The following is a 144,179-nucleotide window of genomic DNA, read 5'->3' as shown; positions in this document are numbered from 1 at the left end:
CTGGGAAGCAGGGAAGTTGAGGCTTTACCTGCACATGAATGGAGAAACAGTTGGACTGGAAAGGCGAGGCTACTTCATTCATGCCAATGTGTTTTTGAAACTCCTTTTAAAAATATTTTGCAAGCTCTAATATTTTTTTATCAATCTTCTATCAAAGTAGCAGCTGTCACTCCTCTTTATCTGGATTTCTCAAGCTCCACAAAACCTCGTGAAATTTAAATTCCTTATGAAGCAATAAGCTTCCTAGGAGATAGCAGGCATCAAAACATCACATAAATTCCATTTTTTTCCTGCTCTAGAGACCAATTATTCTGGCTGGTCTTTTCTCAATATATTTTGTGCTCTATACCAGGGCTGTCAAACTCAAGACTCGTGGGCCGGATCTGACACGCAGGGTGCTTAGATCTGGCCTGCGGGGCTGCCCTGGAAACAGCGAAGGACTGGCCCATGGTGCCTCTACCAGACAAAATATTGGTAATATTGTACTGCTAACTAGAGCATACAAAACATTTGCTAGACCAATTCTCGAATACAGCTCATTTGTCTGGAACCTGCACTGCATATCTGGCATTAATACAATTGAGCGAGTCCAGAGATATTTCACGAGAGGAGTCCTCCACTCCTCTGCTCGCAACAGAATACCTTATGCCACCAGGCTTGAAATTTTGGGCTTAGACAATTTAGAACTATGCCACCTTCAGTCTGACCTAACAGTAGTACACAAAATTATCTGCTACAACGTCCTACCTGTCAATGACTACTTCAGCTTCAAGCACAACAATACACGAGCACACAATAGATACAAACTTAAGGTAAACTGCTCCAAACTCAATTGCAGTAAATACGACTTCAGCAACAGAGTGGTCAATGCCTGGGATGCCCTACCTGACTCTGTGGTTTCTTCCCCAAACCCCCCAAACTTCAACCTTAGGCTGTCTACTGTTGACCTCACCCCATTTCTAAGAGGTCTGTAGGGGGCGTGCATAAGCGCACCAATGTGCCTACCATCCCTGTCCCACTGTCCCCATTTATTTGTATCCATTTCCTGTATTCATAATCATGTTTATACTTACAGTATATCTGTTATCGTATACATGCTTAAATAAATAAATAAATAAACAAATAAATAAATAAATAAATAAATAAATAAATAAATAAATAAATAGCTCAGGAGGACCGTGCTCTGTTTTCACTGGTAGAGTGCCTGGGCCAACATAGGTGTCCCCAACACGAGTGACATTGAGCTGGCCATGGCCACTGCCCCCCCCCAGAGTCAAACACAACCCTGATGCGGCCCTTAATGAATTCAAGTTTGACACCCCTGTTCTATACTGTGTGACCAAGCCACTGGCGTTGATAAAGCCTCAGAAATATTAAAACTTTCCATTCATATGAAAGATGTGAACGTAACACAAAACATTGGCATCAAGTCTGAATGACTAACTCAAAGCCATACTGAGAAAATATGCTAAACAACAATTTATCATGAAACGAGTCTGCATAATACTTCCACATCCACATGCAGCTACAAATTCCAAATGTTCATTTTTCACATTCAAGTTTTACGTGGAGATTTATGTTAACATTACTTTACTTCAACAAGCCAACTCTATCCAGTTTGTATTAGCATTTTAAGCAGCTATAGTCTTAGGTTTATCTATGCAATAAGGGAGGGACAGAGGGCAGGACACTAATTTGGATTCCAATCTTGAGACTCTAAACTCTGGTTTCTGATGGTATTAAAATAAAGTCATTACTTAATAGTACCTTCTATTCTAAGTGAGGGTATTCTTAAACAAACTCATTTGTTCCCTGGGGGGGTGGGGGAGAATCATATTTCCTTGATTCAGGGATAGGTGTTTAATTTCAGCAGATACATCGCTGATTGTAGACAAGATTTCTTTCTTTCTTTTTTTTAACATTTGGAGTTTACTCTTTATAATTTAAATACTGTATTTTTTTAAGGACTGCTGCTTAATTCATTTTCAGTCACTCAACAGCAGCAGGTTAAGGACACTGTCATAAATATATTAGATCAGAGCAGTGGTGGGATTCAAATACTTTAACAACCGGTTCTCTGCCCTAATGATTTCTTCCAACAACCAGTTCACCAAACTGCTCAGAAAATTAACAACCAGTTCCCCCAAAGTGGTGTAAACTGGCTGAATCCCACCACTGGATCAGGGGTCTCCAAACTTGGCAACTTTTAAGACTTGTGGACTTCAACTCTCAGAATTTCTCAGCCAGCAAAGTTGGCTGAGGAATTCTGAGAGTTGAAGTCTACAAGTCTCAAAGTTGCCAAGTTTGGAGACCCCTGTATTAGATGATCAAATTCAAGGCCTTGTTGCAAAGAGTTGAAGCACCAGTTGACACCGAAAAATTGCCCACAACATGCTATTTAGATATCCATTCCACAAGAAGAAACTCTGATAGTATGGATAGTCTGGGAACAATTTTCCATCAGTCATTTAAGGGAAAATAAGGCATGCTGTTGAAAAAAAAAAGAGTGAATCTACTAGTTTCCAAATCCTCTCATTCCTTGGGATGCCCATAGAAACAGATGAACACTAGGTTGGCATAAAGAATGTCCTCCCATGATTGGCAATGGGAGGGAAGAAGAAAACTCTCCCTCACTCCTTGTCTTGGCCAGCAACTCTCTTCTACCCCTTTCCACAGTTGTACTTTTTGTTCCCATCTCTAGCTCTTTATTTATGTTTTATTTAGTTCATTTATATGCAAGTTGTCATTTTAAACATGGCACATATAGTTCAGGCAGCAGCATACAGTGCATTACAATATTTTGAGGACAGGATAAAACAAATTATTCTTTCTACAGTCATCATCAGATATTCACTTACTCCAAAATCTTATGCTCAGGTCAGGACATACTAGGCAAAACTCCAACAGCCTTCTGCTTTGCTTCCAAGATGCTATGGGACACTATTTCAGTTCCTTGGCAACAAGCTGAAGGTTTTTTTCTTCCTCTTTTTTTTTTTTTTTTTTAAGTAACTCTGCTGCTGGTTTTAGGCAAGACAAAAGATGTTATTGTGCCCTGAGGAACGCTAAGTAACTTTGGAGCATCCTGTCCTATATCACCTCCCAAATGTCCCATTTGCTTCCCCATCACTGTGGACCAACTAAATGGCACCCATACTGCTAAAGCACAGTGCAACTTCGAGTTCGTTTAGACTGCTGCAGCATTTTGCCTTGATAATGATAAACATTTTTTAAAAAATTCTTCTTCTTTCATAAAGCTCTTTGGAGCTAAACTCAGCATGGCTGAGAAGCAATGAGTTCATACTGAAAATTACAATTGCAAATAAAAACTGGAACAGCACTTTTGAGACATTCCTCAAATTATTTTCTCATTGGTAGCAGGAAAATGGGAGGCATGCTGCATACTAATTGACGGCAATGGAGGGGAAAACAACCACAGTCCATTTAGATTAATTTCTAAAATTACTCTAAGCATTTTCCTTTATATCCAATTATTTCCTCTGGGATAAACAAACTGAAATATCTCAATACACCTTCTGTGCAAAAATTCATACAAAAGCAGGTCATTCCATCTGTAGACATGTTGTTGGCTTAGAATGATTTTTTGTGTGGCAAATATATTAACACAGCTATTTAACAATCTGTCAATACAGGTAGTCCTTGACTTACAACAGTTCACTTAGTGACGGTTCAAAGTTACAATGGCACTGAATAAAGTGACTTTATGACCATTTTTCACACTTGCAACCTTTGTAGCATCTCCATGCTCATGTGATCAAAATTCAGCTGCTTGGCAACTGGTTCATACTTATGACCATTGGTGTGTCCCAGGGTCATGTGATCACCTTTTGCAACCTTTCGACATGCAAAATCAATGGGGAAGCCAGATTCACTTAACAACTGTGTTGTTAACTTATCAACTGCAGTGATTCACTTAACAATTGTGGCAAGACAGATTGTAAAATGGGTCAAAGCTCACTTAACAAATGTCTCACTTAACAACAGAAATGTTGGGTTCAATTGTGGTAGTAAGTTCAGGGCTACCTATATTGCAGGAGGAGGAGAGGCAGACCCTGGGGCCAGAGTGAAAAGGGCCTGAAGTCGTTATGTCCTTCTAAGTCAGTGTTTCTCAACCTTGGTAGCTTGAAAATGGGTGGACTTCAACTCCCAGAATCCCCCAGCCAGCAGCGCTGGCTGGGGAATTCTGGGAGTTGAAGTCCACCCATCTTCAAGCTACCAAGGTTGAGAAATACTGCTCTAAGTGGTTCAAGTCCAGCCTCCCTTGAGTTCCTTTAACTCTTACCTACATAGCACCAATTTAGTGTTGACCATACAAGGTGGATCTGGACTGCTGATTGAATATATAGTAACCATCTCTGATGCTGGTTTTTAAACTTGAAGTGCTTCAGAGGTGAAGATGTCACTTGCCTCTGGAAGTTGTGGGTGCTCCAATACTAAAGGTTTTTAGGAAGAAATTGCACAACCATGTCTGAAATGATGTAGGATCTCCTGCCTGAACAGGGGGTTGGACTAGAAGACCTCCAAGGTCCCTTCCAGCTCTGTTATTCTGATTTGTTAGCAATTGATTTTTATGTATTATCGGTAATGCTATTTCTTCCTCATCTATAAATAGGACCGCCGAGGGTAACTTTGCTGACTTTCCATGTATATTTTGAAGTCTTCACTTTTGAACCTGTATGAAAGGAAAGTTCAGGCAAATGCCTTTCCCACCTACTTCAGCCCTGGATCCTTTTCAAAGCAGGACAATTTTTAAAAGCAACTAGGTTGCATTATCTTTTTTAGCTTAAATAATGCTTTCAAAAATCAGCTGGTGAGAACCGTTAAGAACCTACTTATTGGGTTTAAGATGTCTTAAAATAAAATTCTTTTAAGATTTCTTACTTGGTGAAGGCCTTCTTCCTACAATATAGATATTGAGATTTTTGTTTATCAGAAAAGTTATTTTTTCTTTTTCTGAGCTCTGATAGACACCCTTTCAAACTTTCTCTCTAGCCGAAATGGAGAGATCTAATTCTGATCTCCCTGCCTGAATTAGACAGAGCCTTATTTCCTTCCTTCCTTCCCTTCCCCTTCTTACTAGCTTCCCTCCCTCCCTTCCTTAAATTGATGAGGTTTATTTCTCATCTTATGGTATCAACTTCATTAGATTATTTGTGCAGACAGAGAATGAATGGCCAAAGGCAGTGAATTTCATGATAGAAGTGGAAATTTGAACCTGGATGTTTAAATCCAAATAGGTCAGCTCTTCTATATGAATGATACAGAAAATAAAGAAATATGTTAATTTTAATGCACTCCTTCAGGCATCCAAGCTAAATACTTTATTATTAGAATTCAAGTGATGTCCCTTCATATTCCCTGTTTGGGAAGCTGCCTGGGATTCCTTCCAACCACACAGAGTAGGTTGGTGTTGCTGATTCCAGTGTAGCTGGTTTCAGATGATCCATGCCCCCTCCCCAGAAAAAAACCACAACAACCAACCTACGTTTTAGTTCATATCTCAAACAATTTGGGATTGTTTTATTCCGGATATGACATCAAATACAGTTCTTTGACAGGCAAAAGTGTGTTGGGTGAAGTGTATCAACAAGAAATAGGAAGGAAATCTGTAGCGATATCCGAGATGAGGCAGGGAAGCACAGGTGAGCCAGAAATGCATTGAGACACTCCTGCAATAAAAGATGGGTTCACAAGCCAACCCTTCTTTATTGACAAGCTTAACTCACCTGTTAAAGCAAATGCACAGAATCACACCTATATTTACCATTGTTCTTATAGTTACATATAATTCCGAATGTAGCTCAGCCTTCTGATTATATATCTAAGTTCTCTTCATACACAGGTTGAGAAATGGATGTGGCATGTTACTTAACAAGCTCAGTGATTGTTTCCTGTTCTCTAGAACTCATTATCAAGTATCATCAGCTAGACAGAAGTAACTCATAGTTTAAGTAATATTAATACAGTAGTCACAACAGTAGCACTACGTTTTCCATCAAGGTGCAAAAACTGAGCTCCAGAAGCTTTGATACATTCTCTATAGCAATCTGGAAAAATTGCTATTCAGTTTCAATACGAATGTAATGAAAATAAATGAACAGTAGAATAATCAGCTTATCTTAAAGAAGTTGACATATTAAAATTATGCTTAATGAAATGTAGCATTTATCCTGGCCTTAGACATATTGTCTAATCTTCCCCATTCTAAAAAGTGTAGCTTTTGGATTGCCATTCAGAAGCCAGATTGATGTGTAGCCCTCTGCTTAATTAGTTGCATTTTCAACAATGGAAAGACTTCAGTTCCAAAGATCCAAAGTTGCATTTTCATACTGTGTTTCCCCGAAAATAAGACCCTAATATTTTTGGAACCTCGAAATAAGCTCTTGGCCTTATTTTTGGGGAGGTATTATTTTTGGGCACGTGGAGCAAGGTGGGGCTCCTCTTGCTGTCTTACCTGATTTCCAGCTCTGTCTCCCTAACCCTAACCAGAGGAAATGGCAGGGACCAGCTGCGCATGCACTTAAATATTTTTGAGGAGGGCTTATTTTGGGGGGGCTTATTTTTGGGGAGGGCTTATTTTTAACATATGTGCTCAAAAGCCTGATTGGGCTTATTACCTGGGGAGGTCTTATTTTGGGGAAAACAGAGTACTTTTGACATCAAGATGCAGTACAGCATGGGGCATGGGGAAAATGAAGACAGGCTTAGCATAGTAACCATGGAAAAATGAAAAATGCCTATTTTGTTTTCTGTATCTTTAAATTAATTTCTATGGTATGGGAAAAGTTAAGCTTGAACCTTCATGATTTCATGAATGTGTCCAAGTATTTTTTTTGGTGGCAATATTTTTTCCATTGCTTTCTTCTAGGATATTTCCTGGAGATCCTACCCAAGAATTAATGAGGTCAAATTCTGATGAGTTTCTCAGATAAGTCAAGATTAACTAAGTTGATGCTTCCCAAATGTCTTTTAGGCTTTCCTAGGTTTGGGGTTTTCTCCTAGATTTTTAGTGAATTTCTGTCAGTTCCTCTGGTGCATTAAAATGAATGGCTTCTTCCAATCTATTGCACAATATTCTCTAGTACATGAAATTTATATTGCAAATTTCTTTCTCTTCTTTTCCCTAGTACTTTTAAACCTTTCATTGTAGCTCTAATATAAAGATAGCATAGATTATTTATACCGAAGAATAGATCTATTGGACTTTCTGATATTCCAAAAATAAGGCAGTGAAAGATACATGGAAGTTTCAAATCATATAAAAAACTCCTCCTCGTCTTTCTCATTCCCATCATTTGCTCCTGATGTGCTCAGCTGAAAATGACTAAATCCTGATCTTTTATTAATTTCAGCAACATGCAAAGACAATAAAGAGTTCCTGTCCTCAGAACCCAAACCTGCTCCCATAAATGAACTGCTTGGTGCCTCGGACTGAAGAAGTTCTTTTTGTAAGTCCTTGGAAAATCTGTTTAGGGGAGAATTAGCACATTTAAAAGGTGCTACTCTCTTGCCTGTGTCAACATTAGTCTCTTCCTCCTCCTCTCCTTTGTTCTGGCATAGCCAGAGCTCATGGCTGGAATGTCTCAATTTAGTACCCAGGTTCATTGGGGAAGGGCCTAGATCTTGCAAAGAAGAATGTGCTATATTATACAAACTGGAAGAAGAATTAAAGTTGCTTTGTGAAGGGGTGAACAGACTTGCAGGAATTTGCACCATCCTCCTTGAGGATTTGTTTTTATTTTTCATGGCTCGAAGTGTCCGGTTTTTCTGCTGAACAGCAGTTCTGGGAGCCATTGAAGATACACTGGAGCATAAATCACAGCAGTAATGGGGAGACCCTTTCTCATCAGTGCTGTTGTGCCAATTAGGAGGTAGAGATTGAGTTCCATTGTGCTTTGAGCCTCTGCTCTGAACCTGTGGAAAAGAAAATAAATTAACTGCATCTTGACAATAGTAATAAAGTCAGATCTACACCTATAGATCCTATAAAACCATCAACCACAAATCAGTAATTAAAGAGTTCTACTAAGGACATAGGTAAGGAAAACACATACCTAGCCTTGGAAGTATTAAACTTATTTGAACCTGTCAACATGATCTACACATTTTAGTGTGTATTCTGGCTATTCTTCAATAAAAACTAAGGGATATTTAATATATTTTTAATTTAACATAAGATGGCATGACAGGTACAAATTGGCACCTAATAGGGTACCACAGGAGGTCCCAGCAAGAGACTAAAGGGTCTTATGAATCTATGGGTCCTTTTCCTCCATTGCAACCTGCTGTTGCCTTGTGACAAATATCAGGAAATAAGAATTGGGGTGGTGGGCAGGCAGAGGAAGTGGGACAGAAGTGGGACAATAATTAAGCAAACGAACACTGAAAAGATGTATTATCACCTGTACCAAATCAAAGGATAGATTGTTATCCTAAAATGTTCTTTTGAACAATTTTATTTTTTATTGGCCTACTTGTTTATACATGTTTAAAATACATGCATTTTTAAAAGGCCTGTAATTCCAGGCATGGACATTCACTTTACATGTTATTGGATTTGTTGCCAGCCACAAGCCTGTTGAAGTCCAGATGTTTTTTTGAAGGGTTTTGTTTGTCTTTTAATGACTGCAAACTAAGACAGAATTTTAAAATGTTTGATTCATATATAATTGCAAAGAGCATTAATATTTTGCCATTGCAAATCAGCTGCAACTTTCAGAAAGTTTGGCTTTGAATGCTTTCTAAACTCATAGCCACATGCAATAAATGGAAATATCGTCTGTGTCTCTGAAAGTTTTCAGAAGAATCACATCAGGTTTTCTGGAAGACATTCTTGTCTCAGCATTTCAAATAGGTTTAATCAATCAATAATCAACCATTGGGACAAAGTGGTGGTTTCTTATGTCAATGAATAAAATGCCTCTACAATCACTTTACACAGTCATACCAAATATCAAATAAATAAATATCTGAAGAACAACATTTTCTGTGAAAACAGCAGTATCACCTATTGCATCCATGCTAAGGACCATACAAAAGTTCTACCATTATGTCTTTTGGTATCTATTGCAGTGACAACAAGTACCTGCAGCAGAATCTTATTTCCTTCATAGTCTTCTGTTTGCCATCTAGTACTGCTTATTGGGACACAGGGATTGGGCAAAAGTGGAACCAGTTCTCCAATTTCATACACTTTGAACTGTAATACTGAAGATTCCTTCAGGTCAACACTCATCCCCAAAGGCAACTGCTTCAAGCAGAGCTGAACCACAAGGCTGTGTGTTGTGTACAGTAGAAAAGCACAGAAGCCACTTTTTTGGACAGATGCTTCTTTCTGCAGGATTGTCTCGTAAAGCCTTACTGCATCCTCATAATTATCAAAGCTACAATAGAGAGTGACACGCAGGATTTCCATGCCGTAGTGAACTTGTCTCAGGCCCCATACCGGCATATGCTCATCCAGTCCATAGAAGTCCTGATGATCAAGGGCATGGAGTGATAGCTTCCTGCTGGGACACTCAATGTGGACAGGCTGCCATGGTGGATGTTGGAAGAAGTCATGGACCTGGAAAAACCGTTCTTCTCCAAAGTCCTCATGCAAAAAAAGGAGCACAGAAGTACTAGGAAACCTGGAACTTTTTTGACGATATGTCTCATAATACTTAATCGGAGAAGGGCGTTCTGAGACAAGAAAGAGGCGAACGTCCAGGCAGATCCATTCTTGAAGTTGATCAAGAGCTTGTTGCAAGTGTATTGCATGTCCAGTGTTGGCAAGCAGGTGCACAGTCATCCTCATGGAATCTCCTCTCACATCCATTGCACTGCGACCTTCAAATACAAGTAGTAACATAATCAGTGCTTTATTGATTACAGGATCATACAATAGCCATGTTAAAAAGAATAAAACTCACTCTTCCCAGCTAATTCTCATTTGGGCACTTCTCTAAGCTTTACAAATGTCTGTATAATGCAGACCCCCCATTTCATCTTGATTTATTATTTATATATTAGATCTAAAGTTCAAGTAGTGGAAAGGATTATACAGTAAGGTCTCCTATCTTTTAAATCAAGCAAGAGTTCATATACTATACAATTTCAGTGATTTCAAATGCCCTGCATCCTTCTTCAAATTCTTTCAGGGTTTTATTTTTTTATATATATACATAGGGATGGTAAAAAGATATATCTGCCTATATTATATAAATGATTAAATGAAATCTGTCAGTTTCAGAGAAGTAATCAACTTGCCTGGATCCTGCCATCATCTTATGAAAATACAAGGTGATGTTTGCATTTTAAAGGCTCAGATTTTTTTTGCTCCATCTGTGTGTGCATGCCCACTTTACAAAGGCAGCAATCTTCCTGTGACAACACCCTTCCTGGGCTTGTGCTGATAAACCATTCTTTTTAAAAAAGAAAGGAAACTGGACAATTGCAGAGAGTCAAAGTGAATACCAAAGATAACAGGAAGAATGTCAGTCAGGAAAGACAAGACGTGAAGGAAACAGATTCTAAATGCCAGTTTGACTAACTGCTGCTCCTTACAATGCCAATTGGCTCGGTTCCAGTTAATCCAGGGACTTGTTTAGAATTGAACATTTCTGCCTTCTGAAGAGGTTTGTGAACTAGTTACCAGTTCATGCATTTGGAATCAACCTTGAAAATGCAAAACACTCTGCTATGATATTTCAGAACAATAGCTGCTTTACAGCAGCTGAAATAAAACTACCTATGGACTAGGTAGTTCCAATTCATAGAAAGTGGTCATCAACCATGTGAGCAAGTATTTAAATAATACAGAATAATAGAGTTGGAAGGAATCTTGAATGTCTATGGAAATTCTCAGTCATCCAGGTCATAGTTGTCCCAACGCTGCTTTTTCAAAAGATCTTGGAGGTCTTCCAGTCCAATCCCCTCCTCAAGGAGGAAACTCTATACCAGGGCTCTGCAACCTTAAACACTCAAAGAGCCATTTGGACCCGTTTCCCACAGAAAAGAAAACACCGGGCGCCAGAAAACACTCCCCGTGCCTGACTATTTTTTGAGCAGCCACAAAACTAGCATATGTAGTTGAATTAAACGTTCTGTTCTCTTTTGAAACTTGGGGGCCGGAGTGCGCAATCGCTGCGAGACTCCCCCCTCTCGCAGGCCTGGCCCTCCACGTTATCGAGGGCCTATCTTGATGACAGGCTTTGGAACCCCGAGAGATGGCATGCAGCGAAGTGGGAGTTGAGGGTTTTTTTCGCAAAATTTTTAATGAAAATTTTAAGGGGACCTGGGAGGAAGGGAGGGGGTTGTAAAGGTGGACCTGGGGGGGTCCATATAGCCACTGAGCAGGGTGATGGGTTGATTGGACACAGAGGAGGGGTCGTGGAAGGAAATTTGACCGGGGAGCAGCGGGGTGATAGGAAGGGCAGTGCAATTGAAATAATGAGTGGGAGGGGCAGATATGACGGGCGCAGGGGGCCATACCATGTTTATGAGTGATTACGCACTCCGGCCCCCAATGCGCGACTTGTGTCCGGGGTTGCACAGAGCCTCAGGCCCTGGGTCTGCGGCTGTTATGTAATATAATGCCAGGTCAGTTGTTAATAAAGCCACCCTCATTTGTGATCTTATTTTGGAGGGGGGTGCGGACCTGGCAGGTATTACGGAGACCTGGTTGGGCCAGGAGGGTGGTCCCCCTCATTGAAATGTGCCCACCAGGTTTCCATGCATTTCATCAGCCAAGGGCTCAGGGGAGGGGTGTGGAGTGGCGGCGATTATTAGGGAAAGTCTTTGTCTGAGAGAGACCACTGTTCCTCAGATAGCCGGATGTGAGTCCCTTTTTGTAAAGTGGGGCTGTGGGGTGCAGATGGGTTTTCTGACTACGTACCTGGCTCCCTGCCACGTGGCGGCAACCCTGCCCAGCTGCTCAACGTTATTGCCGGGGTGGCGGTTGATACCCCCAGACTTATTGTCATGGGGGATTTCAACCTACCATCCGCAGGTGAGGTGTCAGAGGTGGCTCGGGAGTTCATGGCTTCCATGGTGGCCATGGACCTGACCCAGTTAGTTCAAGGCCCCACTCACATAGAGGGACACACTCTGGACTTGATTTTCATCTCTGGTCAGTGGTTGAATGATCTTGGTAGAGGGGACCTAGACATTAAACCCTTGTCATGGACAGATCATTCACTCCTTCACTTGGACTTTCCAGCCGCTTTCCCCCACCACAGGGAGACGGAACCGACCAGATGGTTCAGTCCCAGGCGCCTGATGGACCCCGAAAGTTTCCTGACGGAGCTTGGGCCATTTCCTGAGACTCTGGCACACGACTCGACCGAAGACCTGGTGGCTGCCTGGGAGAGTGCGGCCGCCGGAGCTTTGGACTGCGTCGTGCCTTTGCGGCCTCTGACCCGATGCCGATCTCAATTGGCTCCTTGGTTCTCCGAGGAGCTAAGAGAGATGAAGCGTCAGAAAAGATGCTTAGAGAGCATCTGGAGGATTAGTCAATCCAATTCTGACCGGACACAGGTGAGGTCTTATATCAAGACCTACCTAGTGGTGATAAAAGCAGCGAAATCTAACCATTTTTCCACTCTTATCACATCTTTAGAGAACCACCCAGCTGCTCTGTTTAGGGTGACCCACTCCCTTCTTCGGGGGGGGAGTGCGGGAAGATCCCTTGCAGGGTCGAGCTGAGGATTTTATGCAATTCCTGCATGATAAAGTCGCTCAGATTCGGGAAGGCTTGGACTCCAACTGGATGAGTCCAGGGGAGGAGACGAGGGTAGGTCTTGAGAATATTATCTGGGAGGAGTTTGATCCTGTGGCTTCCGAGGATGTGGACAGGGTTCTGGGTAAGATTAGTGCCGCCACGTGTTTATTGGACCCGTGTCCCTCCTGGTTGGTACTGGCCTCCTGGGAGGTTACACGAGGCTGGCTCCAGGGGATTATAAGTGCTTCCTTGAGTCAGGGTGCCTTTCCCGCCGCCTTGAAAGAAGCGGTGGTGAGGCTCCTCCTCAAGAAGCCTTCCCTGGACCAGGCTGAATTAGCTAACTACTGTCCAGTCTCCAACCTTCGTTTTGTGGCAAAGGTTGTTGAGAGTGTGGTGGCACGATAGCTTCCCCGGTACCTAGATGAAGCTATCTATCTGGACCCGTACCAGTCAGGCTTCAGGCAGGGGTACAGCACAGAAACGGCATTGGTCGCATTGGTGGATGATCTCTGGAGGGCTCAGGACAGGGGTTGCTCCTCTGTCCTGGTCCTATTAGATCTCTCAGCGGCTTTTGATACCATTGACCAATGTATCATGCTGCAGCGGTTGAGGGGGTTAGGAATAGGGGGCACCGTACTGCGGTGGTTCTCCTCCTTCCTCTCTGACCGTTCGCAGTTTGTGTTGGCAGGGGGGCAGAGGTCGACCGTGAGGCGCCTTGCATGGGGAGTGCCACAAGGATCAGTTCTCTCGCCTCTTCTGTTCAACATTTATGTGAAGCCGCTGGGTGAGATCATCTGTGGTTTTGGGGTGAGAGCCCATCAGTATGCTGATGACACTCAGCTGTACATCTCCACCCCAGACCACCCCAACGATGCCCTTGATGTGATGTCTTGCTGCCTGGAGGCCGTGCGGGTCTGGATGGGGAGAAATAGGCTCAGACTCAACTCTTCCAAGACTGAGTGGCTGTGGCTTCCGGCGTCCCGATATAGTCAGCTGGTGCCATCGCTGACTATTGCGGGTGAATCTCTGCCCCCCACAGAGAGGGCTCGCAATCTGGGTGTCCTCCTGGATGCACGGCTGTCTTTAGAAGAGCATATGACAGCCGTGGCCAGGGGGGCTTTTTATCAGGTTCGCCTGATTCTCCAGTTGCAGCCCTTTCTGGACCGGGACGCCTTGCGCACAGACACTCACGCCCTTGTCACCTCCCAGCTGGAATATTGTAATGCTCTCTACATGGGGCTCCCCTTGAAGAGCACTCGGAGGCTCCAGCTGGTCCAGAATGTGGCCGTGTGGGTCGTTATGGGCGCAACCCATTGTGCCCACGTGACACCCCTCCTGCGCGAGCTGCACTGGCTCCCAGTGGTCTTCCGGGTGCGATTCAAGGTGTTGGTCACCACCTTTAAAGCGCTCCATGGCATAGGACCCGGGTACCTTCAAGACCGACTTCTGCCACCAACAGCCTCCCACCGGCCAGTTCACTCCCACAGAGAAGGTCTCCTCCGGGTGCCATCAGCCAAATTATGTCGGCTGGCGACACCCAGGGGGAGGGCCTTCTCTGTGGGAGCCCCTGCCCTGTGGAATGAACTGCCCCCGGAAATGCATAAGACCTCCGTGTATTTCGCTGTGCCCTCAAAACCCTGCTTTTCCACCAAGCCGGGCTATCAATGTAATGATTTTTAAATTGGGTGTTTTAAATTTTTGGGGTTTTAAATGTGAGCCGAAATTATGTAATAATTTTAATTATTTTTAAAGATGTCTGCCTTTGTGTTTTTAATAGGCTGTACACCGCCCTGAGTCCTTCGGGAGAAGGGCTGTATAGAAATAAAATTATTTATTTATAAAGAATTGTTTTGCTCATAATTCTGTTACATTTTACCATGTATTTTCCAGACCAGTCTAGAGAGCTTTAAAATCAACAGATGTGGGCTAGGAAAAATCATGCTATATAACAATTATTCTATTACCCTTAATTATCACCTGCTCTGTTTTCCTGAACAGCTTTCTCATGTGGGTGTATGCTAATGCTCTAGCTAACTGAAAACTCTAATTTTCCCATGAATGTATATTGCATGGTGTTTCCTTTATTTTACTAGCAATTAATCAGGGGGTTCATTAATGTTATGTCAAAATTTAATTCTTCTAATATCTTCATGCTTCATATAACCCGCCCCAACTCCCCCCTCCCATTTTGCTGGGAATGATGAAAATAGTAGTCTACTTTCTTTTTTTAAGAGAAGAATAACCCAGGTGGGGAGAAGCTGATTTGGAAGTATATTTTTTCACTTGTCACAATTTCTATTGCCAGGAAGTTCTTAAAAGCTTTAAATATCCTTTGTGTGTTTTTCACCATTCAATTCTATTTAGAGGAAAGCATATACATAAAACAGTATAAATTACTTTGATTTCTTACATTATATACGCCTGTTATCTTTGCCATCAAATTGCTTAGCTAGTTGCTTAAAAAAATATCTTGTTTAAAGAACTGTGGTACTTACAGTACATACTAATAGATAATACTCTAACAAGTGAAATACAAGACACCAAAATACAACATTTTCTAAATCAGATTTTAAAATATTTTAAAAAGAAATATTGTACCTTTTGAGCAGTACTATTTAAGTTCAGTCTTTTGTTCATCCTCTTATTTATGGTCTTATTTGTGCAGAAACTGAAACAGTTGGAATGTTCTCTTCCCTTTTACTCATCATGCAATCACATTGCTGCAATCTAGTAGTTTATGGAAAATAGCTTAATTGGATATTTTGCATTTCAAAGTAGAATTAAATGTTTCATTAAAATTCATCTTAGTTCAAATCCTGTAACATCTTCAGCAGTCAATAAGACTATCAATCTAAGAAGAGATGTGCACAGTATCAACTCCACTAAAATATGAGTAGTCAGGGAATTATTAAAATCACAGGTGTACCAACATACAGCTTTTGTATTTTAAAGTCAACGTGAAAAAAATCAGGGCTAGATTTCCCAAAGACTTTTTTAAAAAGGGCATAATTTCTATAATTTTGTTTTCAAGGTGTTCTTTGTGCCACAGAACTGCGCCTATAAATTCAACACCTTACTCAGTTTAGAAATATGAATTCAGAGCAAGAAATAGCTGATAGCTAAAATGCAAATTATCTACAACATATACTAATGAAAATCAAGGAGTACAGTAAAAAGAATGAGACTACAATTATATATCAAGATTAAATAATAACAGGTATTGCAACTAGTCTCAGAATTGATAATGAAGATATTAAACTGGGAGATAGCTTTTAGGATTAACCATTAACTGTAAATGATCTAGTAATTAAAAACTATTGTCTAACTGACAACAGATTTGTAAAGTAGTAATGAAGGCCTTGGAAAAATATTCAAAATCCAAAATTCTCTATACCTACAAAGTCAGAATTTTCCAGATTATGGTTTTTGTTGTGGGACTCTATATATGCAAAAGTTGGACTTACAAAAACAAGTCAGAACAAATATCAACACATTTGAACTTTGTTATTGCATACGACTTTTAAGGATACCAGAGAAAGCCATGAAAACCACCAAACAGACCATAGAACAAATGTTGCAGAATTTTCAGCTGGGGCACAAATAACTGGACTCAAAATATCATATTTTAACACATTATTTGAAGACCCTTGAGAAGTCTATAATGAAGAAAAGAAAAAACAAGGCTTAATCAATCAAAATAAAACTGGAAGAATCTAGAATCTAGTCCAACCCCCTGCTCAAGCAGGAGACCTTATACCATTTCATTCAGGTAGCTGTCCCATCTCTTATTAAAAATCTCCAGTGATGAAACACCTACAACTTCTGATTGCAAGCTGATCCACAAGTTAATTGTTCTCACTGTTAGGAAGTTTCTCCTTGATTCCAGATTGCTTCTCTCCTTAATTAGTATCTATACATTGTTTCTTGGTTCGCCATCTGGTGCTTTGGAAAATAATTTGGCCCCCTCTTCTTTGTGGCAGCTCCTCAAATACTGCAATACTGTTATCATGTCCCCACAAGTCCTTCTTTTCTCTAAAATATCCAATTCCTGCAACTGTTTTCATATGTTTTTGTCTCCAGGCATTTAATCATCTTAAACTAGACTATTATAACATTTATGAATGCTGTAGATCCTGGAGAGAATCTATCTCTACGGTTATTAAAAGGTGACACTAATCTAATGATTCTTAGTCCAGTTTCAACCTAAGCATATCCACTGAAGAAGCTCAGAGGAAGCACTCTCTTGATCCACTGCCATAGTTGCTCTTTAGTAGTTTTTCCTTACTTTCAGTTGGCCTCTGCCTTCTCATATGTTAGGACCATTCTTCTATGATCCGAAACTGAGCAAGCAAGAATAGGTATTGATCTGTCTTTATATGATTTCTTTTTAAATAGTCATTTTTTCTCAAAGTTAAAAGTTACCACCATTTCTCCACATAAAATTTAGCCCCCAGATCAACTTCATTGTGCTTCTCTACATTTTTTCCCTTAAAATATAATACCCAGTTTGGAGTTTGTATGATCAATGCAAAATAGAGAACGATTTATACAGAAGTACAAAATTGCAGCCCATCCATATTGTTTAAATTTTTATTTCTGTTTCCCCACTCAATTTTACATCATCTGAAGATCTGATAAGCATTCATTCATCTAAGTCATTAATAAAAATATTCAAGAATAAAGGACTCAAATTTGTGGCAAAGATCAAATTATTATTCCCAGTTTGAAAAGGAGCTATTAATGCTCTTTGATTATTATTACAGTTTGTCACAGTCGACCAAATGTTTAAATTGTCTTTGGCATTTTTATCACCTATCAAATCCTTCCCAACGACCTGGGAGAGACAGTTGGTTGTTGTCTATTGATGTTAAAAGCATTGTAGCAGATTGTAAGCTCTTCAAAGTAAAGCTGCCTTTTGCTGTTGGCTGATGATGATTTTGTCAATGCCAGTGGGTAGAAGTGGTGTTCCAGATGTTTTGGGATTGTACCCAAGACACTTCTCATTATTGGTACTATTTTGCTTCCTCTTGTCAATCATTCTAATTCTATTTGCAGGTCTTTGTATTTTAAGATTTTCTCCATTTTTTTCTTTTCTTTTCTGCTGTCTCCAGGTACTGCCATGTAAACTGTAGCTTTATTAGCTAAGAAGATAATCATAATGAATCTCAAACTGAATACTATAGGCAGAATATCCAAATTCAATGGAATTGGAAACATTTCTACTAAACCACAATGGAGAATGTCAGATGTAAATGCCTTATTCTCTAATGTGTAAATAATGTATATATGGAACATCAGGGGTTAACTTATTCTTTGGACTTTAATGTATTCATAATTTACCACTCCCATTCCTGGCTCCACCCCTTGTATATATAAGGAGCCATCCTCCCCATTTTCTTTGCTTCTATCTTGAATATTCAGCGAATATAGAATGCCTATTATGATTAAAGAGAAATATATTTAAAACTCTAACTTCTATTATCTTTATTGAGTCTGATCCTGAAAATATTGCAACAAGCTGGTAGCAGAGGATGGTTAATTGACTCAATAAGTAATTAAAAATGTCCAAGAAAGATAGGCCCAACACCAGGGCCTACAGCAAAGAAATAGAAACTGATCAAGAGACAATCAACGAATCCACTAATGCGATTTCGAGAGAATCCGAAGAATACACCACTGAAGAAGAAGAACTGATGAGTGAAAATAACGACCAGGAAGAAATCGAGATAGAAAATAACGAACTCAGGTCAGAGATATTAAAGATACTAAAAAGCCAAAAGAATGATGAAAGCCTCATCGCGGACCTCCAGGAGATGCTGAGAAACAGCGGAGCAGCGAGAGAGAAAAACGTCATTAAAGAAAAACCCAAAGATCAAAAAACTGTGAGTGAAATGACTACTGAGAAAATAGTTGTAAAAAAGAAAAGATGTGACATCGCGCGAAATTTTGAATGGCAGCCATCTTGGTTTCAACGAACTTCAAAAGAGAGTGAAGCAGAGCCAATCAAAACGCTCAGTTCAAAATTTCTGGCGCGAAAAACGCTATCAGACGAAGAAAGTGAAAAAGAAGTCTCAAACTCTTCAGATGAACCAAAATCAGAAAGTGAAGACGATTTAACAAAGTCTCAAGTAAAGTCAGCAATGAAAACGCTTTTTGCTGCTTTTGGGCCAAGATTGAAAATTTCCAAGACATCAACAAAGAAGCAAGAAATCAAACCGACAACTCAAGACCTGCACGCTCCCATCCTGAATTCGAAAACGACGACACCCGAGCCCAGAGAGCCATGCCGATTCCGTCCTACACCGCAGACAGAATCGAGTGCCAGCGCACACAAGAGAAAGAGAAGAACCGTCGCCATCACCAAAGCCCCAAAAACCGAGCCAGAGACCGACTCATCTGAAGAGGAGCGGATCGAGAGAGCTGAAATGGAGAGAACCTTCCACAACGGCGCCAAAGAAGAAATGAGCAACGCGCATGTGCAAAACTACGTAGACGGCCCCGAAAGACTTGAACTGGCCAGAGAACCGCGCAGACTCGTTACAAGCATCCCAATGCCGTTCTGTAATTTCCTGCACTTGAGAGACCACGGACTGCCTCAGGTTGTAAGTAATGGACAAAATAATGTAGGGAATTTACCCAGTGACTTCCCAAAACTTAGAGTTGATGGCATTAATTTACAAGAGTGGTACCAACAGCTTCAGGTTATTTTTATGAAAGAAAATTTACTATTCTTTATAACTAGTCCTCCAAGAAGACCTTGGACTTTAAAAATAGATTGTTTACATCATAGAGCATTTTTCATAATAATTTCTAGCGTGTCTCCTGCAATGTATCATAGCATCAAACCAAACCTAACTGTATCAGAAATAATTCAATGCATGTTTAATCTATTTCACAGCGATAGCGTAGCCACAACCACAAGAATGTCTAAGGATTTCTTTTCTTCTAGAGTGAAACCAGGGGTTTCTATAAGTGAGCATTTGATAAATCTAAACAAAATAAGAGCTGAGCTGCAATTGAGGGGGGAAGTGATTTCAGATCAAACAATGAAAAGTGTTATTATCAATTCACTTGATCCATCATGGGATAGCTTTATGTCACACTTAGATACCATTAATTTGGGATATTTATCAATAGAAAGTCTATCTAACAAATTGATAGCAGAAGACAATTCAAGAAAAAATCGTTTCAGTAACCAAACAGAACACAAATCTTTTAGGAAAGTAGTCTTTCAAGATAAATATAATGAGGCCTTTAGATGCCACAATTGTGGATCCAGGGAACACAGTAGAAGAGATTGTCACAAAGTCCCAAGGGAGAGACATAGGCCAGAATATAGGAGCAAATACAATTACAGACAATCTTCCACAGATAGACACAAATATAGAAGTCCACCAAATTACAGAGAAAGTAGAGGGGGTAGAGAAAATTCAAAAGAGAGAAAATCTGGGTCACTAAATGGGCTAAATAAACAAGACAGCACCAGAACACAACAAGATGAGAACAATAATTGGCTTATTGATTCTGGTGCAACAAATCACACCACTAACAACAAAAGTATATTATCTTCATTTACAGAAGATAAGTTTGTGATAAAGGTAGCTAATCAAGAAAAGGTTCAAGTATTAGGCAGAGGAAATGTGACCTTGCCTGGTTTAGGGAAAATAGAGGGGGTATTATTAATCCCAGAAATACCTCACAACATACTGAGTGCTATAAAACTAAGCAGAGAATCTGACATCAATATAGTTTTCTCAAAGGGGAAAGCAACTATAGAAAAGAACAAAACAAATGTAGGCACTGTGATGATAAAAGGGGGTCTACCCTATCTGATAACCAAAGAAAGATGGTTACATAACATTGATTCAAATATGGAAGATTGTATTGAAGCAGATGATGAAAATGTCAGTAACAGTGACAATGATGAATGTAAAATAACTCATGATAACAAAAATACACACAATGAGAAGAAACCAAAAATAGGTAAACCAATTCATGATGAGTGTGCTCACATCTTACATAGGAAGTTAGGACATGCAAGCTTTCCTGTAGTACAAAAAATGACTGAACACGCAGAAGGTGTCAAAATAAAAAATTGTGAAAATTATTTGGAATGCTCAGTATGTAAATCCACCAAACTAAAAACCAGTCCCAGACCAAAAAAATCTAACAGATCAACCAACAATATTTTTGATTTGGTACATATGGACTTAGTTGGTCCATTAACTCCATCAATTACCTATAGAAAACGTTACTTCCTAACAATAGTGGATGATTACAGTCGCTATGGTTTTGTTTACACATTAAAGCACAAGGATGAAACCTTTCAGAAATCTAAGGAATTCTACAAACGCATAGAAACACAACATAATATTAGAATAAAACAAATTATGACAGATAGGGGATGTGAATTCATGTCTAAAGAATTCTCCCAATGGTTAAAGGATAGAGGGATGCTACATTTCACGTCCAATCCATTTTCTGCATTTCAAAATGGGATTGCAGAGAGAAAGAATTCCACACTACAAACCATGATTAGATGCACATTAGAGGATGCTGGTTTAGGCAAACAATTTTGGTCAGAAGCCTTACATTATTCAAATTACACTCAAAATAGGACATGGTCCAGTATTGTGAATAAGACACCATATGAGGTGATGTACAATAGAAAACCCAAATTAGCACACATGCACATATTTGGAGTTACTGCAGACGTACACATACCTAAACAATTGAGGAGAAAGGGAGAAAACGTATCCAGGAGATTAAGATTCATGGGATACGAAACTGGAACCAAAGGGTACAGATTCATTGATAATAATAACAAATTTATAGTATCCAGAACAGCTGTGTTCCATGAGCAGGCCAATTGGTCTAAATTGCACCTTAATGAAATATTTCCTAATAAAAGCAAAGATAATATATCTTGCGAGGAAGGAACAACAGAAAATCAAAGTATTAACAAAAGTAAGAACAAAACCAAAACTTGGACAAATAGTCAGCATAAAATAAAGACAGACACATTAACAAAAAAGGAAGCTAGATATTTGCATGACAACCATAGCAAACCTGAAAGAAATATTAGAAACAATAGAAACCAAATACCAAATAAATACAAAGATTACATAATGCATATGGATAGAGAACAAATAACACCTAATACATATGAGGAAGTATTGAAACTTCCCCGTGAAGAAAGAGAAAAATGGGAACTAGCTATGGAAAAAGAGATGGAAAGTTTACAAGGATTAAATGTATTCACACCTGCGATCGCACCTAAGGATAAAACAATTATAGGTACCAGGTGGATTTATAAAATTAAGAATTTAGAAGGAGGTAATACCTTATACAAGGCCAGACTAGTTGCACAAGGTTATGCACAAAAATATCCAGAAGACTATACTGACACATATTCACCAACAGTGAGAACAGAGAGTGTCAAAACAGCTCTTGTAGTAGCATCTGCACTCAATCTGGACGTGTTTCAATATGACATACAGACTGCATACTTACACGCAAAATTAGATAAGGAAATATATGTAAGAGCACCACACAGTCAATACACTAATAAGAACGAAATTTGGTTATTAAATAAGAGTCTGTACGGATTGAAGCAATCTGGCAAAAGATGGTACGATTGTTTGGTAAAAGTACTTAAAACCATGGATTTCAACGCCACCACTGCTGATAACTGTTTCTTTGTAAAAAAGAGTAATGATCATATTGAATTTGTATTAATTTATGTGGATGATATTTTATATATTGGAAAGCATAAAGAGAGCAGGGAAATCTTTGTAAATAAGTTAAACGAACACTTCTCATTGAAATCACTAGGTAGAGTGAACAAATACCTTGGTGTACAAATTAACAAAACAAAAAGGGGATTCAAACTTACTCAGAAAGATAAAATCATTGAACTCCTAAACAAATGTAACTTAAATAATGCCAAAACATGTGACACACCTATGCAAACTGATTTTCTCAGAAACATTGATGAATCTTCCCCTGAGTTTAAAGACAACACATTTTACAGATCAGTTATAGGTTCACTCCTTTATATATCTAATTGGACTAGGCCAGATATTGCATTACCTCTCAATTTATTGTCAAGATATGTTAGCAGACCAACCTTGTATCATTGGGAAGCTGTCAAAAGAATTTTAAGATATCTGAAAAGTACATTAGATTTTTGTTTAATATTGGAACCCAATAATGACAAAGAACCAAAAATTACTTGTTATGCTGATGCAGATTGGGCTGGTGATACATCATGCAGAAAGAGTACCTCTGGTTATGTTTTTCTATTGAACGATTGTCCAGTTTACTGGTATACTGGTAAACAAGAACTGGTAGCCACTTCTACCACAGAAGCGGAATATGTTTGCTTGTCTAAAGCTGCAAATAACCTTGTATGGTTCAATGATTTGATCACAGATATTTGGAAGAAACCTACTTTACCATTTATTATGCATGAAGACAATAAAGCGGCCATTGAAATATCTAGATCCGATGCAATTGGACAAAGGTCCAGGCATATTGATATAAAATTTAAGCACGTGAGACAACTATCTCAAGACGGATTCATCAAAGCAATACATTGTGATACTTCTGAACAATTAGCTGACATATTAACAAAACCCTTACCTTCTAAACAACACAAATATTTAACTTCTAAATTATATGTATTATATTGTCCTGAATCTGAATGTAACTGGTGTTGTATAACGAACCGGCATTTAGAGGGGGATTTGTCAGATGTAAATGCCTTATTCTCTAATGTGTAAATAATGTATATATGGAACATCAGGGGTTAACTTATTCTTTGGACTTTAATGTATTCATAATTTACCACTCCCATTCCTGGCTCCACCCCTTGTATATATAAGGAGCCATCCTCCCCATTTTCTTTGCTTCTATCTTGAATATTCAGCGAATATAGAATGCCTATTATGATTAAAGAGAAATATATTTAAAACTCTAACTTCTATTATCTTTATTGAGTCTGATCCTGAAAATATTGCAACAGAGAAGCTTCAGTGAATCATTAAACACCTGACAACGAAGAAACAATGCAGTTCTGGGTGCAACTATGGGACAACCCAAAGAGATACAACAAGAATGCAGCTTGGATAAAGGAGGAAGATAAAAATAAAAAAGGTGAAATGAAATAACATGTAATAACTGAATAACTGAAATGGTAGAGAAAAAGACAAAGATCAAGAATTGATCAGCACCAGGTGGAGATGAATTGCATGATTTTTTGGTGAAACATCTGACTTGTCTACTCCATTTGTTGCCAAGCAGTTTAACAACATACTACAAAGATGTGAAATTGAAAATTGGTTAACATTTGATTGAACCTACATGATAATGAAAGATCCTGCAAAAGGGGCAGCAGAGGCAATTACAGACCAATTATCTGGTTACCAAAAACTTTCAAATTGCTAACTAGTATGTAGCTGGTAAAGTTCAACAGCACTTAGCTGAAAACAAGCCCTTTCCACCTGAGCAGAAAGAAAATTGCCCACACAGCAGAGGAACAAATGATCAACTCCTAACTGACAAAACGAGTTTGGAAAACTGCGAGAGAAGGAAGACCAACTTGAATGTAGCTTGGATTGATTACAAGAAACCATTCAACTCCCTGACACAATTGGACAATCAAATGCCTAGAAATAGGAGTCAGTAGAAACTTGACATTAAATAGGCAGAAAGTAGACTATCATTCATAGTGGAACACAGCCGAATCTTACACATCTGTTCTGAAAGCCCGCTGTATTTAATGAGTTGTGCTTTCAGCTAAATGTGATTATAATAACACAACTACATTAAACAATACATTTGTGTATGTTTCTCTAACTTGGGGCAGGGATTAATTTACATTTTTTGATAATTTCTTTGACTGTAAACTAAAAGCACTACATTTCAAATTAATTATTTTTCACTAAATAGTTCACGGTCTCTTTACCTCCCCTTATTTCCATGGGTACTCATTCATATAATCATTCTTAATAAATTGTGAATATGGAAACAAACCAGAGTTAAATGCATGGCATTTCTCAGATACGATTAGATAAAATATAGGTAATCCTCAATTTACGACAACAATTAAGCCCAAAATTTCTGTTGCTAAGCAAGACAGTTAAAGAGTGAGTTGCACCCCATTTTATGATCTTTTTTCACAGTTAAACAAATTACTCCAGTTGTTAAGTGAATCATGCAGTTGTTAAGTGAATCTGGTTTTCCCCATTGACTTGGCTTGTCAGAAGCTAGCTGGGAAAGTTACAAATGGTAATTACATGACCTCAGGACCGTGCAACTGGCATAAATACATGCCAGTTGCCAAGTGCCCAAATTTTGATCACATGATGCTGCAACAGCCGTAACCAAACATAAATAATTTTTCCCCAGTGCCTTTGTAACATCAAACAGTCAAAGATTGTAAATTGAGGACTACTTGTAAGCATAAACATAGTATCCTCTTCATATTTTTTTTTCAGCAAAAAGGCTGGCTAGCAATTATAATAGGTTCATTATAATAGCATTTGCATGTTTCTCATTCTTTTAAAATTACAAGCAGTCCAGACTTGTCGGGAGTTAAATGGCCTCTAAACTGTCAAATTATTACTGAAATTATCTCAAATGCAAACCCTGATTGGTTTTCTCTCCAGAAAATTGATTTTCCACATCTATAAATTGGAAAAGAGAAAAAAGGGAATGTGTATAAACTGATGAAAAGAAAACAGATAAAAGTAAATGGTTTTTCCAGGAGAGGATGATGGTTTAGACAAGCCTTTGGTCAGCTCATACAATATTGCTTTACAAATGGAAAGACCGATTACTGTAGTCCAAAGCACGGTTCTTAGTGCTTCTCAACTTCATTTAAAACTTATCGAGTACTTTGTTACTCTTCGTCAGCCTGTCATTCTATAAGAGCGTTTGGACTCCAACTCCTATCACACCAAACCAAAATAGCTGTCGGATGCGGTTGACTGGGGATTATGGGATTTGGTAATCCAAGGCGTCGGGAAGGCCGCATTTCGGGAAAAAGTCGATTTACATCACCTTTCGCCATTGAAAAGTTATTGAAAGTTATTGCTTTGTGGGAGGGGGGGGGATGAAAGGGGATGCAAAAAGGACACGAACGGCAAAGCCTAGGCAAAACTTGGGAAAACAAAGGAAGAACTGAGCGGCTGCCACTCGCGGACACCGAGACACCCCGGTTCTGCCCAACTGCAAATGAAGGGAGGGCAGCGTTATAAACCGGACGGCGACGGGGAGAATTGAATTAAAATAAGGGGGGCGGGGGAAAGCGGCGCTGCTGGTGCTGCCTAGGCTACCAAACAACACGGCGCCTTCGCGAACAGCGTCCTACCTTCGCCAGCAGCCCCTCGCCCACTCCCCGCAGCCTCTACGGGGAAAGCATCTCGGGGCATCTTTGGAGGCTCGCTCGACGCCTCAGGCAACAAGTGAAGGGAGACGCTGCCCTCGCGTGTCCATCCGCTCTGCGGGCCCGCCTCCTTCCGCGCGTCACGCAGGGGTGGTCCACGCTGCAGGCTTTTTTTATTTCCCCCCCGCGAGGTCAGCGGCTGCTTGTCAAGGTAACGTCTGAGAGAGGCAAGGAGAAGGCCGGGCGCTGGACACGGAAGGCGCCGGGAACGGACCCGGAGGCCTTGGCACCTCGAGGGGAAAGTTGGGAAAGGGCAGTTGCTCGGCGCTTGGCGTTGGCTTTGGCGTGCCACGCGAAGCCAGGCGTTTCGATTGGTGGTTTTAGCAGGTTGAAGGTAGCCAGCCGATGGTGGTTTATTCCCCGGTTAAGCATGATGTGGGAATACAGCCTCTCTTGTGTTGTGTCTTGTGAAACCACTTCTGATAAGCCGGTCCCAAAAAAAGTAGGCTTTGTTAAAACAGCTTTTTGTGTTTCCTTTTCTCTGGTCTGACTTTCCTTTGAAAATGAAATCCTAATTGGGAAAATGAAGCGGCTTGAACAGACCTATGGACTCCATGAAACGATACGGTCTCTCTATATTATAAAATGTCTAAATAAAATGATTTCTGCAATCACTAAATGGTAATTCAGCTGAGGCAGTGGTGGGATTCAGCCAGTTCGCACCAGTTCAGGAGAACCGGTTGTTAACTTTCTGAGCAGTTTGGCAAACTGATTGTTGGAAGAAATCATTAGGGCAGAGAACCAGTTGTTAAATTACTTGAACCCCACTACTGAGCTGAGGGGAAAAGTGGAAACCAAAGAGGGTGTGAGTAAAGTCATGCCTGCCATCTGAGGAACTTTTAAAGATGAAAGGTTCTGACAATGCAACACTTTTGCCTGCCTGACTTCAGGAGGCAGAGACACTGGGGGTAGCATAGCATAGCACAGCATAGCAAAAGACAAGATGGAAGCCCTCTGATGAGAAGGGTCCAAATCAGGTCTGTACAACCTGAAGCTCCCAAGCAGCCTTGAGCCGTCCTCCCTCATTTGCAAAATGTCAATAAATTCACTGCTGCCTCTACTGTGTTTCTAGCCCTCCCCTTGCCATCCATCAGACAGTTGATACCCAGATATTCCTTTCAGTCCACAATGGTTTTTAATTTCTCAGTGTGGCTCTTTCCTGTCTACAAGTTGAATGGCCTGGTCTAAACTTTCCAAACCAAGGATTGCATTTAGCTTTTGAATGGTATGCAAATAGTCCAATTAATGGATAGGCCAACACATTTCATTTAAGTCTAAGAATTTAAGAGGTCTCTCACACCATACCCAAAACTTCCAGAGGCTGTATATGATCTTTGACCTCAGATTATGCATCCTGCTTTAGAACAATTCATTTGAAGACTAAACTTTCTCATTTGTAAAAGCTTCATTATAATTGTAATATATACTAGAGTCCTTCTCACATTTGATTGTTCACTTAGTTTTTTATCCATATAATTTCCACCAGTGTTTGAAATATATTTAATGAAAGTTCTATTTGTACGGTAATAGGTATTTCAATAGGTATGTTGATCGAAAGGTTGGCAGTTCAGCGGTTCGAATCCCTAGTGCCTCATAATGGAGTGAGCTCCCATTACTTGTCCCAGCTTCTGCCAACCTAGCAGTTCGAAAGCATGTAAAAAATGTAGAAAAATAGGGACCGCCTTTGGTGGGAAGGTAACAGCATTCCATGCGCCTTTGGCGTTTAGTCATACTGGCCACATGACCACAGAGACATCTTTGGACAGTGCTGGCTCTTTGGCTTTGAAACAGAGATGAGCACCACCCCCTAGAATCGGGAACGACTAGCACATATGTGCAAGGGGAACCTTTACCTTTAGGTATTTCAGATATGGCAACCAATTGATATTATCAAAGCCTGAGTAATGACCATGCACATGTAGATTTTTCCAAAAAGAATTAACTTTCTGCTTTTGGTAGTTTCAGTTTATATTGTCATAAAACTATTTATATTTAATGGACATTTAATGTAGCATGATCCTACTTTATCATACTCTTGGATTATGTGGAAATTAAAGCTTCCTAAAGGTTTGGAATGGTAGAGATACATGCCATCATATGAAAAATAACAGCTTTATACCTTGTTCCTAGGATTTCTGGGCTTATTTAGTTGGCCTTCAGGTTATCCATAAATTAATCAAACTGGCTGGATTCATACTATATGCAAGGCTAAAATGTGGCGAGCTGTGGGAGACAGGATATTGGGTTAACTAAATTAGTGGTTTCAATCTTTCATATTCTAAGTTACACCAATTTATTTATTGCTTATTTTATCCTGCCTTTGTTATGAATCTACATTCAACCAGAATAAACAAAACAAAAACAATAAACTTTTTCTGAGCATGCATATTCTCACATTATTTTTGTTATCAGTTATAGGCAGCTTTAAGAATACAATATGTTCTTTTATTATTACATCTTAAAATAAAAGCTAATTAGGACTGAAGTACTAATTATTGGATCAATTTACATTTAAATCTAAATAGTCTTTCTCATACATACAAACATCAATACAGAAAAACAAATAATGAAAATTAAGCCGTTCTAAATAGCATTTTATTTTGCGCCTCTTGAATCCAAAACTTTCAGAGTGCACTCTTGTCTTAGACTACAGAAAACTCAATATTCAGGTTTTCCTCTTGAAATACCCTAAAATTGATTTGCTTACAAGATTCTCGGGGGAGAAAGTTACATTCCATCTATATTACTTTTGCACACTAACAGTAGTATACTTACTATTGGTTGAGAAGCACTGAGGTAGAATAGACCTTTTATACGGTTTTCTTTTATAGTGTGCTATTGATTAAAAACAGTTGGCGCACAGTTTGGCCTTTTAGAAATGAACGTCCCTGGTTTTATGGACAAAGTATTAGACTAGAGGAAATTGTGAGAAGGCACATTTTTGCCAATTTTTATCACCATGTTGTAATCGACTCCTGCATGCATGGAAGGATGGAGGGATTTTCTGATGATCTGTCCCTAACCAGGTCCTTTAGGTCTTCCAATGGTGCACTCATTGCCACTGTAATTGAGTCCATACATCTTACGGCTGGGCATCCCCTTCTTCTCTTTCCATCTTTCATAGCATTCCAGCCTTCTCCAGAGAACTTGGTATTTGCATAAATAGGATAAATAAAAGTGCCTCCAGTGAGAACTTTGGGTTAATTTGATCAATTTTCAGTTTATTTTCCTAACTGTCCAAGTATTCTCAAGAGTCTTCAACATCAAAGTTCAAAAGCATTCATACTCTTCCTACCTTGCTTTGTCAAATTTCAACTTGTCCTTCTGGTTGATTCTTCTCCAGATGAACTTAAATGATGAACGGTAAAATTAAGGATCCCTACAATATGACGTGCCTATGTGGCATTGGAAAATGAAAACGAGAATAAAACTCTTTATTCCAGTTTTCCTCTGGAGTCAATGATGATTTCCTTCACTAATGGAGGGAAGCCTTCATCTTCACAAAGCATTATGCCTACTGTAGATCCAGTGCAAGGATTTTCAGTTATCATCTGTTAGGAAACAATATATACATTGCGTAATTATTTCTCAAATAATTGTTTCTTACATTTATAATCATGTGTTAAGTAAGTACTTTACAAAGCAAAATTAAAAATAACTGTTCCTGTCTTCCATGGAAAAATATTTTATTTTCAGCTGTAAAATTTTAATTTATTTACTCTCCAAAAGGTGAAATTCTTGGAATTTCATAATTAAGAAACTACAGTGGTTTAATATTCTAGGAATTAATGTACCAACAGATATCAATGACATCGTTTGGCAAAGGTACACTTGAGAATAAGATTTTGTGCTCTTTAAAAATAGTTGGAAAAACAGATTTTGTGCAAACATAATTTTATTTGTTAAAACATTTTCCTCAAGTGTTTGAATAAATTGATAAATATTGAGTTGCTGAATCAACTTGTTAAAAGTAGAAAAATCCTTTTTTCAGGCTTAGAAGTTTGGGAAATAAAACTAAAAATCCCAGCACCATCTCTTTTAATGAGTAACATAAAAATAGTTGCTGTGACATAACGCCCAAAGCACTTCTTTCAAATTATTTTTAAAACATGGAGCCCCTTAAGAGAATATATCTTCAAATCCAATGTCCCCTTTTTAAGGAACATATTAATGCTGATTAAAACTTACCTTTGTATAGAGCTGCTCTGTTTAAAAAGTTAATTAAAATGCAGATTAAATTAAAATATGAAAATTGTATATTTTTAAAATGGTAAGAAACTATTATTTTGTCTCTTATTGAAAAAGGTAGACTCCTAAGGGTCTATAAATTACTTGGTTTAATTTTACCCTTCAGAACAATTTTATACAAATGCATTCGTGTGTGTGTGTCCAAATTAATAGGCCACTTATATTTAATTGAGTTGCTGGAAGGGTTAAGATTGGGGGAAGAGTTAAAGCACTGTTAGAAAGTCTGAGAAATTCTGCCTACTGTTGAGTTAAAAATCTCATTAATTTTATTAATAGATAGTGAACAGTTGTGTGCTAGAGGTGCCTAATTCAATAACTTTTAAATTGCAAGAATCCAAAGTGATTAGCAATTTATGTCAGTTTTAACCTTGTATGGCTACAGGATCTATATTGCAATAGATTCTGTTTTCCATCTAGCAAACCTCGTTGCTATAAAAAGAAAGATAGGCAGGATCAGACTGGTTACTATTAGGAGTAACCACTAGAAATCCTAGGCCTGAACTGAAAACAAAAATGGATATATGCATCCAGGAAGAAGGGAATGGGTAACTATTTTCATAATATTGCCTAGAAAGCACATGGTTTTCTCCATGTAACCACCAAATTACAAGTGTTTATTTTTATATTTAGATATTCAGGATATCAAATTCTAAAAATGCCTTGTGTAGTTCATTTTATTGTGAAGACTTTTAGGTAATTACTAGAAAACCCATGACTTATTGGGTCATTGTTTCAAAGATATTTCCTTACCTAAACAGAGAAACAGAATGACCACAGGAATAAAAAACAAAACAAAAACAGAGCAAGAGTAACTTTCAACTTCCTGATTGCTCCCCCATTATGAGCTTTGTGGAAAGCTGCCAGGAATCATAAACCAACCTGCCTTCCTCCGTCTAAATTTTTCCTGCAGGCTTTCCACAAAGTAAATGAGGAAGTTGTTACGAATTCAAGAGGGAATCATGGTTCCCAGATTCTGTAAGAGCCTATTTGAGGTACCTTGGTTCAAAAATTATTGCCCTATGATGCAGTTTCACTCAGTGAAAGATCATGATGTGAGTTTTAATAGTATATAACGGCAGTGTGCAAAAGTGTTGTAAATTAAGAATACTTTCAGAAATAGAAGTGTTGTTTATTTTTATCCATTAACAAAATGGAAAGTAAATGAACAGAAGAGAAATCCAAATCAAGTCAATATTTGGTATGACTACCCTTTGTCTTCAAAATGGTATAAATTATTACACTTGCACAAAATCAGGGATTTTGTAGAATAAGAGTCAGATGTATGATTAACCAATTACACCAAGCAGATGCTAATGATTATCAGTTTCATATATAGGTTGAAACAATCATTAACTGGAACAGAAATACCTGTTTAGGAGGCTTAACACTGGGTGAGGAACAACTAAACTGCTACTAAGGTGAGATTGTGGAAGAGTTTCGTGTCATTGTCACCAGTCATACACCATGGCAAAATTGAGCACAGGAACAAGAAAAAAGGTAGTTATATCCTGCATCTCTCCCAGACAAAGATTTCAAAGCAGACTGGAGATTCAAGAAGTCTGTTCAAACTCTTTGGAAGCACAAAAAACAGACAATTAGGATTCTAGATGCAGTGGTTGATCAAGCACTGATGCAACAGATGAAAGATACATCATGCTTACTTTTCGACATTGGAAGATGTCCAGCAGTGCCTTCAACACAGAACTGGTGGAAACCAGTGGGACCCAGGTACACTCATCTGCTGTCTGGAGAAGTGTGGCCAGAAGTGGTCTTCATGAAATAATTTGTGGCCAAATAACCATATCTCCAACGTGGAAACAAAGCTAAGCAACTCAACTATGCACAAAAACATAGGAACTGGGGTGCAGAAAAATGGCAGCAGGGGCTCTGGACTGATGAGTGAAAATTTGAATTATTTGACGGTAGCAGAAGTTTGTTCGCTGAAGAGCGGTATCATAATGAGTGTCTGCAGGCAACAGTGTCACGTGATTTGGAGCTGCATTTCTGCAAATAGATTTGGAGATTTAGTCAAGATCAATGGTGTTCTCAATGTAAGAAATACAGGCAGATACTTATCCATCATGCCATACCATCAGGGAAGTATGTGATTGCCCCAAATGTATTCTGCAGGGCAATGGACCCAAACATATAGTCAATGTCATTAAGATCTTCAGAGTAAAGACGAACAAGAAGTCCTGGAAGTGATGGTTTGACCGCCAGATCCCTGATCTCAACATCATTGAGTCTGTTGGGATTACATTGAGAGACATAAGGATATGAGGCAGCCTACAAAGATCTATGGTTAATTCTCCAAAAATTTTTAACAACCTTGAAAGAACCTTGCCAAATTCCTAAAAAATCTATGTGCAAGTGTACCTAGAACAATTGATGCTGTTTTGAAGGCAAAGAGTGGTCACACCAAATATTGATTTGATTTGGATTTCTCTTCTGTTCATTTACTTTCCATTTTGTTAATTGATAAAACATACTATTAACACTTCTACTTCCGAAAGCATTCTTAATTTATAGCATTTTTGTACAACTCCCTAAAACTTTTGCACAGTACTGTAGATAACAGTCCATAGATCTTTTTAGAGTTTACATCTTTACTTAATTATCATTCTCTGTATATGAACCAAGGGGTAAGTGTTATATAAAGTTCTGTTGTTCCTCATGTGATGATGAGAATCAGTATTGGCCACCACTTTGAGGTCAGCTGTAAGTCTCCTTGTTCAGTGCCATCATAACTTCAAACGGTCACTGAACGAATGGTCATTAACCAAGGATTGCCTACACATATAATTTGTAAAAAATAATATTCTGAATAAAAACAATCACACAATATCAAAAAACAATTAAGTACACATTAACTGGTCTAATTAACATTAGCAACCCCAATTGCAAGAATATTGCCTATATTTCTGTTACAGTTTTTCATATTGCAGACAATAACTCAAAATCATCTCCATAGCAGGAAAAAAAAAGGAAAAACAGAAATCTTGCACATAGTCAGGGGAAAACATCCATTACTAATAGCAACCCTGCAATGCAGAACCAGGCTTACCTAAGCCTAGCAGGCTGTAAATATTCAGTACTGAAAAAAAAGTATCTGTTATACAAATGTACAAATAAAGAACAGCAATAACACATGAAAAGCTCAGTGAGAACTTCAACTTTACAGGTTGAAATAGAATTCAACTAGTTCTCTTTCCTGTACATGCTATACATTTATTTTTTTTAAAAAGTTACTCTGTTACATCTGAATACTATTTATGAACTTAAGCTAAAATTAAATTGCTCAGCAGCACTTCACAATTTGCGCACAAAAAGGTAGAATCTTTGTGAACTCATTGCTGTAGAACTCGGTTATACAGTATAGGAGCTACATAAAATTTCATTTGGTATCAGATTACACAGTAAAATGATATTGCAATTTTTTAAAAATCAATTCTTAAAAGCTTTAGTAGTAGTCAAAACTTCATCCTTACCCACCTTGAGAAGGAGAAAGTACTTGTTGCAAGAACTGGAGATTTAATAAGATCAAAGTAACAATATTTATTGCATTTTAAGATTGCATTTTAAAACAGTAAATTAATAGTGCACAGTGGCTTCATTTGTACCTCCTGAAAAGTGAGAAATTAAAAAAGTGTAAAATCCCCTTCTACCTCATGAATAGAGCATAGGTTAATGTGCTTCTCCAAGGGGCAGTGTTTGGTTTAATCAATTGCCATCCCTGTGCTGTAATACATTTGAATTAGTGCTCTGTGTACACTAAATCCATTTATTTTAAATTTGTTTTGTCTACATTGAGTGAAATAAAAACATCGCTCTGTACAATCCACTATGAGCAGTGAATACAACAGCAAAAAGTATGATACAGTTTATACAGACTAATGTTTTCCCATTTCTCCTATAAAGGAATCAGAACAAACCTAATTAGTATGCAACTTCATTTGAAAGATCTCAAATGACAAAAGGGAAGGCCAAATATTACAGCCCATAATTGTGCCGGAAAAAAGGTTCTTCCTCATATTAACTGGAATATGAATGAGTGTAGGTGGAAAGAAAAACTAAGCCAAAATCACCGGGCTTTTATAAATTTACCAAATAGTAAATTAAACACAGTTCTTTAAAGAAATATCCAAAACAGAGCAGTATTTTTGAAATTCAATCTTACCATCGTGTTTTTCTTGTAACCCAACGTATACAATGCACAAAGTGCTAAGCAACACTACAGAAAACACATTTACATCAACACTGAAGATTCGGGGAAATGAAATTTCAACAATTTTATTTTTTTTAATGAGCTGTATTTTCTAAATTTGTTTTTATTTTTTTTTCCTGTTTTCATACAGTATTGAAAACAAAAACGCGGCACATTCACATTTTCCCGAGGAAACTGTAAGGATGATCTCTACAGGGATAAATGCTGGGAAGCTTGAAGCTCAATCATTTTGATGTTGAAAAACTTTCTGAAGGAGTAAAGGCTTGATCTGACTGGTCTAGAACATGTATTGTAATTTAATAGAAGATATGGTCGTCTTAATATTTAATGATTTTTAAAAGAACTTCTCAGTTCATGCGAAGAATATAGTCCAAGAATAAATCATAGTTGTGGGACACGTTTTATGCTACGTAAGTGTATACTTTGCGGTCCTCAGGTGTTCGTGCCAAATATTCTCGCTCAATAAGTCCTTCAATACGCTTTTTAATAACAACTGGACTTGGGAGGAATCGTGCCTTCAGTTGTTGAGTTACCTGGAACAGAAGGAAAAGTATTTTAATATTATTTATATTAGCAAGTAAGCAAGCCTAGATATGACTTTGTGTGAAAAACAAAACATGTAGGATGCTTTTTCAATTATTGATGCTTTCACAAATTTCATAAACTGAACAACTAATTCTGTTTTTTTGGGGTCCTACGATAAACATCACTGACTATAAGTAAATATATGACAGCTGGAGCTAGGACTGTCTCTTAAGTGTAAGCACTGGGTGTAAGCACTGGGTTTAGAAGGTAATCTGAGATGGACATGCTAATATTTGGGTACCAGGGCAGTAAATTAAAGTCAAAAACCTTCCAAACTGTGATGGCCAACAATCTTACCACACTAAATGGCCAAAAAAAAAAAAAAATGCATGACTGCATCCATACAGTGAAGTATTGAGATATATGTACTTTTTTCCTCTCCATGTCAGCTGTAACTCTCTTTAAGAAAAGCAAGCCTGCTTACATTTATACATGCTATATTACATCAAGATTAGACCGACTATAATACACCATATGGAAGCTAGTTTTTCCACAGCCAACTCAAGGGACTAGTTTTGAGGCTGAAGTGGCCTGGGTCTAAATTATTTATTTCCAAAAAAAAAAAAGGGTCAGTGTGTTAAGTTTTTTAAAACAAGGATCACTAGCTTTGGTGATACAAACTACTTTTATGGTTATTAAGATTTTAAACTGGGGCTAGAACTAGAGTATCACCCAATCCTACAGAGGTCCTTCCTCAGGGATATGTGCTTAACTCCATTTGTGAGTATTTTTAAAGAACTGTTTTAACTCACTTTAATTGGGAGAGTTTTCATGAATCTTTTAACTGTGAAATTTTAATTTAAAATTGTTTAGAAACTTAAATACTTTAATTTCAATGTTTCAGTGATTAATTAAATTACCTCTGCTACTAGCACATTATGTTGCATCTTCTTTCTAGATTTCATTATCCGGACTATAGCAGCCTCTATCTCATGCTTTCTGTCATCATCTACTTTCTGTCTTGTTTCTTTTCTTTCGGGATCTGACTCTCCTTGTTTGGCAGCAACTGAAAGAATAGAATAGATCCGCACAATTAAAATAAAAGTAGCATTTTTAAAAATAGTAATCATCGACAATTTGAAAATAAGTCAAGTCAAAGTGATCCAGTAGTGTAATAATGAAACCTGTTTGATTTTCATTCCTTAAACAAGGTGAGGTTCTTATGCTCTTCCCAGATAAAATTTCCAGCATGTTTAATTGATTATGCACCCAAAAAATGTTGGAAATTGTCTTTTGGCAATATCTGGAAGGCAAGAGTACTTTGTTCTTCTTTTAAAAGAGGACTGATGCTTTTCATGAAGAAATACTTTAATGAGAGACATTTTGTTAAGTTTCCTGGGGCAATATATTAACAAACAAAAATAGACAAAAGGATGAGCCTTGGAAGAAACCCTCACCCAGAAAAAGAAGAATTTGAAAGAATGATTAGACAGAGAATTATCTGATATAGAAACACAGAAATCTAACTAATAAATAACAAAGTGAATCAAGCAGGACTGGATCCAGAAATACGAGAATGAAAACCTTTAGATTTGGCAATTTCAGTGGAATGTCTAAGAGAGACTATCAATTCTAGAAAGGAGAATGGTGTTAGAATGGAAAATAAACTAAGAATCCCCCCCCCCCACTTCCTGGGTTTTTTTGTTTTTTTTTGGTCAGGACAGTGAAATATTTGAAATCATTGGAGAAGCAGCCAGAAAAGAGGAGCTGTGATGAAGAGTGTGAGAGAGAGCAAACAAGAATCAATAAACAGTGAAATTGAAGCTAAGTGAAAGTGAACATACCTGTTTGAATCTTGACTCTGTGCAGTTTGGATGTGAATTGATCATTCACTGTAAATATATGTCCATTTTCTATTTCTTTTGATTTTGGCTCTTTTGTAAGAACCCGTTGTGTAGGTTTTCCACATGCGAGGGACTGCAGCGCTCGTACAAGCTCTCTTTCAGGAATATCTGTCTCTTGTTGTATCTCCTATATCAAATTGAATAAAGATTTTGTACACAGAAAGGCAAATTTTTAAAAAACAGCCCTTGGGGGACTATAGTTCAATCTCCTGATCAAACGGAGGTCAGAAAATAGAATCTGTGTTGTGATGTCATCAAAAGAGCATTAAGGAAACTTCAGTCTATGTTTAGCATTTTTAAGGGTCTTAGAACTGGGAATGACAGAGAAGCTGCAAGTAGCTGGGGTGAAGAGTGAAAATTGAAATGGTTTTCTCTTCAGAGGTTTAAGATTCCCATTCCCACTGTTATTGAAAAAATTGGTCACTTAGTGGTTGAATTTATGTGGTATGTACTTAAGATATGGGGTGACCAATTAAAATTGGGAAGTTGTATACATTCTGTACATGGGCATGGTATATTTTTAACACAGATAATAACAACAGTAATTCTTCCTCACTCTTTTGCCTTTTATCACTTCAGAAAATAGGCCACTAAAAATAACCCGCTATATCCATTGCTTCTCAAAATAAAGATGTTTTAAACAAAAATATGAAAGTGCATTCAAAAACACAATTCTGAATTTCAAGTTCCAAATTCAGAGAAAGTTCTTTTCGCTTGCCTAGTAATTAGCATTATTTTTAGCAAGATTTTTCACAAAATACTTTAAATATCAAACTAAAACAATATTAAATATTTATACAACAAAATCAACCTTGATTTAAAATATAATTTTTTTAAAAAAGTTTTAAATTGACAATCCATTAAATATTCACTTTTAAGATAGCTTTGTTCTTAATTTCACACTGAATTTCAATGCCATATATGGTGACATTTAAATGCAATAATCTAACTGTTATACCCATGTAACCTGCATTTTACAGCTCATTACACGGCAAAAAAAGTGAACATTACAGAAAAAATACACAGCACGAAAATGGTAATAGTATCACTAAATACTCTAAAAATAATGGGAGGGAAGAATTTCAGCATATCAATTTCATTTACAATGGTGTAATATAATTTCAAGATTATATTAAACAAAAAATGTAAAGCATAACTAACAGGCATTATCAGATTTAATTAAGTGAAAATGGTTAGTAAGATTAATTAGTATTCTAGATATTAACATCGTTTATCACATATAGGAATTTTCTATGCAATTTCTCAAAGATATGAACAATCCCATTTTCCCATGATTTGTAAAAATAAAAGCATATTCAAGAGATAGAGGAAAGTGTACAGCTAACAAAGTTCATACCTCAAAAGTATATTTTTCTCTGTTATTAAAAAGCATGAGTATTGTCATCTGGAAAGTAGAGACTTGCAATATGTGCTTCCTTGTATTAGAGCCAGTTACTTGGGCACCTCCTACACCAACCTCTGAACCATCTTCCTGTTTTAATTATAAAAAAATCAAAAGTCATTCTAGGAATATTTTCATTTACTTAGTGATTAAGTATTTAAGTACTTACTAAAAAGCTTAAGTTGTTACATACTTTTCATTTAAAGGTATTTATCTTTGTTTTCTTGTCACAGGACTTAAATTATTTTGCATTTAATGGTTGGCCTATTTTTTTAACAAGCTATTGGAAAATCAAAGTTACCAGTGTATCTTTTTAAAAACCTTTCAAACTGTAGCTGAAAGCATGAAATGCAAAAGTATCTATATATTAAGCCAAACCATAGTTCGTTGACAAAGAATGTAATCTGTAGAACAAGCATAGCAAAAAACTTATTTCTTTTTTGTCTTAGCTAATGATGTCTTGCATGTCTCTGGATGGTTTTGAGAAAAGAGCAGAAACCAACCACAAAGCAGCCACAAGCAAACCATATGTACATCACAGTGCTGCTATCAGTTAAGTTCTCAACAGATCATACTGTCATGTTATGGAAGGAAGGAATTAAGAGACATCCCTTTAATTGCAATAAGGATCAGATAGGTATTGATACCTCAAGATCTGAACAACTTTATGATCCTGAGACCCCAGTTTTATACATTTTCAAACAAAGGATTCTGTGAATTCAGCAGTTTTATCATTGCAGACATTCGTTACATCAAATGACATTTTTCTAATTACTAAGTTTGTTACATTATCTTTGCCAAACAGTCATAATTCTTCTTGTAAATCACCGAAGCATAGATTCAAATTATCTCTTGTTAATATTTCATGTGGTCATCCTTGGTCTCTTTAACCTTCAAACTGTATATCACCAAATGTCTCTATCTCTGACAACTGAGGGGCCCCTCTTATAGAATGTTTCTACTTCAAAGGAATTTGTCTGCCTTTGTACTATTTCTACTGGATAAATTTGCTTTTCTCAAACAAGCACATTTTCTTTCTTACAATACTATGAATAAAGAGGGCCCTTCAGTGATCATCTAGCTGGACCCGCATTACCTACATTAGTCAAGCTGTACCTTGTTACTCTGAAGCAAACTAGAAATATACAATTTACAGCTGTGACCTCTACAATGCTATTTGTGGACCTAGAATGTTGTAAAATCACACTATGAAAATTATAAAGTTGTGGGTGCTCTTTAAGAAGAGATTGGACAACAATTTGTCTGAAATGGTATAAGGTTTCCTGCTTGAGCAGAGGGTTGGACTAGAAGATCTCCAATGTCCCTTCCAATTCTGTTATTCTATGGCCAATGATAAAAAATATTTTAAAATAAAGTCAAACAAGATGGGCATGTCAAGCCGGGAAGAAATAACGTATCTGAGACTATGAAACCACCATATAACCTAATGGCCATAGGCACCCAAAACAAGCAAACAACCAAATGTGCAATCCCTGGCCGCCAACAGATTATCTTGTGCCAAGAAACAAAACATAACATAGCTTATCATAATGGCTGCATTAAAAAGTTATAAACAGAATAATTCCATGTGGCACCTTCCAGGTATGCTATATTAGAACTTCCAGCATATCTTTGAAAATAGCTGGCAACTGCAACACAATACATCTGGACACATTTAGCTTTGGGAAGGCTGCTATCCCCATAAAGACACTATGAAGGAGAACAGTGCAGGTAGTCCTTGCTTAATAACCACAAGTGTGGCCAGCAACTTCATCACTAAGCACTGTTGTTGTTAAGCAAGGTATCACAGGACCATAATGAACCTACCATATGACTTCCCACTTGATTGTTAAGCAAATCACCATGTGTAGTTAAGTGAGACATCATATGATCACAACTTGTGATTTCACTAACTCTGCTTGTTGGAAGCTAGCTGTGAAGTTCACAAATTGTGATCATGTGGCCTCAGGGATGCTGTGGCACTTATAAGCGTGTGGACCAGTTGTTAAGTTATTTTTTTCAGTGCCATTGTAACTTTAAACAGTTGCTAAATGGGGCAGCTGTTAATTGAGGACTACATCTACTATAGAGAGAAATTTGAAGTTTCTGTGGTTCTGATTTTCTGAGAATTTTTGGCAGAAAAACTAGATGCCTCTGTTATATTTGTAAGTTCATCTGTCCATTCACAAGACTACTTCATATAGTAAATCTCCCAAAATATAACTTTGTGTAGCATAAGATTAACAATGGCAGTTAGTGGCACAAATTAAAGGCCTAATGTCTTTATAAGTTTTGCATTTTTTCCAATTTAAGTGTGTTTCGCTGTACTTCTATATCTTTTTATAATTTTGATTTAAACAGAATACATTAAAAAGCCTTTCTATTTATGCATATTTTGTATACAAGATTCCCCAATATACATTTTAAAAATGTATTTAAAATATATTTCTTTAATATATGCATTTTTATTACTTTAATGAATATGTTCATGTTTATGTCAATTATTTCATAATAATGCACATTTGTAAGGTATTTTGCTTAAAGCACATGTGAAATTTGGAAAGTGGCTATTCTGAAAAATAAATTAATGCCAAATTAAACCTTTTTTGGAAAGTACAAATATAGTAAATTGTCATTAAAAGATGACTCAGACCACATTATTTATAAGCAAAGGCACTTACTTTTTTTACAGGGCCATAGAAGGTCGCATTAAGATCTGCAGAACCCATGTGATGTTGGAGTGTTAGCTGCCGTCCACTATGTTTGGCTAAATAAAATCTACAAAATTAAAAGAAATAAATTGACAGTTGCCCAACTGTATTGTGAATTTCCAACAAAAAGTTTTTGAAGCCCACATAAAAATTTTATTAACAATATTTAATTTATTACAAAACATCAGCTATTTTGAAAAATGCATTCAAAAACTATAGTTCAAATTTTATGTTATCTTAAACATTACATACTATTTATAATCTTAGAATTGTGAACCAACCAGAGTCCACATATGTAAAATGAGTAGGTACACAAATCTAATAAATAAATAAGAACTTATTAAAACAACTGCATGCAATCCAAAGAATGTTTCTAAGCCTTCAATGTCTACATTTTTTTTCAAAACAATCTTGCAATAGTAAAATACTATTTTTGAAATACATAGAATAATGCAGAATAATTTAGCACATAAACGCTCACAAAAATCTGGGCGTTAACTATGTTTTAAAATGAATTCCAAGCAAAAAAAAAAATAATAAATCTTAAGAATTTCTTACCTCCTAAATATTTCAAAAGCATGCCTGGGGGCTGGGGGAATGTTGCACTTTGGTGTGGCCGACTGAGTGGGCCAGTAACCCGTTGTGAGAACCCGCACTGTCAGATCAACACCACCTAGTGAGACCTGTAAAAATAAAGGCAAACAATGCATTTTATTCTATTGAAAAATCAATTTCATCAGATCCAAACATTGGGACTATAATTGTAAATGAAAGTTTAAATCTAAAATCCCTTTGAAACTTTCAGAACTGATAGCCGTTCTTAACAGTTTCCCATATAGGTAGTCCTTGATTTATTATCATAATTAAGCCCAGAATTTTAGTTGTAATTCATTCAGGTTGTAAATTGAATCATCATGTGATTGAATTTAATTTTACCACAGTTGTTAAGTTAGTCACAACAGGATTGTTTTGCTGGAAAATGACAAAAAAGTTGCAATCTGTGATCAAATGATGCTGCAACCAATTGTAAATATGAGCCAGTTGCCAAGTGCCTGAAATGTGATCATGTTGACGGTGGGGGTGGTACATCAGTCATAACTTTGAGGACAGGTTGTAAGTAACTTTTTTCAACTTTTTTCTGTCATAACTTCGACTGTCATTAAGCGACTGATCATAAATTGAGGACTACCTGTATATTTTTCTTACCTTTCCATGCAATTTTGCTCCAGAGTTTACCTCAGTATTAACTACTAACCATTAGCTAAATTTCATCTGTTCATAATGCTGAGAATATAGCTATATGAATATATGAAAGCTAGCCTTTCCAAATTCACAAATAGCATATCCACCTTAATAGCTGATAAAAACAATAGAGGAGATTGAATATAACAATGTGCAAAATATTCTGCATGTGATCTATTTTGTGAAGGAACAACTGGTTTTGAGTAGTCCATTTTCAAAGTGAAACATGTACATATTGGGTATTTTGTCCACATATGAAGCAAAATAGAGCTGTTCTGTCCCATAAGTAGTTTGGGGCAGAAGGAATAGGGAGAAATGCAAGAAGGTAGGTAGCTGATGGAAAGGAAGGAAAGTGCACGGTAACTGTGAACATAGATGGGTCAATGGCAAATGACACACATGAATAACAGCTGAAAAGAGAAAGGGAGCAATAAACAAGTAGTCCTTAACTTAAGACCGCAATGGAGACCAAAATTTCTGCTGCTAAATATTTGTTAAGTGAGGTTTGCCCCATTTACGACCTTTCTAGCCACAATTGTTAAGTGAATCACTGCAGTTGTTAAGTTAGTAACATGGTTGTTAAGTGAATCTGGCTTCCCCATTGACTTTGCTGGTCACAAGGTCACAAAAGGAAGATCACATGACCCTGGGACACTGCAACTGTCATGTATGAGTCAGCTACCAAGCATCTGAATTTTGAACATGTGATCATGGGGACACTGCAATGGTCATAAGTGTGGAAAACGATCATAAGTCACTTTTTCCAAAGCTGATGTAACTTTGCAGTCTCTAAATGAACTGTTGTAATTTAAGGACTACCTGTACATTAACCTTGTCCTCTTTATGTTGCTAGATTTTGTTTCATCCCAAATCCAGAACAAGATGAGAAAGTCCTCATATCTCAGTTAAGTAACTTTCAAGTTATTGTAATCTATAAGAAATTTTGTTATATTTTTAAAATGTATGAATTACAAAAAGCTTTCAATGCAACATAGTACTGCCCTAACTACTATCAGATCTTAAATTATTCAATTAGTTTTCATTACAAAAATCAAAATCTGCCATCTGCTGGTGAAGCAATTCAGTTCGATTTTTAAATATATCTAAACCAGATTTCACGTGTAAGGATAGAGTGAGCAATTATATGCAAATTAATGAATACTAATTATGTGTCTGTCCCTGTCCCTAAAACCCTCAGAACCACAGCAAGCATTTCTTTTGTAGACTCCAGTATGCAAGAAGTGATTTTTAGAATGAAGCACCTAACAGAAGTTGATTTCTCTTGCTAGAATTATGTACTGCTTTCAGTTGTATAATTACAGGATTACGGGACTCTTTCGTATCTTGTATTTTAGTTATTTTGACTTTACAAGATAGCAAGAGCAAGCCTTGGGACCATTGATACATAATGATACTATGGATACTATGGAAATACAGCCTTCAGTCTCACAATTTCGTTTCTGGAAAATCTTATTTATCAGTCGATCCAATTCTAATTTAATATTATTCAGCTTTTGAATTGATTATTCTAGCTTCATAGCACCAACTTGGCCTTCCAGGCTGCATTTTATCCTGGTTTGCATGGACTGCCTCTTTTTCTGCTCTTGCACCTAGAAAACAACTACCTTTTCCCCCAACTGCCATAGCTAGTTGCCCTTACACAATCTTGGGCCCCCTGTCTGACAGGAACAGTTTTGTTACACTCATCTTTTGCTTGACACTCTGCTTTAAGGGCTACAGCAGCAGCGCTCGATTCCCCCCCCCAAATGTTTGCAAAACGGCAAACCTTGTCCACCCAAAACATTCCATAGCCTCTCCGGGATCTTTACTATTTTGATCTAGTTTTGTCTCACCCAATTTTCTCTCTACCTGATTAACTGAACATTCAACATTGCTAGAAATGAGGAAGATTCTTTGCTTTATGCTTTGAGATGATTTTATTAACTTTCATTTTCAACCCTTTTATTAATTTTATTTATTTATTTAATTGGACTTATATGCCGCCATATCTCCACAGGACTCAGGGCGGCTAACAACAATAAACAAACAAGCAGACCATTAAAAACAAAGCCCATGATAAAATTGACAAAAAATCCAATAAAACCCAATTAAGTTCAATTAAAAACCCCATCAGTTCAGGCCGCCTAGATGAAATAGCCACGTTTTCAGACCACGGCAGAAGGTCGGGGGCCACCCAGAGCTCCAGAGGGAGTTGATTCCAAAGGGTGGGTGCACCTACAGAGAAAGCTCTCTCCCTGGGGTTGCCAGCCGACACTGTCTGGCCGACGGCACCCTGAGTAGGCCCTCCCTGTGAGAGTGCACTGGGCGATGGGAAACTGTTGCTGGCTGCAGATGGTCCGCCAAGTATCCCGGCCTAAGCCCTATAGGGCTTTATCAGTACCTTGAATCTCACCCGGAGGGCAACCAGCAACCAATGCAAGCCGCGCAGGAGAGGTGTAACATGGGACTGTCGGGACACTCCCATCACTATCCGCGCGGCCACATTCTGTACCAGCTGAAGCCTTCGAGTGGTCTTCAAGGGCAGCCCCATGTAGAGAGCATTGCAGTAGTCAATACGGGAGGTGACGAGCGCATAAGTGACCGTGCGTAGGGCATCTCGGACCAAAAAAGGGCGCAACTGGTGCACCAGACGAACCTGAGCAAATGCACCCCTGGTCACGGTCATAACATGATCTTCCAAATTTAACCGTGAATCCAGGAGAACGCCCAGGTTACGCGCCCTATCTACAGGGGGTAACACTTCACCCCCTATAACCAGAGATGGAATATCTTGTTCGAGCCGAGATGCTGGTACCCACAGCCACTCGGTCTTGGCAGGGTTGAGTCGAAGCCTGTTTCTCCCCATCCAGGTCCGTACCGCTTCCAGGCACTGGGACATCACGTCGAGGGCATCACTGGGCTGGTTCGGGGTGGATATGAAAAGCTGGGTATCATCAGCATACTGATGATACCTCACCCCAAAACCACAGATGACCTCCCCCAACGGCTTCATATAGATGTTGAACAGAAGAGGAGAGAGCACTGAAACCTGGGGCACCCCACAAGTGAGGGGCCTCGGGGCCGACCTCTGCCCCCCCGCCAACACTGCCTGTGAACGCCCCGAGAGGTAGGAGGAGACCTTTTAAATGCTAACTTCATGCACTTTTCCTGGCTGGCCTCATAAAATCATCTACCATTCTGAACAATTATATGATACTGCTGGCTCTACATTTAATCCTAGACATTGCTATGAATTAAATATATCCAAAACAAAAATTCTGATTTTCTCCCTGTAACCATTTACAGCTGCCAAGACAGCATTTAAAATCACATTATTTTCTTTTCTTTGTCATCAAGTCATGATTTTTTTCTTTTTAATATTTCTCTCTGCCTTGATAATCAAGCAAGAGTATGATTAGTCTTCTCTGTGACCTTTTTTAAAATCAGAACTCAGAACTATTTACTACTTCTAAATGAGTATCTAGATTGGGGGGGGGGGTTTGCATACGTCTCTCCAATTCTCTAAATCAATATTTTCTGTTTTTGTTAGTATATATAGGGTGACGAAAATTTATAATTTCCAAGGATGTAGTAGTTGTATATAATTTTACCCTGAAATAATAGCCAGTTTTAAAATTTAACATATTTAGCTGATATGCTAACATACTATACTGTGAATATAAGAATTCCAAGAGAAACGGTTTTCTTTATAGTTCATTAACTACCGTTTCCCCTTGTAAATAAAAAAACACCACACACAATATTACCTAATACTTTTTGCTTATACTAGCTTCATAATCCAAATTGATTGTAGTAGAATGCAACAACTTTCTTAGTTCAAAGAATATCATTTTAAATTTATGTTTGTGGTTGTAATATTGACCAACACATTCCTTTGTCTTGTAAAGCAAATGGCAGCGGCATTCATTTCTAAGTATTTAGAGAAAGAGTGTAAAGGAAAAATATAAGGATCTCAAATTACAAGCATTTGAAAAGAGAGAAATGAATGACATACATTGAAAAAGTCACACAGCAAATATAAGGTTACTCCAAGCTATTATTAATCACAATAATCTTAGATATATTTATTTTAAAATAAATCTGATTTTAAAAATGGGATCATCAGTATACCATGATTTAAACATGCTCGATAAATCATATGCATCAAACATATGAATCATTCATATGATAGCCCTGATATAACACTGATAATATTATCTAGTTTGGATAATGAAATGTCTGCAAGAAAAAAACTAATCTCAGATAGGAGCATGGACTCCTCATTTAAACTCTAAACTACAAATATTCTCCTCATTGATACGAATCATTCTTCCATCTGAATCTTTCTTAAGGGATTTAAGCTGTATTCCAATTATAGAGTCTCAAAGGAGAAGTGCATAGTTATTTTAAATTGGCATTTAGTATTGAACTGTATTTTTAGAGCTTATTTCAGTGATTCTCAAAGACTGTCTAAATGAATAAAGAAAATGTCCTGAAAAAAGTACCAGGTGCACGAAATGAAATACTCTCAAATCAGAGAAGAAAAAATGGAGCAATGACAATAATGTGGGAGTGGTTTAATGGTAATTGAAAAATAAGAATTTAGACAAAGAATTTTCATTCTGTTTGCCAGAATGATTTACTTTGCTGTTCTTGATAACAAAATGTCATTTTGTTATTAACTTTTTAAAGCCTATTAATAAATTGTATTTTCCTTTGTATCTTCTAAAGAAGCAGATGCATGGATATTAATTTCCTATGCAGAAAGATAAATGTAGAAATAGATCTGAGTGTTATGATAAATTTTGCACTTTTTCTCTAGATGTGCGCAACACGTTGAATATGACCATAACAAAGATTAAACTAACAGAATATTGAATCCAGTTTTATTATTTATGTATTCTTTATAAATGTTAGCTGGTTGAGAATATTGCAGGAAGGCTATGAGAAGAACATAGTATTACTTTGAAAATTAGTTCTTAGAGAACAGGTTTTTCATGAGCATGCTAGTCAAAGTGCTTAATCTTTAAAGCTCAAATACATATTTGAAGAAATATGTCCGAAGGATTCAGACATATAACTGTCTGAATCTAACCAGAAGCTGGGATTTTCACCCAAATCCTTTTTCAAGTTATCATTCCTGTGGAAATTAGGTAAGCATCACAACAGAGGAAAGATACTTAGTTCTGTTATCCTCCAATTTTAGAATTTAATTCTCAAGGGGAACTTCTTAGTACTTTTATTATTTTTAAAGAATCATATTATTCATATTTTATTTTTTAGGGCCAGAATATAGTTATTTTAGGATCAAAATGGTTAAGACATTTCTTTTCTGAGGAAAGAATTGGTGTTGTCTTCTGTGTTTTAAAAAAAATAGTTTAGGAGGCCCTGCTCAAACTGAATGTTTTCATAAATCCAACTTAATAGAATGGCATAACCTTTACAAGATATAAAATGAAACAAAATGTCTTTCTTCAATTTTGAAAACATTTATCTGAAATTGCTTACAAATACAAAATAAGACTATGTCAGGTGTTTATGACTAAATTTCAACAAAACAAGACAGAATATGCAAACAGGACATCAAGAATTATCCCAAAAACAGAACATTTAAAGGTATTTAAAGATGCTGCACTACAAATAGCAGGAATAGACCTATATAGAAATGACTTAAAGTTCACAAAAATACCTGAAGGTTTTAGAAAAGAAGACTTAGAAAGAGAAATAGAACATTGACTTTATCAGCATATACAGTATCACTACAAATTCAAGAAATTTCAGAATAATCTCATGGACAGCACACTGAAGTTCTCCCAGATATAGTGAGAGAGAAAATAAATAGATTTTGACGTCTACTTTGCAAGAAAGGACCATATAGATTGTTATTAAAATAAGAATCAGCAATTTAACAAATTAAAAGATTATATGATTAAATGGATGCAGAATCTAAACAAAAAACCTGGTAAGTAACAAGAAGAATATCTGTGGAAGACAAATATAAATTTTACCATGAATATCAGAGTACAAGATGTTTTTACCTTTGGAAACTGTTCCAATGCCCATTGCCAAATTAGTTTACTTCATTTTCTAAAAACTACTGGAAAGTAATAATTAGATCAGGGTTTTTTTATATCAATGGTGTTAAGTTCAAAAATCCTGGAATATGATTATTGTACAATGGAATAAATATTAATGTAATTGTCTTTTCTGTCACCTGTGGGCGTATGCATTAATGCAAAAAATACATCTGTACTTGAAAAATAGGTTTGATATCAAATTTAATTCAACTTGGAAATCATTCATGAACTATTATCACACCTGGAGCATTTGAAGTCTAGGCTTCTCTAAATGTTTTAGTATATGAGGATAGAACTTTCTAGAGATAGAAATTCTGGGTAATTGTTTAAATTATATAATTTCACTACTTATTTTTACGAATTATTGAATATTATTTTTAAATAGTTTTATTCTTTTATTTGCAGTAATTTAATGTTACTCTGACATTTTTATTTAGTTTTACATAGTTTTTAATTTCTATACCAGGGGTGTCAAAACTCAATTTCATTGAGAGCCACAACTGGGTTGTGTTTGACCTTGAGGGGGTGGGGTAGGGGTGGCCAGGGGGGCGTGGCCAGTTCAACATCACTTGTGTCAGGGGCGCCTGTGTGGGTCAAGCACTCTGCCAGCGAAAACGGGCTCCCCAGCTCCGTTTTTGGCTGCAACAGCCTCCTGCAACCCTCTGCCAACAAAAATGGCGCTCGCAAGGACCGCAGGCTTTGTTTTCGCGGGCAGAGGTACTGCAATTGGTCCTTTGCTGTTTCCAGGGTAGCCCCCCGGACCAGATCTAAGCACCCCGTGGGCCAGATCTGGCCAACAGGCCTTGAATTTGACACCCCTGTTCTATATTTTTCTTTTGTCTTATTTATTTTCTGGATTTTTTTGGGTGTGTGTGTGTATGTCTGGTTTGTGGTTTTAAATATCTACTTTTTTTTTAAAAAAAAGGTATATAGCAAATTTTGGCACCTTATTACAAGTAGTTGTATCACTTCCTTTTGTAGAAATAACAGCTTTCCAAAACATTACTGTTGTCAGCTTTCAGTTCTTTTTTTTACTCTTACTTTTTCAAATGAAAAGCTGAAAAAATTGTGTGGGAGTTTACATTGAAAATCTGTGGGGAAATAATAAACATACAGTCCATGTGAGAAGGCCACAGAATACTTATTCGTTGGCGAAGTTCTACAAGAGTGAGAAAAAGAATCCAAACTCCTGTACCTGCCAAATTCATTTTTTAAAATTTTGAATTTACTGCTTTCAATTATTTATAAAAATAATAAAAGCATGCAAGCAAGCAAGTTCAATAAGTCAACATCTGGATCCAGAAAAAGACTAAGTCCCAGAATTACCACATGATTGGGGGGATTATATGAAATAGATGGCCACAGCACAGAGCCTAGTTTTGAAGTGTGCCTACCTGTTCAGAAAGATAAGCATTTATGAGAACAATACCAAATATATAGAATAGTATATAGACTCCTGGAAACTGGTGCTTTGAAATGTGTCTGTCCCCCACTTAGAGTAGCCATTCTGCAAAATAGTTGTTAAGAGACACTTCTCATACAGTCAGAAGAAAATGACCTAGTATTAAATCTTGCCCAAAACAAGATACAGTTGGAACTCCAGCCGCATGCCCAAAAGAGAGACCTCTCCAGCCTATTGCAAGCTCAGGCAAAAAGAAAGGCACTAAAATAAACATTTTGATTTTGCTACATAAATGATGCACTTTTCATACCCAGTGGTTGCAGGAATTCCTTTGCAAGATTTCTTAAGATCCCCCCCCCCAATAAATGATTTGCTATACCTTAGCAGGGGCACACCTGACAAGGGCTCAGACACCCTCTTCTCAAAATTCGAAATGTGACCACCAGGTCAAAAAGTCTGTGAATGCTTGAAATAAGTCAAAAATTTGCATCTTACCCCTGTGGCCTGTAGATGTTGCCTAAATTCATCCATTGTTGTGTTTGAGATGCTCATGTCCCTGAACATTCCTTCCAATTTTGATGTGAACTGACATCCACATTCAGTCTGCAAAAGAAACAATTACTTATAGCATGATTTAAACAGAGAGAAACCTATTAGGTTATTTAGAATTTAAATACAAATATTTAAGTAAATTTAAGAAAAAAAACAAACACATTCTATTATGTGTTCCAGGCACTAATTTGGTTCCAGGCACTAATTAATCACCATTAAGTATCAACAGGCAATTACACTAATTTATACCTTGATTATCAGATATCTAATTATTTTAATAAGTTTTACTGAAAATAAGAATTTACTATTCCAATCTTTTAAAATTCAACATAGAATAGAGACTGGGAATATTCCCATTAAATCTCTCTAAATTAATGTAGTAAGTATTCACTTCGCCCTTTAAAAGCATAAATCATCCTTAAAGTATCATTGCAAGTACATATTAATTCAAACACATACTAAAAGCAGGAATGTAAAATTTTATAGTTGGGGAATGGAGTAGGAATTTTGCCTTTTAGCAAGATTATTTTTAGGAAGCATTAGCCTAAAGAATCCAAATACTTCTTCCAAGCAAAGGGGGAAAAGCATGGTCTATGGATATGGAGGTTACTTGCTGCTTGAAGAAAAAATACTTCCCTATCCACTAGGACTTCCTCAATAGTCTACAATGACAACTCTTGCAACATTTTCCATCTTTCCAGTGTAAATGCATATTCAACGTTCATAGGAAGCAAATATCTTAATTTTATCAGCTTTAGATTTTTAATGTAGTATTGATATTTGATTTATATTCTGCATTTTTACTGGAGTGCACATGGGCTTATGTAAAGACAACCCACAATAGCCTTATGAGGTAAACTGAACTGAGAGAGTGTGACTAGTACAATGCATTGAGATTTCTTGGCTGAAAATGGATTTGAACTTGGATCCTCAGTCTTAGTATAACTTCTTAGCCACTCTACCACAATGGCTTAATAATTCTTTGCTGACAAAAGCAAAATGTTTGAACTAAATATAGCTTGCTTAACATTGTATAACATTTACAATTAACTGAAACAACTAATTACACTTCACTATCCCACTGAATAGATGTTATCATAAAATTAAAGCTAAGTGGAAAAGTCACTGAGAAATTGTTATACTGCTCTTACCTTTAGCTTAGAAATCATATTTTTCTCTGAGTCATCTGAAACACTCTTGTTTGTGAGAAGCCTCCTTGCTAAGTGCTGCTTATAATATCGTTCAAATACATCTTTTTCTTGCATAAATCTAAACAAAACCATTGCCTTGTCCAATATAGTCTCCACTTCTTGTTCAGTTAGCTATAAAGATAAAAACAATAGGCAATATATTAATTATTAGAATAGTCAAAACTATAATTTTTATAGAAAATATTTCTCAAAACTAAATTATCTTGCTGTTTATTTAGGCTGGGATTGAAAAACCAGGAATAGATTATCTGATCCATTCTATTTATGAACAAACAAAAATCAAAACTTATAAATACTGTATATGACTGCAAGATTTACAAGGTTCATTTTAATAAAATAAAGTTACTTAATGTTTTAGTTTTGAATCTTTAAAAGTAACATCTTAAACAACTATTATGCCATAAGTAGTCTCGTTCTGTTTCCATGAAAGGCTTTATAGGTAAGAACCAGCAGCTTGAATTGTACCTAGAATCAAATGGTTATTAGTGCACACAATTAGAAGTGCACGTAAGTGAGAGACCAGCTGGAGCTCCTAAACAGTCACCAAGGGCAGCTTCATGGAGAGTGCATTGTATTCATCCAATTATGATGTAAGCCAGAAGTGACTGTAAGCAGGGCCTCCCAATTCAGAAGTGGATATAACTGGTGCATATGGCAAAGCTGGAGAAAAGGTCACAGCTGCCACCTGCTCTTCAAATAGGAGCCATGAAATTGTGCACTGGATCTGTTTGCAGCAGTACTACTTCATCAAAGACCAAAGATAAAAAATCTCCATACCCTCGGGAATCCACAACCACTTGTTCTTACAAGAGATGAATCTGAGCCTTTTTTCTCCAACTAAATCCCTACAGATCCCAGAACCTCATCAGCACTGGAGGGTCTGGATCTGACCTGCACAACAGAGAATCATCAGCATATTGATGATATGTAGCTCTGTGCCATGAACATAATTGTTAACTTGGAGCAGGGAGAACTAAACCCTGACACATTCTGAAAAGCAATGGTAGATCTCTTCCCCCACCCCAACTCCAAATCAATAATAATCCTGAACCAGCCCTGGAGGAAGGTGGAGAATCACCATGCCTTCCACCTATGGAAAAAGCATGACCAGTGCTGCTTTCTTAAAGTATTACAGATCTGAAAACCAATCGAAAGGGATCTAAATAATGTAATTCCTTCAAAATGTGATAGCAAAGAGAAAGATATGAAGATGGAGTAACTGAAAGGCAAATGATTTACATCAGTCTTCAAATCCTGACTCTCCCACAATTGACTAAGACCTCAAAATTGACCTCTCCATGCCTAGTTTAATATCTATATTTGGTTTTTATATGAACATTATTAATTTATTACTAATTTTCTATATACATACTTAATTTAACAAAGGAATATATCTATGGAAGCCTATATTCCCTATTTCAATATGGTTTAAGTATGTACACATGTACACAGTATTTTGCAGAGGTTTACAGTCCTAAAAGGAACTTATTATTTTTTAAAAAAATCCACATATTTAATTTTTTAAATATTTACATTAATTTGTAATATTTATCATTGCACTTTGGAAATAAATTAGCATATAGAAATACATATCTTTGTAGCTGTTTTGTCAGAAAAACTGCATAGTTGTAGTAGAAAGTATACTTACTCCCTTGACTCCTTTTTTTAGCTTATCATCAATAAATAATGAGAGATACTCTGGAGATCTAGAGTTGAGGTTAAGGAAATATTCAAAATCACCCGCAATTGTTTGTTTGAAGAGCCTGTCATTATTAAAAGATTCTTGAAGGAAGCGGTCAAACCTACTCTTCAAATCCAGTAAGCCCTTAGAACAACAAAGCATATTATTTTTTTAGATTTCTACTACATTCTAAATGAAAATCATAGTTACTATTATTTTAGAATTTATAGGACTGATAACTTTTATTGTTGGCAAAAATTCTTTAACTTGGATGCTGAAATTTCCCTGCCTGTTATCTTACCACATCTTTTATTCTCATAGATATGTTGCTCTTGCTGTACCATAATAAAACAAATTAAGGCTTGAAGAATATCTCTTAAGATAATTTACGGTATGTTCTTCTCAGACTCTTCTGGGGATAATGACTTGGGAGTTCATTCTCATGAATTGAATCTCCAATGCACTCTACTCCACGCCATTTTTACAATCTTTTTACAATACCTCCGAGACCGTCTCCTGCCACCAATAGCCTCCCACCGACCAGTTCGCTCCCACAGAGAGGGTCTCCTCAGGGTGCCATCGGCCAAGTTATGTCGGCTGGAGACACCCAGGGAGAGGGCCTTCTCTGTGGGAGCCCCAGCCCTGTGGAACGAACTGCCCCCGGAAATACGTAAGATCTCCAACCTCCGGGTGTTTCGCTGCGCACTGAAGACCCTGTTGTTCCGTCAGGCCGGACTATCAACGTAATAGTTTTAAATTGGGGTATTTAAATTTTTTTGGGTTTTAAATCTGAGCCAATTTATTTAATTATTTTAAATTTTAAATTGCTGTTTGTCTGTGTTTTAAAATAGGCTGTACACTGCCCTGAGTCCTTCGGGAGAAGGGCGGTATAGAAATAAAATTATTATTATTATTATTATTATTATTATTATTATTATTATTATTATTATTATTATTATTCACAATTATTCAAACTGAGTTCTTGGGAATGGGAATCCCTTCACTCCAATAAAACCATTATTAATTTATCATGTACAGGTAAATTATGTGACTAATATTTGCAGAAAATAATGCAAGATCTTGTTTAGAAGATCCTGCATTGTTTGGCATGTTTCTGAAGATGGAACAATTGTCTCCAAAAAGACTAGGAAAGCAGTTACATCCCACATACTTCTAACTACTCCTGGACAGAGATTTACTGTGGACCAAGTACTGTATAATAAATGCAGTATCCTCATTTACCATCAGTTTAGACAATCTAGTCAATTATGTTCTTCAGAGTGAGACTTTCACAAGCTAGTTTAGAGAAAGGTTTCAGAGGAAGGAAAATGGAAGACGGAATGATCTATGAAGGAAATGTCTCGCTATACTGTTTACTTTACTGAAAGTGAAAATATTTTTATTTTTCTTTGTCTCAAAGGTGCTTTTCCAAAAATTGGACTTCATTTTTTTTTCTTTGAAAACATTTCACTTCTCATGCAAGAAGCTTCTTCAGTTTTAACTGACTGGTGGAGAATGGAAGCATTTATATTCTTTGCAGACATCTGGTTGATAGCACTCTGAGGGTACTCTAGATAATTTTGACATCTATGTCAAAATTGAATAGCCCTCCCTCAACAGAGCAAGAGGGATACAACACCAGCTATCTCCTGTTTACAACACAGTCCTTTCAGCAGTCCCCAGATATTCCACATCCATTTACACTCTGATTCAGGTGACTCAGAGGATACAGAGAAACCCCAAGTGGCCCCCATGATTCTCAGAGATAACAAGCAGATGGTTGCAAAGAATATAAACCTTCCATTCCCCACCAGTCAGTTAGAACTGAAGAAATTTCTAGGATGAGAAACAAAATGTTTTTTTTAAAAAAAGAGAAAGTCCACTTGCCCTTTGAAAAAAGCTCCTTTGGGACAATCATGACCTGGATGATTGAGAATTTCCATTGGTATTTTGCTTTGTGAATACTTTTTTAAAATGCTTTTGTAAATTGAAAGTTTATTCAAAATGCTTCCTTTAGATTAAAATTATAAGATTTCTAGGTTTTGAGAAGAAATAACTTTTCTGAGAAATGTCTGTTTACACAATCATGAAAAATCTAATTTATCTCATATGAAAAAAATGAACTAATCTGATAAGCCAATAATACATATTAAAATAAAAATACATTATTCTCAATAATTTCTCTTTGCTTATCTCTACTATGAAACATTGCTAAAGCAGTACTTGAATTATGTAAGTACACTTCTGCTAAAGGAAACATTTCCATCATAAGAAAAATGAGTATTTAAAGGCTTTGATTACCTGAATATAGTCCACTGGGTTCTTTCCTTCACCTTCTTCAGATACAAGTGCTTTACCTTGTTCCCTCAAATAGGTACTCATACATTCGCACATTGTCTTTAAACCATTTGGGACACGACTAAATAATTTGTACATACACGCAAGATCTGCAGTAAATATATACATACATTTTATATTATCTACTACTAATATATTTGTAACATTACACAGCAAATAATCCAAATATGATATTTCTGATGTTTCATTAAATTCTCCAATTTTCCAGAAGCAGGTTTTCTTGATCATAGCCCTCTCCATCTGAAATCAGCTTGCTTTGTTTCTTTTTTGTTATTATTTTGAAATCACCTAGAATGTATCAATTAGCATCCACCCACATGGGGCTTCACTATTATTGCAGATAGCACTGCACAGACTTACCTTCTGTTTTGCCGTTTTTCAACATGTGAACTAGACCAGAATTTTCCATTTCTACTATGGTCTTCATATGCTTGGAAATAAGCTCCCTCTCAACAACTTTGACAATTGGCTCTTCAGTTGATTTATCAAGACAGTGCATCACACGTTCTATTTCTTCGTTAATTCTAGCTTCTACTTTCTTTATATAAACTGAAGCACTATTTTCTGCTAAAAATTTCTGACTTTCCATCTGTAATAAAATAAAGAGAAATAGAACACTACATGAAACACTACAGAAAGTAAACCAAAACCCATTCAGCTGCTCTTAGCAGTAATTGTTTAGGGGATTAAATCATCACCCTACTGTGTTAACTCTTGTATCTGCCATGCATTAATATCCACCAATATCCAATATCATCTAAGGCCAATGATGAATAAACACAGGCTCATGTTCAGAGGAAAGGGAAAATCCGAAGCAAGAACCACTCTACATTAGGGGCCAATAACAATTCTCCAGACTGGTATTTATTAATCTGGATTTAAATAACTGGAATTTGTAAATTTGGGGTGGTGGGGTGGTGTTCTTATTCCCATTTGTAAATACTGAAAAGCAGCATTGTACCTGAAAGAATTCTGCTGACATCTCCAGAAATGGAGCTTCAAAGTCTTCTTCATAGACTGATCTTCCTTCAAGGCCTAGAATCATTAACATCTGGCAAGCATTTCTTATTGCTCCTCTGTCAAAACAGTAGAATTTGCAGATTAGGTTAATTTTAATGAAATTAATATTTGCTAACTATTCAATAAGTGTTTCCTGTAATATTTCCATATATATTCTATGTTTCACACAAAAGTAAATGCTATATGTACCACTTCTCTCAATAAATGAAATAGCTAGAACAGTACTGAGAAAGGTCTTTTTTTATTATCACGCAAGGTATACAATCATTACCAAAGCCAAGAAAGAAAGAAAGAAAGAAAAAAAAAACCTGTGTCACTTTTTAGAAAATTGTTTACCCCAACATCTATTGGTGTGCATTTGGGAAATAACTTCATTTTATTCCTGAATAATAAATTGACTAGAAGTTTCTGTGTGCAATTTAAGGCACTGGTCTTCATTTTTAAAGCTCTATATGACATTAAGCCAAATTCCATGCAACATTGCTATCCCCAATGGTTCTGCACATCCCACCAGATCTAGCAGAGTGAGCAAACTCTGAGTTCACTCAATGAAGCACTGTCACCTGGTACTTGGAAGCATGCCCTTCTCTCTTTCATGGCAACTACCTTATGGAACAGTCTCCTTTAAGGGATACCAACAGCCCTGACTTGTTGGCTTTTTGTAACTGGGCATTAATTTAATGGAACAATGAGGTGAATACATGTGAACTGTTTGAAAAGAGATTTCTATGGGGGCCTCAGGTTGTTGTTTCTTTTCAACAGACTGGTCATTATTTTATTCTTTTTCTGTCCAGAATTCCACTAGTTTGATAGCCATATGAGATAAGGTAGAGTTGTGATTATATATTCAGCTATGAATTATGAAGCACCTCAACTTGGTTGCTGTAGGCACTGTGAACTATGTAGATACTAGGTTGATCTCCCTCATAATAGGCCAAAAATGTAAAATGAAATATGAGATTGAACAAAAAAACCAATAAAACCTAATAGCAAAAAAGTGATTGAGAAGTAAAGCAAAAAAGCCCCAAACCCATAGATTTATCCAAAATGATGTCAAATGTAATTTATTTGTGGAGACATACCTATCTACCACTTCTCCTTTTCGTTCCCTTGCAATCATGTCTAACAAAGTCTGTCGGAGATGATCTCTAATGCACCCGTACCGTACAACTTGATCTCGAAAAATTATTAATCCCAAATTGTAGACATTTTCCACATTGTTTTGTTGTACATACACACGGTCCTAAAATCAAAGAACAAATACAAATGCAAAGCATCTATATAACATATATTATCTATATATATCAGCATCTCTAAAATATGCTTTTATTCACTTTCTTACCAATATATTGCATTCAATATTATCAAAATTACTATTACATTTATTAAAAAATGTATACTGGATAAATGTATTAATCATTATTGGGTTGGATTCAAACCTAGTCATACTTGGAATAAATCTATCGAAATAAAAGGAACTTAAATTAAGAATGAGTTCACTGATAACAAAACATATAATCTAGATTAAACTGGGCTCTAATCCATTGTTTACAATGCATAAATTTAACATTTAACAAATTATGTTAACATATGTGTACGTGCACATATACCTATTTCAAATTTTATATAATTTTAGTTATTTCAAACAGAATAGAATATACATGTGACTTCACATGTATGAAATGGACGTTGTCTTACTTGAACGTCCTTTTTCTGGGCACTGCGTACACTATCCATGCATGGGTTAATCCTTCAGTATTTGGCAACAACTGAGTGAAAGAAACAAAAGGCTCTTCCCCTTTCCGGCCCCCAAGCCACGCCTCTGTTCCCATGATCCCCCAGTCTGAACGAAAGGCGCAGCTAACAAGGAGTCAACTAAGAGTAACTTTATCACACTCAACTTTATTAACACCAACTTGACAACAAGGGACGATAAGAAACCAGACTGTCACAGAGGGAGCAGTCAGCCCAAGAGGGAGGGTTATGGATAGTGTACGCAGCGCCCAGAAAAAGGACGTTCAGGTAAGACAACGTCCATTTTCCTGTGCGCTGCTCCCACTATCCATGCATGGGATATACCCAAGCTCAAATTCCCTGGGTGGGAGGCTGACTGCCTCCACAGTCGTCCTCCGACAACACCTTCTGAAGTACTCTGCGGCCAAACGACGCCTCAGCGGAGTTGTACACATCAATCTTGTAGTGGCGAATGAACGGCGTGAGGGACGACCAGGTCGCTGCCCTGCAGATGTCCACTACCGAGGCTTGAGTGGCCCAGGCCGCCGAAGTGGCCACACTGCGGGTAGAGTGGGGGAGGATTCTGCCCGGTGCTGGCCTGGAGCTTGAATCGTAGGCCATAGCGATGCAGGCCTTAATCCATCTGCTGATCGTGGCTGCTGATACCTTCTGACCCATGGACCTCGGACTAAAGGAAACCAGGAGACCCTCGGTGCGGCGGAAGGGTTTGGTCCGACGGATGTAGATGCGGATAGCACGTCGGATGTCCAGCGTGTGCCACCTCTCCTCCCTGGCATCTCAAGGCGAAGGACAGAAATCCGGCAGGATGAGTTCCTGGGCCCGATGAAACCACGAGTTGACTTTCGGGATGAAAGCCGGGTCCAAGCGCAGCGTCACCGTGGATTCGCAAAATATGCATAAGTCCTTGCGGACTGAGAGTGCCGCTATCTCTGAGACTCTTCTCGCCGAAGTAATCGCCAGCAAGAAGGTCACCTTAAATGAGAGGTACTTGAGAGAGGCTGAGTTTAGGGGTTCAAAGGGAGGTCTGGTCAGTGCCCGCAGAACCAGAGTTAAATCCCATGATGGGTAACGATGCACTGCGGGAGGTCGAAGGTTTGTGGCCCCATGTAGAAACCCCTTAATCCGCGGGTGGTGCGCGAGCGACTGGTACGGGGGGCAAGCAATGACCGTCGATAGCGCAGCTGTCTGCCTTCGTAAGGTTGCGGGGGTCAGGCCCTTGTCAAGGCCGGCTTGTAGAAATTGCAGGATGTCTCGAATATCCGCTGATGTAGGGTCGGTATGGTGTCGGGTACTCCAGCGACAGAACGCCTGCCAAGACGCCTCGTACATGCGGGTCATAGACGGACGTCTAGCCACTTGGATGGTGGCCACGACTTCATCTGGTAGGTTGTCCTTTTTCAGGATGACGCGTTCAAATGCCAGACGGCTAATTGCAGCCACTGGGGCTCTGGGTGCGTGACCTCCCCCTGGCGAAGGACGAGCCGCCGTGGTGGGATCACCCACGGTTGATCCACGGAGAGTGCCACCAGGTCGGCATACCACGGCCGCTGGGGCCAGTTCGGGGCTACCAGGAGCAGATCGGCCTTCTCCGTTAGCAGTTTTCGGATGAGGCGGGGGAGTAGAGGCACTGGTGGAAACGCGTACAGGAGACCCTCGGGCCACCTGCAACACAACGCATCGTGGTCCTCCGCCTGAGGTGTCGGGTAGCATGACACGAAGCAGGGAAGTTGAGCGTTGGCCGGGGTTGCAAAGAGATCCACCACCAGGCTTCCGAAGCGTGAGGCGAGCTCCCGGAACAGTTGTGGATGGAGTTGCCATTACGCTTGGTCTATAGTCTCTCTGCTGAGCCAGTCTGCTCTGACATTGGATGCCCCCGAGATGTGGTCCGCCCTGATCGAGAGAAGGTGGCTCTCTGCCCAGCTGAAGAGATCGGCGGCCTCTCGCATCAGGGTGCGGGACCTTGTGCCCCCCCTCTGTTGACGTGCGCCTTGGCCGAGATGTTGTCGGTCAGGATCAGAACGTGATGTCCTTGCACCGTCGATTGGAACTCCTGAAGGGCCAGTCTGATCGCCCGAAGTTCCAGAAGGTTGATGCTGCACTGACTTTCCCGCCAGGACCACTGTCCCTGTGCCACAAGGTTGTGGAGGTGGGCTCCCCACCCTCGAAGGCTTGCGTCGGTGGTGATGATCAGTCGGTCCGGCTCTAGGAAGCTGGACCCCTTGAGAAGCGAAGGCGATGTCCACCACCTGAGGGACTGGCGGACCTGAAGAGTGAGGTATACTGCTCGTTTGGAGTTGGCCCTGCCTGCTCGCTGAAAGGGGAGCAAAAACCACTGCAGAGGTTTCGAATGTCTGCGTGCCCACGGAACAATGCCGAAGCAGGATACCATCTTTCCGAGTAGGCAGGAAAGATGGATCAGGGCAACTCTCCTCCTCGACAGGATCTGCTGTATCAGAGTGCGGATGCTCTGGACTCTGTCCAGCGATAGGAAAACCTGGCCGCTGGCCGAGTCTATCAGTGCCCCCAGATGAAGTAGTCTGGTGGTGGGCTGCAGATGACTTTTTTCGAAGTTTATGGTGAAGCTCTGATCCTGGAAGATCTGCAGGACCTTCTTCATGTCTCTGGTGGCCTGATCTCGAGTGGAGGACAGGATCAGAATGTCGTCCAGGTAGCAGAGCAACCGGATCGGGATGGTTCGAAGCCTGGCCGCTACCACCACCACCAGTTTGGTAAAGGTGCGGGGGGCTGACGAAAGTCCGAATGGCATCGCACGGTACTGGTAATGTGTTCCCACAAATTCGAATCTCAGGAACTGCCTGTGCTCCGGGTGAATGGGTACGTGAAGATAGGCCTCCCGGAAGTCGACCTATTGGAGTAAGTCGCCCTGTCTCACCCCCGCTAGAATGGGCTTGAGGGAGTGCATTTTGAACCTGTGGTATTGAACCGACAGGTTTAGCCGCTTTAAGTTTAGTATGCCCCTCCAGCCCCCGGAGTTCTTGGGTACTAGGAAGAGGGTTGAATAGAACCCGGAGCCCCTCTGGCTGTGCGGCACTGCTTCGATGGCATTGACTTCCAGGAGGTGTGTTATCTCCTGCGACATTAAGCCCTGCTGTTCTGCAGATCGGGGCATTGGACAGCGGACAAACCGATGGGGTGGCTGACCGGAGAATTCGATAGAAAGTCCCGAACCAGTCGTACGCCTTACCCAGGAGTCCGAAGTTGATTTGGCCCATTGCTGGTGGAAATGAATGAGCCTTCCCCCTATGGGGCCTTCGAGCCTGGAGTCATTTCCCTCGTTTGGCTGGCTTCGACCCAGCACCACAGAAGTTGCGCTTCGGCTGCTGGTTTCGCCCTCGGTCTCAGAACTGCTGCCGGTCCTGGAACCTATCTCCTCCCTGATAGTGGGAACGATGAGAAGAGGACCCCCTGGGTCCCGCGCTGGCACGAAAGGGCTGTTGTAGCGGGTAGGGTGTGTACCGGCGTTCCTGGTGGTGGTAAGTTGATGGGAGGATCTTTCTCTTGTCCTTCCCCTCCACTAGCAACGGTTCCAGCGCAGCGCCAAAGAGCTCTGGGGCTTTGTAAGGCGCGGCCGCCAATTTCCATTTTGCTTTGAAATCGGCCTTCCAGGGCCGGAGCCAGAAGAGTCTTCTAGCCGAAAGGGTTGAGGCTAGAGTCCTTGAGGCAAATTTGGCTGCGTTCAATGAACTGTCGGCTGAGTATTCAGTGGCGGCTATTATCTTGTTTATATCCTGCTGGAGCCTGGTGTCCTCAGGGGGTAGTCTGTCCTGCAGGTGCCGGAGCCAAATAAGCGACGCTCGGTTGAAGAAGGACGTTGCCATCGCGGCTCTGATTGCCCAGCCCGCCACCTGATGTGCCTTTCGGAAGGCCCCCTCCATCCTCTTCTCCTCTGCCTTGAGAGTCAAGAGGGTCGGTGGAGATCAAGGAACCGGAGGACAATGCTGCCATAGGCTGGTCGACCGTAGGGAGCGTTAGGAGGTCCTCTAACTCTGGGGCTGCGCAGTAGAGCTTCTTGCCCAGGTTGCTGGGTGTGGCCAGGGAAGCTGGTTGTCCTCAGGGGTTCTGGATGACCTCCGCAAACAGCTGAGGGCACGGGATGAAATCCTTCTGCAGCTTTGATGAGTTGAAAAGCGCGTTGTGCGGGCCCGCTGCCGGTGGGGTGGCGGCTGTGACATCCCCTGGCACTCCGAGATTGGTTGTGAGTCGAGCCTTGTGGAGCAGGGACTTTAACAGGGCCGGGCGAAAGAGGCCTGTAAATGCCGGTGTGTCGGGTGCTAGACCCTCATCCTCTGATAGCTCCATCTCCTCAGGCCCCTCCTCTGCTTGGTCTGATTCCTCCGAAGAGGAGCCCTGACCTCATCTAGGGAGAGGATGGGGTTGGGGTTGGTGGTGTCGCGACTGGCTCGGGGCGGCTTGGACTGGAGCTTGAGAGGACTGCTGCAGGGTTGCGCTGAAGAAGGAGGAGAGTGCGGCCGAAAACATGGCCTGGAAGTCCAATGGGGAAGCCATCCCGCCCCCCCCTTGGAGGTGCGGGTCAGCGCTTGGCGACAGACCAGTTGCTTCCCTGGCCCGATGATGTTGAGCAGGAAGGAGGGTCGATGAGGCCTCCGCTGCGAGCCCTGTGGCTGCCTCCGGGCGAGGTGTTCTGTGACCAGATCTGGGCACATCTGGAGTTCTTGGGGTCACTGCAATGTCGGATACAGTTGAGATCCCCAACTCCGCGTCTCTGGGGGAAGCACGCACTGGGTCCAAGGTCGTGGGCTCCCTGGATGGTGTTCCTGCCACTGCCCTCTGAGCCTTCACCCACTGTCTCTCAAGAGCGTTGTGCCTCCTTAACGCATCTCTGTCCTGGAAAGGCAAGGCTCCTTCAGATGCAGCTCTGCTGGTGGCGCTCGTATGCCTCTTTTTCGATTTCTTCTTGCCCCCTTTACTGCTTTTGTGAGGAGGGCTAAGCTCCAATTCCATATCCGAAGACGGAGGGGAGTGTGGCATGGCTGAGGCTTGAGAGCGCTAGGCAGACCCCCTGATGCTGCACTCCACCACCAGAGGGCAGATCTCTCCAAGAGAGTTCAAGGTGCGCAAAATCTTCTCCTCAGATGGTAGAGGAGGAAGATGCTCGGCCCCTTCCAGGCGTGGGGGGGGGTCTGCAGCCGGCCCACTGATCTCTGAAGGTGCCGGCTGGAGTCTGTCCAAAATGGCGGCCCAAAGGTCCACCAATATGGCGCTGGCACGTGGCTCCACTGTGCCCGACTCTGGCGACGGTCTTACAATGGCGGCCCGAGGGTCCGACCAGATGCAGTGCGACTCCCCTGTGCAGGGGAAGGCTGCTGAGGCGTCTGGCGCTTTCCTCTCCCTCGTGCTAGCGCCAGCAGATAGTCCAGCGACGGGCGGCTCGATCGGCACTGCGTGGGTGGCCGGAGTTTCCGAACCCGCCGCGCAGCTGATGAGCGCGAAGCCGCCCGCAGTCTTCTCCCTCGCGTTCCGGTGCCTGCAGCCAATCGAGGGTGTGAGGCGAGGGAATCCGAGCCCGCCGGCCAGCTGGAGGGGCGCGAATCGCTAGCGGCCGCACCGCACGTGGGGAGTTAAATCCGATCAGATAATGAGCCAGCCGACTGGATTCAGGCTGCGAAGCTCCGCTCCCCCCCCATCAGCTGGTAGAAAGCGCCTCGTGCCGAAGCGCCAGGCACAAGAAAAAAGGGGCACGAAAAAACAACTATTCAAAATGAAAACAAACAAACGCCTAGACGCTGTAGAGAAGAGGAGAGCCAAGACTCTAAGAGAAATTTAGAGAGAAAGAAGGAGCAAATCCCCACAGAAGCACAATACCTTTGGAAAACCTGTGGAGCTCCAAAAAATCACTTCAGTAGTTGCCAGCAACTGAGTGAAGACGGGAGATCATGGGAACAGAGGCGTGGCTTGGGGGCCGGAAAGGGGAAGAGCCTTTTGTTTCTTTCACTCAGTTATTGCCAAATACTGAAGGATTAACCCATGCATGGATAGTGGGAGCAGCGCACAGGAAAACTACAATATCTGATTAAAATGCAATAAAAAATGTAAAATTGTTTCAAATGCTACGATTACAACTGCAAAAAAGCGTGACCACTTGGAATATTTCAAAGAGTGACCATTTGAGTCCTTTAGAGGAAGGCTAATGTCCTTTTAAGTACTGTATGTAGTAAACAAAAGAAACTATGTACAAAATATCACTGTAAAATAATGCCACAACTTACTTATATTCACATTTAATATCCTAATTAGAACATAAAAATAGTAAAATAGTTTAAATAAATTAGTGTTTTACAGTTTCAAAGCCATGAACAATTAAACTGGATGGTGCATGTTTGCCTATTAATCAGATAAATGACAAATTTATTTATTTATTTATTTCAAGCTTGTATAGCAGTGATGGCTAACCTTTTTGCCATCGCGTGCCAAGTGGGGGTAGCGCAGGGGGGGGCGTGTGCACATGTGCCCACACCCATAATTCAATGCGTCCTGCCCCCTGCGCATGCACGTGCAACCCCCCTGTGCAACCCCCACTTTTGGCACACAATGGCATGGTGGGCCCAGTAGGCCCGTTTTTTTCGCCCTCCCCAGACTCCAGAGGCTTTCTTGTAGCCTGGGGAGGGTGAAAACAGCCTTCCCCACCTCCCCGGAGGCCTTCCGGAGGCTGGAAACGGCCCATTTTCTGACTTCTGGTGGGCCCGGGAGGCCCGAAAATCAGCTGGCCTGCATGCACATGCGCGCTGGAGCTGAACTAGGGCAATGCTCACGTGCCCACAGATATAGCTCCATGTGCCACCTGTGGCAAGTGTGCCATAGGTTCCCCATCACGGTTATATAGGATGGTAACAATGTTAGCTATTAGGATTGTGCAATGATCTGAATTTGAAAAAGTGTCCTAGAGTCTCTAGAATATGCATGAATGTAAAGATAATTATCTAGCAGAATATTCTTAAGTCAAAGGCATCTTTTTCTTAGAATCAGAACAAGATGCAGTTTCTTTAAAAATATTAACAAGTGCAATGTGGCTGTTCCCATGTACTCCAAATCACTATTTAGTTATCAAATCTACATTTCTACCAAGCCTTATTAGTTGTAATCCCAACCTCAATAAAGGAAAAAGAAATACTTCTTTGTATTTCACTATATGTGGAACTATTAATGCAATACAAATGTGGAAAGTTTCTCCAATATATTCAAACCTTCGAGGCTAGGAATAATAAAAACTCTAAAGATATAAAAAACAGGCTTAGCAAAAATTATTGTTTTTGCAATCCTTAAAGTAGTATTCTTTTAAATAAAAACAAAAAAGAGGGACAAAACATAACCTAGGATGATTAAAACTGAACAGATATGATTTTTTAATTTAGGGTTGGCATCAAGGTGGATAAAAATCAATGATTTAAAAAAAATTGATTTTTTAAAATTTAAATCGGATATTTTATATTTTTATCAAATTTATTTTAATAAAATGCTTTTGGAGTAAAAATCTATCTAAAGATAGTTTTCTATTTAAGATACATTAATAATTTAGTTTATTCAGCATGAAATGGATTCAGCTTAGTTATGTAGCATGAGGCTGTATATTCTGCAATATTGGGACTGTTGGTAAGTCAACAGCGGGTCAGAGGAGGAGCCACGGCAAGACAGAGATGACAGTTGCTCTTTAAAAATTATGATTTAAATCAACTTGATTTAAATCAAATCCACCCTGGTTGGCATATACAAAAATAGATTAAAGATATAAATCCAGAAAACAAACAATATGTAATAATGAGGAAGAATATAAAAGCATGTGCCAAATAATTTATTTTTAAAACCAGATAAAATATAAAAACAAAAGTTTTTTCCTTTGAGTTATCAGTTAATTATGTCAGTTTGAATCAATTTTTCCAACAGCATGGAGTAGAAAATTTTTGTATTTTAATTAACCATTTTGTAACCAGAATCTCAGATTTTACTTACCATATACATCAGAATATCTCTAATCATCACCATTGCTGTCTGGTGATCATTCCATGCTTGGTTTAATGTTTGAAGAAAATTGTTATTTAATGAGTTTAATACATCTTCTCGCACCTGCAACAAAATATTTAATTAAATAAATTGTTTAATATAGATCAGAGATGGGCATTTATATCCTGCATTGTCTAGAATGAATGAGGTCAAACACTGATTTTTGGGAAGGGGGACTTAAGGGAAAAAATATAGGGAACATTTTTCCTACACTGAATTCATTAAGTAATTGCATAGAGAAAGCAAACAATAGCATCCCCTTTATTATCTGAAGCAGGAAAATGCTAATGACCTGAAGGATTCTGCTTTCCCTACAAATAGACAAATGAGTGCAGTTTGAAACTTCTATAGGACTACTGCTCCATTAGCCACTTCATTTCTCCTATTGCTATCCCTCTGAATATGAACAGATAAAGAGAAATTTCAAAATTCCCTGAGATGTGATTACTTTGTGAGTATATCATGTGCCAATCATTTGAAAAAGATTGGTAACTTTTCATTACAGTTTGGAAGGATTTATATTCTTTGCAGTTATCTGGTCATTAGTGTTCTGAGAGTCATTGGGATCACTTGGGACTTTATCTGTATCCTCAGAGTCACCTGAATAAGAGTGTAAACAGGTGTGAAACCTTATTGAGATGGCTGAAAGGGCAGGTTGCAGTCCCAAGAAGGTTCCATACCCATTTACACTCTGATTCAGGTGACTCAGAGGATACAGTTAAACTCCCAAGTGGCCCCAATACTCTCAGAGAGCTAACAAGCAGGTGACTGCAAAGAATATAAATCTTTCCATTCCCCACCTGTCAGTTAGAATTGAAGAAGCTTCTTGGATAACAAGTGAAATGTTTTTTTTAAAAAAAAACACAAAGAAAATCCAATTGCCTTTTGGAAAAAGCACTTTTGGGATGATCATGACTTAGATGATTTAGAATCTCCATAGACACACTACTATTTTTCTCTTTCATCAGCTACAATCACCAATCTTCTTTCACTCTATAAATCACCAGCAAGACAACCCACTGGAAATATAAAACATGCTGAAGCCAGCATCCCATCCTAAGGCCCTAATGTCCCATTGGATTGGATTGTGCCCAAAAAGCAATCTTTCTGTTGTATTTTAGGAAGTTAAAAGGGTAAAACAGGCATCTTAAATTTTGCAGAATTTTAAATAGAGCCTTGGTAGTACAGTGGTTTAATGCACCCTGTTATTAACACAGCTGCCTGCAATTTCTGCAGGTTCGAATCTTACCAGGCTCAAGGTTGACTCAGCCTTCCATCCTTTCTAAGGTAGGTTAAATGAGGACCCAGTTTGTGGGGGCAATAAGCTGACTTTGTATAAATATACAAAAGTATGAAGGCTATTGCTTAACGCATTGTAAGCCGTCCTGAGTCTCCGGAGAAGGGTGGGATATAAATCAAATTAAAAAAAAATATATATGTATAGAAGCTCTTTAAAAAACCTAAACCTCATAAACTGGGCCCTTTTTTGCATTCTAAGGAGTCTAATGTATCAATTTTATCCTTTAAATTTTCTCCAAAGCAAAATAAAAAATCAACAAAAAGCCAGATCCCAAAATTTGAGTTCCTTAACCACCAACATTACACTGTCATCAGTCATGTTCTACATTTTCCAGGCAGGAAAGAAATGTACCAAAGCCAAAGTATACCCGTCTCTGTTCTAAAGACAGCCAAATGTTCAAAGAAGGTATCACTTTCTTTGTTTTCAGAAAATTATTTCATTCAGATACCTTATTTATAAGATGTTCTGTAACCACTTCTCGTAATCCAGTGTATAATTTTTCTCCATGTTTATGTAATACCATAGTATATGCATTTCTATACAATTCTTCAAAGCTGAGACCACTGTTGTTTTTACGCTGAATTTCTTGGATTGCATTTTTCAATAGATCCCAAATGCTGTTAACATATTTTTCATCCATGGTCATCTGTACGTGGACATAAAAAAGTACAGTTAATATAAGAGTTTATTGGTGTCAGGTTTTCAAAACATGTTTCCTTTAAAACAGATTAAGGACCACATTTATTTAAAAGGTAGCTGCTACTACATTTAAGAGAAACCCCCCAAAGAAAGATAGAATGTGTGTGTGTGTGTGTGTGTGTGTGTGTGTGTGTATAAGTACAGACAAAATTCCTAAAATACTGCTAAGCTTCCCTGTCTCTTCAATCATGATTTTCAAAACCACTGAACACAATCTTTGCTGCTTTCTTGCATGAGCATATGTAAGTATACAAGAAAGAACACAATCAGGACAAAATTTTAACATTTCTATTGTATAACATTGTCCATAAAGTTACCCATCTCATTTTCATATCCAGACATTCCATTCTCTCAACATGTAATTATGCATTCTACAGAGAAAAAATAGTGCAGAAATATGGATTCAGCTAGCACAAAACTAGAAATGTCTTGTATGTCATAAATTCCAATGAGTTCATTTTTTTCCCCTCCATGATATATAGCAGTGTTGGTGAACCATTTTGGCACTGAGTGCTAAAAAGGGAGCACGCGCGCATGTGCGCACATGCCAGAAACAGGAAGAGCAGTCGCCTGGGGCACATGTGCGTGCCGGGAGGATGATTTTCCAATTTCCAACACATGTATGCACACCAGCCACCTGGTCTTCCGGTTTCTGGCATGCATGCGCACACAAAGACCAGCCGGCCGGTGCACATGCATGTTGCTGCTCTTCTGGTTTCCGGCATGTACATGCGCACTGGCCACCTGGTCTTCCGGTTTCTGGCACACATGTGCGCATGAGGACCAGCTGGCCAGTGTACATGCAAGCACCAGAAACCTGAAGAGCAGCCACCCGGTGCGCATGCGCACTGGGTGGTTGCTCTTCTGGTTTCTGGCACTCCTGTGCATGTGAAGACCAGCTGGCCGGTGTGCCAAAACCCGGAAGAGCAATAGGTGACAGTTCGCAATGCCAGAGAGATGGATCTGCGTGCCACTTCCGGCATGCGTGCCATAGGTTCGCCATCACGGATATATAGGCAAGGACTCTTGTGCTGGGCATTGACCTCCTTAACTGGAATTGGTTTTAGAAAAGAATAGGACTGGATAAACATAACTGAACTTAGAAGCTAATAAAGTCAGTCCTAGCTAATATTTGTATTATGAAGAAACAGCAGATCTGTTGGCTAGACAGATAATTTGAAAAATCATCCTAGAAACAAAATGGCAAACAGCATCCATAGATGTAGAAAATTATGTAGCATATTCATGGAAGCCCTAGGAATCAAGCTTAACTTGGAGGAGATTTTGCATTTTTAACAGAGAAGAATGGGATCAAGTATTGAGCCATTTTCTGTTGTGGCCCGTCAGCAGCCTGTGCAGTTAGTAGCTGATTCTGACAGCGAGGAGGCTGGTGTGGTGCTGTGCCATGGGTGCTCAAGTCAGACAATGAGGAGGCTGGAGAAGATGTGGTGCCAGAGGCGGGGATTCAGCCAGGGCCTTCAGACCCTCCAGAAACTCCCGTAAGTGAAGAGGAAGAAGAGGAGAAGCCTCTTCTTGATGCACGAGCGCGCAGAGCTGTTAAAAGGCAGGAGTGGCTCCTCAGGAGGAGGTCTCTTCGAGAGTAAGGCTTGGGGCTAATTGGCCACTCCCCTAGCCTATTTAAGGAAGGACGACTGATGCAATTTGCAGGAAACAACTTCGTTCATATTTCTTCATGTCTTGATTCCAGAAACATTTGATCCACTCTTGCTTCTTTCGTCAGTTTTTCTGCAAATTGCTTCTGGGCATTCTGCCAACTACAGTAAGATTACTGTTATCTGAAATACTGTGCCTCAGAATTGAGTTATTATTCTTTGGATTCTTGTCTGCTGTTAATGAAGTTAAATTAACAACTCTTGTTCAGAAAAGATTGATTTAAACTGTACTTGTGTTCGAACAACTACTAAGAAAGCTCATTAGTCCTTAATTAGTAAACTAAGGTTTGTACGGACTTTGTGTGTGCTGCGTTCTTTGGGGTCCGTAGCTGGGGCAGAACATTTTCCCCTTCTTTTGGCAATGGAGGAATAGTGTGAGTAAAGGCCATCTGCTGGGAAACTAGTGGGTTTTCTTGTACAGTTGGTTGATCACTATGAGAACAAACTGCTAATCCACCCCCTCCCCATCTATTTCCCTGGCTCTGTCTTTTTGGCTGTTCTTCCCTCTGCAGTCCCTCATTCTTTCCAGCTGACCTTCACTGACTTCTTCCTCCGACGGCTGATAAGGTGGGCCTGGGCGAGGCAGCTGCTGGCAGGGGCATCTCCCTGACATCTTGGAAAGGTCACACACAGCCAGTAGCTTTCTCATGAAGGACCGGGGGTGTGGGGGAGACACGACACAAGTCTTGTCAAGAGCAGAAAGAAGATGGTGGCAAAGGTGGGGTAGCAGAGGGCACAGTGATGGGAAAGGAGGAATGTAAGCTGACATAAACAGCAGAGATGGCAGGGGAGACAGGCGGATGGAGTAGTTGAAGTGGAGGTGAGCACAGCAGGACAGAAGTGTCAGGTCCTCACCTAACAATGTTGGACTCCTGCCCTAATGAGCACAACAGGGACTACTGCTAGTAGAGTGGCAGAACTGCTGTCACTAAGTGGTGAGGTTTTGTGATGTCTCTGGGCATCACTAGCAACTGCTTTGCACAGTGATGGATATTCCAGTCCCAATTAGAATTGATAAAGTGAGGACTACCTGCATTCTTCAAATTAGCATATTAGAATGATTAAGTCTCTTCCATGGTTACTCTTTAACAAGTGTGATTTATAGGATTTTGCCTGTGATTCCAGAATTTATAAATAGATATCAAGTTAGCCAGTCATTCCGATCTTCAAAAATTTTGTTTTCTGCTCTTTTAAAATTATTTAAATCAAGTCCAATATAACATTTCGTACCAGTAAATGCCAGTTTAAATATGCATTGTGTAAAAGAAGCACTTTTTTTCATGACTAGTAAAAGAGTCATGAATCTCCCTAATTTAGTTTCAGTGGGGATCCCTAGTTGCAATACTGAGAAAAAAAAATCTTGGTACCTACTTTACCCAATTTGTGGTTTTATACACATATTCTATCCTTATCTTTTCACTTTTCTCACTGAGAAACAGCTTTTCTAGCCTTTTAATTACTTTAATTGCCTCTCTTTTCTAAAATGTGATTGCAACACTTATCCATCGTATTCCAAATACAGGTAGTAGTTGACTTATAACCAGTGCTGTGGAGTCGGAGTCGGAGTCGGAGTCGAGGAGTCGGAGGAAATTTTGGGTACCTGGAGTCGGAGTCGGAGTCGGCAAACAATGCACCGACTCCGACTCCGACTCCGGAGGCATCCTAAACAATGGCAAAAAGACTGCTAACATAAAGTTATGAAAGGACGTTTTGTCTTCCTTAAAATGGATGCATGCACACGTCACAGAGTCAATTATTTCGCTATTAATGTTAGATTTGTGGATGAAAATAACAAAACAATAACACGGACCCTCGGAGTAAAGGACACTCAGGCACATCACACCAGTGATTACCTTCAGAAGTTAGTGGAGGGTGTTCTAGAAGATTTTGAAATTAAAAAGGAACAGATTTTATGTGTTGTGACAGATAACGCTTCTAACATGTTGAGCACAATTGAGAAGATGAAGGCAGATGAAGAAGGTATCAAACAGATATTAGACTTAGAGGAAGACAGCTCTGCAAGTATTAGAGAAAGTTTAGAAACTGAAGAGAATGCTGACATTTTTTTAGACAACTTTGTTGAAGAAGCATTGAAGCTTGCTACTATTCATCATATGCGATGTGCTGTTCATACACTGCAACTTGCCATAAGAGATGGATTAAAAGATCGCCATGCAGCTACATTAATTGGCAAATTACGGCAAGTAACTGTTGCAGCCAGGGCCCCAAAAACAGATGCAATTTTGAAAAGACGTGCAGGAAAAGGAGCCATTTTGGATCAAACAACTCGCTGGGGAAGCACTTATTTAATGGTGAAGCGTTTGCTTGAACTTAAAGACTTCATAGAAGAAATGGACAATGAAAATCTTGCATTAACTGCAAGCCAGTGGACACAAACAAAAGAGCTGGAGAACCTTCTTTCTCACCCCTTCACTGTCACCAAGAGGTTGCAATGTGATGATCTAACTCCGGGTAAATTCCTCTTGGAATGGAAGAGCCTGTTATATCGCCTGAACAAAAATGGAGGGTTAATAGCTGAGGGCATTGCATCTTCAATGATGAAAAGAGAGAGTCTTTTGCTGGAAAATGAAATCTTGTTAGCGGCTATTTATGTCGACCCAATGAGCCGACTTTTATTGAACAGTAAACAGATTGCTACTGGGAAAAAGGCCCTCTATGATGTAGCAGTTCGCATGAAGGGATTACGACCTGAAATACCTCCACAGGAGGATGGAGTTCTTTTAAGCAATAGTGGTAACTCAGAATCATCTTCTTCAAACGAAGAATTAGACTTTGATTCCTTCTTAGACAAAATGGAAGTTGCTAAAGGAAAGCGACGTCGCATAAGCGTTACAGAACCAGTAAATGTCCAAATAAAAAAATTCCAACAGGAGTTTTATAAAGCACTAAAAGAAGTTGAAAAGTATGATCGCTCATCAAAACTTACTGTTGAAGAAGCCATCCTTGTTTATCCAGAGATCGTTAGTGATGTGGCCAGAATAGTTACTGCAATGCCACCCACCCAAGTCAGTGTCGAAAGATTATTTTCAGCCCTAAAAATAATAAAGTCTGACTTAAGAGCCTCTATGAAAGAGGATCTGGCAGAGGCAATTCTCTTCCTTAGAACTCTACATTGAATTGATTTGCATTTGCTAAGCCTATAACTACATTTCAAGATTAATATAAACCATTTCTAGGTTTTACAGATTTTGTTTTTGGTTCATATAGATAAGCTTTGTTTTTGTTCTAAAACAACCAAATAATGTGGTTTGTATTTTTGAACTGGTAAAGTTCCTGTTCCTGATGTTTATGCCTGCTGCTACTATCCAGCAACTTGATTAATTAAATTAATAAAAAAAAATTAATAAAACTTTGTTGTTTTCATTGTGTTTGTCTTTTGCTTAAACTGTTCAATACAGTAGACTGTTGGCTTCCCAGCCAGTAGTCCTGTGGTAATGACATGTATGTTGCCTTTCTTTCCTTCAAGGAATGTATAAAATACATTCGCATATTAATACAGAGGAGTCGGAGTCGGGGAGTCGGAGTCGGAGTCGGAGTCGGAAGTACAAAAAACTGAGGAGTCGGAGTCGGAGTCGGAGTCGGAACATTTATCTCCCGACTCCACAGCTCTGCTTATAACAGTTCATTTAGCGACTGTTCAAAGTTACAAAGACACTGAAAAAAATGATTTATAACCAATTTTCAAACTTACAACTGTTGTAGCATCCCCAGGGTCACGTGATCAAAATTCAGATGCTTGGCAACTGACTCATATTTATGACAGCTGTAATGTCCCAGGATCATGGGTCAGTTTTTGTGACCTTTTGACAAGCAAAGTCAATGGGGAAGTCTGATTCACTTAAAAACAGTGTTACTAACTTAACAACTGCAGAGATTCACTTAACTGAGGCAAGAAAAGTCATAAAATGGGGCAAAATTCACTTAACAACTGTCATATTTAGCAACAGAATTTTGGGGTTCCATTATGGTCATAAATCAAGGACTATCTGTATACTGTTGTTATAATACATAAATGAATATAGTGGCTGTTTTATTTTTAGTTCCCTATCTAATGATCTCAAAAGTGTAATTTGCCTTTTTATGTATTTCCTACTACAATCAGTCAGATACAATCAATGTATGGATGCAATTTTTTTTTTTTGCTTCTTCTACAAACACACAATCTCTTCACTTCAGCTTTTCTGTAAACTGAGATTAACCAAAGAACATTTCTGTACATTTCCCCTAGTTCAATTTCAATCGAAACAGGAAAGTCTGGTTCCTGACATTAAAACAGAAGAGGATCTAATCAACTTTTGAAAGGGTTGAAAACCTGTTCTGAAACTGACAAATAGTTCCAATTAAACTGACAGGGAATTTAGCAATAGCACAAAGAGAGAAACAAAAGAGCTATATTTTTTTTTTATTAAAAAAGGGGGGGAGTTATTCACATTAAGGGGAGATGCAATCACTCAAACCATGCTACAGAATCAATGCTGAATAAATTGTTGTTAAGGATATATTTATTCTTTTTAAATCTACTATTCAAATAGGTTTACACTTCAAGATAAATTATAAAGACAAATTCTCACTAGTTCTTCACTACCAAGCTGATAGCAACTTCACAGTCTATTTTTTAAGACATGGAACATAATGCTGCAATCCTGATTTAAAGAGAATTCAAAATCATGTTTATCTTGTCCAACTCAACTAATTTTCTATATTAAATCTCAAACATTGAGTATTTCAGCAAAATCAGTATGATAGAAAGATGAGAAAAGTTTGTTTTAATTCAGGTTGAATTTTTGGGGGACTTGCTTATTTAAAAATTTTCTTCAGGAATTTTGTAAAATGTATTTTACAAAACTAATAATGTTTTAAATGGACAAATGAAAGAGATAGCATGCATAGGATTCCTCAAAAATAGGATTTCAAAGATAATACCAAAATCCCTCGCTTATAATAAGATACATGAATTATGGATAAAGAAAGACTGAAGTCAGAGTTCAGTTTTGATAGCTACCTTTGTGTAAAATGGCTTAAGGAAAATCAGAACTATTTTCACCATGGTTTTGTGAAGAAGCCATAGTAGTTGCTGCTTCTAGTACACTAAATCACAATGAGCAGGTTCAAGACCAGAGTAACACCAAACACCAGAGTAAATTCAAATAAACAAAACACATGATGATGATCAGAACTAATTTCAAATGCATGCACGCATGCATGCACATACAAACACACATTATTTGTATATATTTAAATGTCAAAAGAAAAATACAACATATTCATTAATATACAAACATCAGTGATAATAGTGATCAAGCAATCAATTGCTTTTAATGTTAACAAACTGTACAACAAAATATAGTATCAGTTGCTAGCGTGCTATTTGCTAGCATAGCCACAGGATACCAAAAACATTTGCTCCTTTTTTTACTCAAATATACTTTATTTATAACCAAATTGGGAGAAATTAGTGTATAATATATGTGTCCAAGAATGAAAATTTCAAATCAGTTTTGTAACCTTAATCTGATTGCATAAAGCTAAACACAATTTATCTTTTCAGACAGTATGTTAATCTGTGTTTAGTTGAAAATGGAAGAAAATATAAGTGTTATTCTCTTATGATTATGCCAATAAAAAAAATGGATGGAGCATCAGGAGTAAGGAAGTAATAGCAAACCTTGGTTTACTGTTCTTTCTCAAATACTACTATAATTTACTGAAGAGAAGTTACTAATCAGATTCAAGATGATAATGTATTTCAGAAAGAAGTAACAGCTGACATTACAGCATTGAACAACCTTAACAAATATATTATTAAACCAAAGATTAGAAAGAATCAAGCTATGTTATGTATATGTCTACGTTTGTTTTAGAATTGTACTACCTAGAAAATACTTGTGGAAGACACTGCAACGATTCACTGTATAAACAGTGTATATGTTCAGAAAGAGTTCAAATATTTAATATCATATTTATTGATGGTTAGTCCACACAGAATGAATAGAAACACTTAGTCAGCAATTTAAGAGTCTAATCAGTTATCAAAGTTCCATTTCAGATCAACTTATTTCCAATTCTGTCCATAATCATGAATTACCTTCAAGGACCCAGCAGTTACACATGGAACAACCTATCAGCATTGCTGAGAAATACACAAGAGGCTGGATGAAACAAGTCAAACACAAAATTGAACTTCAAAGAATATACTAAGCTTAAGAATATGAACAACTGCAAAGTTAAAGTACAGCAATTAAAGTAACTAAGGATCACACCAAATAATGGACCACCTAAGACCAAAAAATTTATAGGCAATATGCATACTGAATAGATTTTTCTCCAAATCAAGCATCGGCAATAATGTATTACCTCTGAAGTGTTTTCTTTACAATCATTTTCTGGAAATCCTTTAAAAGGATTGTTTTCAAGTATTTCAGATAGTTTTATAAAAACCGTCTTCATTAAACATATATACACCATTCATACAGAACTCAAAGTTCTAATTTGGTTACTAAGAGGCACAAGACAGTCTGTGACGTCATTAGAATGTTGAGGTAGCTCTTAATGAAATGTGTTAGATTATACGTGGCTACTTGTCACAGTACCACTGCAGCAGACGACTTGATTAAACTCTGAATATTTTAAAGTAAGATGAAGAAAGTTCAGATATATTTGGAATAACCAGGTATGTCAACTTAGCCATCTGAAGAAATAAAGCAATCTTAAAGATAAATAAGCTCAAGGTATGGATATCTCTATGACTACTCTCTGTTTCTATCCATCCAACAAGAGCTGAGAGAAAAGGTTTATTGAAAACCACGTCACCAGGGGAACATCATCTTCAGGAACCTGATCTCAAGTCTTCTCAGTGCTGCTTCCTCCTATGGAAAGCTTCCCACAATATATGGGTCATCCTCATACATCCGCATTTTCAGACCACTCTTATGGGTATAAGTAAGATCATGGTATTCTCACTGATTGAAATTTCTGAACTCTGCAAGCCAATAATATAGACCAAAGAAAGCTGTCTTTCCTATGTACTTTTATATTTATCAAAAAGACAGATTCAAAAATACAGACACTTTATCTTCTCTAGGTCTTTATTACTGACATAACAATTTACACTTTAAAAAAAATACTTAATGCTTTTAGGCCACTCTATGAAGTTTGAAGTATTACTTCAGAGCCTTTTATAATTTTCACAAAACTGATTATTTTGAGACCAGAAAAGCAATGCATACAAAGTAATCATTTATTTACTGATACAGCACAATGCCCAATCTAAATGGTTAACAGTAAAACATAAAATAACAATCCATAGAAAAACTCAACCCATATAAAGAGATAGAAATGGTGCTCTGTTACCATCAGCTTAGATCAAATGCTTACTTTGAACACACCCAGAAAGCCCAAAGCAAAGGAACTAACTTCATTTCTGGTGACAACATATTGCACAATGTTAGGGAAATGATAGAGAAGTGCTGCCTTTTGGTGGATGTCTTTTTACTTCTCAGAACGACAGGTTATTTTTTTGCTGATGTTGCAAACAGAATCATTTGGATAAGGCAGTGCCTAATGTTACCCTATACCAACATAGGACTTTACAGGTAAAAAAAATCAACATTTTGAATTGAGCTTAAAACCTTATCGGAAATCAATGTAATAACTACAAAATAAGTGTTAACCTGCAACAGTATGTATAATCCACTGGCAGTCTGAGCACTGAATTCTGTACCAGTTAGTTTTCAAGGCCTTTACAAAAACTATCCCACGTTCAGCATGTGGTAGTAGTCAGTAATACGAGTTACCACTAGCTAGGCTTTCTAGCCAGCTTTAACTAGTTACCAAAATCATGGGATCATCTTAATAAATCTTTTGCCCTCACAGAGGTTAAAAGTTCTAATAATCTCCTGCTTGACCAGAAAATGTTCTATCTGTGAAAAAGGACAGATATCAATTGTATAATTCAAACCATAACTACTCTACTCCAAAATAAAGACCAGATCTTGTTTGTGCCTGCCCTATGTTTGTGGGCACTGAAATTTCTTGGGACAAAATCATGGTCATTATGGCAGCTATAAATACCCTAGCTTTTCAGGATCCTCAAAGGCATGGACACTAATCTTACAGCACCAAAACCAGAGATATCCCAAAACCAGTCTCAGCATAGTCCAGAAATTGAAGGAAGGTTGTTGTCAAGTAGCAGGACAACTGAGAATCCATAGAAGTCCTGTTTTATCCTGACAGCACACCAAGACACAATTTTTCATCATTCATCTCTGGAACAATAATATTGGTCACTGCCAAGGGGCTGAATCTATCTCCCTTTCCTATCCTTGGTATAGCAGCTACTGCTATAAAATGTGAACCCAGGTGGACAGTCCCTCAACAGAACAACATCACCATCATTGCACAACCAAGTCTCTTAATGCAATGTCAAGCCTACATCTGCATCTATCTCTACACTGTGAATAGATATAGTCTGGTTTCATATGGACTTGGCATTTACCAAGACACCCTAAGATTCAATCACTCAGATGGAACTACTAAGTTAGAAGAAGGGCCCTGTATCACTGTATGAGACCCTCTTCTGCAATGGCCACCCAGAACCATATTCCTCCTGTGCTTGTCATTGGCTCACTGACTAGTCACAACACACATACTCTCTCCTTTGCTTTCCAGTAATCCATTCAGTTCTACATACATACAACTTTATGAATTCTCAGTTCTATATTGCAAAGTTCAAGACCACTTTGTATAGACAAAATGAAATACATCAACCACTCAAACCCACTTTCTCCAACTGCCCCATTAGTAGCTACATAATAAAAGCTACATAATAAAAATACATACTTGTATTCAACTAATCCTAGTCCTGCTAGAGCTATTGTCAAAACCATTTACCAGCCTCATAGATTTACCAGCCTCATTTACCAGCCTCATAGATTTTTACATGCATAACTACTACTACTACTCCCTTTTTGTGGAGCTGCAACTTTGACACTACTTGAGAAGCTTCAGAGTACATTACATAAACATAGTAAACATTTATACTACCCTTCTCCACTATTTATTAAATTTGCATGCTGCACTGTTAGTGATTCTGGACAGTCTGCAGCATAATAAGATAAAAATACAATACAAAACATTTAAAAATTAGTAATATTAATATTTCTTCTGACTATTCCACCCCTGGCATCCTTCCATTTCTTAACAACATTCTCACTTCAGCCTAAGGAAAGAAATAACTTGCCCCTCTATGTTCTCGCTGTCCTTGCCCCTCCTTATATTCTTTTCTTCAAAGTCGAGCTTTCACCCAGAGGATGCAAGCACTTTCCTCTATTCTACAGCAGCAGATCACTATGATTCAATACTGAATATTCCTGTTATTAGATACTTCTCTCTTTCATCACCTTCAAATTTAATGGACATTTTGATTTAACAGAATCCTGTCTCCTAAATAGTCTGTTAAATTTAGATTTGGCTGTAATGCTCTTCCATATTCCTTTTTTTCACAGTTCTTTTTTTCCATTTGACCCTTGCCAGGCATATAATCACATACTTTATTGTGGGTTTTGAAACTGTGAGGTTAACAATCAATTTTATACTGTGATCCCATAACATTATAAATTGATAATAAATCTGACAACTTGTCAGATTTCATTCAACTATTTTTTGTATTTGATATATGTACATAATTGAGTGTCAAATATGATTATACAAGCTCAAGTACCGAACAGCCACTTTGCAGTTGGCAATATGGCAAGGATGAAAACATTTTGAATTATGGAGTTCAATTTCTAAGAACTTTTTCACAATCATAGCCAATAGCTAAACTGGCTCATCTAGGAGAAGTATCACATTCTTTATTAAAATATGTATGATCAACAAATTATTTCATTTTACAGATGGCACATTTCATTCATTAAAGTACTACATGGCACTGGCTCTTGATATTTTTATTCTGTTAACATATACTATATGTCCAACCTAATCGCTAAGTAGAAAAAATTGAATTTTTCTACCTTTTGAAGTACTTACATTTTCCTGCAGGTTTTTTTAAAATTATACAAAAGTTTTCATACTATTTATGCTAATGAAGAATCAATTTCTGTGCCATAAAATGTTGGGTTGATTCAGAGAAGAAGGAAGAGAATGCCAACCTGTTAGAAGAAACATATCTGAATCTTTGAAAAATAGAAAATATGAGAAACGTATCTCTGCCATGATTGAAATAACTATAAACTGAAGCGGAGAGGGGTTCTCACAGGTTTTCAATATTCTATTACTATAACCTAACCATATTAAAGTATATTCCAAGACTTTTAGTGACTCCCATTTCTTGACTTTCCCATTGTAAAAAGCTGACACCCTGCTCTTAATAATATATTGTTGGCTTATTTTATTAATTATGTCTTTTCAATACATCCTATACATAATTTGAAAAATACAAAGAATATATTTACATGCAAAATTCTGTAATTCCTATATTTGTCTAATCTGTAAAACCAATCAAATCAGTTAATAGTTTCTGTATAAATAAAAGCTATATTGTTTTCTAGTCATAATTCATTTTCCATTTGGAAATATATTCACTATTTGAGGTATTTTGTTGTTTGTGATCTAATATTTTTATAAACAGACAAATTTATAACTTTTTCTTTTTTGCATTTATATTTCATTATTTCATAACTCAGAAGTACAATATTTAGTGAATGGTTTACATTTAATGTTGTCAAATAATATTAATTTAAATGTTTTTACCTTAGCCAAAAATTCTCATACAAATTCTCTTGATCTGGAACTGTTTCCTTCTCCATCAGCAATAGGCAACCTATAGCTATTACTGCTAAAATTCAGCAGCAGCAGTTTGCCTGAAGCACTGTATACATACATACAATTAAACAAAATAAATGTTTAAGGCCATTACCCTGAAGAAGGAAATTTCAGATTAAGCCTAAATTCTTTGTATTGTTTTCTAACCTGTCACTTATAAACTAATTTTTAAAAATAGCAAAATAAATACTTCTAGGAAGCAAAGTCCATGTTATGCTTTTGCAAGTCTTTTTTTTTACCAAAAGTAAAAAGCCTTTCCTTTTCTCATACAAAAAAGCAATTAGTCAAGTGAATGTAACAAATAAGTCAGCAATAAAATGTAAAACAACTACATTTCTATACAAGAAATTAGGAAAGTGTTTGGATATTTGATCTTATACATGAACTTTCTCATTATACCTTTATAAGTAACAACGTCCTTCATTCCAAAACTACAGTTCTGGTTTTGCTATTTTTAACTACACTAATAATAGCAATAGCATTTAGACTTATATACCACTTTACAGCCCTCTCTAAGCAGTTTACAGAGTCAGCTATATTGCTCCCAATAATTTGGGTCCTCATTTTACCCACCTCGGAAGGATGAAGGCTGAATCAACCTTGAGCCTGGTGAGATTTGAACTGCCAAATTACAGGCAGCCGACAGTCAGCAGAAGTAGCCTGCAGTACTGCACTCTAACCACTGTGTCACCTTGGAGTATAATGGAGTATAATGGGATACTAATGGTAAAAACAAACTGTATTTGAGAAAAATCTCTCCAAGTCTCTACTCATCTCATCCAATGAGAATGACAAGCCCTAACAATCCTTCTAACTGCATATCAGGGAGAAATTAACAGGCTATGGCTTTAACAATTTTAAGAAATAACTGCAAAAGCCAGATTATAAGGAGCTGAAAAACCGATGCCTTGAATGTTGAATGAAAATATTGAGAGTATCTTGGACCACTGGAATAAATAATTCAATACAAAATCAAGTAAACGATGGTATTGAAAACTTAATGAAGTTAAAGCATTAATATTTTGTAAATACAGTACAAAGGCAACAGTCGCTAGAAAAAACCAGGTATTTGAAAGAGTATTTGGTTTCACTTATATTAGTAAAACACAATAAAATATAAATGTTATGTCTATGTTCAAATACCAATGTCTAGGTCATCTAACCATCGAAGTGCAGTAGTCCTCAAACTTATGACCACAATTGAGCTCAAAATTTGTTATTAAGTGAGACATTTGGTGAGTTTTGCCCCATTTTACGACTTTTTAAGTGAGTCACTGCAGTTGATAAATTAGTAACCCAGTTGTTAAGTGAATCTGGCTTCCCCATTGATTTTGCTTGTCAGATCACAAATGATGATCACAAGATCCTGGAACACTGCAACAGTCATAAACATGGACCAGTTGCCAAGCATCAGAATTTTGGTCATAAGATCATGGGGATGCTGCAAAGGTCAAACTGTGAAAAACACTCATAATTCACACTTTCAATGTTGTTACAATTTTCATCAGTCACTAAATGAATGGTTGAGAGTCAAGGAGTACCTGTACTAAACCTGTTTACAGCCAGTTATGATCTATAGTTTGACATTGGATGCCACATCACACTGAGAGAAGGATTCTATGCCCCACCTATACAGAGAGTCTTGGCAGACGCTGTGTGAGGTGAAAATTCTATTCAGGACTGTCCACTGCTGATGTGGCAATTCAAAGCCTGAAAACTTTTTTGTGGGGTCATTTATGTCTACCTATGTCTGGGCATTCAGCGAAACATATGACTTTCCATTGGGAATTAATGTTAAAGTTGTTGTGCAAGTACCAGTGGGGGCTTCCTGGATTTGAGTCTTCCAACTATGAATGAGAAAGATTGGCATGCATCAATAAGAGTGAATTGTTCATAATTTTTCTGTATTCTCTCACTAGTGCATCTTGTCTTCCTACAGCCGGTGGTGCTATATGGCTCAGAACAGGAAGCTAGCAAGTCAGAGTGGTTTTAATACATCCACTTATGGTGTTGTTGAGTCTGGCGTTTAACTTATTAGTATAATAGCTGTTAAGCTATATAGGGACACAGTATTCTGGTGCAGAGTAGACCAACCCTAATGCTGATGACCTGAGGGTGACAGCTGAAACTCCCCATTTAGTTACACATAATTTCTGGAGTATATTACTCCTAATATTTATTTTTGCTGCTGTATTCTCTAAATGTAACTTAAAGAAGAGAGTTGTTGTATAACTTACCTTACTTTTGTTATCCCCCATTATTATCTGAAAGGACCTATCAGGGTGTTATTAGTCAACAGACATTTTTGCAGGGGATAGTATGGCACAATTTGTATAACAACCCATCCTTCCAAACTGTGTTTTATGCTGCAGTTAGGTATATGAACACAGCTGTAGTTTTGGGGCCTTGTTGTAATTATGTTTCAATATAACTTCTGTGAAAAGATGTGAAGCTCCTTATGGTGTACTCTGAATATCCACCAGTGTGAACTAAATGAACTAGCAACTGCTAGCAGCCAGGGTACTCTGTAGACTTTCTAGCTCTCAAAATGCATGGCAAGGAAAACAATTGAAAAGGAGAAGGTGACAATAACTCATAGTAGTAGGTATTGACAGACAATCCAGGCAAACTAATATCTATCAGAGCTTGATAACTCTGAAGTGAATGACTGACAAATATAGATAAACCTTATTTAGCAAGCACAACTGAAAAGGCAATTTTGTTGTTAAGTGAACCGGTTGCTAAGCGACATTGTGACTGTGTTTATAGTCTTCAGCTTTCTTTGCTTTGCAGACTTGTGAAGGTCATAAATGTAGGCACTGATCACAAAGTCATTGTCGCAACACCATTGTAACTGTGACAGTCATTGTAGGATGCATTCAGTAAACAAGAATTACTTGTACTACACTTGCACTGCATTTTTCAGAAGTACCATAAGTCATCAAATACAATCTAGAAAACAACCTCAGTTTGTTAATCCATATTTTAATAGTTCTTAATTTACTTCCTGAATAAAAACTGAAAAGCAGGACAAGTTTGGGCTGATGTTGTGCTTTCAACAAATTGTAATACTTTCCAGGAGAAAACTAACCATATTGATCTTTTGCAAGAAAATACAAAATAATCTGATGGCAATATGAGTCAAACAAACTTTATAACAACCTGATTATTTTTCAGGTTTTGTACGACTCTCTGCCTTATATTTGAGAATTACTGTTTTTATTCCAGGTCAAACATGAGCAGTGGCAATCATGGTGAGGGCTAAGAGATGTGTGTGTATGTGACAGAACAAGCAAAACATCAGTTGTCATAGTACCATCAAAGCCTAACCATTTTGTATAGGCATGGGTTACAGGGTCATAAAAAGAGTGTTTTATTGACATTATATACATGTACAAACAGGCACACTGTTTAACCACACTGCACCATCATGCCGATTTTAACGCCCCCCACGTAGATATCACCAAATATGGGATTAGCAGAGTGAATCAGAATTTATAGATCCATGCTAAAGGCTGGGAACAAGATAATCATGTTTATTCTCAATCACCAAATTACTTTAAATCAGTGATAAATTTTATAAGTGATAATTATATAAAAAAGTAGATCAAAGATTGAACCATCCTTTCTCTAATATCTTTTCTTGGATGTAATTACTTCAGATGTTTTTTTCACAAACCTGCAACTAATACCAGAGGCAAAATACTTTGAAGTAGCAAAGTATAAGATTCCTTATCACCCACATCTCCCTCTTTGGGTAGCATTTGAACAATTAATTATGTCTGGTTGGATACTGGAAATATTTTATAATCTTAGTCCAAAGAAAGAGAAAGCAGTTTAGGGAATTTAAAAACATACAAATGTGAATTTAAAGAATAACTGTTTTCTGAAAGACTTTAACATGAATTTATATAAACAATTCTTATATTAAACAAACTTATATTAAACTTAATTTTGAATTTATTGTTCATACAAGATATAATTGATATTTTATATAACAATGAGTAAAATGGAGTTGTTACTTTAAATTATTCATACTTCAAAACAATTGGTTGTGTTCTCAGTGTAATGTGAGAATGCTACTATGTTGTTTTAGTTAATCACAAACCATAGTTTGTAAACCGTAATAGCTTTCATTTTGATTAAGAAAAACTTGCACACCAAAAATATTTCTATATAATTTTCTCTATATAAATATGGGAATGATGACCTACATTTTGATCAGGTGCCACATTCTGAAAACCTAAAAATTAGGATAAGAACACTTTAGGCCAAAAATGGCAAATCAATGAATGAAACAAAGCAGCATAGAATATTACAATATAATTCAAACTACTGTACTCTGTTTCTGCCTCCATTACGTTAAGAAAAATAATATAATTAATCTGGGATCCCACTGAAATCCTTTGTATTTATATCTAGAAAGGCTATGCAAAACATTTGCAAAGAACATTGGTATAATATGTCAAATTATTAATGCAGGCATCTCCAGAAGATGGCTGCTCCAAAGGCTTTCTATGCAATATACTCATATGTGCATAGGTATAAACAACATTAGCACTGTGATTACTAATGAAACAGCTGTGTATGCCTGTATATCAAGTTTTATAGGATGAAGATGTTTTAATACTTAAAGAACAGGTGTTTTTTTTTAGGGGGGGGGAACTTGCTTCATGAAGCATCTTTATTGAACTCTTTGTGCAGCATTATTTAGTAATCATAAATAGAATTATTCAGCAAACATTTATTGGAATTTTATTTAGGCATTGACAAAACTATACCTGGTCTGATTTCCTCTGAGTGAGTCAAACTGAAAGTCTCCCAATGAAATCCAATGCTATATACTTGAGAACTCCTGGTTTTACAAGGCAGAAGTGCACTAAAAATAAGCTAAATATACTGATCACAGAGAATGGCAAAAATGCTATCTGTGAATATAATCATCAACAATCCTTATGTCAATCTACATGATTTTATGGCACAAATTACAAATTATTTAGGACAGAATAATGCAATGTTTGAAGCATTTTGCATATTTGAAATGTTGAGGTCCAAGCCAGAGTAAAGAACTTTTTCATAAATGGTTACCAATCATAAATGTGAATCTTTAGATATCACAAGAACCTCTGTAATCTTTTTTTTGATACAATGTAATATCTAGACTGAAATCACTGTGAATACTTCAAAAATGGTTGATCATCTTTTCTTCTATTATTCATATTATTATATTTCTAAGCGCTTTTCAAAGAGGGACAGAATAACTCAAATACATTAATCTATATATTTTTGTGTTTTATCTACACCAGAGGTTGCCTACAATTTCTAAACCACAGAAGTCTAAAGTGAGCCTTCCACAGGCTTTCAAAAGACGCTAATAAGTTGTAATTTTTAACTGATTTCAAGGGAAAATTATAAAATGGATACTAAACTACAATATGATTGGACCGTAATCATATTAAATTTAAAATCTTTATTGTCAGTGCACAACATATGTACAATGAGATTGGTTGAGCTCCCTCAGTGCATACATCCAACATCATACAACTCACAGTGAAGACAAAAAATCCCTAATCCAATAAATCTTATTAACAAAAAATATATTTAATTAAATGTGAACAAGTTTTTGTATTTTCAACACTATTATATTTTTGCACTGCTAAGGTCACGAAACTCTCAACCCTGAAAAAGTGTTAAATCCACGTCTGGATATAAAGAAAATTGACACATAAACAATTACAGACTGACTTCATGTATTAAACATGAAGTAATTATAATGTGAATAAAAAGCAAAGCTGCAGAAATATGATTCAAAGAATGTCAAAAATATATCACTATATCTGAGAGTACTCACAGAATACACATTATATATTTGTCAATGGCATATAATTAAAGGCAATGTGACATTTCCACTTTTGTTCACATTACTTTTTTTAAATGTATGCCCACTCATAATTCCCCCAGAGTGGTTTCTCCTTTCAGGGAAAATATGTTCTTAAGAATTTATCACTTAAGTTTCTTAGGGTGGAGGTGGGGGAAAATGGAAGAAAGCTCACAGGCCAACAGGATTTGCACAAAACATACAATGTATGCTCCTTTTCCAAAGAAAACAGGTATAGCACATGGACCAAGGACTTTCTAACAAACTTTTAGAACAGCAGTAAATTAATCTCATCAGAATAACATATTAAGAACCTCTTCAAATAATTGGTAATAAGATCATAACCTCATAAATTAATTCAGTGCCTAATCATATATTCATACTAGTAAGTGACCAATATAAATAATCTGCTCTTAAGCCCTATGCACATCAACTCATCATAAGGTAGAGTTGTCAATTTGTATATGTAATTAAATAACTGATTCTGATATTATAACCAACCTGCACAATTTACAGTTACTGTATTGCTCTATACAAAACCAGAAAAATTAGAACTATTTCAAAAATGTCCATGCCACTGTACAAAAAAAATTCATGTTTGTCCACTCAATTAATACATTAAACTTAACTCAATCATTTTTAAAATTGAAATGTCAGAACTAGTATATATTCTAGTAATGTGACATTACTGATGAAGCCAATTAAAATGCATATTGAGCCATGAGATCCAGTTTTAGTTTAACATAATCTGCAGACCTACCTACATTTCTTTATTGATATTTGGGGTTTTTTTGTGGGGTGAACTGTATATCGCCTAAGCAAAACATACCATGCTGAGGTTCAGTGCTATATATACATCAGAAAAAAAAAATAACTGATTTTTACTGTTCTCTAAACATCCTCTATTAACAGAAATAGATTTGATACATTAATTTTGATATTCTTTGCACACAGAATCACTGACTTTTATGTGGGGCATCCATATATTCTCTCTATGCATGCTGTAACAGTTCTAAGCCTGTTACTATCAGAAAACTTTTAAATATTCACTAATATGAAACAATTTCATGGCAGGAACAGTAATACTCTGTGAACAATGTTCACCCACCAACATTTTACAGGGTCATCTGTAAGAAAGCAAGCAGAATGAAGAATATTTATCCTGAATACAAACTTTGTTTCTCTTGTTCAAGTTAACTTTTGCATACACTATTTGCTGCACAGATCTCATTTACCAAACTCATCAGGTGACTAGAACATCCAGTGAACACTTTCCACATAATATATTAAAATACTAAATGTGTTATTAATATGATTAGACATATTGATTACAGTAAAAAATAACAAAACTTCCTTAAAAAGAATAACATTTTATCCCTGAAAAAATCCCACTGGTTTAGTCACTTCAAAATCAACTAAATTAATTGAAAAATACTACTATATTTCATTGGCTCTTAAGAAGCGTCTACTCAAATACAGTTAAAAATGCAACAAGATTTAAAAAGCATTTTGAAAGCATATCTAGTAAAATAGGCAGAAGATAAATGTAATATTTTTTTTAAAAAGAGCTGACATGTTAAAATTGTGAATTACATGAGCTCAGGCGAAACTATAGAAAACCACCAAATTTCTATGTAAACTGGAGTGGATACTAAGATTTTATTTTTAATCTAAGTACTGCTTCAAAACATACTTTCGATAGACTGTACTGTTGTCAGTGACAGTTGCCAAACTATTTGTTTAAATGGGCAAAGTTTCTATCTTTACGAAGGCCAACTATTATTTGTCATTATTTTCCTTAATCAATAGTGAAGCTTTGGCTTAGGTCAAAATGAAAAGCTATTGCTTTTCAAGTTTATAGATATATGTACACCAACAGATTCAACAACTTTAAATCCCCAAGCCTTCATGTTACAAAAATCCTTGATGAGAGAATGCCCTTATGTTTGTGTTTCCAACCTTCAGTTGAAGCAACTGTCAACTGAAATCATCTCATAAAGGTATGAAGCAATTATGGAAGAAATCATCCCCCAAATTCCTCCCAAATGACAACTGTGCCCTACTTCAGAACTAGGTTGTTTTTGCCTGCTGATTTTCAAACTGTGTGCAGTTTCGGTTATCGATAGTGGCTCCAAAAACCAACTTTGCAAACATCCCAGGTGGGTCCGCTGACTGAGGCGCGACAGGTACGAGGCCGAAATCCCGTGAGTTATATTTATTCTTCTGGGTAAAAAAAAAAAAAAAAGGCTCGGCCACTTAGCAGGGAAATTAAAAGAAACAACAGATCCCTTACAAAGGCCTGGGAGAAGCGTCCTTCCCTGGGGCAAATGACGGCCCCTCCAACCTCCCTCTTCGTTTCCTGTGACGGAAACTTGGGCTCTCCATTGCTCGCCAAACCGCGGCACCCGGGCTTGCTGTATCCCTTAGCTGCAAGGCCGACTTCCTTCCCCCACCCCCACCCCCACCCTTAAAGAGTCAGTGACAGCCCGGGTGGAAGGAACGAGAGAAAGAGCGCAACGAGGCTCGCAGGCAAATTAGCCAGGAGAGGCCGGCGTCTCGTCCTTTCGCCAGGCCGAGCCAAGCCAGGCCCTGCGCAACCGACGCAGCCTCACTTCACTCACCGGGAATGCTCGGATCCGCATTTTGGTGTCCCTCCGGCTACCCGTCCCCTTGCTCAGGTTCGACATTTTGGGGCTCGGCGAGAGCGGAGCCCCTTCCTGGGGACCAGGAGGAAGCGGAGAGGGAAAGGGATCCGGGAGAAGCTCCCTCCGGCGACAACAACAGAGGCGCCGGCGACCTTTACTCAGACAGTAGGCAGTAAAAAGCCGAGCCGTGGCAGGCCCAGGAGGGCCGTCTATTCTCGCTCGGCGGCGGCGGTAGTAAGCGGCGGCGGCGGCGACTCCCTCAGCCTCCTGCGCCTCCTCTTCCTCCGCCGCGATGGCGGCCAAACATCGCTCAGTGCGCAGGGCCGAGAAGGCCCCCTCCCCTCTCCCCGAGACACAGACACAGACAGATCAGGCGGGGGCGGCGGCGCAAGAGAGAGAGAGAGGGGGGGGAGGGAGGAGAAAGGGGAGGAGCACAGCCGGCGGGGAGGAGGGATGAGGGGGAGTGGCGTGGAAACCCAGCGAGGAGGGGGAAGATTCGGCAAGTCTCGCGAGAGCTCCAAACGGCTGCCGCGGTAAACGAAAAGTGGCGTGGAGGTGGGGGGGGGGGGAGGAAGTATTGTCTTTCTACTCGACTGCCGCTGGGGGCGCGCGAGCGAACGGGGCTGGTAATTGGACGACGGCGGCGCGGTGGCGACAGGATTTCGTTGTCACGCGGTAAAAGCTCAGAAAGAGGAGAGCTGATTCATACGTAGCGTTGCTCGACTGGTTCCCCTCCGCCCGCCCCCCCCCCCTTCGTTGTTTCCTTGACACGTACATCAATACCTAGTTCTGGCAATCCACACATCTTTTGTGATCTATTTGGTTTCTTTCTTGTCTGACAAGAAACAAAAATGACACAGTTTTTAATGGACTGAAAACTATGGAAATCGGTGGCTTTCACAAATCTAATGTCACATGCGTATGTATTACATCGCAAAACCAGTTTCTGAACCAATTCAGGCTTCTAATAAATTAATTTACAGCAAATCAAAACTCAGGTTGATTTTGGACAGATCCATATGAAAATTGTTCTAAAGAGTAGCTTTCATCCTAACTGCTGTCTAACTCAAAACCATAGGTGTTTGGAGAGAACTCTGAAATAACAAAAAGTAGGTTAAATATACACTAGTCTTTGACTTACAACCACAATTGAGCCCAGAATTTCTGTTGTTAAGTGAGACATTTGTTAAGTGAGCTTTGCCCCCATTTTATGACCTTGCTTGGCACAGTTGTTAAGCTGAATCACTGCAGTTAAGTTACTAACCCGGTTGTTAAATAAATCTGTCTTTCCCATTGACTTTGCTTGTCAGAAGGTTGCAAAAGGTGATCACGTGATCTTGGGAAACCACAACAGTCATAAATATGAACCAATTGCCAAGCATCTGAATTTTGATCATATGGGAATGCTGCAAAGGTAACTGTGAAAAACAGTCATAACTTAAGTCACATTTTTCAGAGCTGTTATAACTTTGAATGGTCACTAAAGGAACTGTTGTAAGTCGAGGACTATCTGTATTAAGGCAAAATGTGCGTTGTCAACCAATAGGCATACCAGACTGCTTTCTGCCTGAACACACAGCTAAACTCAAGTCTCTATTTTAAGACCGATTTTTTTCCTGTCACTGTGAAACTAAATTAGGATATGCATATCTATTTTCTATGTCTACTGTTTAAGCCACTATGTCTTTGATCATGTGATCATGGGGATGCTACAAAGGTGGTAACTGAAAAATGGTCATCAGTCACTTTTTTCAGTGCAGTTGTAACTTTGAACCGTCACTAAATGAACTGTTGTAAGTTGAGGACTACCTGTACTGGCTGAGTACAGCCATGTAAAGAATTGTAATATGTTCAACCCTGTGCATCTTGTTCAACATGTTAAGGAACCATATTTTACAAACCACAGTGTGGGAGCTTATCAAATAAGCGAGAGAAAACCAACCACAATAAGGCTATCACTGTAAGTGAATTCTGTTACATTACATTTTTAGTGGAATAAATAGATATAACAAATACACTTTCAAGCAGCCAATGTGAGGGACAATAGTACATTGGCATGTACATCTTCACATTAAATAACATGTTCCAGGGCCATTTGAGGGACATAAACAAATGAGTATTTTGCTTCTTCAGAGATTCATGGATAAGTGCTGAGGGTTTTTCTTCCCCCTTAAAATTTTTCAAATTGTCTAAAGAACATGCTGGAGAAATGAAAACACTGCTTCACAGTAAAAAGCTAAAATACAAGTCATAAACATAAGGTCATAACAGTAAGGAAGGACATTTCGTGAAAACAACGTTTAACAAACCATTGATAGGTGTGTCCATTCATTATGCAAGTTTCCTATTAAAGGTTTAAGACTGAGTGACACACCAGGAAATGAATTGCTTATGTCAAAATAAAACAGCAGCATATATTTCTTGTTACATTTTTACTAGGTATCAGTACTCTTTTAATAGGAAACAAAAGTATCTTTTATAAATGAGTAGTGTTGGAATAAGCTGAATTTAACTATGCCACTGTAAATATATTGCATTTCTACCCAAATCTGGATTAGACAACTATGAAAGCAAGTATTTTTACTATTGGATTCAATCAGAATTCTAGTTTAATTGGTGGATTAATTAATTTTATAGGACCATTTATATAGATGTTATTTTTAAGAATGCAAAACACGCAAAAAAGAAAATGACTTAATTCTTTTGAGGCATATATTTTTATTTCTTGATTAAATAGTAACAATTATACTTCCCCCACTAATCACATGAATTACTGAGTTTGAAATGCAAAGAATGGTATAATATAAACGTGACAGTATCATTCTGCATATTAGCATAAAATTGAATGTTTTGTGGAAATGTCATTTCAGAATTTAACAGAATTGTATAGGCTTCTGATTCATGAGCTCCTTTTTCATTGATCTCCTTGCTTAGAGAAATTAAGAGTTTAATTTTAAAAAAAAACTTTATTCTGTCAGGTACAAAGAATCAGGACAATAATTTAAGTTCCAGTTAAGAAGATTTATTGTTCCAGCCTATACATAAGAATCTAGTCAATTAATGGTCAGCACTAAATTGGTGCTAGGTAAGCATCAATGGAATTCAAGGGGGCTGGACTTGGAGCATTGGTGAACACATAATGATTCTAGACTGAATCATCTCTTGACTCTGTCCCCAGGTTCTGCCTCTTCTACAGGTTCTCTGGAATTTGCAATATATATACATCAGAATATATTTTCTGTTTGTTATTTACTTCTAGCTATGGTTAAAAAAAGGAATTCATAAGGATGAGATCAAATAGCAATAGCACTTAGACTTAAATACCGCCTTACAATGCTTTACAGCCTTGTCTAAGCGGTTTACAGAGTCACCATATTGCCCCCAACAATTTGGGTCCTCATTTTACCCACCTTGGAAAGATGGAAGCCTGAGTCAACCTTAAGCCTGGTGAGATTTGAACTGCCAAATTGCAGGCAGCTGGCAGTCAGCAGAAGTAGCCTGCACCATTGCATTCTAACCACTGCACCACCACTGCTCATGCTGCTATTTTTAGGTGAACTCCTATGTAGGTGAACTCTTATGTAGGTGAATTCCTGTGGCATCTCTGTACCAACTTTGGGCTGTTTGTTGTTTGACAGATTTGTGACATGGACTTCTTAAACCAAGAACCATAGAATGGAATGTTGAGATGATGCAAGATCCTACAGCATTATGCACATCCCCAAAATAAATACAGAATAAAAATACAAAAGTTAAATATGCTAGAAAATAGCTAAGAAAGCTGCCAGCTAGCAACTGATAATCTGGAAAATGAAGTAGAAACATAATTTCCATATTTATATTATAGCCATCTTGTTTCCATAATAACAAGAAGTATGTCCAACGTTTCAACAACTATCAAGGAACTTAAATGGATTAAAAAAAAAGTAAGTTTTAATTAAGAATTACTATCAAGTTACTCAGAAATGTGATTCCCTGTTTTCATTCAAGTCTTATTTTTGGGGATTTAAGGCCTTCCTTTGAACTGCTGACATAAACTACATAATTAAATGCACATATAACATAATATGGAAGAATTAAACATGCTTTCATAATGGCAGACTGAAAAAATTAAATATAATTTGCAGTTTGGCAAAACTGATTCATACAATATGCAAAGCTTAAAAGTGGCTTGCATCATTTCAGACTGATAATGGGAAATAATTTTTCTTCTAGATATAATTTGTATTATGTGTGCACCTCCAACCACATTAAATTATCTATTACTAATGTGTAGAGACAACTTAGTTTGCTTATATCCAAACCTTATTTAGCAATTAAACTAATCAGATGTTTAAGCCATTTTGATATAATGGTTAAACTCATGAGTCTAGAAAGCAGGAGACAGAGAGTCCTAATCCTGCCTTAGGCTTAAAGGCAGCTGGGTGACCTGAGGCCAGTCACACTCAACTCTAAAAAGGAACTAATGGCAAACTAATTCCCAAAACTCTATGTAGATAGTTATCTAGTCATCAATATCAAGAATTACTTGAAAGCATGTGCACACACAAGATATTTAACTTGGGGGTTCTGGACTCGCAATTCCTGCTTGAAAAGCAGGTGGCAATTGGGCTAGAAGAATCTTTCTACAACTTCATGTTCTGTACCAGTTGTGCCCTTTCTTGCCTCAAGTGTTTTTGTGCTCAGTCACTCAAACCCTGGTCATCTCATGCTTGGATTATTGCAATGCATTCTACATGGGGCTACCTTGAGGACTATTCAGAACCTGCAACTGATATACAATGTGGCAGCATAGGCAGTTCTTGGGGGCCCTAAATTGGCCCATGTTACATCGCTGTTCCATGAGCTGCATTGGGCTCGATTTGCTTCTGGGTACAATTCAAGGTATTGGTTATTATCTTTAAATCCCTTCATGACAAAGATCCAAGCTATCTGAGGAATTGTTTCCCCCCAATTTTATCTGGGTTATCTGGATTTATCTGTCCTACCCATACCAGTAGAAAGGACATGCTGAAAGGAATTTCAGCTGAGGAGTCCAGGAGAAGACCTTTTTCTGTCATAGTTCCTGTTCTTTAGAGTATTGTAGCCCCCAAGTGGCATCCGCACCCATCTTCCTGATCTTCTGTAAGGTCCTCCAGTTGGCCTGGGGCCTCAGTGGGGGTGCATGCTCTGGAGGTGACTTTTGGATTAAGAGGAAACTTCACCTCTCCCTGTGTACTTCATGCTGCCTTCCCCCTATCTATCAACTGTAAATTATCATTATTGTTATTTATTGTTATATCATTTTAATCTTTATTGGTTTTTAATATAAGCTGCCCAGAGTTGCTTCTAGATGAGATGGTGACACATAAACAACAACAAAACAAAAAAAAAACAAAAAAAAACCCCAAACAAATATTTAAACATCTGCAGGTAACATAAAGGATGGCCCCAAGCTTGCTGGTCCTGTTTCTTGTCAGCCTTCAGTGAAAGAGATGTTTGTGTCCCAGATTGAATGGGGATTGAATAGGAATAGAATGTCATCTATTCAAATAGATGACAACATAAAATGGCCAAGTTTGGAACTTGGAACGGAGGTCAGCATACGTAACCTCCAATTCTTTTGTTGTTGTTGTTAGTTGCGAAGTCATGTCCGACCCATCGCAACCCCATGGACAGCGTTCCTCCAGGCCTTCCTATCCTCTACCATCCCCTAGACTCTATTTAGGCTCACACTGACTGCTTCAGAAACTCCATCCAGTCACCTCATTCTCTGCCATCCCGTTCTTCTTTTGCCCTCAATCATTCCCAGCATTAGGCTGTTCTCCAGTGAGTCCTTCCTTCTCATTAGATGGCCAAAGTATTTGGGTTTCATCTTCAGGATCTGGCCTTCTAAAGAGCATTCAGGGTTGATCTCTAGAACTGACCAGTTTGATCGCCTTGCAGTCCAAGGGACTCGCAGGAGTCTTCTCCAGCACCATAGTTCAAAGGCCTCAATTCTTTTGCTCTCAGCCTTCCTTATGGTCCAACTTTCACAGGCATACATTGCAACTGGGAAAACCATAGCCTTGACTATACGCACTTTTGTTGGCAGGGTGATGTCTCTGCTTTTTAGTATGCTGTCTAGATTTGCCATAGCTGTCTAGATTTGCTAATTCTTTACATACATTTAAATATCCTGAAGGAGTTCATAGTTCACAGCTGAACAAGGTTACAGGTTCTCTGGGAATTCAGTTCTGTTCTGCAAAGGACTCCTCATTCAAAATTAATGACCTTGTATTCATGTCCATGTTCATAAAGGCAGGACTCAAAAAGCCAATAAATATTTAAAAGATGGGAATAGCTGTATTGGATATCAATACTTAATCCAAGTTTTCATAGTGAACAGGTTAAATATAAAGGATCTAAGAAGAGTATCTGAAAGTAATTGTAGTCCTGTTTTCATCCCTTCCTCAGTTCTGTCAAGGACTATCAAGGAAAACCCAAAAGCAGCTGGTACATTATGTCTGCTGAAGAGGTTTGGTTCCTCTGGTATCTATTCTGCATTTTGGCCATGCCCATCCCTGCTGGAAATAACATTAAGGACTTCCAAAAAGCAGAGAGGGTGCTATGTTGCAGATTCAAGTTGCAGTACCAGTTATTTTAAAAGACATGCTCCCTCTCCCTCTCTCTCTTCTTTATATATATACATGTCTGTGTGTGTATTTGTGTGTATGCACGTGTGTGTTGTTGACTTCCTTTAAAATCTATGACACATATTCAAGAACTTACCTTTGAAGTCTACTTAGAAGTCATAATTACTGATTTCCTGCTTGTTATGTCTAATATAGATTAGACTTTCCTCATCCCTTATGAATGTGGAAAGCAGAAATTCAATTCCACCCTTTTACTATCCTGTAATGTAGAACTAATGAATATTTTTCATTTTGAAGGCCACCTTTCTCTCCCTCCATTTCTCTACCGTGAAGACATATGCGGTATGACAAAAAGCCACAATAGGTGGTTCTCAAGCCACATATAGGCTACAGGTATACAATTCCTCTCCGGTATGTATGTATGTATGTACTGGTATGTATGTATGTATGTATGTATGTATGTATGTATGTATGTATGCATACATGCATGCATGCATTTATTTAGTTGATTTATATAGTTGCCAATCACAACAAATTGTGGGCGGCTCACAATTCAGAAACATGTATTTTCTGAACATGTATTTCAATTAAAATATTTCTAACATTTTAAAACAATAAAAACAAAAGCCATCAACACACTAAAAAACATCCAAATAAGACATCTAGCCCATCAACAATATAGCCAGGAGATGGGGCCCTTGGTGCATGTAGCGCCCCAGATGGGGGAGGCCTTTAAAGGTCTTTAAAGCTTTATGGAAGGCTAACAGAGTTGGGGCCATTTAATCTCCCAAGGCAGGATGTTCCATAGACCAGGGGCTGCTGAAGAAAAAGTTGGTCTTATAGTCCGCAAGCCCTGGGTTGCAACCTATTACTGGGCCTTGGCCCATTTAGAACTGGACTGTGCAAGCAGCGGGCGAGCATTCAGATGCGTGAACAGTTCCACTTATGTGAACAGAGGATGCTTTTGCAAGCAGTGGACACTCTCACTGGCACTCAGAGCTTCATTTGTGCAAGCAGTGGGGTGTGTGCCTGTCATTTGTACATGCACCTGCCACTTTGAGAGAACCATCCCCTTCCTCCCCAGGCTGCGAAACAGTAGTACATTTCACTTACCTCTGCTACCGGTTTGGAACTGTGAGTGTGTGGGCTCATGTGCTCGCTTCACTCTCACGCATGCGCAGAGTGTCCGTGATGATGTCCAGGTGGAGCCTTCCACTGCCACCACTACCGGTTTGCCTGAACCGGGGTGAATGGGTAGAAACTCACCACTGCTGCCAAACCAGAAAGTTTAGGGACCACTGTTCTAGTCCCTATCATCCAACATTCTATCCCCCTGCCCCTTTCTCCAAGATAGCCATCTCCATACTGCTGTTTAAAGTAAAATGTTGCAAGGTAGTTGGTCTGAGGTAGATGGTATTACACATTTGGAATATTGATTCCATGGTTTTTGTTAAATATGTAGAGATGTAGGATGATGAATGCAAAGTACATTAGCCATTTTAAACAATATTTAGGATATTGGGCTTGCTGTCATAGCTTCCTCTGTCTGATCTCAAGGGATAAGAAACAGTGATTCAAAGTGATCAATCATGTTATCAAAAAATAAGATCTTAAATTTATATCAATAGTTACCCAAGAGGCAATAGAAAAACAAAAGAAAACTGGAGAACCATATAATACATACACTAAAGAATACATACATATTTCATATTTCTCTCTATATATTTCTCTACATGTATTTGAAACCAATATGTTTAATTCATTTATGCATTTGTTAAGCGTAATATATAGGGACGCGGTGGCTCAGTGGCTAAGACACTGAGCTTGTCGATCAAAAGGTCAGCAGTTCAGCAGTTCAAATCCCTAGTGCTGCATAATGGGGTGTGCTCCTTTTACTTGTCCCAGCTTCTGCCAAGCTAGCAGTTCGAAAGCACATAAAAATGCAAGTAGAAAAATAGGAACCACCTTTGGTGGGAAAGTAACAGCATTTCATGAGCCTTTGACGTTTAATCATGCTGGCCACAAGACCATGGAGATGTCTTTGGACAGTGGTGGCTCTTTGGCTTTGAAACTGAGATGAGCACCACCCCCTAGAGTCGGGAACAACTAGCACATATGTGTGAGGAGAACCTTTACCTTTACCTTAAGAGTAATATCCTCCTCTTCCTTCAGGAACACAAATGGAATTCCTCTTCCAGTTTTCCCTATATAGGTGGTCCTTGACATGCAACTTTTTAATGACTGTTAAAAGTTCTGACAATCCCCCAAAAGGTACTTATGACCCAGTTCCAAAGTTCCAACAGCCAGAACAGCTCCTGTGGTAACATGACTGCATTTTAGACTTGTGACAATTGACTTGCATTTATTGGTTGTTTGCAGTCTCCCATGGTCATGTGACTGCAATTTATAATTTTGCCGAAAACAGACATTTACTTTTAGTATTCAACAAAACACCCCACAGTGTACAATGGATTTCCTTAACCACCATAGTGTTCACTTAATGACCATGGTTTTGCTAAATTATTGCAATGATTCACTTAATGACCACTGCAAAAAGTGTTGTAAAATTGGGTCAGTCACTGGCTGACCCACTTTATGACCATCGTGACTTACAACAATAAGGGGAAGCACTATTACTATCATAAGTGAGGACAACTTGTATCAACAATCCTGAAAGTATTATTGAGAGGAGACCTGAACTTGGATCTCCCTAGTCCCATAATGGCAAACCTATGGCACACGTGCTGGAAGTGGCACTCTGAGCCATCTCTCTGGGCACTCCAGCCATCGCCCATTGCTCTTCCAAGTTCCAGTGTGCAGCTAGTCTTTGCACGCGCACATGCATGTGCACCAGAAACCAAAAATTCAGTTTCCTGGCATGCACATGTGCACTGGGGAGTTGCTCTTTTGGTTTCCGGTGCTCCCCTGTGCACACACGTGCTCCCATTTCAGCACTCAGTGCTGAAAAGGTTCGCCAACCCTGCCCTAGTCCAAAGGTGCAGTTGGTCTGACACAATAGGGTTTCTGATTATTGTCTTTTGTGTTACCTATTTTTTTCCAAAGAAATATACTTAGGGTAGTTCATTCTGGAAAAGCTGTATGACAATGTTAGCATTTTCTGCAATCACATATTTCCATTTTCTTCTATACTTTCAAAATAAGACTTTTAGAATTGATCGGTACAGCTTTTCCAAATGGAATATTTTTGCAGGCTTCCCATCCAATTCAGCCAATTAAATCTATCATTTTAATGCAAATAAACATTCTTGGGAAGAAACTATATAAAACTGTTATTACCAGGAGTGAAATGCTCCTGGTTTGGACCGGATCAGGTGATCCAGTAGCGATTGTGGCAGGTGGTTCAGAGAACCGGTAGCAATGGCGTGAGGCTCCGCCCACCTGCCCGGGTTTCATTACTTCCTGCTTTTAAAAGTAAATAAAAAGGCTCTGACAATCACAGCTGTGGCACGTGATCGTCAGAGCCTTTTTTAAAAAACTTTTAAAAGCATTTTTTTACAACCTACTCGGGTGAATAGGTTGTAAATATGTGCTTTTAAAAGGTAAAAGAAAGGCTCTGATGATCACACATCACAGCTGTGATTGTTTGCCCCAATAGGTTGTAAAAAAATGCTTTAAAAAAGTAAAAAAAAAAAAAAGTTGGCCATGCTCACCCAGTCACATTACCCCACCACCAAGCCATGCCCACAGAACCGGTAGTAACAAATTTTACATTTCACCACTGGTTATTACCCACTCTCTATCATAATATATATTCATCACAAAACAATATGTAGGATGAAAAAGGAAATACCAAGTAAAGTTTGGGACAATTAAGACTTTGGTCCTTGAAGGATTTGGAAATCTCGCATTCAGCTTAGTAGTTGTAAGTCTTCCTTCCAAATACAGATGCTTAGGAATATACTGCTATCCTGTATCCAATTAGATTTTCATACACATATCTTTGGCTGGTTTATGTTTAACATTTTTTGTTATGTGTTTTGCTTCTTCCCTCTCCCTTCTCCCCTCCCTCCTTAATTTCATAGGTCAATCCAAGCAGGAGAATACAGCTTCCATATTATTCTACCAGTCTATGTCTACATTATTCTGAGCAATTTCTGGTGCCCAACTTCCTTGAAGTCTTAACTCATGAAGGTGTTCTAATTACTGCATCATGCCATGACACATTTTCAAAACAAGTTGAGCAAGACAAAATATGCAACGCAGAAGCACATAGGTGGAGTTTGCCTCTTGCTTTTTTGGTGTCAGTATGTCATCCTCCACAGCTTCCTCGTGTATTAGATTCTGTTTCCCTATTTTTCTTATGCATGAGATTTATTGATTTATTGATTGTTAGATTTATTTGCCACCTATCTCACTGTGGATCTTCTCAGGGTGACTTACAACAATAAAACAGGGGAAAAAAGATAAAAATAATGTAAAAATAAGAATAGTAAAGGAATGAAACAAATAAAAAAAACCAGTGGAAGTATAGTAATTTGACATTTAAAAAGATGAGAGGGAGCTGAAAGCACAGGAGGAAGGAAGGGACAGCATGTTAGTCTAGCAACCATCTCCAATGATGTACTTCATGATTAAGTCCCCAGGCCAACCAGCAAAGCCAGGTCTTCAGGCCCTTGTGGAAAGATAGGAGGGTGGGGACAAACCTCACTTTGGCAGGGCAGGATCTTCCATAGGGCTACTGCCACAGCAGAGAAGGCCCTTCTCCTGGATCCCATCAGTCACAGTTCCTTGACCAACAATATCTTCAGCAGCCCCTTCTGTCGACTTGAGTAGGAATCCAGATTTAGTTAGAACTAAATATTTAAGCTGCAAAAGTAGGACATAATAATTTAACATTTCTGATTGTTTCAAAAATGCAAGGTAAAGAGATTCTGGGGAAAGACAGAATGATACAATTAGAACATTGACAGCTAAATCTTTAGCAGTACATAGGATTTGGAACAAGAAGCTACATCCTGGTTTCACCAGGCTAAGATAACCAACAATATAGTTCCCCCAATCATGGGCATTTGGTGTGTGAGTACAAATGTCAACATGTGCACAATCATTTAGTCGCACAAATGCCATGGCTTACATACTTGCATTAGCAATCACGACAAAAGTACACAATCATAGTATTTCTGTGTATCATTGTGGCCCTATGACTGTTTATTGCAGACACCACTGGCCCCAATATAAACATTGTGAATATGGAAATAATTGTTCTGATTATAGTAGCAAAATATTTTGACTCAAATCAGACATTATTTATTGTTAGCTGCTGTATAAACTTCCTCAGGTGGTTATAGAATATCCAAAATGCCAGTCACAAATGCAAGGAGCTGCATGTAAACAAGTACAAGACTAGAATATATTGTTGCCATGGTTCAGTTTATCATTGATCCATCTTATTAATTAGTTAATAACTTACTATAAGATTGAAATCTTTCATGAAGGACCCATTCATGAAAAAGTATTTATCAGAAGAATTATACCTTTTTTATTTATTTATGCATTTGTTTAAAATCCTATATACTTGAGCAGCCAACAGCCCTCCTAAAACAATATGTGTTCAGAATCCGTACTAAAGTCAAACTGAATTGCAATTTTTAATAATTCAAAAAATAATAATTAAAACATGGAAAGTATTAAATTAATTCAAATCAAATTTAAGTTTTGTTCTGAGTCTGCTGTTCTCCTAGACCAGGGGTGGGTTCTAAATTTTTTTACTACCGGTTCTGTGGGCGTGGCTTATTTTGTGGGTGTGGCTTGGAGGTCATGTGACTAGGTGGGCATGGCTAGCTGGTCAGAGTCATTTCTGGAAGGTCCTCGCACTTACGACCAGTCCTCGCACTTACGACCCGACTCATTTGTTTGCTTTTAACACTGATCAGCTGTAGGATGGCCCTTTGAAGCCCCGCGGCAAGAGTTTAAACAGTTTTTTTCCCTCTAGTCATCAGCTGGGACTCAGGAGGCAGCAATAGATTGGGGGTGGGACCAAATAAAAGGTAAGAATAATGTGGGGGGGGTGGGGTGGGAGGGGGGGGGAGAACTGATTCAGTGACGTCATATCGTCACCGCTACCGGCTCGGCTGAACCGGACCGAACCGGGAGGAACCCACCACTGTCCTATACCCAAAAATGTTACTTGCAACAAAGAAGAACCAGTGTCTTGGTATTAAAAGGAGATTTGACAAGAAAAGTATATGATGTAAATTGCTGTTCTTTCTTCTCTACCCTTATTGGCACCAGGTATTCTAATTTATAGTGAACTTAATGAATCTACTGATCTTAGAGACACTTCTTAAGTATGCAGTTAATACAAGGATAAATTGCATAATACTCCTGAGCATCCAAAGAGAATTGTCCTTGATACTCTTCAAGTGATAAAAGGCAGATCAGAGGCAAAGTCAGGAGCAGCAGATCTCAATTCAGACCAAACCTTATTACAATGTATAAGTTTGAACCATTCTTCCTGATTAAAAACAAACATCTCTTATTTGGACAGTTGGACTCAAGGCAGGAGAAAATGATGTAAGATTTGAATCTTGCATTTGCAGTATGCATACGCCACAAGTCTCAACCTTTTTAAAAAAAATTATTGTAATTTTTTAGAAAACAAATGCACAGAAAATCTACAAGAACAAACGAACAAGAACAGTAATATCCAACAAAATTCACAATTTCATTATCAAAACAAATAAAATTCAATTCAATAAACAAATGGAAAATTACACATTGAATTAAAATAAATCACACACCCACAGTCACACTTATATTCATTTAATAACAGAGTATCTATCATACTGTGTATTCCATTTGTCTATTCTTGTAAATTATTTTGAAATCTGAAAATAGAAACATGCTATGTCATTTTTTAATCAATAGGAAATATAATTTTACAAATTAACATTTTTTTAATCTATTATTTGATACCAGGTGCATTAATACTTTTCAATATAATTCTCTTGTCTTGGAGATTTCCCATACCCAGTATAATCAATATTTTTTAGAGATGGCCAGTTTCTGTAATTTTGTAATATAATTCAAGACAACGTTGGCACCTTTAACTTAAAAACAAATCTTTTTGTTTTAATATTTAATATTAAATAATGTTTTAATATTTAATAACAAATCTTTTGTTTTAATATTCTTCCAAAAAAGAAACAAATGGACATGTTTGACTGTACCTTCATATTTCTTGCAACACATTTTCTTACACAGAAAATCTAGTCTGTCCTTTATAACACCTCTCCTGCGCGAGCTGCATTGGCTCCCGGTGGTCTTCCGGGTGCGCTTTAAGGTACTGGTTCTCATCTTTAAAGCGCTCCATGGCTTAGGGCCAGGATATTTGCGAGACCACCTGCTGCTACCGATAACCTCCCACTGGCCAATACACTCTCACAGAGAGGGCCTCCTCAGGGTGCCATCTGTCAGGCAATGTCGGCTGGCGGCCCCCAGGGGGAGAGCCTTCTCTGTGGGGGCACCCGCCCTGTGGAACAAGCTGCCTCCTGGGATAAGACAGATCCCGGACCTCCATACCTTCCGTAAGGCCCTGAAGACTTATTTATTTCACCAAGCTGGCCTAGCCTAAATGGTTCTTAATTGGGATTTAAAATTTTATAGACTTGGGGGTTTTAAATTGGGAAGCCAATGATTTAATTCTTTTTAATTATCTTAACTTTTGTATTGTATGTTTTTTAATTTTAGCTGTTCACTGACCTAAGTCCCTTCTCAGAGAAGGGCGGTATACAAATTAAATTAATAAATAAATAAAATAATGAATTTTTCAATAGACTCAGAATAAAATCTTTTTATTAACTTTAAGTCCAAAAAAGCAAACTTTGATCCATTGATGTTCCATTACTGGAATACTTTATTGCATTAAATCATAAATGCAAATTAAAAAAATAGCATCTCAAACTTAAGGCAGCTAAGGTTTATTTCAGAAAATGCTTAGGGTTATTATATTGCCAATGATGTTTATTAGGCAAAGGAAATTCTATTTGTAGTTTAAAATCACTGAAATAATTACAGTAAAGTAACTATTACAGATTCTGGCCAATCTTTGCAATAAAACATCTTACAATCTGTTTTTCAAATAGATTTTTTTTACACAAATATTTGCTACACTCCGCATCAAAACTCAATTTAGATTCCATAGGTGGCATTTGCCGCCCAATAGATTAGCTAAAATGTTCCCAGGGCAATCGGCGGATTGTTGGAAATGTGGAGGGGAACATGGCACTTACTATCACCAATGGTGGTCATGCCCGAAGGCAGTGATATTTTGGGGAAAAATCAAAAAATGGCTTAACGAGATATTAGTGTTAAAGATTGACTGGCAACCAGAGACATGCCTGCTCGGCTCCAAACCGGAAAATATAAAAAAGGACCTATGGTATTTGGCATTACATATCATTACAGCGGCGAGACTGATATACGCTCAATTTTGGAAGAACCAAAATATCCCAACAGAGGAGGCTATTATAAAAAAAAATTTGGAATGTGCGGAAGCGGATACGCTAACTAAAAAGTTACAGGATAGAGAGCAAACACAAGGAGAGCTTCTCTCCTTGATTAGTTTGCTTCTTGTCTTGCCCTCAGGTGCTTGGGAAAATAGCTTGACTCTCTCTTCTTTGTGGCAACCCCTTTCTCCATTTGCATCAAAGCATAACATAAAGGTTTAGTTTGGGACAAATTCTATAAATGGTTAGAAAAGAGGAATTTATAACCCACATTAGATGAGGACTGGTATTGGAAGAGAAATACATACTATATAAGACAAGTGTGGTCGGATAGACCTAAGTGATGCATTAAGAGATATAAGATGTTCTGCCTTCTCCGGAATATAATTTAGAGTTATAGTACCGAATACGTGTTTACTAGGGTACTATATGGAAGTTCATATATTTATTGTTGTATTGTTATGTTTGTCATTTTATGTTGTTTGTCCTTTCTTTTTAAATGAAATGTAAATAAAGATTATTATTTAAAAAACAAACAAACCTCAATCTAGATTCCAGTAAGGGCAAATTTTGAATGTGTAACTGAGGTAAGCAAGGAAATGTAAAAACTTTTTTTTGGTTACACCTTGACCCAAAAATTGCCAAGAATTAACAGAGGTATATAATAAATTTCCAATAAAGCCACAAAGGTTGATATACAGTTCAATTTTCATTCTACATAAATATGGATAATAAAATAAATGTCCAATTCTTGAAAAAACTGGTAAATTAAAACCTTTTCACAGAGTTAGTTTTTCACCCTACCCAGTAGAATCCTTGTGCCTTTCTTATATTTTTCTTTTCCTAGTCTCACTATTAGCAGTCGCTGGTTTCCCTCTCCACCCACTTCCCAATCTCGTGACTTTTCTAGTATAGAAATGATTTTATCAAGAATGATATCCTTCAATCTCTCCTTGCCAGTCTTCTACTTCAAATCTCTGCCTGGTAAAATTCTAAGAGTGGCCGTTGCTCCACTTACCTTCATTATAATTTTTAAATTAAGATATTAAAAGGAATACTGAAAATTAGTGCATTAACCATTATACTTACAGAAAAACCTCTTTAGGCCCTGTATAAGCCCTGTAAATGCTGTTCAGTTGAAACCCATTACTCTATTTGTCCATATCCTAATTGCACAGGAAAAAAATTGGCTAGTAATGAATAATATTTTTAATAACTAATTTGTTTTAAACATTTAATAAAATTATTGGTAAAATGTAAGAAACTACGATAGTAAAATCCACTCATAATATAGAAACCCTTGTATATGATGTAATGTAAAATACTTACTAAACTCTAAATCAAGCATGAAAATGACTAACCATGATCAAAGCAATATAAATTGCAAAGTGAAATGGTGCGAAACTATAAGTTTATCCGTATCACCAAAACACTGTACTTATTTGAAAATCCTGAAGGGTTGATATATAAACTTTATACATCAATTTGAGAAACACAAATTGTATTGTGCATTACTGCAGTCAAGACAACTTCAACAGTTGGCATTTTGGTAAATAGTTGTTGTTTTTTTCTATTTTTTTTTTATTTTCAAAAACACAAACAAAACAAAACATAAAAACATTATCATTCCATACAATTATAGACAGTGTATCAGTCGGTGGCATTTTTGTGCTTCTCTTCTCTTCAATTTATCATTAAACATGCTAGCTTATTTCCAAAAGTTTCAACATCCATTTATATCATAATTATTTCCAATTCGTAAATTAGAATAGTTGTTTTGTGATTGGCCGAACCCATAGGGCAGCCATTTTGTAAGCTCAGCATGGCCATTTCAAATACGCTCTTCCATTTGTAAATATATTCATAAGTTCCCTAAAGCAGTCTGTCTCTGAAAAATGAAATGTGTACTAGGCCATCATGCCATACGGCCAGCTGTTTCTGAAAATGAAAGGAGTTTCAAAAATAGATCAATGAATATTAGTAAGTTGCACTACAGAGAAAAAAAACAAATAAAAAATAACTTATTATCTCTTATTCATTTACAGATGCTTATTTAATATTGTATGTTGCATAATAGTGATATTGAAAATAAGGTTAGGTGAAAAAGGAAAACAAAAACACACCTAACTAAGCTATATTAAAACCAGCTGGGTGACAATATGCTTACTACTGCCCCATGTTGAAACTGGGTGGATGGTTTATAGTTGTTCACAAGTGTGCTAATTTAATTTAGTACTTCATATTAATTAGTGATATACATCTACTGCCAAACCTGTAATTGCACATTTGGAGCAGGCAGCCTGCTAAAAGGGCTTAATCTTTCCTCATGATGAAGTGAAATTAAGGGAAGTTGTCAGTTTATTTCTGAAATGGCGAAGACTTCAAAATAGTACCACTATTTTAAATATCCTTTTGATTGTTTACAATTTCCTCTTCGGTATTATTTTAGTCCAATCATTTAAGATTGTATTTTTATGTGTGGATTTGGGTAATTTTAATTCCTTGATTAAATGGCTTCACAGAGACCCTAGTATAGATTTAATGATTGTATTCTCCCATCCCTTTAGATTACTTCATTTATTTCACAATATGGCAAACCAGTCTTGATGTGTTGGGTAATATTTCCTGTTCATCCTGCTGAGTAGATTCCTGGATTTCTACTCCGAAGTTTGTGTTATTTTTATCCAGTGTAAATAAAGCATATTCCTGAAATCATTAGAATAGACTGGACTGCTACTTTGGTTTCTTCTATCCTTCATAATAAGAAAATGCAGGTTTTCATAATTTAAATAATGGTTTTTCTAAACTAAAAATGGTTTTTCTAAACAAAAAATAAATTTCTATGACCATGTTTAACATGAAAGATTCTAAGGGCTATACAAAATCTCAAATCATTGTCAATTTCAAAAAACTAGTGATAAGGTAATATTAAGTAATGGAAAAAATATTACACCAGTGAAGTAGTTAGAATAAACTTATTACTACACTTTATTACAAGGACTAGCAATGCAACATTCATTGGCACATAGCAGCCACAACGTTATGAGATGGAGTTGGCAGTGGCAGCTGTATTTAAGTTATTAGTTTAATCATGTGCTCATTGCAGGAATTCAAATTAAAGTACCCTTACAGCTGCCATTTGAACCACATGTAAGAGATGCACTAGCTTTATTCTGTGTTCTGCACTCTGTAACAAGAGAGGACAAGTCTTCTGTGTGACAACTGTTCATTTGAAATGTAGTAAAATATTTGCATCAGCTTTGTCACAGCAATGGTTATATGACAATATTTTTTTATCTTTTCAGCAACACATACATTAGATAGTAAAGAGTGCATAGAGTTGTGAAAGACAGTGTGGAGAAGAATGAATGAACCTTTTTCTAACACTTATCATTTTATCTCTATCTCTCAATCTCTATCTCTGTCTCTATCTCTCAATTTCTGTCTCTATCTCCCTATCTCTCTCTGTATATCTAATATATATCTATATCTGTGGGGTCTTTGGTGCTGTCTGAGATTGACCGTTTGCAGACATTTAATTACCAAACTAGATAATGGGATTAGTGCCAGAAGGGAGTGGGATTTGCTCTCATTTTATATACTAGTGGCTTGACTTTCAGTGTTGATGGGACTGATCTTGGTAGTTCCTTGATTAGGCTGCTGTTTGCTTTTGCTTGTTTGTCTGCATTAGTAGTTCCTTGATTGGGGAATTGTTTACTTCTTGATTGTTAGTTTCCTTTTTGGTTTTTTGATATCATTGTCTGTCTGTCTGTCTGTCTGTCTGTCTGTCTGTCTGTCTCTGTCTCTGTCTATCTATCTATCTATCTATCTATCTATCTATCTATCTATCTATCTATCATCTATCCACCTACCTGCACCTCCATGCATCCATCCACCTTTAAAATATCACATTTGAACTTCAGATGTTTTTCTCACCTCCAATCTCCATCATTCTTCCAACAGAAAGAATGATGGAGTTTTTGTGGACTAAATGGAGTAACATGAGAAACAAATGAAACAGAAATCTTAGAGAATGTCTTTTTAGGCTGTGCTTGTAGAGACTGGATTGAGAGCAACATTCACAGAGATGTTGGTCAATTTTATTTTATTTTTAATATTTTTTATTATTAAAATGAAAACAAAGATATAAAGACAATACAAAGACAGACAAAACCCCCACCACCTACAAAATCCACACAACATTCTACATATATACTTTTTGTCATCAACAGAATATATAGTATTTTACTTCACATATCAGTGAAAAGCTAGTATTAGATTGTTAATTCAATTACTTTAAACTAAAAATATACTTGCATCATCTCCTTATTCATCTCCTACTGTTAATCTTTCACCCTAATTTCTATCATCTACAGTTATGCTAATTTTCCTTTCCAGCCTTTGGTACCATTGGTGCCACACAAGATAATAGCCACTTTCTTCCTTATCCTGGAGTTCCAGTGTCAATCTATCCATTTCGGCACATTCTGTTATCTTTGAGATAATTTTATCTTTGGTTGGAAGTTGGTCTGATTTCCAATTTTGAGCGAACAGTAATCATGCTGCTGTCAAAATGTGTATAATGAGGTATTTCGTCTCTTTGGTGAATTGTACTGTTGTCATGCAGAATAAAAAAAATTCTGGGCTATCTTCTACTTGTAGATTTGTTATTTCCTCAATAATCTTTTTTATGTCTTGCCAGTATTGTTGGGCCTTCCTACATTTCCACCAAGCATGATAGTATGTCCCCTTTTTTGTTTTACACTTCCAACAGAGTGAGGGGGCATTTGGGTACATTTTGGCTAATCAAGCCGGTGGTAAGTTCCATCTGTAGAACATTTTGATAAGATTCTCTTTATAAGGAACTTCCGGTTTGCTTCTCGTAGCCACCAGACGGTCCCTTGGGACCGCCAGCCACTTCGCCTGTAAAGAGCCGCCTTTACAACGGAAAGGCGGTTCGAAAAACTCCATTTCCAGGAGGAAATGTGAGATAGAGCAGGTGAGTGTAGGTAGAGCTTTCCGCGTAGCCCCCAGAGCTTTTTTTACTCTTGGGGGTGAGCGGATGAGGCTCCCTATATCACTCGCTGTTTGCTCCGGGCGTTGGGAGACCTCTGCTTTTTTGCAGAGCAAGGCTACGAAAACAAGCTTTTCAAGATAACTAACAGATTAAGTAAAGAGGATGAGACTTGGACCTGGATCTGTGACCCTAAACTGCAAGTATTTATACTTATTTTGCAAAGGATAGCGAACAAAGTAAAAAAGAACTTTTAAAATGGCGACTGCCGAAATTTGAGCAGGGAAGCTGAAAAGGGAAAGTCCTTCCGTTTCTTATTAAGCCATAAAGTAGCGGAATAAGTACTCCTAGCTACAATTGAAGAAAAAGCTCCATTTTTGTGTTTTGTGTTTTCTCCTTTCTGGAGATTGGATTTGATATTGATCTCGTTTGGAAAGAAGCTTTGCTTTTTTTTTCTTTTCTTTTTAAAAGTTTGCCTGTGTGGAAATATGGTGTTTAGGCTTACAAAGCCGGACAAACAAGCGGGGGGGGGGGGATTCCCCCATCCACAAACTATATGAACAAGTTCTTAACTTACAGTCTCAGAAAACTGATTTTAATATAATTGAATTTCTTCTGGAGGAGATTGTGAGAAGGGATGAGATTATGAATCAGAACTTTGAGAAATTTAAGCAGGAAACTAAAGAATTGGTGCAATTAAAGTTTGATATTTTGCATCGAAAGATTATAAAAATGGCTAATGGTTTCTCAGAATTTATCACTAGGTTGGATACAAATATTAATCTCTTAGAGTCTAAAATGGAGGAAATTGAGGACAATTTGGAAAATAAAATAGAAAAAATTGAAAATGATTTGATAAACATTCAAGATAATAGTTTAGAAGAAAAACCAAAAATGGAAGTTGATCCAAAGATTTGTAATGTAGAAAATATACAACAACGGATTGAAAAGGAAGTTTTAATGATGCAATTTTGTTTCCATAGTTTCTCCCAATTTGCCAATTGAATATTATGCCCTATGTCCCTAGCCCACCTTATCATGTTTTCTTTAACTGTTTCTTCTAATAATTTGTATCTAAGAAGATAGTTGTATGTTTTGGTTATCATCTTTTGCTCTGCTCCCTGTAAAATCTTGTCCAATTCGTTCAGATTATTTGAAATTCCATATTGTTTTTTGTCTACTGTATATCTTGAGTGTATTTGAGTATAGGGCCACCAATCAATATTTATGCCACAATTTTGAAGTTGATGTCTTGGAATAAGTTCGCCTTCCTGATTTAAAATATCTTGGTACCGCATTATCTTTCCTGTCTCGAGGGTATTTGGATGTATCAGTGCCTCCATCGGGGACCATCATTTTGGTATTCTAGTGTAATGATTTTTTTTGATTTCCTGCCAAATCTTAAATAGTGAAGACCGAATTGTATGTCGTTGGAAATACATATGTCGTAAGGTACAGGAGACAAAACTAGAAGATAAATTAGGAATACAAATTGTAAAGAGAATAAAGTATTTAGGAATCTGTCTTACTGCTAAAGCAATAACAATTAGAGAAGACAATTATAACAAATTAATGAAACAAATTAGAAAAGATCTGGAAACGTGGAACAAATTACAACTGTCATTTCTAGGGAAAATCGCATCCATAAAAATGAATATACTGCCTAGATTACTCTACCTCTTTCAAGTAACCCCAATCTGGCCAGGAAAGAACTTTTTTAAGGACCTTAATAAAATAATAACAAAATTTATTTGGAATGGGAAAAGGGCCAGAATCAAAATAAAGTGTATGCAAGATATTTGGGAAAAAGGAGGTTTAGGCCTACCGGACTGGGAGTTATATTACAAAGCAGCATCGCTAAACTGGATAAGGGATTGGATAGATCTCAAGAATAAAAGAATGCTACTACTAGAGGGCTTTGAATTACAACGCGGATGGCATGCCTTTTTGTGGGAGGGAAAGGACAAGCACCATGGATATTTCCAGCAACATATTATCAGAGAATCACTGTACAAAACATGGCAAGAGATTAGAAAGCACTATACCAAAATTCCACGATGGTTATCGACAATGGAAGCACTAATATATCCCAACGCCATGGATATAGAGAAAATGAGGAGTTATAAAGAACTACTGAACAGTGAAGGAGAATTACAAACAAGACAAGAATTACAAAATCAGGGTATAGACATTGATTGATGGCCATACATGCAAATAGAATCAAGATACAAAACTGATCGGGCACAATTCGGATTCCAAAATGAACCAAATGAACTGGATAAAATATTATAAAGTACAGATGACAAAATGATTACCAAAATTTATAAGTACCTACTAAAATACAAATTAGAAGAGGAGGTCGTCAAAGAGAATATGATAACATGGGCCAAAAATATAGGATATACTATTGAACTGGATAAGTGGGAAAATTTGTGGAAGATAAATTATAAGATGACATTGTCTATACCCTATAAGGAAAACCTTTACAAAATGTTCTACCGATGGTACCTCCCACCGTGCGCCTGGCCAAGATGTTCCCAAATACGTCTCCAATGTGCTGGAAATGTAAATCACAGAAAGGGACATATTATCATCTCTGGTGGTCATGCCGAAGGGCAAAACAATACTGGCAACAAATTAAAATAACGATTGAAGAAATCACAAAACAAAAACTGGAAATGAGGCCAGAAATCTTTTTATTGGGAATAATCACAGCACAATATACCAAAGAAATAAAATATCTGATCATCCATATCCTCACAGCAGCACGTATACTCTTTGTCCAACATTGGAAATCTGAACAGTTACCCACAGAGGACAAAATAATAGCTAAAATTACAGAATGTGCAGAATTGGATAAGCTCACAAAAGAAATACGAGAGAAAGACGATACTGATTACTATTTAGTATGGCAAAGATGGTACAGCTGGCTGGAGGCAAAAATAGGAATATAAAGATAATTTTCGACTATTCAATAGAAATGCATAGAGTAAACAAGGAGTCAATTATATATATACATATATAACCATGTAAATATGTGAATGTAGATATAGATACAAATAGAAATACGAAAATAACCCACCGTTGTAGTAACTTCTAAAAGTCAGTCATTGGACTGAATTGATGTTTGTCCATTTTGTATGTTGTTTTAATGTATTTATGTTGGTTTTTTTTTATTATTAATAAAAATATTATTAAAAAAAAAAAAGGAAATACATATGTCGTTTGTCCGGTCTGTCCCATAAGAAAGTGTGCCATCCTCGTGTTAGATCAAAGCCTTCTAAATATAGAGTTCTTTTATCGTCCAATTTCATCCATTCTTTGATCCAGGTCAGCCCTGATGCCTTATAGTACAGAATGGGTTCTGGTAATGCCAGGCCTCCTTTATCTCGTGAATCTTGTAAAGCTTTGATCTTGATTCTGGTCTTCTTTCCCTAACATAGATAGGTCATTATTGTTTTATTGAGGTTCTTGAAAAAAATCTCTTGCCGGATGTATTGGTATTACCTGGTATAGGTATAATACTCTTGGTAGTATGTTCATTTTTATTGAGGCGATTTTGCCCATCAACGACAGTTGTAGTCTATTCCAAATTTCCAAATCTTTTTTAATTTGTTTTAATAATTTAGTATAATTGTCTTCTTTGATCGTAGTTGCTTTTGCTGTCAACCAGATACCTAAGTATTTTATCTTCTTTACTATTTGGAGTTATATTTCTCATTTTTACTAAAGGAAAAAGGAAAAAAAATCAACCATTTACACGTCTTAGAAATTTGTTAAAGTAGTATTTATGCAACACTTGATTTTGCTGTACATTTCAGTTATTAAAACTAATTAATAACATTATTCTTTCAATGCTTTTTTCTCCAGTGTTCTAATTCCTGTAATACTAAATATCCATTTCCAAGTGCCATGCACTGAAATAATCTCACAATAGATACCAATTTTGAGTCCAGATCATTCATAATTCTTAATATTTGTTGCCATCTACATCCGCCTAATCTATTAATTCTTGTTTTTATTGCCTTATATAGGTAGTCCTGGACTTACGAGCACAACTGAGCCCATAATTTCTGTTGTTAGGCAAAACATTTGTTAAGTGCATTTGGTCCCATTTTAAGACCTTTCTTGCCATAGTTGTTAAATGAATCAGTGCAGTTGTTAAGTTAATAACATGGTTGTTTAATGAATCTGGCTTCCTCTTTGACTTTGCTTGTCCGAAGGTCACAAAAGGTATAACAGGACCCTAGGACACTGCACCTTCATAAATATCAGTCAGTTGCCAAGCATTCGAACTTTGGTCACGTGACTTTGATGCTGCACTGATCATAAATTTGAAAAATGGTCATTAGTCACTTTTTTCAGTGCCTTTGTAAATTGGAACAGTCACTAAATGAGCTGTTGTAATTTGAGGACTACCTGTATTGTGTTTTATATCTATAGTATTCTTTTGGTCTTGACTCAAAGTTCCATAATTGCATAAATATGAAAAAGATGGCTTCCAGGCCTGACACTTGTTCCATTATTGAAATACTTCATGTCTTTTTATGTGTCAGCAGAGAATAGTAGTTCCCTAAGAAACTATATATAAAGTCAGCGTCAGATTTCGATGTCATCTCAAATAAATTGCACTCCTAAACAATTAATCTTTGCTGAAATATTCCATTTATTGAGTACGACAGATCTGGCCCCGACTTCGTCGTAGCCGATACTAACCCTCTGACCCCCAAACCCTTCCCTTTCCGTTCCCCAATTCTCATCTTCTCATTGGCCATCTTCCAAGGCAGTCTCCCCAGCTTCTGACCTCACCCGACAGGAATGTTCCCCCCTCCCATCCCATCTCCTAGGGGATATTATCTACAGAGAAAATAAGTAGGTGAAAAGTCAAGCCTCGTCTTTTTATGGCAGCATCAGAATGCTGACAGTCAGAACTAAGCTTGCTTTAAATTACCCTAGAAGCTAAATGTGTCAAAAAAAAGAGTAGCTGTCAGGATTTTCTTGGAAATCATCTGGAGGAAATATTTCCTACAGTTCTAGCATTTAAGGCTGCAAACTAAAATATTTAGAACATGAGCAATGTAGACAGACAATTTGGGAGCAGCTATTACAGCTGTATTGCCAAAGATTTTATTACAATATTAGTTGGGGGAGAAGATAGATAAATCCATAAATGCAGAATAATGAAAGAATAATGAACTACATCACTACTACAAATCTGAGAGATGAAGATGGGTACTGGTAGTCTTCGGGGTTTTCATTTCTATAGCCTGGAAACTGCATTTTTGTGCTATATAACAAAACCCAAATACAAACATGTGATAGAACAAAGAGCATGGACTAGACAGACATATAGTCCAACTTCATTCCCCCATACTGACCAATTACAGTCTTAATTGGTCTACCTACCAATTTCCTACCTAGCTTTTCCTATTTTTATTCCCCAACAGTTGTTCAGAGGATATTAAGGACACTACTACAGTTTAAAGAGAGGACTGTAACCGAGCAATGTGGGGCTTTTGTAATAGGAAATTAATATTAAGAATGCACAGATAATCCTGCCTTTTCAGCCAGTTCTTTAATTGCCTACGACTGATTAAAACAATTTATAAGGGCTGGTATGACTATATGCCAAACTGCACGGCATGTTGTTGCCTTCCCACCAAAATAGTATCTATTTATTTATTTGCATTTGCATGCTTTCAAGCTACTAGGTTGGCAGGAACTGGGGCAAAAACAGGCTCACCCCATCTCATGCAGCTTGGGTGTCAAACTGCCAGCCTTCCAGTTGACAAGCCCAGCATCTTAAATGCTAGGCCACCACACCCCACACTCACTGAAGGACTTGGGGCCAATTATTATTTTGTAGTCTAATTTTCTTCAAAGGGCTGTTGTAAAAAAAAAAACACAGAAGAAAGTGCTGCACATGCCTTCTTAAGTTCTGAAGGAAAGGGCAGGATATAACTTAAGCAAATAATTTAATAGTAACACTAACTTGGTTCAGACATAAACTATCTGATTTTACGCAGAGACTTTACTATATTCATAAGTAAACATTTTCTTATGAACATATAATTACTACCATATTTTACAATGTTGAAATGTTATGTTATTAAATGTATGGTTCTTTTCTAATCTGTGATATGTGTAAAGGCATATTTTGGAAATTCTCCCTCTAGTGGGCAAATTGTAGCAGTTTTCCATATCATATCTGTATGAAAAACAAAGATAAAATATTGGCATATAACAAAAAATCTGTAGTCTATACAATTGCTAGGACCATCCAGTTGCTGGGAGGTAGGTGGCATATACATTTAATATATTATTATTTATTGGTATAATCAACGAAAAAGAGCATAACTTTAGTATATGTGATGTAGGTCTTTTTCTTCACTGTTTTCACTTTGGGACATTCTCCTTTGGGACACAGAATATTAAGGGATTGAGTTGTCCTGCTATGCATAGATAACTGTTTCGTTTAAAAAGATGGAAATTTGTACTTTTTTTCTAAGAATAAGTAGCTTTGATGGAAAGCTGGAAAGGCCAATTATGTTGCCCATATGCTGGCCACCATTGCATTTCCAATTCACTATATAAATCTGCAATCATAAAGTAGATGCTCATTGACCATGGGTAATATGACAAGAGAAGAAGTTTTTCTAATGCAGTTCCTCCAGAATCAATGTGTTACTTTTTAACTTGCAACTGAAATGGTAGACAGAGCAATTCCACTTTTGGAACTAAAGAAAAAATCTGGAGGCAAGTGGTTTAAAATTATTAGAAACAAGCGTTCTGTGTTCCTCAGCAACCAAGATCTACACATTCTTGATTCAAATTCAAATGTGATTTTCTGTGCCTTATTTTTCACTAACAATCTTAAGGAGAAAACAATCCAATTTTATCTTTTGGTTTACAATTGATTCTTTTGCAATTTGAGTTATAATATTTCTGAAGTTATATGATATACGTAAATATTACTTTTAAAAAGGAATGGGATTTAAGCAAAGGAAAGTGAATCGGCCCATCAGTTTGTTAAAAAATATAGCCATTTTCTCCTCATTTGTTTTGCTCTTGCTTGATGATAATAGCAGAACATCATCAAGTAAAGCTGAAGGATTTTGGCCATGTTTATATCATTTGAAGCCTAATCTTGGGGTTTTTTTGTGTGTGTGTTGGTTTAGAATGATTTGTTATTCCATAAAATATACGGTTTATGACTTGTGTTACAAAAGGGTTGCAAAAGGTTCAATATTCCCTTAAGGTGTTTTATAAGCAGAAATTTATATAATATGTGATAGTGTGGAAGATAGTCTAAAAACAAATAATATGCATGTTAAGGTTAAGAGATGTAGAAAAAGAGGAAGACAATAAGATGGATGAATGAAATAAAAGAATAGTAGACTATCATTAGAAAAATAAATTGTTGTTGCTGGTGACATGTCAAGATGGCTTCTGCAATCACCAGGAGTCAAGCTTCGTTTGTTGGCATTTGATCAACTATATAATGTTTCTACAGTTCAGTTCAACATGAAAAGTTATTGTTTGGTTACTGGTTTTTAGCAACAAAACCTCTGAACTGACCCATAGATAATTTTGTCTGCTTTCATAGTGTACTGGCTGCTCATTAAAATTATCTTACCAAAAAGATGCAATTTGACAAAAGGATTAAGTGGGCCATGCAGTTGCTCCTCACCCCATTGAAGGCACTCTAGAATGCTGACGTTCATCTGGATTTTTAATTGGAAAGCACCCAGCCACCCTATACTTCAGTTTTCAACTTCAGCACCACAGACCCCTGGACAGCGATGTTATTGGCGTGTTGCAGCTTAAATCAGAGAAAGTTGAGAGGAGGTAGGATCAGAAAGAAAATCTTTCCACGCTGGCGTAACCCAGTTGTTCTGATTAGTCTTTTCCTCGAGGCAGGCCAATACAACACAATTGCAGTGGATCCCAGAACAGAGTCATTAGATCGCTGCGTGAGCGGATTGGGGTGGGGGAGAGCATGGGGATTGTAAGCAAGCCGCGCCAGCTTGCTGACTCCCCGACTAGCTGCTGACTCCAACCTCCCAGTCTGCGGGAGAAGCTGGTTAAGGGGGATGTCTAGATATCATCTGGCATCTTTCGAGAAAAGAAGGCTATATCCACCATATACAGAACAGTAGACATTCTAGCTCTCTAGACCAAGGATCCCAATCTTCGGGAATATGACAGTGTTGCACAATTCGTTCATTTGAGTCATGCGTCAGAATGGTAAGTAGCGATTGCTCTGCGACCACCACCATCATTCCCCGGGGGGGGGGTGATTTCTATTTGGAGAGGGACCCTAAGGATAAGAGGAAGAGGAGACCCATAGACTTTATGCCGATATATCATATGCCAGTTCAGTTCTGTCACCTTTTTAGGAGAGAAGGACGGGTGGAAACTCGATCCCCACAGCTGTCACTCCAGAACAGCTTTATTAACTTTAGAGGGAATGCTTTTGGACCAATATCTTTGAAGCATCCTAAACTGATGCCGCTTTGTCAGTGCTATCTCCGATTAAGTGGATTACGATCCCATTCCAGTGGGCTCCGGAGGGGCTGATACAGAGTTCCTCCCAGCCACCCCACTTCAGCCCAATCTCCAATAAAGTCGGAGGAATGCTGCTGATGTCAAAGAGAAGGCGTGGGGTCAACCTTTTTAGATTTAGGAGAGAGCAAATATAAGTACTACGTGTAGTAGAAGCGGCTGCTCCCGCGAGTCGAAGTCAAAGAAATACTCCTCATTCTTCTTGAAGATGACATTTTGCTTCCCTCCCCTTCCTCCTCGCCCGACCCCCCCACCACCATCCCCAATCCCCACCCAACCCCCCCGTTCGAAGGTTGTGTTCGCTGTCCTAGTTGCTGGCATCAAATTCCGAGTAGGTGGAATAGCGATAGCAGGGAAATTATTTGTTCGGCATGCTGCTCCCGATGTTAGCCTGGGTTGGGGGCTATACGGTTAACGTCTCTGAAAGATAGTAGCTGTGTCGTGGGACGTTGGATACTAAAGCCGAATTCCTAAACACAGCTTTACGTGAGCTTGCAGCTGGTTGAAATTCTTGTCATTAGAGCGTCGTTCCTCCGAACGTTTAATATTTTGATCTCCTCCTCGGGGACGGCGATGGAGAAGCGCAAATAAGCAAGCGTGGTGGAAATAATCGTTTCCCTTTCTCATTACGTGTCAAGGTTATAAAGTCTGAGAAGGGCTGGTGCTGAGGTTTAAGACTTTTAGTTATCTCTAGAGGGCCTCCATGGTATTAAGGAGCATATTTACCTATCCATCTTTAAAACAGCAACAAAAGAGCCTCGGTGGTGCAGCGGACTAAAGTGCTGTTAAGTGCTAGCACTTAGCTGCCAGCTGGCTGCAATTAGTGGAGTTCAAATCTCACCAGGCTCAAGGTTGATTCAGCCTTCCATCCTTTCGAGGTAGGTAAATTGAGAACCCGGATTGTGGGGGCAATAAGCCAACTTTGTATAAAACAACACCGCTTGGGGGTGCCCAAAAGCCCTAATAAGCAGGTATATACAAAAAAGTACGCAGGCTATTGCTATAATGCATTGTAAGCCGCCCTGAGTCTACGGAGAAGGGCAGCATATAAATTGGACTAATAAATATAAATTGGACTAATAAAAAGGAGGAGCTCATTTCACAATAAAGTACTTGATACCTGGTTTCTTTCAGACCTTTTAAATTACAATTCTCTCCAGAAAGCTTTCTTTGGGATAAAAGAGATTGTTGTCTAACTCATCTAAATGGCTCTGTATCTCTGGGATATTGTGATCAGATACTTTTTATATGAATCATATAAGAGGTGGACAATTTGAATGATGAAAGCTGGATTGATCTTGTATGTCTGATACTTAGTGTTCTCTAATTTTTTTAAAAAATAATACTAAGGAGCCAGATAGATGTACAGATAATCTGTTACTAAACCATAAAAAATGAATAGCAAGAGGACAGGTGCAAAAGGTACTGAGGGATCAAAATTGTAGAATGAACCTACACTGATTCATTCAACTAGCTGAAAGAATCTATACCTAAAATCAAGTAATATTCTGTAAATTGTGCTACCAAAAAATATAAATCTTTATATTTTCTATGATGACTTCGTATAAGATAAATTTTGTTTTCAAACCAAACAACTCTGCCAGCCAACATATCATAATATAATTAGATAGGACAAGTATTTCAAATATTCCCACTGGATCAATGGAGCAAAAGCATATGTATGTATGTATGTATGTATGTATGTATGTATGTATGTATGTATGTAATATACAGTGGCCTACAAATGGCTTTAAGGGTTTTTCTTTATATCCCTCCAATTATTTTTGATATCAAAAATAATACAATTAAACATCTCTATTAAAACAGAAAGACTTACAGTTTTAAAAGGATGAGTCTAAAATACACTGGGATTTATTTATGTAAATATGAACTTATGTAAATATGTACTGCTTTTTATTATTAAGATTTAAAATGGCAGCTTATTTTTCAACTGCTACTTGCTTACATTCTATATGCTAGATAATTTAAGACTTTAAACCTAATGGTCTTTCCTTAATGTTCTTCCTCTTTCTGTCCCACTGTGCTTTTAAATGGGAATATATAGCATTATTTTCTCTCCAAAGCACAGTAGTCTAGCTCAGCTCTACCATTCTAATGCTTGTAATACCAGCTGCTAAATAAAGCTTGTTTAAAAGGAGTTCTTGAATTATAACTGACAGAGCTGTATATGAAATTTAGTGTAAATGCAATTATACTAAGAATTATGTGCAATTATATCTGAGAAACAAAGATTTTAATTCATGGTATAATTGCCACAATGATGTCTTAAAGCTATGAAGCACAGATGCTGTAATGATCCTAATTTAAAATTTATTTTCCCATTATTTTAAAAATCAAATGCTATATGCCGTCAACTAAATATGCTCAGTTGTAAAATTGAAATAAAATTGAAAAAGTAAAATTATGTACCTTTTTCTATTTCACAAGTTATTGTCAGAGCCAAAATGAAGCTAGAATTAGTAATATCATAGGTGATAATTTTAAAACAAAATAAGATTATTAATTACTTTATTCATTAAACATGAAACTCTGAACATTCAAAAATGCATCACAAATACCATTGTCTGGTGCTAATGGTTGATACGGGTTGCTGCCAGCGTCCTAGGTATCAACCAAGTACCTTCTTAAGATGTATGATGTTCCACGTAGCACAGTTTTTTGCAGTTCCGCTGGTGTTATTGCAGGAAGCTGCAATTTGTTGCTATATCTTATAAAATTCTTGGATTTTTATTTTATAAGATGATGATGATGATGATGAGATGATGATGATGATAATGAAGATTTGACTAATTCCTTTTCTTTTTTACACTAATTTTATTAAAAATTACAAAGGTAAAACTAATAAAAAAAAAGAAAGTGCAGAAAAGAAAAACGGAAAGGAAAAAAAGAAGAATACAGTCAACAAAAAAGAAATGCACAAAGACTTTCTCCTTCATCAAAACAATTATTTGACCAACTCCTTTTCAGTTGTACATAGTATTCAATACTTTGTTTTGAGAAATTTAATGAAATAATTTGCAACAAGTTTACCAGTTCATAATCTGTCTACGTTTGGTATTACCTTTCAAGTGCTAAATAGTTCAATACTTGAAGGATGGTGATTTTTGGATTAATGTGACTTTTTATAAGATCTACTGAAAAAGTTGTTCTATGTGCTGTGCCTGTGCTGAGCTATGGCTAGCAAAAATAAGCAGATGAACGAAAACAATAAACAAACTCAGGCCTGGCAATATATAAGATAAAACTAGTTGGAATGAGCTAGTCACATAAACTGACTTCATAGTAAGCTTCTTATCTGGCACTAATGGCAGCTCCACATAGAGTGCTTTATTATAACTCAGCCTGTAATAGAAATTCTTGCCATTCTCCAGTGAAGTGTTAAATTGAAGACATTTCCCATTTTACAGTAAACACATTCATGCAAGATATGACACCTTTATTGGTAGGCATTCTTAATAATCCCACTTAACACTGTGTTCCTACTCTCAACAATGTTTGTGCAGTATATAATTTGCCTCTAAACAAAAATATGCCTTGAAATTATCGCAGTATCAAAGAGTGGTCAAACTGCACCCTGATACTTGCAATGAATTCTTGAAGATAGAGCTCAGCCTAATCAGCTTATTATTTTTCTTTATAAAATGCTGATTTCTAAGGTTCAGTGTTCTTGTTCAGATGACTAAGGATTAGTCCAAGGACTGTGAGCCACTGTCTCCCAATACAGCCTTCTATACATAACAGTACATCCACTTTCACCCCAAATAGCAGCAGACAATACTATCTGGGTGAAACCATGTGACAAAATGCTGATAAAGAAAACATTTCAGTGATAGTAGTATTAATAATAATTATACATTAAATTCATATGCTCTCTGAATCCTAGCAACTATGTGTGGTCTATAATTGCTGAAAAGTTTAAAAACAAAGAACAATAAAAATAAAAGCACAAAAACAGTGGAACACAAAAGACAACATTGGCTAAGAAAACAAACTCGGAGGAGAAAAGGAAGGAAGGAAGGAAGGAAGAAAGAAAGAAAGAAAGAAAGAAAGAAAGAAAGAAAGAAAAAGAAAGAAAGAAAGAAAGAAAGAAAGAAAGAAAGAAAGAAAGAAAGAAAGAAAGAAAGGGGTGTCAGTTGTCTTTTCCAAATCCTGGGTGAAAAGCCAGGTCTTTAGGGCCCTTCAAAATACCAGTAGAATGGAAGACATTCAAATTTCAGGGGGAACTTGATTCTAGAAGGCAGATGCTGCTACAGAGAAAGTGTACTTTTGGGCTACAGAAAGATAGCATTGTTTTGTTGAAGAAATCCAATATTGCCAGATCAAGCCAGCTGGACAGATAGTATGAAAAATAGGAGATCCAACAAGTCACCAAACCTGTGCCATGTAGAGGTTTATAGATAGTAACTAGCATCTTGACTTGCATCTGAAGCAAACTGGCAACTGTGCAGCTTGAAAAGCAGATACATTATATCAGCTTATTGAGACATGCCCATTACTGCTTCCACTGCTGCATTCTGGACCTGTTGAAACTTTTGGGTGGCTTTTAAAGGCAGCTCCATGTAGAGTGCATTGGAATAGCAAAGTCGTGAAGTATAAAATATTTTATATATGTTCACTTAAGAAATGTTTGCAAAGATTGCATAATAGGCATATAATCACTTTATACATTGGTCCAGAAACAATAAGATACAAAAATATACAGTAATAGTAGCTGAGACAAGCACTAGATGATTCATCAGCTCTTTATTCAACACAGCCTTGGTTAGAAAAATGTAAAGAGGCTTCAGTTTACTGTTATCTGGAAGTCAGCCATGAGGGCAAGACATATTTTAGAAAATAATAGCAATAGCAATAGCACTTAGACTTATATACCACTTCATAGTGCTTCACAGACCTCTCTAAGCAGTTTACAGAGTTAGCATATTGCCCCCAACAATCTTTACATACTTTACATAAATGGCCTTTGTGATCATATTAAAAGCAACTGTGTTCTCTTCACTGGTGATGTTAAACTATTTAACACCACCGACAATGCAACTACCCTTCAAAAAGACCTTGACTGTGTGTTAGATTGGTCTAACAAGTGGCAGCTTCAAATCTCAACCAACAAATGCTCTGTCTTGCACATTGGCAAAAAAAAAATCAAAACATAAAATACAAATTAGATGGACATGACCTTATAGAGGACCCTCACTCTGTCAAGAACTTGGAGTACTCTTTTCTAAAGATCTAAGTGCCAGAGCCCACTGTAACAACATTGCCAAAAAAGCATTAAGAGTTGTTAACCTAATCTTGGGTAGCTTCTTCTCTGGTAATGTTGTACTACTAACTAGAGCATACAAAACATTTGCGAGACCAATTCTTGAATACAGCTCATCTGTCTGGAACCCACACTGCATATTGGACATAAATACAATTGAGAGAGTCCAGAGATATTTTACGAGAAGAGTTCTCCAGTCCTCTAACCGCAATAAAATACCTTATGCCACCAGACTCCAAATGTTGGGCTTAGACAATTTAGGACTACCCCGACTTCAGTCTGACCTAAGCATAGTACATAAAATTATCTGCCACAATGTCCTTCCTGTCAATGACTACTTCAGCTTCAACCACAACAATACATGAGTAAATAATAGATACAAACTCAAGGTAAACCGCTCCAAACTCGATTGCAGAAAATATGACTTCAGTAACAGAGTGGTCAATGCCTGTAATGCACTACCTGACTCTGTAGTTTCTTCCCCAAACCCCCAAAACTTTAACTTTAAACTATCTACTGCTGACCTCACCCCATTCCTAAGAGGTGTGTACCGTCCCTGTCCTAATATTCCTTTTTACTTACTCTTTTCATGTATTCAAATTATGTTTATACTTTTACCTGTTATCTTATATATGCTTGACAAATAAATTTATGATTATGATTATAATCTGGGTCCTCCTTTTACCCACCTCGGAAGGATAGAAGGCTGCGTCAACCATGAGCTGGTGAGATTCGATCTGCTGAACTGCAGCTACCAGTCAGCTGAAGTAGCCTGCAGTACTGCACTCTAACCACTGCACCACCTCGGCTCTTAAATAAACAGCCCCTTTGCTAAGCAGTTTCAAATTGATCTCACTAAGCTCAGCTTCAGTAACTTTAAATCATTGTGATTACTAGAGAAAAATGTTATATCTTCTGAAACACAACCTACAAATCACAACCAAAATCTGTGAGAACCATACCAGTCTTGGCTCTCCTTCATTATTTCATTAATCTCTTGTTAACATATGGAATCCAACTATCTCCTTCTGTTTTCAAAGATATTGTTGGAGAGCAACCATCCCAGTTAGGCAGAGGTCTTGAGAGGGGAATTAGTGTGGATTCACCACATAAACACAAGATGGCAAGGTCTGACACCCCCTCCCCACAAATGCCTTTGAGCCTTATTTGGTCTTTCCCATATAAACTGCCAATCCAGGGAGATTCCTGTATTAGAGAGCAATAAAGTAGCTAATTTGAATTTACATGTGACTGGTTGTTTGAAGCTGGTTGTTTGAATCTACAGTTCTAGCATTCTAGCCTATTGTATTATAGGTAATACTAGATGGTCAAGAGAGTATAATCCAAACAGTAGCAACTGTATTTTATCCTTCTAGTAAAGAACTACAGTATTTTACTATTAACATTGAAATCTAAGTAATGCAATTTTATTTTTCACATAAGGGTTAACAATATCAGTACCTACTAATAATCTTTGAGTATAACAAGTAACAGAACTACAGTGATACCTATGAATTAATATTACTTTAATTAAGAAGAGAAAGAGCAACAAAAGCGGGATAGAGAGATCAGGAGTTCAAACATCAATGTATTTTAATCACAATCAGTAAAAAACAAACTCAGATGGAAGCTCAGCGTATAGATAGAGTCAATCAAAAATAGACTTTTCAACAGAAGTCTACAGATGTTTCAGCAAAAACTGTTTTAAAAAACTGTTCTTGATACAATTTTTACCAATGAAAAATAAATATGGGAGAAATAGCCACCTTGGTTACAGATCATGGAGAAGGTAGCAAAATATTTCTTGAAGATAACCTACTGAGAAAAGCTATTATTAATGTTTATTTTGGTGTTTTAATCCACTGGCTTTGTTTATAAATGTTAATAACTTTTCCATAGCAATTCAACTATATTAAAAGATCCAGGTATAGGATTTGTAAAGAAATGTAATAGAAATGTAAGAATTATTGAGAATCATATAGTGCTGTATTAATTCTCTTTCTCTATGTTTCTTACTTCTGTTTCTACAGTATGGATTTATAAACACATGCCTAAAGTCTCTGGTGATTGAAAAGTATGGTGAAGAAATATGGGAAAATTTAAGGTAAGTTATCCCTAGAAAAATTATTCAGAAAGTTCAAATGTTAGAAATAAGGTGTATCAAATCCTTTGACAAAGTCTAACAGATTTATTAGACTCATGGAATTATACAATGGAGTTTGACAGATTATGCAGTAATTAATCTATTATTAATATGGCTGAGCCAAGCTTTGATGGGGTCCTTTGATAAAATTTTGAATGAAGTGCTCTTCTGAAGGGAAATGCTGAACTTTGTTATCCCTTGAAGCACTAGATTGGACTGTTTCAATTCAGAAGCAAAAAAAACCCCAAACCAACTCTTTTTCAACCCAGTCAAAGGGTACTGCTAAAACTAATCCTCCTGCCTTGTTGCTTTGGTTCAAGGCACCTGAGGCAGAGCAATTCAGTTTTGCAAACTAAAGCAAGACCCACCATGACAGTATGATTTGAGGCAAGGCCGTGATGCAGAACAGAGTCGCTTCCAAAAGACCTACTTGTTAAGAAGAGTTTTCTGGGTATCATGGCCAATCTTCAAATGGTAAACCCTGCTGCTTGAGGATAGCTAAGAGAAAAGGAAGAGTTACAGTATGCCACATGGCTGCCACTACTAGAGCAACAGTAGGCCTGAGACCAATGAGGATCTCCCATTGCTGTCTCTGTCACCCTAAATATCTTCTCTTGACCATTGTGCAAACAGAATCTGTTCTCCCTCTGCCACCCAAAATACAAGGCATATATTCCTCAATCCCATCTGACTTCAGAGTCGTTAAAAAAAATCCAGTGCCATACTTTGGTTATGGGGATTTTCCATTATCTCTTTGCAACCATTTAGTGATTGTTTGGATTTTTTCAGCCCAGACATGCTATGTCTACTGTATTTTCTCACTCCACATCCTTTACAAGCAGAAATAAGCTAAAGAGCGATAATGGTAAGCTATAACCATCAAGGACGCACCAGTTGCGTCCCTTTCTGGATTGGGACTCCTTGTGCACAGTCACTCATGCCTTTGTCACTTCCTGTCTGGACTACTCTAACGCTCTCTACATGGGGCTCCCTTGAAGAGCACCCGTTGGCTCCAACTGGTCCAGAATGCGGCCACGTGGGTGATTATGGGAGCGACACGGCGCTCCCATGTAACACCACTTCTGCGTGAGCTGCACTGGCTCCCGGTGGTCTTCCAGGTGCGATTCAAGGTGTTGGTTACCATCTTTAGAGTGCTCCATGGCTTAGGACCTGGGTACTTACGAGATCGTCTTCTGCTACCGATAGCCTCCCACTGACCAGTGCGCTCCCACAGAGAGGGACTCCTCAGGGTACCATCGGTCAAACAATGTCGACTGGTGACACCCAGGGGGAGAGCCTTCTCTGTGGGGGCACTTGCCCTCTGGAATGAATTGCTCCTGGAGATACGGATGATCCCTGATTTACGCACCTTTCGCCGTGCCCTCAAGACGTTATTGTTCCAACAAGTTGGGTTGGCCTAAACATTAATTTTATGGGTTGTTTATGTTTTAATGACGTTGGGGCCAAATTATTTAATGTGTTTTAAAATTGTTTTTAAATTTTATATGGGTACTTGTTTTTATCTTGGGCTGTGCACCGCTCTGAGTCCTTTGGGAGAAGGGCGGTATAAAAATTAGATTAAATAAATAAATAAATAAGGAAGTCACCTGAATTTCTGAAGGCATTGCTTTTAGCTGCTGCAAAATGGCTATCATTTGAAATAGCATCATTTTCTTCCCTCTTCTTTCTTTCTTTCTTTCTTTCTTTCTTTCTTTCTTTCTTTCTTTCTTTCTTTCTTTCTTTCTTCACCATTTTTAATAGGAGGATTTAATTGGGCTCTCATATTGGTTTACCATATCTCCACTATTGTATTTGATTACTCTAGATTTACAGATACGGTATTCTTATCCCTTACAATCAGATTTGTTGAGTGTTTAAGGAAGGAATGAGGGAACCCATGAGGGAATCCAGACTCCAAGCTAGCTTTCTCACCTATCTTGGCAATATTTACAACATTGCTTTTTTTGTTTTGCTTTGTTTTATCTTCTCGATGCACATTTACAGTTTTAGATTAAGGTAGAAATCTATTTTGAAGCAATAAATTAAATTATGTAGTTCCAAATAAAGCATGTGTACGATTCACTGCTTTTCTGCTGCTTTGGGGAGTTCTTACAGACAATTACAGTGGTGCAACTTCAGTTCCATAAATGAAGGACACTTAGAAGGTGATCATGTACAGAGAGTCTTCATCTGACAACTTGCTCAACAACCGTTCAAAGTTACAACCGTGCTGGACTAGTAGTATTTACAACTGGTCCCCAAAATACTAGCCATCCCAGCAGCCCTATGGTCACTTGAAAGCACAATCTGGATTCTTGGCAACCAGCTTGCGCTTAGTGGTTGCAACTCTTTGTCACATGGTTGTTATTTGTTACTTCCAGCTTCCCAAAGCAAAGTCAATGGCAGAGAAAGCAGAGAAAGTTGGGAGTTCCTCTAGTATGTCACTCACAATCTTCCCCGCTCAACAGCAGCCACAACTGTCCTTGCTGTTCTCATGCCATGCTTCACACCATTCTTGCTGGCCTGCCTGCTGGCCTGCTTGTAAATAATCTGAGCTCACTTAATGGCCCACACTTCTTGCTTAACAATGACAATGAGAAGTGCAGGGATTGCTGTTGCTAAGTGCAATCACTTGATGTTGCAAGTTACGATCATATTGCTTAGCAATGGAAATTCTGGCCCCAATTATCATCACTAACCAAGGATTACCTATAGTGGAATAGGCTTTCCGACAATAGCATGAAACGCCAGCCAATGAGATTGATCACTTCAATAAACTCTGTATAATGAAACTAGTGTTAACTATCTCTCTCTTGGATTGTTGAATTGATGCTTCCATGCTGGACTTCCCAGCAGGGAGTTCGGTTTAGCTCTCAGAATTCTAAATATGAACATTGGCCCAAACTTTTATTGTTCATCAAAGAGAGGTTAGGTGGGAAGGCTACAAACGCCACTTTCTCTCTACCAGACCTTTTCTCTCCAGCTTACCAATTTTTATTATGTTAGAATGGATTTCTTTTTTTTTTAAACTCTCGTTTCCATCCTTTTGCTTGTTGAAGAATGTTTTTACAGAAACATTCCTCTGACTGATAGTGAACTTCAGTTATATTCCACAGACTGATAAATATATACTGAATAGCAGATTCTGAAGAAAACATATTCTATCATTATGTAATGAATGGGTCATAAATAGTTAGGTTATGATGTCATTGCTCAGTTACTGTTTTGATAGTTTCATAAATAGTATTAATATAATGCTGTATATTAGTGTACATTGCCCATGTTTAATATAATGCTGTATATAATGCTGTATATTGCCTGTGTTGTTATATTGCTGAACAAAGAAGATAGAATTAGTACTTGCAATATAAAAATCAATATATATATATATTAAATTTGCTCGAATACTATCAGTCTAATAAATACTATCAGTCCCACTTTTCTTTTCTTTGATTAAGGATTTATAACTTTTGCACTTCCATGTTAATCAAGACATAGGTTTGATTCTTCCCAAAATGATCAGAAAGTATGGCTTCTACTTTTGTCATTAGATTTGAAAACTTAACTCCCTAATTTTATAGATAGATAGATAGATAGATAGATAGATAGATAGATAGATAGATAGATACACACACACACACACACACACACACACACACACACACACACAATTATGAGATTTGTTTGTTTTGTCTTTTTGCTATAGAGTCCTAACAGGAGTACAGGATACCTTTTTTACTTTTGAAGTTTATAAAGATGAGATCACAATGCAACTTATTGACAAGGCATGCCAAATGTTAGGTATGTATCATTATGAGCTAATGCCAAGAACCAGGGCATTATTGATCATCATCATCAACATCATTTTTGTCAACATCATCACTACTGCCACCACTAACACCACCACCATCTTCTTATCCCTGTGTAGAAGTATTTTTTTTAATGTATCTTCCCATTTACCCTATTGTAGCCCCTGACCATAGTTACAAGCTGTCATTTTTCTCCCACATAACAATGCAATATGTTTTCACTGCAGGCAAATTGAGGCTTTGCAGCAAAGAAGCTTCCCCTGATGTCAGATATGGAGAAATTGTGACAAACAACTTAACATAGAGCACATAGATTGAAATGAAAATCTCTCTCCCTCCCTCCCTCTCTCCCTCCGTGTGTGTGTGTGTGTGTGTGTGTGTTTATGTGTATGTATGGCATATCCAATTGGCATAGCATGCTCCCTGCATGTTTTCAATGTCTGGAGATCAGAATAAGTAAATTATGGGTGTGCATCAAACTGCTTCTGAAGAATTGGGGGACAATATTGGTGGTGATGTGGAAGTGTTCTGAATTAACCTGAATTAACTGGTTTTTAATCTTGAAACATGAACATGTAATATTGTAATATATATTTATTTTCTTAGATGTTTCCCCAGATATGGTCCTAAAACAGTTTGGAGAATATTTCTTTGAATTCTGTAAACAGTCAGGTTATGACCATATGCTGAGAACGCTCGGAGGAAATCTGTATGAATTTATAGAGAACCTGGATGCATTACACAGTTACCTCAGTCTGTCTTACCAGGCAAGTGGAAATGAATTCTATAAGAGTAGAAGAGAAATCTGATTCCTTATGAATTCACTCATCTTCTTAATAATAAGATAGGAAAATTATGATGTATATGTGTGTGTGTGTGTGTGCGTGTATACATGTGTGAAGGTTATGGGTATCTATGGGCATATACATACATGTATTTTATGAATTCTGATGATTTGCTTGGTTGATAAAATCTGATTCCCATTTTAAATATGTATGTTTTTATCAAATCAAATTATTTTCATCAGACAACCGACAATAATATTTTCTTTAGTATCATCAGAATCCAGGCACTTCTGTTGTAATCCTAAGAAAGATTTATCTTTGGAGATTCTATCTGGATTCGGGAAGCATCAGTGAGATACTACAGTCTCCCTCACTTTCCATTAAATGCCAGCTTCAGATGATAGATTTTTCCTAAGAGTGCAACAGACAGGAAAACATTAAATTCCCACAATGCATAAAGATTTTCTAGGTGATGATGTTTATCAAAAGGAAACCTGTATGACAATTAGCAAGTTGTTTGACAGAAATAATAGAAAGACTTAGTTGTAGAATCCCTGCTTGCATTTCCATCACTGGGGCTCACAATTAAAAAAAATAATTGTAGTATGCAGTGGGAAAGAGAGCCTCTAGAAGTTGGTGTGTGATAGTTGATTAGGTGAAAATTAATCTGATTATAAAGATGATGGACATGTCAAAAGATGTTGTAATGTTCCACACTGCTACCAGTATCAGGGAGCAGATTTCTGAGCCTCAAAATGAGCAACAATTGCAACATTTCTTTTACTGTGATACCAGTTATTAAAATATGCATGTGGAACACCATGGAGGAATGGTTGGTGAATTGACAAAACTTGCTAAGATAAACAAGATGACTTATTTGATGAGAAAAAGGACAATTCCTACATTTATTAGTGATTTGGAAACATCTTATGGGTAAAAATGAAAAAAAAATGAACTTGTGATTTATGGTTTTGCTCATTGGACAGGATATATTATAGAAAGAAGAGAGTCATGATGTAACTTTAAAAAGAGAGGTTAAAAAACCTCTCTTAAAAGAGGTTTAAAAAAATCAACCGCAATAATACATGAGCACACAATAGATACAAACTCAATGTAAACCGCTCCAAACTGGATTGTAGAAAATACGACTTCAGCAACAGAGTGGTTAATGTCTGGAATGCACTACCTGATTCCGTTGTTACATCCTCAAACCCCCACAGTTTCAACCTTAAACTGTCTACCGTGGACCTCACCCCATTCCTAAGAGGTCCATAAAAGGGGCGTGCATAAGCACACCAGCGTGCCTTCGGTCCCTGTCCTACTGTCTCCATATATTTGTACCCATTTCCTGTACTCATATCTATGTTTATATTTATTCCTGTTATCTCGTACATGTTTGACAAACTAACTAACTAACTAAAAATAAATAAAATATAATTGTACTTATAATTGTTCTGAAGAATATCAGAAGCCACTTCTTCATATCTTTATACCTTTGTCTGCAGCAAGTGTAATATTATCCTTTTGAGTGTTTTTCAGGAGATGAACGCTCCTTCCTTTAGGGTAGAAAAGAATGAAGATGGGTCAATGTATTTGCATTATTATTCAGACAGAAGGGGCTTATGCCACATCGTTCCAGGTAAGATGCTATATGTGCGTGTGTTTTATATGGACTTTGAAATGCTGAAGTTTTAATCAACAATGATTATGTTAATGTTTGTGCACTTTCCGTTTGATAGCTATTTAGCTAACTAGCTAGCTAGATATGTTAAGTTCAAATTTCAATGATCACAAAATTTCCTGCTCTTGTGGCAGACCATCAGATCTGTTTAACATAAGGTAATGATGGTGGCATTTAGCATCCTCATGTGCTATTGACCAATTCTCTCCTTTGGGAGATTTGTATGGAAACAACATGACACTAGATTAAACATTTATTACTGGTAAACTATAGAAGCTTTTATTTTATTGTATTTTCAATTGTATTCTGAATTTTTTTTTATCTCTTTAGAATTATTATTCTATAATTTTTTTCCCTGGAAAAGTGTTGAAGGAGCAGATGAAGATGATAACAACAATAGCCAAATAATTAATGGATTAATGAATATTTTAAAAATATTACATTTCCCCCCATTTTTCTGAGTTCGTGATTTCTCACTCCAATTTATTCTACTACCACCAGTTTGAGGGCTAGAGATTGAACCGAAGTAACCTAATGAGCACCAGAGCTCTATGATTTAAACCAATGAAACCTATATTTGTTTGAAATAAAATCTGTTTATTAAGGCTGACAATTGAGATTGTAGTTGTTGGCAGACTCACTGTGTAAGGAAACAAACATTGCTTGAGTGCTTGAGTAAATATGCTATAGATAATATTACATAAGCATGTGTAATATCACCTGGATTTTTTTTTCTCTTTGGATTCAGGAATCATTGGTGCAGCAGCTTTGGACTTTTTCAATACTGAAATTTCAATGGAAATTGTCAATCAGACAGAAGAAGAAGAAAGAACAGGAAAAAAAGAACACATTGTATTTCTTGTAACACAAAAACCTGTATTTTCCTACAAAAGAAGAAACAAGTTCTCTTCTTCACATTACCTTCCAAATTCTGGAGCTCAGGCAGAAAGAAGATTGAATAAAGAGGTATTATAATGCTTTTTTTGGGGAGTGGTGTGGTAGCCCAGTGGTGGAGACATTCACCTCCCACTCTGAAGGTTGAGAGTTCAATCCTAGCCAGCAGCAGATCTTTCTCTCTCAGAAGACAATATGAACTGCAAGCTCCATCTAGGTTTAAGGAAAGACATCTGGCCAGTAACCTTGACTTTAAGGGATTAGAGGGTCAAAATTAAGGGGTTACATACTCATAAAATATAATGATTTTTTGTGCAGAAATATCAATGTATATGTGTGTGTATTGGGGTGGGTTCTACTTAGCTTTACTACCGGAGTGTGAACACGTGCACACTTCTGCGCATGCGCACAAACTTCTGTGCATGCGCAGATCATCCATGATGACGTTGTGGTGGGTGAGTGGAGTCTTCTGCCGGTTTTACTACCGGTTCTATAGAACCAGACCGAACCGGAAGCAACCCACCACTGGTGAGTATGCATATATTTTTAGGGTTATACAAAAGCATCAATTTATACATGCCAACTCTGAAAAATGTACTTGTAATAGTGTTGGCATTTGGACAGGAGCAGGGGTATCTGCAGGATATGGTACAGAACTGAATGATCAAATGAGCATGCTTACAAATCTGAAGGTATACATGGATAAGTACATCCAAAAGTGCTTCAATTTTTGGAAATAATGGGGCATATTTGTACTTATTTCAAGTATGAAGCACAACATTTTAAACTGTAATTCTGGTCGCAATTACATTTATTTTTTGGTTAGGAAAGAGTTTATTTCTTAGTTTAAAAATGAGTTTAAAAATATATTTTGTGATTGCTTTGATGTATCCCACAGGAACTTGAAAGAACCATGAATAAGATCAGAGATAAAACAAGTGTCAAAAGGAGCCACTGGGAAACAATCAGAGGAATTGTGACAATTGGAAAAGGTAAATGGGTTGGCTATAATGTCAGTTGTTTTTTTAATGAAAAAGGTAAAGGTTACTCTGTCAGTTATGTACAACTCTAGGAAGCCAGTTTCTTGACCAAGGGAGCCAGTGTTATCCAAAGACAATTTCCATGGTCATGTGACCAGCATGGCTATATGCCAAAGGTGCACGGAATGCTGTTGCCTTCCCACCAAAGTGGTACCTATTAATATATTTGCATTTGCATGCTTTCAAACTGCTGGGTTGGCAGGAGCTGACACAAGTAATACCCTTGAACCCAGTCTATCAGCTCTCCAGTTTTCATTAAAAAACTACAAATTGAAAGCATTTTACAGAGAAACCCATCACTGATCCCAAATTCTGATTATATAATCAATCAATTTTATTTTTAAAATATGAATTGTTGGTAGTACAAGCTCAATAGGGCAGGAGATGAGATGTTATATATTTAAAAAATAAATGACATGACTGCTGATGTGCAAAGAAGGATGTACTGCATGTTGATTTTTTACAGGCTCTTAGTCTTCCATTTCAACCAAATTATGTATGTTTTTCTTTTAATGCTCCAATTCAAAACTAATGTTAGAATAAATAGTATTTCAGTATTTCGGTGCTTGAAGCTGTACCATATTCATAGAGATATAAAAAAAAATGCCCATCAACAGACATGAGCTCTTGAAAGACAGGAGTGACTAGAATAATGAATATTTATATATAAACAACAAGCACTAAAGTGCTGCTGATTCTGTCAATGACTTAAAATGACAATGAAAATATCTCTTTTTCATATTACAGGTCGACTTCTTAAAGGATTTGATCCTGTCTATCCCAGGACACTCTGGATTGACCCAAAGACATTTTGCATTGGGCTTCCCTTCCATATTGTTTTTGATGAACTGGTAAGAAAATCAACATTGGATTGTTTTGAAGTGCATGTATGTCTTTCCATAAATAAGTAGGATTTGCTCCCATATAAATGGTTGACATAGATTTGGGGACCATGGAAGAAGGTACAACTGTATTAATATATCACAGATGGATGCTACATTTGCGATCTATCTATCATCTATCTATCTATCTATCTATCTATCTATCTATCTATCTATCTATCTATCTATCTGTTCGTCATCCATCCATCCTTCCCTCCATCCGCCCATCCATCCATCCTTTATCTATATTATTTATTACTGATAGCTAAAGCTTGTTTACAAGATTAATTATTCTGGAATAATAATCCCTATCCATTCACCCCATTTATACTTGTGTTGTCAAATTTTCCACTAGAGTGCATGCATGCATGCATACATACATACATGTGTATCTAGTTTACATTTTCCCACACTAATGCAACTTAATAGTTATGCATAACATGGTGATGTGGTCTTGCAGAATGCAAGATAAAGGATGAAGAAAGATTAAGAAAACTGTTATAGAATGAAGGAAGGATTAAGAAAACAGGTGTAGAGCTATTTTCATTATAAGAATGAAAATTCTTATAATTCATATTATATGATATATAATTCATATTATAATTCATAAATTATATGAATAAGCAGGCTGGATCCCTTAAATTCAAAGTTGGCAGACTTTATTTCACACAGTCATAAACGAAGCAGCAGATTCAAAACAGGGAGAACAGATTCAAACAGAATCTGATATCACATAGAGAAAATATGCTTATCTGCACAAATTATCTATAGGACACAGTATCTTAAAACAGCAATGGTATTTTTTTTTAATATATGCACAGAAGGGCATTAAACATGCATTACAAAGTATAAAGACATCAATATATCTCACACATCCTCAAATGAACGAGTATGTATTTGCTTTATGATGTTTGATGCAAGTACATATATTGTATCATTACTATGATGATGTCATGATGAACCTGTTATTTGCTTCATGCTTGCCTGCCCTGCAATTGACTATGGAAGAAGCCCTGTGCAAACATCTTTCGTTCTGCCTGCTGCTAGGCAACTTGCATATAGAGCAGCTAATTAGGTCTGCCCACTGGCTCATCCCTTCTGTAGGGATTCAAGGAAGAAATGAGTCCTTTGGTTGTAGATAGATTGGATGTAATGATGAAGATGGCAATGATAACACTGATATTACAATCCAGCAGTTTTGGACAATTTATCTAATTAATAACAATTATAGAAAGCTACATGTAATGTTTATAAAATGAAATTCTATTGACAGTGGAATAAAAATAGGGAGAGTATAAGCAAGAATCCTGTTTTCTTTTCTTTTTAAAGCTTAGAGTGAAACAAGCTGGGGTTAGCATTCAAAAGATTGTGCCTGGCCTTCAAACACTGGGCATCCGTCTCAATCAGTACTTCACTATTGTACGCCCTGAAGTGAAATTTACCATCTCCAGTGTTCAAAGATTTATCAACAGCCAATTTGTTTTCCGGACCAAGAGAGAAATGATGCCGGACTCTTGGAAGCAGCGTCCTATGTTAGAACTAAGAGGTAGTTTTCCCATTTCTCAATAGCTATTAGGTAATAACACTGAAGAGATAACTATGTCATGGGAAAAAAACGATTTCTCTCTAAAGTTACTCTTCTGTTTCCATAGGCTGAATTGCTTCATTACAAATGGTAGAGGCTTCTCCATAAAATATAAAATCTTTGATTGCCTTCCCAGTAGATGGGTTGTGGTTTTTTGTGTGTCCTGGGTGGGTCAGAAAGGAATCAGATTGGGAAGAATATAATATATTCAATATTTAACGCCTGCCAATCATTATTCATTTGTTTGAACCAGGGCAGATGATCTGGATGGAGTCTGTTCAGTGCATGCTGTACCTTTGTTCTCCTCTGCTGCGTACATTGCATGAGTTGGAGGAAAGACACATGCACATTTCTGACATAGCTCCCCATGATGTCACTAGAGATTTGATCTTGCTCAACCAACAGCGGTTGGCTGAGATGGAGCTCTCCAATCAACTGGAAAGGAAAAAAGAGGAGCTGCGGATCCTGTCTAAACACCTGGAGGAAGAAAGGAAGAAAACAGAAGCCCTCCTGTATGCCATGCTGCCTAGACATGTTGCCAACCAGCTCAAAGAGGGGAAACGAGTTGAGGCAGGTAAATGCAATGAGATACAGACAAGTTTAGATATATTCAAGACTGTAATCAGTAATTACTATGATATATGTTGCTTGGAATCAGTGGTAGACATTTAAGGACAATGTACAGCCAGTGCACAAATGTTTTTATCTTCAAAATGTATGAGTCTTGAGTAAAGCTATGTTAGGTCCTCCCCCCTAAATACACTGCTATCAAAGAAATTTGATATGTTGATTCCATCTCAGTACTGATTTATTTTTCCTTCCAGTAATTTTTGTTTTAAAATCCCAAAGCCTTCACTCTAAGAATGCTACTTTCTGTCATTTCTAACTTCGCATGGTGGGAGTTAAAAGCCTTGCTTAACATTTCCAGCACAACAATTGATATAATATATTTAGGCTTTCTTACAGAATGCATACCTTTTTTTGTAAAGCTCGTATTTTTTTCTGTTGAATCTATTGGACCATTAGTTAGAAAATATCTTAATATAACACAGGACTTTGAATTTTTGTTTGCATATCTTTATGAATTTTATCACTTGCCCATTTTCTTGGCTGATTCTATTTTCAAAGTAACAAAGAAGTTGGATTAATATATTTTGAAAAACATTTTACAATTAATATTTTTGTCAGCCCTGAAGCTGACCTGACCGGAGCCATTTTGTGGCTTCAATGTTGCCACACTGGAACTGAGGGGTAGGGAGGAGGGAATTGAGATAGCTGGGGTTTTGTAGCCAAAAAAAAATACATGCGACTTATTGTTTGGAAAAGGAGAAAAAACTTTTACTTTTAATTAGGTGAAGACCGCGGGAACATTCAGAGTCAGTTTTACCAGATCGTGCCAATATGATATGTCCAATAAAACTATTCTTTGAGGAACCTACCTGCCTTGGAGTTCTGTTTGCTATGGACGTATTACTTGGAACCCTAACAATTTTGTAAATAGATGCTAATAGTTTTAATTATGAAACTAGATGTGATTTCTAAATTCCCCTCTCTTCTTTTTTCTCTTTAACTATAGGAGAATTCAAAGAATGTACTATATTATTCAGTGATGTTGTGACTTTTACCAACATTTGTGCTCAGTGTGAGCCTATTCAGATAGTCCTCATGTTAAATGCAATGTATCTACGATTTGACAGGCTAACCACAGTACATGATGTCTACAAGGTATTTTCAGTTTATATCCTGAAAGCGATATTATGGGGAGAAAGGAATAGAGATAAGTGGTGAAATATAAAATTTGTTACTACTGGTTCTGTGGGCGTGGCTTGGTGGGGTAATCTGACTGGGTGGGCATGGCCAACTTTTTTTTTTTTTACTTTTAAAAGCTTTTTTTCTACAACCTCTTTGGCCGAAGAGGTTGTAAAAAAAATGGTTTTAAAAGCCTCTGACGATCAGGCAACTCAGCTGGGATCGTCAGAGCCTTTTAAAAGCATTTTTTCTACAACCTCTTTGGCCGAAGAGGTTGAAGAAAAAATATTTGTAAAAGCCTCTGATGATCCCAGCTAAGCTGCGTGATCATCAGAGGCTTTTTTTTTTTTTTACTTTTAAAAGCATTTTTTTTTGGCTGAAGAGGTTGTAGAAAAAATGCTTGTAAAAGTAAAAAAAAAAAAGCCTCCGATGATCACTCAGCTCAGCTGGGCATGGGGGGGGGGCAGGGATTTTTGCTACCGGTTCTCCGACCCACCTGCTGCCATCACTACCGGATCGGGTGATCCAGTCTGAAGCGGGAGCATTTCACCCCTGATAGAGATGTCAAAAATAGCTCCTTTGTAACCCTATTCTGATTAGTCAGAGGATCAGAGGCCTGTATTTGCTTACAGGTTCCCAACAATCTCTGAAAAGTAAAGCATAAATTAAAATATAAAGTGTCTGCACAAGTAAACAAACTAGACAGACCCCTGTCAGTGTTGGTAGTTCCTTCTCATTGGTAGTTCCTTGATTAGGATGTTATTTTCTGCTTGATTATTTGTATGCTAATAAAATAAATAAGATATAAACTACATTTATACACCTTTCAAAAGGGACAATAAAAAAGCTAAGAAGTAAATAATCCTCTCTAGCAACCAACACCCAGATAATCAGGGATTAACACCAGACAAGCAACCAAGCTCAGAGAGTACCAAGGATTCCCAATATTTATTAATATATTTGCATAATTGTTCAATAAAACACTAATGCACAGTGAGATAATTCATATTTAAAATGTGAAAATTCCATGCTGATAAAAAATCATTAAAAAAATGTAAGAGAACAAATAAAGTATATGTCTCCTTTTGCAATGCCAGGAAGTTTCATCTTGCTACATAAAACCTCACTTGCAAATTGTGAGAGGATCTCTACATCAATCTCCTGCTTTCCATGGGTAGAAAGAGAAAGCCTGAGCAGTTCCATCTTCAATTTGGCTGTAAAGAATATATTGAATGTCACTCAACATGGTCTTTTGAAATAAAAGATGATATCTGTTTATTTGTTTTGTTTAGGTTGAAACCATAGGAGATGCCTACATGGTTGTGGGGGGTGTCCCTGTCCCTGTATCAACCCATGCTGAACGGGTTGCCAACTTTGCCCTGGGAATGATCATAGCAGCCAAAGACATAAAAAACCCTGTTTCTGAAAATCCTATTCAAGTGAGTAGAAAATAGAAACACAAAAAGATAATAATAGAATTTAAGGAAATAATTGGAGATTGTATTATGTTACGTGAATTTAAACTTAGGGGTTCAAATTTTAAGGAGGGAAAAGAAAAATTGAACTATAATAGGATGAGAAGTTAAGATAAAGGGTAATATTGGTTTCTTAAAATTAGAGAGAATAAATGCTATGAGAAAAATTGAACATATAAAATTGTGTTAAAGATGAACAAAAATCTGTACAAATTTAAGACCGGGCCAATATTCTGTTCAGAAAAGATGTATTGTTTGTGTGTTTAAAAAATGAAAAAACTTTACAAAAAAAAAAAAGAATCACAAAAAGACATGATTTTTGTCTAAATTAAGACAGCATCAACAGAGGGATAGCATCAAAATCACGAGAAGTGATAGTATCACTTTATACAGCATTAGTGAGGCCATCCTTGGATTACTGTGCCAAGTTCTAGTCACCATGATATAAGAAAAAAAAGAGGCTGAGTCCCTAGAAAGACTACAGAGAAGAGCAATAAAGATAATAAAGGGTCTGAAAGTTAACCATATGATGAACAATTAAGGTAACTAGGTAGATCTAACCTATTGAAGAGAAGGATTGGGGTGACATTATAACTGTCTTTGGGTACTTCGTGAGGCTGCTGGTGGGGGTGGTGGGCGAGTTGATTTATTCTCCAAAGTACCTGGGGGCAGTATGAGAAGTAATGGGTTGAAGCTCGTTAAAGAGAGTTCCAACCTATACCTAAGGAGAAATTTCTTGACAGTGAGAACAATTAATCAATGAAATAGATTGCCTCCTAGAATTGTGGGTGTTCCATTGCTGGAGATTTCCAAGTATAGACTGGACAGCCATTTGACCAGGATGGTATAAGGTCTCTTGCCTTGATCAGAGGTTGGATTAGAAGATGTCCAATGTCCCTATGATTCTATGATTTTTTTTAAAAAAAAAGAGCAAATAGATTCAGCAGTAAGTTGTTTGTTTGTTTATTTAATTATTATTTTGAACTCTTGTTCAGATTAGGGTTGGGATCCACACAGGGTCTGTCCTTGCAGGGGTTGTTGGAGAAAAAATGCCACGTTACTGCTTGTTTGGAGATACAGTGAATATAGCATCCCGGATGGAGAGCCATGGAGTGCCAAACAAAATCCACCTCAGTGGCAGTGTTTATCAGTGAGTAATGTTATTGTTCTTAAACCATTGCTTTATTATTGACTGGCCTGGTTGGGGAAAGAAATTTAAGAAAACTAGAAAGCATCACTTTGGATTGGACTAGGGGAAATGGTTTTACAATTATATAGTTTAGATTAGGAATAATATACATTCTTTTATGGAGTGTTTTATAAATGTTTTAAATTATCTTTAAAGAAATGAAGGACAATTCATTTTAAAATAATAAGGCACATTCACATTTTAACTGTCTAGATTTAATTCCTTGTACTTGTCCAAAGGATAGAATAATTCTCTTCCTCCCATGTATCAATAAGATAAAATTATAAACAAAACTCTCCTCTCCTCTCCTCTCTTTTAAAGGCTTCTTCAAAATTCTCTGAGGCTTTTTTTTTTTATACCAATTTCTGTTTTCCTAACTTTTAAATAGCATTAATCTAAAGAAAAATGCACCTTAGTTTTTAATTTGGTATAGTAACTCTGGAAGCTAATACTAAAAATTACATTCTGCTGAATTTATTGTGACAGTAAAAATATAAGAGAGTAATATGGTGATACAAAGATTCCCCCAACAAGAATGAGTGAGCATAGAAGTATAACTTTATACAAATCTGTTCCGAGTCATTCTGTTCAGTTCAGTGGGCTTCTTTTCCAAGTGGAGAAACTTCAGATGAGTTGCATTATGATTCCCAGAATTCACAACCAGGATAGCCAATTGCTATATTGTACCATTTCTTGGATAGGAAATGATAAAACTTCCTCTCCTTGCTTGTTGGATTGATAGCAATTTTGGCAGCAAGTTTTTGATGGTGTCAAATATTTATGGAATATACCCCAATGGAAGTATCTGTAGTAACATTTTAGCTTACATTAAATGAAAAAAAACTCTATTGTGTTACATCATTAATATAATAATGCATTCTGTAAGAATTTGATCAATGTGCATTCTGTTCCATGATATTAAGAGCCGTGGTGGCGCAGTGGTTAGAATGCAGTAGTGCAGGCTACTTCTGCTGACTGCCAGCTTCAGTGTTACCAGGCTCAAGGTTGACTCAGCCTTCCATCCTTCCAATGTTGGTAAAATGAGGACCCAGATTGTTGGGGGCAATATGCTGACTCTGTAAACCTTAGAGAGGGCTGTAAAGCACTGTGAAGCGGTATATAAGTCTAAGTGATATTGCTATTAAGCCATTTGCTTGAAAGCCATTTTTAAATTCCTTAATCAATTCTCCCTTGAAATTCTCTCTTTGTGAAGTTTTGCTGTCTTTTTTCTCTGCTTTTTTAAAAAAAATAATTTATATTGAAAGAAGTTTTTACAAAGATTTTAAAAACTACAGAAACTTAGAAGGCAAAATAGGAAAAGATTATAAAAGAATAAAAGAATTGTTGGAATAACAAAAAAGCAAGAAAAAAAAGATATCTAAAGAAGTCACCTTTTTGGAGCTGTTACATCTCCACCCTTCCATACTGCATATCACCGTTATCTTCTTTCCATAAATAAATATTTTTAATCAATAAATCCCCAAATCAAATGTTTGTTTTTATCCATTTTCAGCAAAAAATCTATGGAGGGTTTCCAGTCTTTTATAAAAATAACCCCTTCCTTGATCAAACAAGTCAATCTAGCCATTTCTGCAAACTTTTTTATTATTATTATTTATTATTCATATTTCTATGCCGCCCATTCTCCGAGGACTCTGGGCGGCTTACACCAAAGACAGTATACTAAATAGCATATTGCCCCCAACAATCTGGGTCCTCATTTTACCCACCTTGGAAGGATGGAAGGCTGAGTCAACCTTGAGCTGGTGAGATTTGATCTGCTGATCTGCTGAACTAGCAATCAGCTGAAGTAGCTGCAATACTGCACCGTAACCACTGCGCCACCTTGTCTCTTCATCTGTCTTTTGCATCTTGGTTTAACTCTTGTTTTTCCCCCGGCCAAATAAATAAATCTGGATAAGTCTTTTTGCCGCTATTAAGTTTTGCTGCCTTGTTTCTCCATCACTTCTTTTCCTGTTACTTTTCTGAACGCCATATCTCAACGACTATCAAAATGAGATTTCTATATATCACATTCCATTTTACAATTTAAAACATTCATAGTGATTCACAACAATATGCTAGGTTTCTAATACTGAAGTACTGATGTTGAAGGTGTACGGTCTTGGCAGGATTGGCAGAAAAATTATAGCTGTAAAAGCTTCTCTCTATTTTTCTGCAATCATGATTCATTTCTTGCACCTGGAAATATAGCAGATCTTACTGTATCAGTTTTACCAATAAAGCCATCCAGTAAAATGGTCAGTTGTGTAGTAATGGTGATTGTCACTATTGCCATTGCTTTAGTAAAGAGAAACCTTAAGATCTAAAATTTCTCGAACAATAATATGGGGGGGGGGAGCTATTTCCACAGAACTTTTCAATTTCCATAAAACTATAGTATTTTCTATAAAACTATTTGTAAAAAGGTTGAATTCTGATTTATTGTATTAAAAAAAAATCTGTTACTGCTTTTATGTTTCAGATGCCTCAAAGAAAAAAAATTTGACATTAAGGAAAGGGGAGAAATTGATGTGAAGGGCAAAGGAAAAATGCACACTTATTTTCTCGTTCAAAATACAACTGCAACTGAGAATGAGATCATGGGGAGATCAAGTGAAGATGCTGGCCTCAACCATGAATCTTCTCAATTATCTCAAGATTGCATGGCTGATGGCATGCAAAACTCTTTCTCTCAAGGTACATGAAAGGAAAAGCAATGCATTATTTTATTTAATTTGTTTTCTCTTTCTGATACCCAATTTCTGATGCCATGGTTTATGTATCCAGACCGTACTACCCATGCATAAAATGAAAGTATTAGCCAGCGTAGGAGGCAACCTTAGAAGTGATAGAAATGACAGAGGGCATTGGAATACTGTACAATGCAAGCTCATTGGCCTTGGAATACTGACAGATGCTGGGAATGCCATCCTTGTGGACAGTATGACTGACTGAAATGGAGAATTTCAAACTGCACATTTTCTAGCATTTCTTTTTGTCTTTTTTTTTACAGATGTCCCACTAAATTCAGACAAGGAATTGCCTCCTATCGTAGCAATGAAATATGCAGATACACCCATAGAACACCACACCAATGTTAAAGGAAGGCATGAATCAAGAACAAAGGATTTAACAGGTAATAAGACAAAAGGTACACTGTTAAGATTAGGACCATAAAGTCATTAATTTCCATCTCCTCTTCATTAAGAGATATAATATCCATTTTTCCACCATTCAGTGTCTTAAACTAATGAAGGTATCAACAAGTAATCCATCATCCAATGGCAACAGAATGCTTACAGGTTCTCACATCACTCATATTCAAGAGAGTGAATCAGGAGGAGAAACTGAATTAAGGTAATGATGAATTTGTCTATGGAGATTCTCAGTCATCCAGGTCATGGTTGTCCCAAATGTGCTTTTTCAAGAGGCAACTGGATTTCTGGTT

At 37.6% G+C, this 144,179-nt stretch overlaps 3 protein-coding genes across 3 annotated transcripts; 1 reads left to right on the top strand and 2 right to left on the bottom strand.

Moving 5' to 3' along the window:
* Nucleotides 1-7,272: 7,272 nt before the first annotated feature.
* Nucleotides 7,273-9,838, bottom strand: FAM124B (family with sequence similarity 124 member B). Its single transcript, XM_070945852.1, has 2 exons — nt 9,104-9,838; nt 7,273-7,932 (listed from the first exon to the last, which is right to left on the bottom strand). Exons 1-2 carry the CDS (start codon nt 9,833-9,835, stop codon nt 7,273-7,275), a joined length of 1,392 nt encoding a protein of 463 aa, XP_070801953.1. The 5' UTR covers nt 9,836-9,838.
* A 24,842-nt stretch (nt 9,839-34,680) lies between these two features.
* On the bottom strand, nt 34,681-89,913 carry CUL3 (cullin 3). Its single transcript, XM_070945260.1, has 16 exons — nt 89,532-89,913; nt 68,267-68,464; nt 66,468-66,581; nt 57,809-57,969; nt 56,668-56,782; nt 56,067-56,295; nt 55,650-55,795; nt 53,316-53,492; nt 51,608-51,778; nt 50,400-50,507; nt 41,742-41,866; nt 41,154-41,250; nt 38,428-38,562; nt 37,011-37,197; nt 36,087-36,232; nt 34,681-35,174 (listed from the first exon to the last, which is right to left on the bottom strand). The coding sequence occupies exons 1-16, from the start codon at nt 89,595-89,597 to the stop codon at nt 35,043-35,045; spliced, it is 2,307 nt and encodes a 768-aa protein (XP_070801361.1). The 5' UTR covers nt 89,598-89,913; the 3' UTR covers nt 34,681-35,042.
* A 3,517-nt stretch (nt 89,914-93,430) lies between these two features.
* Nucleotides 93,431-143,977, top strand: LOC139318685 (guanylate cyclase soluble subunit beta-2-like). Its single transcript, XM_070946268.1, has 17 exons — nt 93,431-93,481; nt 125,528-125,601; nt 129,347-129,441; nt 130,056-130,216; nt 131,774-131,873; nt 132,664-132,817; nt 133,074-133,145; nt 133,749-133,801; nt 134,597-134,700; nt 136,060-136,276; nt 136,569-136,889; nt 137,892-138,040; nt 139,357-139,503; nt 140,535-140,689; nt 143,214-143,428; nt 143,745-143,867; nt 143,970-143,977. Exons 1-17 carry the CDS (start codon nt 93,431-93,433, stop codon nt 143,975-143,977), a joined length of 2,199 nt encoding a protein of 732 aa, XP_070802369.1.
* Nucleotides 143,978-144,179: the final 202 nt, after the last annotated feature.

This window comes from Pituophis catenifer, unplaced genomic scaffold (genome assembly GCF_029215685.1).
Source record: "Pituophis catenifer annectens isolate HBS135680 unplaced genomic scaffold, rPitCat1.0.hap2 SCAF_6, whole genome shotgun sequence".
In the NCBI taxonomy this organism is placed as follows: Eukaryota; Metazoa; Chordata; class Lepidosauria; order Squamata; family Colubridae; genus Pituophis; species Pituophis catenifer.
The sequence above is the reverse complement of the archived record's forward strand: the minus strand, read 5'-3'. Positions and strand labels throughout refer to the sequence as shown.

Bases quoted from the DNA above. Each gene is read 5' to 3' on its own strand.
- CUL3 (XM_070945260.1), bottom strand. From the start codon at position 89,597: ATGTCGAACCTGAGCAAGGGGACGGGTAGCCGGAGGGACACCAAAATG. The intron at 56,783-57,808 runs GTATGTCTCCAC...CTGTTTTGACAG, and splicing joins AAAGGAGAAGTGGTAGATAG to AGGAGCAATAAGAAATGCTT. The intron at 35,175-36,086 runs GTAATTTAATTA...CTTCTGTTCCAG, and splicing joins ATAATGTGCTAGTAGCAGAG to GTAACTCAACAACTGAAGGC.
- FAM124B (XM_070945852.1), bottom strand. From the start codon at position 9,835: ATGGATGTGAGAGGAGATTCCATGAGGATGACTGTGCACCTGCTTGCC. The intron at 7,933-9,103 runs GTACTTGTTGTC...TCTTTTCCACAG, and splicing joins GAAATAAGATTCTGCTGCAG to GTTCAGAGCAGAGGCTCAAA.
- LOC139318685 (XM_070946268.1), top strand. From the start codon at position 93,431: ATGTCCAACGTTTCAACAACTATCAAGGAACTTAAATGGATTAAAAAA. The intron at 129,442-130,055 runs GTATGTATCATT...TTATTTTCTTAG, and splicing joins CAAGGCATGCCAAATGTTAG to ATGTTTCCCCAGATATGGTC. The intron at 138,041-139,356 runs GTATTTTCAGTT...TGTTTTGTTTAG, and splicing joins CAGTACATGATGTCTACAAG to GTTGAAACCATAGGAGATGC.